Here is a 144,179-nt window from a genome sequence, read left to right as displayed (position 1 = left end):
TGCACTCACTAATAAGTGGATATTAGCCTGGAAAACTAAAATACCCAAAACATAATCCACACATCAAATGAGGTATAAGAAGAATGGAGGAGTGGCCCCTGGTTCTGGAAAGACTCAGTGTAGCAATATAAGGCAAAACTTGAACCGGGAAGTGAGAAGGGGTAGGTGCGAGAATAGGGGGAGGGAAGAGGGCTTATGTGACTTTTGGGGAGTGGGGGACCAGAAAAGTGGAAATCATTTGAAATGTAAATAAAAAATATATCAAATGAAACAATAAATAATGAAAAGTAAGACTAAGTTTTAGTGCTGCTTGATTACGTCACTTATATACCACCATCAAGGGACTTATGACCTTTATTCTTTCTAAATTTTGGTTTGTCCTTGGACTTACAGGCCCTTCCAAGGTATAGAAAATACTTCTGGGTTTACTTCAGATTACCCACTTTTATACTGTTATCAATAAGAATGTTTCTAGGTGTGGCCTGTCTATGGGACTGACCACATCTTTAATTCATGTGTAATGTTCTTTGGTTCCTGATCTGAATCTCTGCTATGTATCCTTTAAAGGCCACATGTCTACATATGGCCAATGACCTTTTCTTTGTATTCTAAGTCATTGTTTTTAAACTAATGTTGCAATTTAACATAAAAGACAATGTGTTTTATTATTTTTCTACATTGTAATACAGAAAGGAGATGCAATTGCAATAATTTCTGACAGTTATTGAAATCTAAGGCCAGGACTGAAGAAATCAATAAGTGGCTAAAGCTCTCTTGTTTCAATAAAAATGGCCCCTATTGGCCTATTGGAAGGGGCACTATTTAGAGGTGTGGCCTTGTTGGAGTAGGTGTGTCACCATAGGACAGACTTTGAGGTTTCAGAACCTCAAATCCATGTACTTTCTGCTGCTTGTCAATCAGGATTAGAACTCTCAGGCCCTTCTCCTGTCCATGTCTGCCTGCAGGCTAACATGCTTCTAGCTATGTAGATAATGGACTAACTCTCTGAAACTGTAGACCAGCCTCAATTAAATGCTTTCAGTTATAAAAGTTGATGTGGTCATGGTGTCTCTTCACAGCAATACAAACTTAACTAAGTAAGACAGGAACTCACCATGCAAATTTGAGGACATGAGGATGAACTCTGTGTTTTGCAAATATCAGCACTTCTGGGAGTGGATAGTTGGTGGATATAGGATTTTCATAGGAAGCTAGTGGACCAGTTGGCTTAGCATCCATAGTACCCAAAAGAAGATTTGCAACAAACAAGGAGAAGGTGAGATTCTATTTTGATAGTGTCCTCTGCCAGTGTATGTGAACTGGACATGGTTGTTCATACTCAGATAAACAAATAAGAGCACATATAAAGACTCATCTCCTCTGGGTAGACATTATAAAAGTAAAATGTTCTAGCTGGGCGGTGGTGGCACATGCCTTTAATCCTAGCACTCTGGGAGGCAGAGGCAGGAAGATTTCAGAGCTCGAGGCCAGCCTGGTCTACAGAGTGAGTTCCAGGACAACCAAGGCTACACAGAGAAACCCTGTCACAAAAAAAAAAAAAAAAAAAAAAAAAAACTAAAACAAAACAACAACAAAAAAGAATGAAATGTTCTATGTTCACTACTAAAATAAAAAAAGTATTAATCAAATATAGGAATGACCATCTCTTTTTTTTTAACAGAACTGAGCACCGAACCCAGGGCCTTGCACTTGCTTGACAAGCGCTCTACTACTGAGCTAAATCCCCAACCCCAAGGATGATCTTTCTTCCATTTTTTTTTTTTAATTTGGTTTTTTTCGAGACAGGGTTTCTCTGTGTAGCCCTGGCTGTCCTGGAACTCACTCTGTAGACCAGACTGGCCTCGAACTCGGAAATTCGCCTGCCTCTGCCTCCCAGAGTGCTGGGATTACAGGCCTGCGCCACCACCGCCCGGCCTCTTTCTTCCATTTTTTCCCACACACTCTGACCTGAGACAGCTTAGGCCATCTTTATATACCTACTTTTCATAGCTGAAAAGGTATTATCTTTATTTTTTCATTTTCTATTTTACAGTATCATTTTTGCATTATTGGTTATTTATTTACATTTCAAGTGTCCCCTTTCCCCTTCACAACAACCCATCTATCCTCTCTATCCCCTGCCTCTGTGAGAGTGCTCCTTCACTTACCTACCCTCTCATCCCTCACACCCTAGCATTCCCTACATTAGGACATCAAACCTACACAAGACCAAGGGCCTCCCCTCCCATTGATGCCAAAAAAGGTCATCCTCTGCTACATATGCAGCTGGAGCTATGGGTCCTTCCATGTGCACTCTTTGTGTAGCTGCCCGCAGCCACATGTAAACCGGGTTACCTGTTGAGAGAATTTTGGGGTTATAGGGAAGAGGGACGAAAAGAAAGCGCGGCTAAGTCAATGTTCACTGATCAAAGCCGTAAACTTTAATGGCGCCGGACCTTTTAACAGTTTGGGCAAACCCTTCCCCCCAGACTCCAGGCTGAGTTCCGGTGGAAGTTGTCTAGCTTCTCTTGGAGGTCTTCGTCTTGACTGCTCTGGCAGCTGGGTGGGTCACCTGTTTAATTCAGGGATTCCTATACCTGGAGGAACAATGAACTTAACCTTTACTTCGAGCGCTCCACCCTAGGTGGAGCAGGATCCTGGCTAACTGGGAGAAGTTAACCTTGACCAAAGTCAAACTCTGACCAAGTGCAAGACTGCCCCAATATGGCTCTGTACATGTCCTCCCTTTTTTTATTAATTTGAACATGAGGAGGTAGAAAACAAGTGGATAAATATCCTTCATAAGAAGGCGGGCCTTAACCAGGAGGGGAAGCATTGACCATAATTCCTCTTAAATATTGTATAACGTCTTTTTCAGAGGAGGGGTAACAGGCTCCCTTATTATTTTAAGGACAGCCTCTCGACGTTAACCCCTATGTAATTAGGTGTACTTCCTGGGGACTCAGAAGCAGAAATTCACCTCCCCATGCAGTGCTTTGCCTCGCACGTCTCGCTGGTACCCATGTTTGTTCATAAACAAACACACATAGATCTGAGTTCTATGTGGCTCCCTCTTTGGAGATCCACTTGTGTAAGTTTTGAAGCCAGGGGGGTCTGCAAGTGTCTTTAACAGACATGCAATCTCTCCATCCAGGTGAGCCTGGGTGGAGACAGCCAGTCTGCTTAACAGACAAGGTCAAGAGTTAAAAGGTGGAATAGGATTAACTTGTCCCAGAAGTATCCAATTCAGTTGTAAATTAACAACTTTAAGGACCCAAAGCTTGGCCTCTGAGGTGGGAGAGGTAGCCTTGTGAATCAAGAAATAAGCTGTTACTTCTCAGGAAAAGTGGAGACTATATGTTAAATTAACACAGCTGGCTGAAGATTGTTAGCCATCTTCAAAATTGGAATCTTCAATATTGGAATTATTTCTAGACTAGTCTATGGTTAAGTCAGCTGAACACAATAAGGAGAAGAGTCATTTTAACTCTTCTAGATTAATTTTTCCTAAGCTAGCTTAACAGTCTCCATGTTCTGTCCCACAAAGTCTAAAAGCTTGAAGCTAGGCAATTTATCTAACCTGGGACATTTAACAATTAAGGTAAGTCAAGAACATATACCCAATATAGCTCTTATGCTACCATGGTCTGGGCATTCAGCAAGCACACAGTCAGCATATCTTCTGCAGCATTCTGTGGAAAAACAGAGGACATGCCTTCTCCCCCAATATTAAATCAGGATCATGGCATATGTTAGTAAGTGAATTCCTTCATTTCACCTAGACATCAATCTGCCTAATTACAAGATGTCATATACATTTAGCAAGGAGTTTCTTGGCATCTAAATTTTAAAATTTTCTTAAAAACATGTAAGCATAATTTAAATTATATGCACAGGGACACAATTTCCCCTCTCTTCTTTCTTCCAAGAAGATATTGTTTTATTAATTTAAGGTGGAACACAAAGTATAACCCATAACATAGGCAATAACTATGTAATTATATAAAATAAACATAGCATTTTTAGTTGCTTTTTCTGTTAGAGCAGTTGCAACTAGACAGCCTAAAAATGAATCATTAGTCACATGTACATATTTTTTTAATCTTCTAAATTAGAAATATGAATATCATTTATCTGTAATAACAAGTCCTCTAGGATTAACACCATTACGTGGTAGAGGTAGAAATTGAGGACATCAAGAACAAATCTTTACAATTTGATGTGCACAAAATATAAAATTATTTCAAATACCTAAAGGACAGTCATTTAGAGAACATATCCTTTGTTCTTAGAAATTTGAATCACATTTGTATAAACTGTAGAAATTAAGAATTAGCAGTATTAAAAATGGACCAATTTTAAGCAATTATAAACCATGAGCTATGTATATCTACTATTATTAAAAGCTTGACCTTTAACATCTTAAAAATAGCTGCTATAGCACCCAATTCAGGTATCTGTGTTGAAGCAGGGAGAAACAAAGGAATAAACATGTGATCTGATAGTACAAATTATCTTTTGGATAGCAATTATTAATTTTGCCTAAAAATGCTTGCCATGTAATAGATCAACCATTAATAATAAATTTGATTGTTGCTTGAAGCAAGGAACAAATGTTTCCTACCTTGAAAACAGAGGTTTAAGACCTTTTGTGGCAAGCTTAAAATGAGGTAAATAAGATAAAGCCAATTAATATATCCTAACAACCTTTGAAAGCCATTTACCTAAAAATTCTAAAAGTCTATAGGAGCAAGGGCCTGTAACAAACATTCTATGAACATTATACACTGAAAATTTTAAGATCTTAACTTCTAGTATTGAAACAGAGACAAAACATTTTTTTTTTATCTGCCCTAGGATCCACCTTTAGTCCTTCGCAAGGACTAGACCTGAGCCTTTTAACTAAGACCAGACCCAAACCTGCTAGGACGTTTTCAGGATTAAACAAAAGAAACCTGCAATTCCATGGTCAAAGGAAACTACTTGATATCAAATACATTTCCACAGAGATATCCTTTTTAATCTTGGAGGGTTAAATTTTGCTCCTACCATTGTAGCCTATAAACTTGTGGAAAAGTGGCAATGGGCCTCTAAAACCCATAGCTGTATCACTCTCAAAATTATCTTAATTACAAAATGTTAAGAATTATGAGCCTGCAGACTGAAAACTGCAGCCAATGACACACTGATTTTTATTGTAACTCAATGTTTTCTTGTAATATTAGAGCACAATTGTAATTTTGGAAGCAAATCCCAATTTTAAACAATCTATTTTCTTTAAAATCAATGGCAAACACATATTTACAGCACAAGGTTTGTATGCCAGTTCTTATGTTCAAGTGTATAACAGTGTAACTTATTAAAGAGACAATATTTTAAATCTTAATCTTCATTAAGTCTAATCTCCAGGCCAAGATTCACATGAAACACCATGCCAATTTAGGAGCGTCCCAAAGGCCTGTATTTCCTGGATTGCGTCATGCCACGTGTTGTCCAAAATGGCGGCTACCCTAAACTACCAGCCTTAACCGTCATGTCACGTGTTGTTTAAAAATGGCGACTACCCTAAACTACCAGCTTTAACCTAACTTTTGTTAATAACATTATACCTTTTAAATCATGTGCAGTGACTTAAGCCAATACTCTATAGTCAAGACATGCAAAATATACCTTTAAATCTAATTATAAACAAGAACCAAGCATGAGTTGCGTTAGGCCACGTGTAGCTAGTTAAGATAGCTCTAACACTGAATCACCAGTTTTAAACTAACCTTTTCTTAATAACACTATACCTATTACATAATACCCAATTAATTTATAACTCTTAAGTCAAGAAATGTAAAGCCTTATACCATTAAAACCAATTAGAAACAAGTATAAAGCGACTACATGAATTTCACAAGCCAAACCAAAGTCTTCCCAAATCTCGAGGTTTCTGGGCTTTTAAGAGCGGCTTTTTCCCCAGCCATGCTTGCCTCTTGGGTGAGTGAGCTACGCTGCTGCAGCGTGGCTTTGAATCAATCCCCACACAAACTGTGGCTGGCTCAAGAGGTTGCCAGCAGATGAAATCTTTACCAATTTTTCTTTTTAACATGAAACAGTCATTCACACAAAGACACAGAGAGGACATAAACATACACATAGACAGTCGGTGCACCGGGACAAACACGGAAAGATACACAGAAAGTTAAGCGTGCTTGTTAAGCAATTGCATCCATTTTCCTCTTTAAACAGCTCTTAGAAGCTGTGGACATATGCCTATTTTTAAAAACCCCTTTCTTTTCGCCGAAATCAGCTCTTACGAGCTTTGGGCAAATGCCTACCAAATTCCTTCCCCATATTTCCCTATCTTTTCAACCCAAGCAGTCCCTGTGCCGGGTCCGCATAGTATGCTTGAAAAACAGTATCCTTCCTACACTCACAACAATAGACACGAATTCACTAGTGCTAGTTTTGACCTCTATGTTGCTTACCGTGTGGATACTACTTCTTACCACCTTTTCTGCGAAGCTTCGCTGGATAGGGCTACCTCAGGAAATTCTCTCGTACCAGGTCGCCCACGTTCAGGCACCAATTATGTAGCTGCCCGCAGCCACATGTAAACCGGGTTACCTGTTGAGAGAATTTTGGGGTTATAGGGAAGAGGGACGAAAAGAAAGCGCGGCTAAGTCAATGTTCACTGATCAAAGCCGTAAACTTTAATGGCCGGACCTTTTAACAGTTTGGGCAAACCCTTCCCCCCAGACTCCAGGCTGAGTTCCGGTGGAAGTTGTCTAGCTGGTGTTTTAGTCCCTGACATCTCGGTGGTGTCTGCTTAGTTGATATTGTTGTACTTCCTATTGGGTTGCAAGCACCCTTCAGCTCCTTCAGTCCTTCGCCTAACTCTTCCATTAGGTTCCTATGCTCAGTCTGATGGTTGGCCGAACGTATTCTCATCTGTACTGGTCACAAGCTGGCAGTGCCTCTCAGAGGACAGCTATGCCAGGTTCCTGTCAACAAACCCTTCTTGGCATCAGTAGAAGTATCTGGGTTTGGTGTCTGCAGATGAGATTGATCCCTAGGTGGGGAGGCCTCTGGTAGCCACTAGAAAGTCCCAGATGCTAGGCAAGCTAGAGATCCCCAGGGATGACATTATCCAAATACTCAACAAAGGGGAGAGAGAAGCTGGAAGAGACTACATACAGTGGATAGGCATGACCACTGTTTGAGGTATGGGGCCACCCACCCATCTCAAAAATTTTAACCCAGAATTGTTCCTGTCTAAAGGAAATGCAGGGACAAAGAGTGGAGTAGAGACTGAAGGCCATCTTACTTTAAAGGACAGAAAATAACGCCTGGTCACCTGGATTTGGGAGTAGTGCTTAATTAGGGTGTGTGACTAAGGCCAAGCCTGATGGCTCTGACTAGTAAGGATGGCAATAAAGAACCTGGTCGTCTCCAAAACGTGTTTGATCCATGTTATGATTGGAAACTGAATGGAATGCCACTGGGCTAGTATTTGGAGAACTCACCAGACTGGAGTGAAACACAGGATATGTGACATGGTCTAGGCTTGGACATACGATAAGGCATGAGCCTTGAAGGGTCAGGTCTACTCACTAGACTGAGTTGGCACAAGGTTTGCGAGCCATGTCCAAGACCAGAAGTTTAAAGGATTTTTATAATTACCTAGATATAAATGGATAATTTTTTTATTTTGGGAAATATTTTTAGGAGGATGACTAGAAAATATTCTATGAACTGACATTTTGTTAAGTTTATCTTAATAACTTCTATACATAAGAACATTATACTTTTAAATCATAATTTATTCTGTCTCAATGCTCTTTGAATATGATAATCCATAAGTTTTTATAATCAACCAGAGAGTAAAACCAAAATAGACTATCCTGACTTTGGTTTGAGTTAATTTGATGAAGTTGTTGTTAAAGAAATGAGAAATCTCAAAATGTAAAAGTACAAACAATAGGAAATACAGGTATTGTTTTAATTAATTTGAAAAAATTGATCACAATATTTTTGATAAAAAAAACTCTGTAATCCATGATAAATCCTTGAAATTTTACTTCTGGTAAATGTTAAAGTTTCTGTTAATGTATTTATGAGTGACTTCAGGAGTAAATTTTTAGTAGCTCTATGTTAAAGTCAAACCAATGTGGATGGTTCTGGCCAGAAAACAGTTTATGTAACTTGGTGCTGTACTAACAAGGAAGACTGAACAACTATATAAAATAGAATTAAAAAAGATTTTTAAAAGAAATTTTTACTTCAGCTACAATGGAAATCTAACCCTAAGATTCTGAAAAATCATACTATAGAAATATTAGGGCCTTTTTTTCTACACTAAAAAATGAAATTGTTTCTAATTGAAAAGATCTCTAAAGGCAGAAAGAAAATAATTTTAACCCAAATTACACCATTAATAATTTTATTTACTTTTCTAAAAGTGTATAGAGTACAACTAAAGCAATATTTATCAGCAATGATCAGTTTAATTTAGGGTATTGTTAAATTTAGAGTACTTTTTAAAAATATTTTTATTTTCTATATTCCTTGTTTACATTCCAAATGATTTCCCCTTTCCCAGATCCCCCATCCCCATATGGCCTATAACCCTTATTCTCTCCACCCATTCTCCAATCACCTCCCTCCTTTTTCTCTGTCCTTATATTCTCCTCCAAAGTTAGGTCAATCCTTTCCAGGATCAGGACCCTCTCCATACTTCTTCATGGGAGTCATTTGTTATGCGATTTGTGCCTTGGTTTTTCAGAGCTTCTGGGCTAATTAATATCCACTTATCAGAGATTGCATTCCATGTGTATTCTTTTGTGATTGGGTTACCTCACTTAGGATGATATTTTCCAGATCAAACAATTTGCCTAAAAATTTTGTGAATTCATTGTTTCTAATTGCTGAGTAGTATTCCATTGTGTAAATAAACCACATTTTCTGTATCCATTCCTCCTTTGAGGGACATCTGGGTTCTTTCCAGCTTCTCGCTATTATAAATAAGGCTGCCATGAACATAATGGAGCATGTGTCTTTACTGTATGCCGGGGAATCCTTTAGGTATATGCCCAGGAGAGGTATAGCAGAGTTCTACGGAAGTGTCATGTCCAGTTTTCTGAGGAATCGCCAGACTGATTTCCAAAGTGGTTGCACCATCTTACAGCCCCACTAGCAGTGGAGGAATGTTCATCTTTCTCCACATCCTCACCAATACCTGTTGTCTCCTGAGTTTTTGACCTTAGCCATTCTGACTGGTGTAAGGTGAAATCTCAGGGCTGTTTTGATTTGCATTTTCCTAATGACTAATGATGTTGAGTATTTCTTAAGGTGCCTCTCAGCCATCTGAATTTCTTCAGGTGAAAATTCTTTGTTTAGATCTGTACCCCATTTTTAATAGGGCTATTTGCTTCCCTGGGGTCTAACTTTTTGAGTTCTTTGTATATATTGGATATTAGCCCTCTATCAGATGTAGGGTTGGTGAATATCCTTTCCCAATTTGTTGGTTGCCTTTTTGTCCTTTTAACAGTGTCCTTTGCCTTACAAAAACTTTGTAATTTTATGAGGTTCCATTTGTCAATTCTTGATCTTAGAGCATAAGCTATTGGTGTTCTGTTCAGGAACTTTTCCCCTGTGCCTATGTCCTCAAGGGTTTTCCCCTGTTTCTTTTCTATTAGTTTCAGTGTGTCTGGTTTTACATGGAGGTCCTTGATCCACTTGAAGTGGAGTACATGGAGATAAGAATGGATCAATTTGCATTCTTCTGCATGCTGACCTCCAATTGAACCAGCACCATGTGTTGAAAAGGCTATCTTTTTTCCACTGGATGTTTTCAGGTCCTTTGTCAAAGATCAAGTGACCATAGGTGTGTGGATTCATTTCTGGGTCTTCAATTCTAGTCCATTGGTCCACTTGTCTGTCACTGTGCCAATACCATGCAGTTTTTAACACTATTGCTCTGTAGTATTGCTTGAAGTCAGGGATACTTATTTCCCCAGAATTTCTTTTGTTGTTGAGAATAGTTTTAGCTATCCTGGGTTTTTGTTATTCCAGAAGAATTTGAGAATTGCTTTTTCTAACTCTGTGTAGAACTGAGTTGGGATTTTGATGGGGATCGCGTTGAATCTGTAGATTACTTTTGGCAAGATAGACATTTTAACTATATTAATCCAGCCAATCCATGAGCATGGCAGATTTTTCCATTTTCTGAGGTCTTCTTCGATTTCCTTCTTCAGAGACCTGAAGTTCTTTTCATATAGATCTTTCATTTGTTTGGTTAGAGTCACACCAAGATACTTTATATTGTTTGTAGATATTGTGAATGGTGTCATTTCTCTAATTTCTTTCTCAGCCTGCTTATCCTTTCAGTATATGAAGGCAACTGATTTGCCTGAGTTGATTTTATAACCAGCCACTTTGCTGAAGTTCTTTATCAGCTGTAGGAGTTCTCTGGAGGAGATTTTTGGGTCACTTAAATAGACTATCATGTCATCTGCAAATAGTGATAATCTGACTTCTTCCTTTCCAATTTGTATTGCCTTGACCTCCTTATGTTGTCTAATTGCTCTTGCTAGAACTTCAAGTACTATATTGAAAAGATATGGAGAGAGAGGACAGCCTTGTCTAGTCCCTGATTTTAGTGGGATTGCTTCAAGTTTCTCTCCATTTAGTTTCATGTTGGCTACTGGTTTGCTGTATATTGCTTTAACGATGTTTAGATATGAGCCTTGAATTCCTGTTCTTTCCAAGACTTTTAGCATGAAAGGATGCTGAATTTTGTCAAAAGAAAATAGATGCTTTTTCTACATCTAATGAGATGATCATATGTTTTTTTTCTTTGAGTGTGTTTATGTATTGGATTGCATTGATGGATTTCCTTATATTGAACCATTCCTGCATCCCTGGGATGAAGCCTACTTGATCATGGTAGATGATTGTTTTGATGTGTTCTTGGATTCGGTTGGAAAGAATTTTATTAAGTATTTTTGCATCAATATTCATAAGAGAAATTGGCCTGAAATTCTCTTTCTTTGTTGGGTCTTTGTGTGGTTTTGATATCAGTGTAATTGTGGCTTCATAGAACGAGCTGAGTAGAGTTTCTTCTCTTTCTATTTTGTGGAATAGTTTGAAGAGTATTGGTGTTAGGTCTTCTATGAAGGACTGATAGAATTCTGCACTGAAGCCATCTGGTCCCATGCTTTTTTAGGTTGGGAGACTTTCTATGACCCTTTTTATTTCTTCAGGTGTTATGGGACTGTTTAGTTCATCTATTTGATCCTGATTTAGTTTTGGTGTTGGATATCTGTCTAGGAAACTGTCCATTTCTTCCAGATTCTCCAGTTGTGTTGAGAATAGGCTTTTGTAGTACGATCTAATGATTTTTTGAATTTCCTCAGTTTCTTTTGTTATATTTCCCTTTTCATTTCTAAGTTTGTTAATCTGTATACTGTCTCTGTGCCCTTTGGTTAGTCTGGCTAAGGGTTTATCTATCTTGTTGATTTTCACAAAGAACCAGCTCCTGGTTTTGTTGATTCTGTGTATGGTTCTCTTTGTTTCTACTTGATTGATTTCGGCCCTGAGTTTGATGATTTCCTGCCTTCTATCCTCATGGGTGAAATAGCTTCTTTTTGTTCCAGGGCTTTCAGGTGTGTCGTTAAGCTGGTAGTGTTTGCTCTCTCCATTTTCTTTTTGGAGGCACTCAGGGCTATGAATTTTCCTCTTAGCACTGTTTTCATTGTGTCCCATAGATTTGGGTATGTTGTGTTTTCATTTTCATTAATTTCTAAAAAGTCTTTAATTTCTTTCTTTATTTCTTCCTTGACCAAGGTATCATTGAGTAGAATATTGTTCAGTTTCTACATGTATGTGGGTTTTCTGTTGTTTTTGTTGCTATTGAAGACCACCTTTACTCCATAGTGATCTGGTAGGAGGCATGGGATTAGTTCCATGTTCTTATATTTGTTGAGGTCTGTCTTGTGATCAATTATATGATCGATTATGGAGAAGGTACCATGAGGTGCTGAGAAAACGGTATATTCTTTTGCTTTAGGATAAAATGTTATATATATATATATATCTGTTAAATCTAATTGGGCCAAAGTTTCAATTAGTTTCACTGTGTCCCTGTTCAATTTCTGTTTTCCTGAAGGTTCCATTGAGGAAAGTGCAATGTTGAACTCACCCACAATTATTGTGTTAGGTGCAATGTGTGCTTTGAGCTTTAGTAAAGTTTCTTTTATGAATGAAGGTGCCCTTGTATTTGGATCATAGATGTTCAGGTTTGAGAGTTCTACTTGTCGTATTTTTCCTTTGACCAGCAATAAGTGTCCCTCAGAGTCTCTTTTGATGACTTTGGGTTGAAAGTCAATTTTATCTGATATTAGAATGGCTACTCCAGCTAGTTTCCTGAGACCATTTGCTTGTAAAATTGTCTTCCAGCCTTTTACTCTAAGGTAGTGTTTTTCTTTGACCCTGAGGTGTGTTTCCTGTATGCAGCAAAATGTAGAGTCCTGTTTAGGTATCCAGTCGGTTAGTATATGTCTTTTTATTAGGGCATTGAGCCCATTGATGTTAAGAGATATTAAGGAATAGTGATTCTTACTTCCTGTCATTTTTTATGTTATTTTTTTAAATTTGATTGGTTATCTTCTTTTGGGTTTGATGAAAGAAGGTTACTATCTTGCTTTTTCCAGGGTGATGTTTCCCTCCTTGTATTTGTGTTTTCCTTCTATTAACCTTTGTAGTGCTGGGTTTGTGGATAGATATTGGGTAAACTTGGTTTTCTCATGGAATATCTTAGTTTCTCCATCTATGGTGATTGAGAGTTTTGCTATGTATAGTAGTTTTGGCTGTCTTTTGTGTTCTCTTAGAGTAGGCGTGAGATCTGCCCAGGATCTTCTTGCTTTCATAGTCTCAGGTGAGAAGTCTGGTGTGATTCTGTTAGGTCTTTCTTTATATGTTTCTTGGCCTTTTTCTCTTACTGCCTTTAATATTCTTTCTCTGTTTAGTGCATTTGGGGTTTTGATTACAATGTGACAGGAAGAATTTCTGTTCTGGTCCATTCTTTTTGGAGTTCTGTAGGCTTCTTGTATATTCATGTGCATCTGTCTCTTTAGGTTAGGCAAGTTTTCTTCCATAATTTTATTGAAGATATTTGCTGGCCCTTTAAGTTGTAAATCTTCACTCTCATCTATGCCTATAATCCTTAGGTTTGGTCTTCTCATTGTGTCCTGGATTTCCTGGATGTTTTGGGTTACAAGCCTTTTGCATTTTGTATTTTCTTTAATTGTTGAATCCATGGTTTCTATGGTATCTTCAGCAACTGAGATTCTTTCTTCTATCTATTGTATTCTGTTGTTGATATTTGCATCTATGTCCCCTGATTTCTTCCCAGGGTTTTCTATCTCTAAAGTTGTCTCCCTTTGAGTTTTCTTAGTTGTTTCTACTTCTGATTTTAGATCCTGGATGGTTTTGCTTAGCTCCTTCACTTGCTTGTTTGTGCTTTTCTGTAATTCTTTAAGAGACTTTTGTGGTTCCTCTTTCATGACATCAGCCTATTTACCAAAGTTCTCCTGTATTTCCTTCAGTGATTTTTGTGTTTCCTCCTTATTTGCTTTTGTAATCTCCTGAATTTCTTTCAATGATTTTTGTGTTTCCCCTGTAAGGGCTTCGAACTTTTGATCCATTTTCTCCTGAATTTCTTAAAGTATGTCCTTCACATGTTTCTGTACCAGCATCATGATCAGTGATTTTAAATCCAAATCTTGTTTTTCTGGTGTGATGGGGTATCCAGGACATGCTGTTAAAGGAGAATTGGGTTCAGATGTTGCCATATTGCCTTGATTTCTGTTAGTGACATTCCTGCGTTTGCCTTTTGTGATCTAGTTCTCACTAGTGTTAGTTGGTCTTGTTGTCAATGCTGGACTCACCAGTGCAAGGTTCCTCTTCCCAGCTGGCCTCTGGTGCACAGCTGACCTCCTGCACTGCCTGGATACAGGGTGCTGTGGCCCAGGCTGTTCAGATGTAGAATCAAACACCAGAAGGTTCCTGCCTGGGGCCTGCTGGACTCACCAGAGCACACTGACTCATCCCAGTGGGCCTCCCGGGTGCCCCTCTGGCTTCTTGCAGGGCCTGGAGATGTGTTGTAGCCCAGGTTGTTCTGGATCCCGAAGTGGAGATCTGAAGGCTCCCGTCAGAGGCCTCGTGGGGCCGGACACATGCCTAGAGTATTGTTAAATCCTGGATAGACTGCCAAGGTGTTCCTTTAACATATCAAACTGTACCTGCCCTCCAGGTTTTCCTTGAATCCCTCAGTCCCTTCTTGTGACAGGTATAGCTAGAATACCCTCATCCCACCTGCTACCCAACCTGAACATTCCAGTCCAGAGGATGGGCTACCCTTTCCCTAGCTTTTTCCAGAAGTCGTTTTCTCTCTCTCTCTCTCTCTCTCTCTCTCTCTCTCTCTCTCTCTCTCTCTCTCTCTCTCTTTCTCTCTCTCTCCCCTCTCTCTCTTCTTTCTACCTATCTGTATGGCAACTTCCTAGGCCTTTTGAAACTAGTGGACTCACCTGCAAACTATTATCAAATAAACCTGTGTTTTATAGTTTTAATTGGTCTTGAATTGATTTAGTGGAGAAGCCTTTCTATTATATATTTCATTGCCATGCTTTCACGAATTAAAAACCTAATACTTTGAGATGGTCATACAATTTATTTTTAAAATATTTAAATCCACTTTTCAGAGTGGATTCTGATTCATCTTACTTTCCTCCCCACAAAATTTGTGTTCTCTCTGAGCGGTCAAATTAATTCTGTTTTGGGGCCTGTCCCATGGAAGGGATAACTATCAGAGGCTATGCCCTGAAAGAAAACTGATACAGAGGCAGCCTTCAGAATAGAAAAAATCTTTACCATCTTATGTCTGACAAAGGCTTCCTATCTAGGATATACAAATAACTTAAAAAGGAAAAGAGAAATAATGCAAACAAACCAATTAAAATTGGAAGAAGTAATTAGAGTTCTCAAAAGATGGTTGTAAAGTATTTTTAATGTTCTATATCTTCAGTAATTAGAAAGATGAAATTAAAGCTATTTTAAACTTCCATCTTAGCCACATCACAATGGGAAAATAAAACATAAAAGAAATGAAAATGCCACCAAATGTTGGCAAAAATCCCAGGAAAGGAAAACACACAATCACTGCTTATCAAAATGCAAACTGGAGCAGCTACTCTGGAAATCAGTGTTGTGGACAGTCCTCAAAGAACCAGAAAGAAATTATTCACATAATCCAGTAGTAACATTCTTGGTTATATGCCATCTACTACAGAGACAATTTTAACTTATTCATGTTCATTGCTCTTATATTTATAATAATCAGGATATAGAAACATTTAGCTATTCATTAAATGATAAAAGTACTGTAAATGTGGTACATTTATGTAGTAGAATATTGCTCAGCTATGAAGAAAAAATTGTGAAATTTGCAGGAAATGTAAGTGACTGAAACAATGATTCTGAGTAAGGTAGCCTATAGCCACAAAGAAATGCAAAGTATTGCCCTCCTAGGTATGTGGGAGCTTTACCTTTTCAGATATCTGTGTTTCATTCGAAATATCCATTGAGGTTAGGGAAAAGAGGAAAAGGTAATGTGTGTGTGTATAGGTTGGATATTTCAAGAGACTGAAGATAAAATTGATAGTCATTCTACTATTTTCTTTAGAAAAATAAATCTAACATTAATTTAGAGATAATTAGTATATGGATATTTTTAGTTTGCTTCACAAAATATGAAATTAAAAACATACTTTTAACTTTCTAAAACATTCCAATATATTTTGAGTGTGAATTATATTTTGCAATTTTTATTTGCATGCTAGATTAAAAATGGTGGATGAAATTATATATATATATATATATATATATATATATATATATATATATATATATCAGAATAAAATTCTCACAAGAACAATGAATATGAGTAATCTCAGCCACACAAAGATTGGTGTATTTATATAGACATATTAGCAAAATTACTCATTAACACAGCAACAATTAACCTTCTCTACCTTCATTAAAATTAAGGACTCTTGTTACTTCAGTTCTAGTAATAGAAAATCATAAACAAAACACTAATTGACAAGAGAACTAAAAATAATTATTAAAAAAGCAATATTTCTATCCTTTGGTCTGTTTTTCTAAACTATTAAATGGGACACTAGAAAACACTTAAATTATCCTACCATGAAAATTAATTATGAAAAAGTCGAGTAAGCAAAATTTAGAATGTGTATATGTATTGGAATATTGTTTAACAAACTAAGAATTCTAGGTAAATATAATGTCCTCTTGTGTTAACAAAGTGATAAATATTTAGTTGGTAAATATGAGGGAAAAAGAGTTTGATTAACTAGATCAAAAAAAACACAAGGTAGTAAAATAAAATAGTGCCACATCACCTATTCTGTATGGTTTCATACTTTTGAGACAGTATGTCTTGTGAAGTAGCATAGATTGGGTTCAATCTCAACATCAGCCTGTCTCAGCATCCTGAATAGGGAATTTAAAACCTTCCCTATTGAACTTAGTTTATGTTAGTTTTCTTGCCACACACCGTCAGATAACTGTTCAATGATGTTTATTAACTCCATAATTTGTTCAAGGATTTATATTTACTACACAGAACACACATTTGTGTTATATTACTTCCTTTCCTAGTCCAATGTCAAATATTCTTATTAATTTCCTAGAAGAGGCACCAAAAGCTCTCCACACAAAGAAGAACAAAAGAGAGAGAGAGAGAGGAAGGGAGGGAAGGAGGGAGGGAGGGAGGAAGGGAGGGAAGAAGGAAGAAAGAAAGAAAAGCAAGCACAAGAAACACATACACTCCTACACAACAATTAGAAAAGTAAGAGCATATGAATTTGAATGAGAGTGGGATATGGCATATGGTCTATAAGAGGGTTTGTAGGGAAAAAAGAATGGGAGAAATGTAATAATTTATATGTTATAATTTAACAAGAACACAAAAGGTCTGTGAAGATCACTAGCCATAGAATGCAAGATCATACATAAAGCATATGCAGGTGTTTTTTGTTTGTAATGATTTATTCATCACTATATGCTAAGAACACAATTAAGAACTGAAAGTTAATTCACAGTATGGTTCAAGCTTGTAGTCTTAACACTCAGAGACTGAGGCAGAGACATTAGGATTGTAATCTCCAGGCTAGAACAAACCACACAGGACGACATTCAAAAAGACAGATACTTATAATGATAATCACGAGAAAACATAGATATTCAGACTGATTCATGTACAGATATGCATTTTTATTATCAGTCATGCATGAAAAAAAGCCATTTTCATATCCACTATAGAGCTATCATTTCATGTAAATGAATTCCACATGGACAGGGATGGATTTAATCAGCTGTAGTTTAAAACAAAGGAAAGCACAGAGATCAATTTTATTTGTACTGAACATGCACATAATTTTGCCAACATTCCTTAAATGGTGTGGTACAACCACAAATCTGTTTGCATTTTATTTGCACAGTGTTTGTATTTTATAGGATACGTGTAACAGTGATTTTGGTTTGAAGTATAGAGTAAAAGAATCATACTTTTATTCAAATGCAGCCCAAAATATATTAAATAATTTATCATTTCACAATAGATCCATATGTGATGATATGGATTATCACATACCTCCATTACAGATACACAGAGATGATTTCATTTTATTTTATGTCTTAATACATGACACTTTAGATTTTTAAATTTACTCCTTTAAAATCGGTCAGTTGAAAGATGACTTCATCTTTTCTCATCTGTAATTTAGGATCTGTTAATTCTTATACTAACACAAAAATATTATGTTCTAATTGATATAATTAATAATTAATATAAATGATTTTATTTATAAAATTGATTATATTAACTCATCATAGAAAATCCTGTTATGGTCTTGATTCTAAGAGTCTCTTAAAAAAGGGTGTTCTGGGCATTGCAGATGCCAAGAAGTGCTTGCTGACAGGAGCCTGTTAAAGTTGCATCATGAAAGGCTGCGAGAATCTCACAAATACAGAAACAGATGCTCACAGTCAACAATTGTACTGAGCACAGGGACCCCAATGGAGGAATTAGAGAAAGGACTGAAGGAGCTGAAGGGATTTGCACGCCCATAGGAAGAACAACAATATCAACCAAGTAGAATGCCCCCCCCTAAGAGCTCCCAGGGACTAAACCTTCAACCAAAGAATACACATGGAGGGACCCATGATTCCATTTGCATATGTAGCAGATTGTCTGGCATAAATAGGAGAAGAGATCCTTGATCCCGTGAAGGCATGATGCCCCATGGTAGGGGAATGCCAGGGTGGTGAAACAGGAGTGGGTGGATGGGAAGGGGAGCACCCACATAGAAGCAGGGAGGGGGAATGGGATGGGAGCTTCCAGAGGGGAAACTGAGAAAGGGGATAACACTTGAAATGTAAATATACAAAATACCCAATAAAAATAAAATAAAACAAAAAAGGGATTCTTAGGACAATATTTATTAATTGACTTTTCCTCTTATTGAATCTCTAATTTCACTTGATTTACAAGCATGAGAAACTTTATTTTCAATAACAGACTGAACACTTACCACACATAACATGATATGTTGATATGGATAAGATGAAAAGTATTGCGTATACTTTTCACCAAATAATGTGCATGTGGTAAGAGACCACAGATAGCGGGATAGATTACAGTTAAGTTGATAGATTTTCATAAGTGTACATGACAACTGTAAAAGTTCTTGTCTTGACAGATCTACAGATAACGAATGAAGATTTGAAATCAACTTAAGATTAATTCATAGATATACAACTTCGATAGCCCTTAGTTTATATCTTTTTGCTATGTATTTTATTCTTCTGATATAAAATTTTAATTTCATTTTCCTAGATGTTTTAGGCTTTATTTACACCATTTCTTTATTTATACTATTGAATATTTCATATCTTGTTTGAGACATTTGCTATATGTCTTTAATAATTGTATATCATTTAATTATAAAATCATGATAGTTGTAATGATAGCATAGTGATTCTTTGTTAAATGTAATTTTTCTTCTTCCTTTACAAGATTCAAGATCCTTCCTCTAACTTGAATATAAATAATGATAACAAAGAGCCTGCTGTTAGGTGAACTCAACGGAAAACACTAAATATTTCACAAATTAGTTGGTGTAAATGATAATGTTCATATCTATACTCTTTATTCAATGGATATCATTTCGTTACAAGACACTTTCATATTAACAATTGCTTTCAGTATCATCCAGTATTTGTTTTGTATGGATACATTCTTTCCAGTTCTACCAGGAAATAGAAACAAATATTAGGGATATTTCTGATGTCTTAAAACTTATTTAATTATGGCCCCTAAGGTGTTGTGTCGATTGTTGATTGGATCTATGAATAACTTGTGATGTATTAGGATAGCCACAACTATTTCTTTCCTCTCTACATTCTGTTCTGCATGTTTAGAGACCAGAACTGATTGACAGGTGTGCCAGGATGCTTACCAATGCTGGGTCCTTTGTAGACTAAGTTTTCACAACCCAGGAGGTATGACTATGCAAACACTCGCAGATGGTTATGTAAATGTACATGCCGTTGTTCTGCTGAAGGTTGACATAGTGATGCATTCAATTAATTTTAAGCATATGAATGTTTTACTAGAAAAAATGCATTAAGAAATATTTTGGAGACCTTTCATCCATTACAGAATTCTTCTCACCTGTTGTTTGCCCTAATAGACATTCTAAAATCTTGGCAGAACATTTTATAGTTGAAAGATTTCAATCTCTGAGAGTATTACATGGCAGATGGCAATGTAAAGGAACCACTCAACTATTTGAGTGCTATGTCTCCAAAGCCATCTGCTGGGTATTCATTCCCCTGGGCTTCTCAACTCCTAGAAGCTGGAACACACAGTCACAGAGACTCAAAGTTTTTGACAGTGCAAATTAAAGGATACACACACACACACACACACACACACACAGAGACACAGACACGCACAAATATATGAAAAATTAAACTATTTTATTTATACTTTTTTAAATTTTAAATCATTTCACAGGACTTTTTGCTGAATATTTTAAGTAGATTTGTCTTAAGTTCTCTTTTACTTTTTTAACTATAAAACTAGAGCTAAACTCCAACAATGTGCAATTTTATTCTCCTATCAATTTTCCTATTATTTGTTTGAAGTAATATTTTGATAAGCGGCACTTAGAAATGGATGTATTATTACAAATATTAAGCAAGTAAATCTGTTTCTATAAAATAATAATGAAAATATTAGAAAAAATTAAGCCCCAATGTATCACAACTGAATTTATTACCCTTTTGATTATATTTATTTTAGTTCATTCTCAGATATGCTTTTACAAGTATTCATATTTAGATACTCATTATTCTTAGGGATTTACATTATTAATATGAAAAATAATTTTCAGGTATACAAATATTGGGAAATAAAATCATTTATTATTGAAGGCTGTATTTTATATTAAACTGATGATTGAAATAGCTGTGCTGACTTTGAGGTTATACAAAGTATCATTTATGATAACTAAATTAAGGCTTTTGCTATAGATACATGCACATATACATATACATACACATATATCTATACATAAACATACATATATATGTATATTTTTTTAAATGGTCAAGTTTTATTATGTCAATAAAACAGAACTTGTTTCTGTGCTATATCAAGTATTTTAAGACAGGTAATTTATCAACAGCAAACATGTATAATAATTAAGTCTCTAAAGATAAAAGCCGATTTTTGTGAAGTTTTTGATGCTAAGTACATGATGTCAATTACATGGTCCTGGGAGACAATTTAATTTTGAAAATTAGCTACATGTTTTTAAAATGTTGGTTTTAAAAATATGAACATTTATAATGAATTACATAGAAGGTATAATTTATATGTATCTATAGAGTAGCCTGTCTGTCTTAGTTAGGGTATGCATTTCTTTAAAGAGATATCATGGTCATGGCAATTCTTAAAGAGGAAAACATTTAATTGGAGCTGGCTTACAGTTTTAGAGATTTAGTCCATTATTATCATGCCAGGAAGCATGGCAGAATCCAGGCTGATGTGCTACAGGAGAAAAACCTAAGAATTTTACAACTTGATCTGAAGGCATCCAGGAGATTGTCTTCTTCCTTGTACAGAGCTTAAGACCTCAAACCTACATAGTGAGACACACCAACAAGGCCACAACTCCTCCAATAAGGCAATACCTCCTACATGGGCCACTCCCCATGTCTGAGCCCTGACACATATGAATCTACAGGGGACAAAATTAATCAAGCTACCACACTGCTCCTCTGAAGACAAAGTTTAATCATCTCACACAAGAAAATTTAAATGTGCAGCATTTTCGCTAAAATTTAGTCACATGGATTATTGGTAAAGTGTCCTTGGCCATGTAAGTGAATTGAGAGGCTAAGTCTGGAAGAGGAATTATACTACATCTATACTTCAGACCTAAGCATGTATATACCCAGTGTCTCCCAAACACTCTTGGCCTGTCAGGCTCATCCCGTGACTCTGAAACAGTAAGAAAAGCAGTCATCCAAAGATGTTATAACCTCAGTGCCCTTAATAACAGCTAGACAATGAACTATGTCCAATAATGTTTAGTTATCGTTGCTTATCTCACTTATACAAATGACCTCAGTGGGAAAGGGAAGCAGAAAACCCATCCGTAAAGGAATGTTCTGTTTGTCTGAGACTCTGACTATCTATTTCAGCAGGGGTTCTCTAGTTAGTTTGGGCTGGATGCTTGAAGATGTTTGCCTTTCTCTAACTACTCATTCTTTTATTTGTAAGCATCACTCCTTAGGACATTCTACTCTAACTGGGGCTCACTCAATCGCAAACGCCAGCTGGTAATTTAAATACAGCCACCAGGTCAATTTCTGAAACATTGCTATAGGTTTATAATCTTATATTTTATTGTCATTTTCGTTCTTGCTGCTGCTGCTGCTGCTGTTGGTTAGCTTTCTCAGTCAGCCTAATCCAGTTGCCTCTGCTGAATTTTTTGAGCATTAAATTCGATGATATTTTTCTACTCATGTACAGTCTGTGTCTTTTTGCTAATTGTCCCCTATTTGTTCAATTTTTCCTTACTAGACACTTGGTAAACTCACTTATTCAAAAGCAGGAACATAGCTGTCAGAGATCTATCCATGGAGAGTACAGAATACAGATATTTATAAAAGCCATATCTAGACCAATTTTCTGATAGAAAGTCATCTTACTGAATGAAGCACTTGGGGTGATATCACCTACTTAATTTTAGGGTTCTTTTTATGATTCCAAAGTTATAAGTTAACTGTTGATATCAAATAATTCTTTCCTGATCTTTGTGATAAATTAGGTCTGCTTAGTAACCTGGAGCTTCTAAATAAATGTCTTAATATTTTGTTGTCTGCTCTTGTAAAGCATTGCTGTTGGGAGAAATAGTCCTTGCTATTAACTGTGCTTTGATGTGGGTTGGAAGAAACACATTAACAAACTCATAGCATTTCATCCAGTTTATATTTGTAACCAAAAATCATCTTTGATTTATTACTATCATCTTTGAAGTAAGACAAAGATACCATAAAGAGACTATTTTTACAATCATGTAGAAAAATATTGTTTCTCGGTGAATCAGAAAAGTACTCAGTGTTTTTCTGAAGTTTGATCATTTTCTCATCTTATAGACTTTTAAAATTTAGGCTGCTTCTAAGAATTTCATTAATACATTGTTTTTAATTGCTGAGTAGTAGATCATCCTAAGTGAGGTAACTCATTCACAAAAGAACTCACATGGAATGCAGTCACTGGTAAGTGGATATTAGCCCAGAAGCTCTGAATACTCAAGACAAAACTTACATATCAAATCATTCCCAAGCAGAAGGAAGGAGAGGGCCCTGGTCCTGGAAAGGCTTGAGGCAGCATTGTAGGGGATTACCAAGACAGAGAAGTAGGAGGGGGTTGATTGGGGAGTGGGCAGAGGGAAGAGAGTTTATGGGACTTATGGGGAAGGGGGAATCGGGAAAAGGTAAATCATTTGGCATGTAAACAAAGAATATAGAAAATAATATAAAAAAAGAAAGAAAACAGACAGACCTGAAAAAAATTTCAAGTTTCAAATGACATTTTAAGAATACACACATTTTAACACACACACCTTGAATGACTTATTAATTCTTCTGCAAAGGAAGCAATATGAGATACTAGTAAAATTTAGTCTTAGTTGCATTCTCTAAATTATCTCTAAGTAAATGTATATTTAAAAATAAGTATCACAAAGTTACATATATTCATATATAATTAACAAGAATACCTTTGAAGAAAAATTTATACAACAACATAGTAAATGATGGTTTGACTTAGTTTTTTAATTTGGTTTATATTTCATTTTAATTATCTTTAGAATTCTACATTAAGTTTTCTTTTCTCAAGCTCTGTCTAAATCTAATACTGTGTATTTTTGTCACTTACCACCAGTGTCTATATTGCAATATTGTTCTTTGTTTTTAGAATTATTACCTTTGACTATGATAAAACTTCAGTGTATGAGTTCTCCTAAACTGAAGTGTAATCCAAAAATACAATATATCTCTATATATGTAAATGTTGAGCTGAATTATTTTGGAAAATAAGTAATACATGTTATGTTTATTAACATTTTCCAAAACAATAAAAATTTTCAAAATTATTTGAACAGTTTGATCAAAGAAATGTCAATGACAGCAAATGCTATTGTATCAGTACTGGCTTTACTATGCCTTATGTTATTATGATATACATAAGATACCCTAAATATTGCAGGTATTGTCACAAGGATTTATTGACCTAGAAATTGCTTAGCCATAAATCATTTCTTTTATTAATTTATCAAATATCAAAATACCTAGGCACTCTGTTGAAATCTTGTATTATATACAAAATTGGTATATATATATATATATATATATATATATATATATATATATATATACACAATTTATACATATATATATAAATTGGACCAATTGGTTTGATTTTTTGGAGTGTCATGAAGTAAAATATAATTGTGTATGCTCACTTATAATTTCTACCCTTGAATGGTTGATACATAAATATTCATGCTGGATGCCAGTATAGATTAATAACATAACTTTTATCAGTATTACCTCTGTTTTTCAAGACTCAAAAGAGCAAAGGGCACAAATGGTCAAAGTGAATCAACTAGGAGAAACATCTAGAGATTAAAAGCACTAACTGTTCTTCCAGAGGTCCTGAGTTCAAGTCCCAGCAACCACATGGTAGGTAACAAAAATGTATAAAGTAATGTGATGCCCTCTTCTGATGTGTTTGTACTTACCTAAAACAAATAAATAGATTTAAAAAAGAATGCATAATGAATCAACCAATTATTTAAGATTCTGACTCAAAATTAAAACAGTAATGATATTTTGAATAAACAATACAAGCAGAAAATTGAAAATAGTTCCTTACCAATCTCATATTCAAATATCTGTATGTTAAGTTATAAACATATTTTATAGAAATTTGTATGATGAGGACAAATATACGTATTTCAAATGATTGCTGAGCAACATTCTCTATTCACACTTATTCAAAGGTATTATTATTTATAAGCATATACAGTAGTATATGTCTTGTAAGACTAATTTAAAAAGCAAAATATTTATTTTTCTATTATGCAGATTTTATCATGACCTATTTCCCCTGTGTAGATATTTCCTACCACAGATAATTGAACCTAACTTTGATATTTGACATTTTCATTTCCAAGATGATACAACCTTTATCCTTTCTACTGAGGCAGGTTGAAGGTGATCTATATGACAGGCTTGCTGCATATCTGAGATAATAAGAAAGCCCAGACTCAATTTCAAGATGACCATGTTAAAGGATATTAAACTCTCTGAGGAGATGACTACAATTAAAATATTAAATATGATATAAATATAAATAAAGTTTATATTTTCCTTGAAATATCATTCATATCTTAACAAAGAGAAACTTTACTAAAAGGTGGGTTTGAAAATAAATTTTAATCACTGATGAAATCAATTGCAATCTTAAAAGATGTTTTACACATTAGAAAAAGAACATGGTTTTTGGAGTGAGTGGATTCTAGATTTTAAAAAAAAAGCCTAATACATAAATTATAAGATTTAATATATATGTGACTTGTCTGAAGTCAGATAATATATTACATGTAAATTATAAATTCTTAAATGTTAGGCAATAATATTCACATTAAATATTCAAAGAATTAGTATTGCGGGATTTTTACATATTATATTAAACATTATTTGATATTCTATTTTATTTTAAGAAAGATTATTTAGGATTTTTCACATTATATTTGGTCAATAAATATTTTAAATTATGAATAAGCTATACTTACATTTTTCTCACTAGTAATTCACTATCCTGTTAATTAAATTTCTATTGCTATGAGGAACTGCCACTAACAACTGCCACTCCCCAACTCCACTTTTTGTTTCCAATTTTATTCTGTGAGGGAAGTTAGGGCAGAAACTCAAGACAGAAACCTAGAGGCAGGAATTAAAACAGTCTTGGCTTGCCCCTTACTTTCCTTTCCTATACAGACAAAACCACTTGCCATGAGTGGTACTATTCCTAATTATCTGGTCTTTATCATAATCGTTAATCAATAAATCCCATAAATACTAGCCTACAAGACAATCTCATGGGGGCATATCTTTTTTTAATTAAGATTTTCCCCTTCCTGTGTATGTCCAGGTTTCTGTAAGGTTGACATAAATCTAACCAAAACAATTGACTCCTTGACAATTTTATACACAAATCTATCACTATAGAACTATGACAATTCCTTTGTCATGTATCCCTAAGATCCTGTATTAGTATTACTATCACAATATAAAGCATATCAACTTTCAAAAGTGCAAGTCTTAAAATTCTAAAACAGTTTAAAAATTCAGTCTCTTGGTGGCTCCTCCTAGAATATTGGCTGTTTAAAATGAAGCAGAATATCTCCTACCCAGTCAATGGCTGTTAGAAACTCATTAAAATAGAAAATAATTAAAAACTTCATACTTTTTACATAAAAAAGAACTTGATATTTATCCTCTTTGTGAAGAGAGGAAGAATTGTATGGTTCAGGCAACCTTAGAAAATACCAGTGGTTTTTGTTTGTTTGCTTGTTTTGTTTTGTTTTTTGTGATAGTATAATGTGACCAACTTGACCATGGTAAAGTGTGCCCATGCTTAGCTAAGGGACATTCTTGTTATAGTCCAAAAAAAGATTGGAAAGAAAAATAAAAAATCTATTCAGGGGTGTGTTATGAATACAAATCTGAGTATTTATAACTTGGATATTGTGGGGGAAAAAACAAACCAACAATACAAAGAATACCTAGACAGACAGATACTATTGTGCTCCAGTGATTGGGGCTCAAATAAATAGATACATGATAGATAGATAGATAGATAGATAGATAGATAGATAGATAAAAAATAAAAGAAAAATGATCTTCAAACTTTGCAGTTTTACTAAAGAAAATATTGTCGTCCCCCCCAACATGTTGTCAGAATCCTCTTAAAAGAAGGTCAGAACCTTAGCACCAGAGGACCCAAGGTTCAACATCTCATTACTTAACATCTGCATCAAAATTGTCAAAATATTTCTTTGAAGAAGCAGCAGACTAAACAAATCAAGAAAATAAAGAAAGTCAACCAAAAAATTTCCAAGAACAAATTGTATTGCTATGAAGGCTGACCTTTTGGAACTGAGAGAGTCTATTTCTGAATCTGAGTCCAAGAAAAAAATTGGTGATGGTGATGATGATGATGATGATGATGATGATGATGGCAAAGACTTTGTACACAGCCAATTCAGAGCCCTTGATCTGGGCCCTAGTGGTAGTTGAGCTGGTCAGTCCACCACTCTCCATATTGAGCTCTCCAGCACTGTTGGGCTAGGACTCCCAATGCGGCCATTGGCAGCAGGCAGGATCAGCTTTCCTGCTGTCCCCCTCCCCCCCCCCACCCCTGTGGCTTACCCAAGCCCACACCTCCACTGTGCTGTGCAGTCAAGGTGTGAGGCCCACTCTCCCAAGTGTTACAGCCTATGGGGGACTGGGACAGCTCTTCCACTCTCACACCCTCACAGTCGGCTCAGTTGTATCTTTACCATCGGGTCAGATCCTATGTCTTTCCAAGGCAAGGGTACAGGGCCTACTCTCCTGAATGCTACAGCCAATGAGGCAACAGGTTGTCTCTTCGGTTCTTATAACCCCAAGGTCATCTCTCCAGGTGACTAGATGTGGCAAAGGAGAGGGGGAGGGGGAGGGCATAATCCCAGCACCTGTGTCACCTCAAGCAGACTAGTGGTGGGGCCAACTCTCCTGTATTCTTTCCCTTTCCTTGGTTCACCCATAGCCTTGTCAGCCATAACCCTGTCACCTATAGCAGCTCTACTATGCTGCTTGGCTGAGACACAGGGCCTGTTTTCACAAGTGCTGCTGCTGTTGACCAATGGAGCCAGCCCTCCAGGGCTCCTGGGCATTCATGTGGTCCCTGGTGGATGACCTGACCAGGGACATCTGCCTCTTTCCTAATGGTAATGTGAGCCATTGACATCAACACTGACTCCTGCCACTGTGTAGCCATGTACTCAGACATGGCCTTCAGCAGCACATTCACCTAAGTCCTCACCATGGACCCAGGTGGTAGGGCTGGCCCGTCCCAAGTTGATTCTCCAGTTCCATCTCTCTTCACAATGCTCAAGCTGCCCTACTCTCTTTCTCTCCCATCTGACTACCATATCCTCATACATTATGGTAGCTCAAGCTGTAGGCTGGCCACATGGCAGGCAAGCCCTTGGGTGACATCCTCTCTTTGTGCTTGCGGTGTGGCTACAAGAGTGTGTTTATAGCCTGACTGTTTTCTGTTGGAGGGCAGGTCTGTGGGTGGTAATGATGCCCCACCTTTCTCTGTCTGTCTTTCTCCTCCCATGCTGTGCTACCTGGATTTGAGTTGATTTGATTTTTTTTTTTTTTTATGAGTCACAGACATAAGAGAGCTTAGGCCACCGAGCCAGAAATCAAACTAGGATGAGCTAAGGATAGCCAATGCTCTGCCCCTGACAAATAAAAAGAACAGGGCCACCAAGGTGACTCTTTGTCCATTGCCAGGGGTTTGTTGTAGTATTCTTATGTCACTACTTATTTGCTTTTGTGCATATCGAGGCCTTGAGGATACGCTTAGCTTTTGGAGGGTACGAAATAAAAAGTTCAGGATTCAATTGCTACAGCTGTCCAGATCGTTGGTTAAAAAGCTATGCTTTTGAAGTATTCATCAATGTGCATACCAAAGTAGTCACAAAAGTCACAATCATGATGCTATCATATTTACAAGCTGTCTTCTCTTGACAGAAGTTCTCTAACATTGTTCTTTTAAATAATTGGTTCGGCATATTTCTAAACTTGGACATGATTAATATAAGCAGGTTTAAACTCTATTAAAATATATGACAGTGAAAGAGTAGCAACCAGAGGTCTGGTGAGGTCCTCTTTGTGTTCAGATAGTGAGCAAAGCTGGCCCTCATCAGCTATGCTGTTGATGTCCCTGATGATTTCCCTGGGGTCCATTCCCTATGGACTGTTCTCCATTTTGTTCTCTGTGGACTTTAAAAATTCATTAGCAGTGATTAGGGAAAAAGATTCATTTTTTTCCTTGTGGTACATGCTTTAATCCTACTCATTCATGCCCTTAAAATTTTTAAATGAATTACAATTTATTTGTCTTCTTTGTCTGAAAATATCCAATATGAAAAAAGTTTCTTGAAACTGTATATTAGATTACCATTGTCTTCTAACTTGTGTATGCATTTCTGTCCATTTTCAATTTAATTTTAATATTAAAATTATGACTGTTGTATTTCTGAGTCAGGTTGAGTAAGATGGTCAAATAATGTAATAAAAATGAATCATGAATGATTTTCATTTCTATTAAAAGGGAAATATGAATTTATATATACATATATTCATATCTATTATATTCACTTTATATACTGACTTTTATATTATACATAGCTATATATATATGGTAGCTTGAAGATAGACATCTTTGAATTAAATGTGTATATTTAAGATTATCTCAAATGAACATCACATCTCCAGGTCCTGAAAGAGGCAAGAGGGGCTTCCGGGCGGCCAGCAGGGAGAAATCGGTGTGCTCCAGTGAATCCAACGGGCCCCAGCAGGAGCCTTCAAGTGTCTGCTTCAGGGTCTGAACAACCTGGGCAACAGCACCCTATCTCCAGGCAGTGCAGGATGTAAGCTGTGCACCAGAGGCCACCTGGGAAGGGGCAGCTTGCACTGGTGAGTCCAGCATTGACAAGACCAACTAACACCAGTGAGAACTAGATGGCAAAAAGCAAACGCAGGAACGTCACTAAAAGAAATCAAGGCAATATGGCAACATCTGAACCCAATTCTCCTTTACCAGCATGTCCTGGATACACCATCACACCAGTAAAACAAGATTTGAATTTAAAATCACTGGTCATGATGCTGGTACAGGAACACATGAAGGACATACTTAAAGAAATTCAGGAGAAAATGGATCAAAAGTTAGAAGCCCTTGCAAGGGAAACACAAAAATCATTGAAAGAAATCCAGGAGAATAAAAAGCCAATAATGAGGAAACACAAAAAACACTTAAAGAAATACAGGAGAACTTTGGTCAACAGGCTGAAGGCATGATAGAGGAAACACAAAAATCTCTTAAAGAATTACAGGAAAGCACAAACAAGCAAGTGAAGGAGCTAAGCAAAACCATCCAGGATCTAAAATCAGAAGTAGAAACAACTAAGAAAACTCAAAGAGAGACAACTTTGGAGATAGAAAGCCTTGGGAAGAAATCAGGGGACAGAGATGCAAATATCAACAACAGAATACAAGAGATAGAAGAAAGAATCTCAGATGCTGAAGATTCCATAGAAACCATGGACTCAACAGTTAAAGAAAATACAAAAAGCAAAAAGCTTGTAACCCAAAATATCCAGGAAATCCAGGACACAATGAGAAGACCAAACCTAAGGATTATAGGCATAGATGAGAGTGAAGATTTACAACTTAAAGGGCCAGCAAATATCTTCAATAAAATTTTGGAAGAAAACTTCCCTAACCTAAAGAGAGGGATGCCCATGAATATACAAGAAGCCTACAGAACTCCAAACATACTGGACCAGAACAGAAATACTTCCCGTCACATAATAATCAAAACACCATATGTACTAAACAAAGAAAGAATATTAAAGGCAGTAAGAGAAAAAGGCCAAGTAACATATAAAGGAAGACCTATCAGAATCACAGCAGACATTTCACCTGAGACTATGAAGGCTAGAAGATCCTGGGCTGATCTCAGACAGACTCTAAGAGAACACAAATGCCAACCAAAACTACTATTTCCAGCAAAACTCTCAATCACCATAGATGGAGAAACTAAGATATTTCATGACAAAACCAAGTTTACCCAATATCTATCCACAAACCCAGCCCTACAAAGGATAATAGGAGGAAAACACCAATACAAGGAGGGAAACTTCACCCTGGAAAAAGCAAGATAGTAACCTTTCATCAAACCCAAAAGAAGTTAACCAATCAAATTTAAAAAAATAACGTCAAAAATGACAGGAAGTAACAATCACTATTCCTTAATATCTCTTAACATCAATGGACTCAATGCCCCAATAAAAAGACATAGTCTAACTGACTGGATACGTAAACAGGACCCTACATTTTGCTGCTTACAGGAAACACACCTAAGGGTCAAAGACAAACACTAGCTTAGAGTAAAAGGCTGGAAGAAAATTTTACAAGCAAATGGTCTCAGGAAACAAGCTGTAGTAGCCATTTTAATATCAGATAAAATTGACTTTCAACCCAAAGTCATCAAAAGAGACTCTGAGGGACACTTCTTGCTGGTCAAAGGAAAAATACAACAAGAAGAACTCTCAATCCTGAACATATATGCTCCAAATGCAAGGGCACCCTCATTCATAAAAGAAACTTTATTAAAGCTCAAAGCACGCATTGCACCTAACACAATAATTGTGGGTGACTTCAACACTGCACTTTCCTCAATGGACCGATCAGGAAAACAGAAACTAAACAGGGACACAATGAAACTAATTGAAGTTTTGGACCAATTAGATTTAACAGATATATATAGAACATTCTATCCTAAAGCAAAAGAATATACCTTTTTCTCAGCACCTCATGGTACCTTCTCCAAAATCGACCATATAATTGGTCACAAGACCGACCTCAACAAATATAAGAAGATCGAACTAATCCCATGCCTCCTATCAGAACACTATGGAGTAAAAGTGGTCTTCAATAGCAACAAAAACAACAGAAAACCCACATACACGTGGAAACTGAACAATATTCTACTCAATGATACCTTGGTCAAGGAAGAAATAAAGAAAGAAATTAAAGACTTTTTAGAACACAATGAAAATGAAGACACAACATACCCAAATCTATGGGACACAATGAAAGCAGTGCTAAGAGGAAAACTCATAGCCCTGAGTGCCTCCAAAAAGAAAATGGAGAGAGCATACATTACCAGCTTAATGACACACCTGAAAGCCCTAGAACAAAAAGAAGCTATTTCACCCAGGAGGAGTAGAAGGCAGGAAATCATCAAACTCAAGGCCGAAATCAATCAAGTAGAAACAAAGAGAACCATACAAAAAATCAACAAAACCAAGAGCTGGTTCTTTGAGAAAATCAACAAGATAGATAAACCCTTAGCCAGACTGACCAAAGGGTACAGAGAAAGTATCCAAATTAACAAACTTAGAAATGAAAAGGGAGATATAACAACGGAAACTGAGGAAATCCAAAAAATCATCAGATCCTACTACAAGAGCCTGTACTCAACACAACTGGAGAATCTGGGGGAATTGGACAATTTCCTTGACAGATACCAAATACCAAAATTAAATCAGGACCAAATAGATCATCTAAACAGTCCCATAATGCCTAAAGAAATAGAAGGAGTCATAGAAAGTCTTCCAACCAAAAAAAGCACAGGACCTGATAGTTTCAGTGCAGAATTCTATCAGACCTTCAAAGAAGAGTTAACACCAATACTCTTCAAATTATTCCACAAAATAGAAACAGAAGGAACACTAACCAATTCTTTCTATGAAGCCACAATTACGCTGATACCAAAACCACACAAAATCCAACAAAGAAAGAGAACTTCAGACCAATTTCCCTTATGAACATCGATGCAAAAATACTCAATAAAATTCTTGCCAACCGAATCCAAGAACACATCAAAACGATCATCCACCGTGATCAAGTAGGCTTTATCCCAGGAATTCAGGGTCGGTTCAATATACGTAAATACATCAATGCAATCCACTACATAAACAAACTCAAAGAAAAAAAAAACACATGGTCATTTCATTGGATGCTGAAAAAGCATTTGACAAAATTCAGCATCCTTTCATGCTTAAAGTCTTGGAAAGAACAGGAATTCAAGGCCCATACCTAAACACCTATGGCCTCTTGATCCTCGACAAAGAGGCTGAAAACATCCAATGGAAAAAAGATAGCCTTTTCAACAAATGATGCTGGTTCAACTGGCGGTCAGCATGCAGAAGAATGCCAATTGATCCATCCTTGTTTCCTTGTACTAAGCTCAAATCCAAATGGATCAAGGACCTCCACATAAAGCCAGACACTCTGAAGCTAATAGAAAAGAAACTGGGGAAGACCCTTGAGGACATGGGTACAGGGAGAAAGTTTCTGAACAGAACACCAATAGCGTATGCTCTAAGAGCAAGAATTGACAAATGGGACCTCATAAAATTACAAAGTTTCTGTAAGGCAAAGGACACCCTCAAGAAGACAAATCGGCAACCAACAAATTGGGAAAAGATCTTCACCAATCCTACATCAGATAGAGGGCTAATATCCAATATATATAAAGAACACAAGAAGTTAGACTCCAGAAAACCAAACAACCCTATTAAACAATGGGGTACAGAGTTAAACAAAGAATTCTCACGTGAAGAACTTCGGATGGCAGAGAAGCATCTTAAAAAATGCTCAACTTCATTAGTCATTAGGGAAATGCAAATCAAAACAACCCTGAGATTTCACCTTACACCAGTCAGAATGGCTAAGATTAAAAATTCAGGAGACAGCAGGTGTTGGAGAGGGTGTGGAGAAAGAGGAACACTCCTCCACTGCTGGTGGGGTTGCAAATTGGTACAACCATTCTGGAAATCAGTCTGGCGGTTCCTCCGAAAACTGGGCACCTCACTTCCAGAAGATCCTGCTATACCACTCCTGGGCATATACCCAGAGGATTCCCCACCATGTAATAAGAATACATGCTCTACTATGTTCAAAGCAGCCCTATTTATAATTGCCAGATGCTGGAAAGAACCCAGGTATCCCTCAACAGAAGAGTGGATGCAAAAAATGTGGTATATCTACACAATGGAGTACTATTCAGCCATTAGAAACAATGAATTCATGAAATTCTTATGCAAATGGATGGGGCTAGAGAGCATCATACTAAGTGAGGTAAACCTGACTCAAAATGTGAATCATGGTATGCACTCACTAATAAGTGGATATTAACCCAGAAAACTGGAATACCCAAAACTTAATCTACACATCAAATGATGTACAAGAAGAAAGGATGAGTGGCCCCTTGTTCTGGAAAGTCTCAGTGAAGCAGTATTCAGCAAAACCAGAACAGGGAAGTGGGAAGGGGTGGGTGGGAGGACAGGGGGAGAGAAGGGGGCTTACGGGACTTTCGGGGAGTGGGGGGGGCTAGAAAAGGGGAAATCATTTGAAATGTAACTAAAAAATATATCGAATAAAAAAATTTTTAAACAACAAAAAAAAGATTATCTCAAATGAATCATTGACAGAAGAGTATCTTTAAAAGTATAGCAAAGTCATGATAAGAAGAAGGAAAATTATCACATCACTTAGCATATTGATGTAGTCAGCATGGCCTTAGCAATAAGTATTCAAGCATATTTAGAATCAGAGGACAAGTTTATTAATGTTAAAAATAGATGGTGTGATTCACTTTGAAGAAATACCTATGACCACTAAAACTAAAATAAATAAATGAATGAAAATTCTCATTGGCCAATATACTTCATGATCAAGTCTTCTAGAAAAAAATAAAAGTTAAACACACAAGTTAAATGAATGAAGTGTAATGTAGCAATCTGTATTCCAGAGAGTTTAAACAATAAATACATTTATGATAATTTTATGTTACAGTGGGAAGAAATTAATATTTTCATCTTTTGATTTTTATCTGCCACCTGCAAAATAATATTTACTATGTTTTCCTACACTAAATGGAACACGTTTTTGGACCTTCAGGTTTTCTGCACAAATTTGTATGCATTTGAGAAAATATGCTCTTGTCATTTTTGTTTTGAACTCATATATGCAATTCTAAATGCCCTTATGTTGCTGTGTTCCAGTGTCTTAAAACTGAATCAAGCCTAAACATATTATTAAGGCTCCATGTACTATTGATTAGAGGTTTTCATGAAGAGGAGTGAGAGAACTTGTTTATCTTCCTAGTCTGCATGGTAACGTCTGTGTTTAGGTTGTAACAGATCATTTTAATTGGAAATTACTGCCTTCATGATGCTTCACTTCCCAATGATTACCACTCAATGCAAGTTTATTATTTTCACTTTTCATAAATGTCATTAGTAGGAATTTTCTATATCTTATGAGGGCCATCATTTATTTATATTTATCATTAAATAACCTTATCATTTTTCAAAGCTTACTTCCAGTTTTTCTGCTTGAACACAATATGTAATTTTACATACTAATGTCACATATTTTATGTAGTTTGGCTGTCCTTTTATTTTCATTTCTTTATTTTAAGTAACCCAACTCTTAAGCAAATGTTTTACCTCACACTTACATAATTATTTGGATATTACACTTTTTCTCCATTGGTGGTGTTTCCCTACTGAGTAGAATAATTTTATATCAAGCTATGAATTAGAAGAAAAATATGGCCTTACAGGATTAATAGCTTAAAAGAAAATCTGTTTTCTTTTCTTTTTTTTAATTTTTTAAAAATTTTATTCAATATATTTTTTATTTACATTTCAAATGATTTCCCCTTTTCTGGTCCCCCACTCCCCGAAAGTCACATAAGCCCCCTTCCCTCCCTCTGTTCTCCCACCCATCCCTTCCCACTTCCCTGTTCTGCTTTTGTCTTATACTGCTACACTGAGTCTTTCCAGAGCCAGGGGCCACTCCTCCGTTCTTCTTGTACCTCATTTGATGTGTGGATTATGTTTTGGGTATTTCATTTTTCCAGGCTAATACCATTTATTAGTGAGTGCATACCATGACTGATCTTTTGAGACTGGGTTACCTCACTTAATATGATGTTCTCTAGCTCCATCCATTTGCCTAAGAATTTCTTGAATTCATTGTTTCTAATGGCTGAATAGTACTCCAGTATGTATATATACCACAAAGGGGCTGAAAACATCCAATGAAAAAAAGATAGCCTTTTCAACAAATGGTGCTGGTTCAACTGGAGGTCAGCATGCATGAGAATGTGAATTGATCCATCCTTGTCTCCTTGTACTAAGCTCAAATCCAAATGGATCAAGGACCTCCACATAAAGCCAGACACTCTGAAACTATTAGAAAAGAAACTGGGGAAGACCCTTGAGGACATCGATACAGGGGGAAAGTTCCTGAACAGAACAACAATAGTGTATGCTCTAAGATCAAGAATTGACAAATGGGACCTCATAAAATTACAGAGTTTCTGTAAAACAAAGGACACCATCAAAAGGACAAATTGGCAACTAACAAATTGGGAAAAGATCTTCACCAACCCTACATCTGATAGAGGGCTAATATCCAATATATACAAAGAACTCAAGAAGTTAGATCCCAGAAAACCAAATAACCCTATTAAAAAATGGGGGTACAGAGTTAAACAAAGAATTCTCACCTGAAGAACTTCGGATGGTGGAGAAACATCTTAAAAAATGCTCAACTTCACTAGTCATCAGGGAAATGCAAATCAAAACAACCCTGAGATTTCACCTTACACCAGTCAGAATGGCTAAGATTAAAAACTCAGGAGACAGCAGGTGTTGGTGAGGATGTGGAGAAAGAGGAACACTCCTCCACTGCTGGTGGGGTTGCAAATTAGTACAACCACTCTGGAAATCAGTCTGGCGGTTCCTCAGAAAACTGGGTATGTCACTTCCGAATGATCCTGCTATACCACTCCTGGGCATATACCCAGAGGATTCCCCAGCATGTAATAAGGATACATGCTCCACTATGTTCATAGCAACCCTATTTATAATAGCCAGAAGCTGGAAAGAACCCAGGTATCCCTCAACAGAAGAATGGATGCAAGAAAATCTGTTTTCTATCTAAATAAATGAAGATCTTCACCCATTTGAAAACTTTCTTTCCCTCATTCCAGAAGTATAATGATATGGTAAATTTTAGCAAGATATGAGTTGGTGTTTGTGAGTCAGTCATGGTGGTGAGCACCTGTAATACTGGAACTTAGAGTCAGCTGCATAAGCATAGCAGCTTGAACCTATTCAGCCCACACAATTATGCCCTGTCTTAAAAACAAGAAATGAAAAAAATCATATTAATAATAATAACATTAGTACTAATTATGTATATTATATTATTAATTAAAAAGTACAAAGATCTTTATTAATCTTCATTAGTTAATAATCTCTGTAATTCCTAATAATATAAATATATTACAATACTGCTTCTAATAATATACTATCTGTTTTTTGAACCGACACTGACATTATGTCCAATCTTTTTTGGGAAATCTGTCTTGACATATTTAGTATTTTCAAACAAGATGCTATACTTGTTTTTGTTGTGGGAATTTCCAGTACCCAAATATTAGTCTAAAATATGAATATTAATCCATAATAAAATGTATGTAAAGATAGTTGACATTCATTGAAACTTGGAATTTTCCTTTACATTCAACAAAACTAAATAATTTTTTACTCAGATATACTGCATCATAGCTCGTGAGTCATGTCATCAGATAAAGTGTTTACTTTTTTCGAGTTTCACAGTTTGGAGCAAATACATTTGTAATATAAAAACACTCAGAAAGGTAAAAATGAAAAATTAAATTATATGTACAGGAAACATTTAGCTTCTCTTATCATTAGTAGTTGCTATGACTATTATTAAAAATGTATCAATTTGACTCAAGAAGGAGAAAGAGAATTTCAAGGCTAAAAATAAAATTAAAATAAAACCACCAACTTTTACAGTTATTTTATGCTCCATGTGAATGAGATTGCTGAAATATTGCAACAATTTCTCTCCATTTTCGATCTGGAGAAATAGAATAATGTTAAAGAGCACTTGTCAACCTTGGATAGAACATGGCATGCCTCTTGTTACCCACATGGTAACTACAGTGCTTGTGTTTAATACATGTGCTTTAGACCTTGTGTGCTCCTACGCACCCCTGCACATACACATGAACTCTCTCATATATGCACGTAAAACAAAATTAAGCAAAAGCAAATGAATAAACATCTCCTTGTTGAATGTAGGTGACATAAGTCTGTAGAAAAATGACATCATTCATGGCAAGAGTATGCTAATGAAGTGTATATGATGGATGCAGATTCTTTAGGAGAAAAGTACAAATGATTTTTTAAACCTTTAAGTCATTCCGGTTGAGACAATAGAATGTCTGGAGTACACTTTTAATTATTATTAATAATTTACTACTAATCAGTGAGTCATTGGTAGCTTGTCACCAACTATGTTACTTTATTTCACAAGCAGGTCTGGGACTGCTTAAAGTTTGAGTCTCTGTACTTTGGCCTCATGGGTGCTAGTAAGTAAAATGTGCCATCATTTCAGTGCCTGGTGTGGTGGCGCACACATTTTGATAACTATTATGAATAATAGAGCTTAACCAATGAGAACTCATCAGGGTGTCTTCACTTTCCAATTAACAACAATATTAAACACATAAAATATTAGTATGAAACTTTGATATAATAATAATGGAATGATAAAATCTACAATGGTCATAAATTTATTATTTTAAATATTTTTAATTGTATACATGGCCGTTTAGATAACCATATACAGAAGAACCTTTACAAGATGTCATATACACAGTGTATTTTCTATTTCCAAACTGTTAAGAGCAAAAATATAGAAAATAGATTTTAAATACTCTCATTAGGAAAAATTACACACACTTGCACACAAACCTACTATTATTCTCCTAAGTAGACTTTATATTTAATTGTTCATTAATATGAATATATATAGATAGATAAACACACACAGATTTTTGCATCTCTCAAAAGTCAGCAGAGAATCTTAATTTTGCAATAGCTTATCATTAATAAAGAAATTCACAGTTAGTAAATGCACATTCGGTAAGATACTATAGAATATTATGCTCTAAATGAGCCACTTATTTAAAATGATCCACAAGAATCAGGAATTGCCTCAGAAGAGAAAGAGAAAAGATTACAAAATTTAAAGGTAGTATATTTTTGTAGTAAAACACTATATTTAAGACATGATAGAAGTGTTTCAACATAAACTCAAAGCTGTGTCTGAATGCTCAAGACATTTGAAAGATCAAGCCCCCCAAAATACCAACATAGAGAGTAAAATGTCTCATGAAACTGCACCCCAGGCTGAGCATTTATCGGCTATTGATGTTTGTTGAGGGAAGAAAGAATATTTTATTTCCTGGGATGAGTCCCTGAAAGGTTACCCATGTTCAATTAGTAAGTTTTATAGTAAAATATTTTCAGGTAGGACTAAATGGACTTAATGATTGCTTGTTGTCTTCTTTGTTTGTGTTGTTTTACAGACAACCCATAGTTGGGAAAGGAAAAGGTGAGGTGATATGTGAAGAGTTGGCGAGGATTCAATGAGTGGTGTACTTTATCGAAATACATTAGAAGCATGTATGTAAACTTTCATTATATGTATTCTATCTGAAAAATGAAAAAAAACAGCAGAGAATTCAAAAAAGGAAATTCATAATTTAAGAGAAAGAATATTAGGAGAAAAAGATAGAACTGAAATTATTGATATTAAATGTGGGTACTCAGCAACAAAAATTTATATAAATTACTTGATAAAATATATTTATGTAAAAGTGTGTCATTTATCACAATTTATGACTCTTGATGTTGAATTTTTTATTTATATAGAAACAATATTAATAGAGCAATTACAAGTAAAAAAATGACACATTTATCAAAATGTGAACATAAGAACAAATTAAATTTGTTGGCCAGAGTAAAATGGCAATCTTTTTTAAATGTTTCTGGAAGCTATTGTACTGAACTTGATGGGGAAGACAAAGTCCCAGTCAGATATCACTTGCCAACAAATAAAACCTCTAATGTTAGGTTATTGGCCAAAGGGGATCCATAGAAACCAACAAATAACCAAGGCTACTGCCCTCCACAAACTGAGGGGAAAGTCAATTGCTGAAAGCTACACTTTCATAATGCATTTAACAGGAAGATATCTAGCTGGAACCAACTAAAGCCTTCAGCCCCGCTGAACAATGTTTTTGGTACTAAAAGGTACTCTTCATACTACCAAATATGGAGTACTATTCAGCCATTAGAAACAATGAATTCATGAAATTCTTAGGCAAATGGATGGAGCTAGAGAACATCATACTAAGTGAGGTAACCCAGACTCAAAAGGTGAATCATGGTATGCACTCACTAATAAGTGGATATTAACCTAGAAAACTGGAATACCCAAAACATAATCCACACATCAAATGAGGTATAAGAAGAAAGGAGGAGTGGTCCCTTGTTCTGGAAAGACTCAGTGAAGCAGTATTTGGCAAAACCAGAACGGGGATGTGGGAAGGGGTGGGTGGGAGGACAGGGGGGAGAGAAGGGGGCTTATGGGACTTTCAGGGAGTGGGGGCCTAGAAAAGGGGAAATCATTTGAAATGTAAATAAAAAATATATCGAATAAAAAAAAGAAATATAAAACCTCTAAAAACACTTTACTCTACAATGGATCAGATAGGGTCATAAAGGTTTGGAAGTAAGCAACAATGATGTAATTGGATTTAATGTCCATACCATGAGATAAAATCCACACCTGAAACTGCTTAAGTGGCATTTATATTTGTTTCTTGTTTCTTTTCTGTGGGTATTATTGTTGTTGTTCATTTGTTTGTTTTGTCCTATTCCTATTTTTAATTTTACTTTGTTAATATTTTTTTCTTTCAATTTTTACTTTTTTCTGTTAGATACCTGATTGTTTTCTAATGAGAGGGAACAAGTGAAGATATTGATTTTTTGGGTGTATGGGCAGCTAGGGAGGACCTTGGAGGATTTGGTAGAGGGTAAGCTGGAATCAGAATATATTCTTTGAGAAAAGCCAATTTTCAATAAAAAAAGTCAAAGAGTAGATATTTAAAATTTAAATTATTCTCTGAGGAGTACTGGTTAGTTGACACTGTTGTTCTTCCTGTAGAGTTGCAATCCCCTTCAGCTCATTCAGTCCTTCCTCTAACTCTTTCATATTGGATCCAACCTCAATCCTATTGTTGGACATAAAACCAATCCATCAGAGGCTGCGAATCTCAGCCATTGGGCTGAGCACTGGGTCCCCAATGGAAGAGTTAGAGAAAGAACTAAAGGAGCTGAAGGGGTTTGCAACCCCATAGGAATAACAACAATATCAATAAAACAGACCCCTCCCACCTGTCAGAGTTACCAGGGACTAAACCATCAACCAAAGAGTACACATGAAGGGACCCATGACTCCAGCTGCATATGTAGCAGAAGATTGCCCTGTCAGGCATCAATGGAAGGAGAGGTCCTAGGTTCTATGAAAGCTCCATGCCCCATTGTAGGGGAATTCAAGGCAGATGAGAAGGCAGGATTAGGAGGGTGGGTGGGTAGGGATGCATCCTCATAGAAGCAGGGGGAGGAGGTGGGATAGAGAGGGTTTCCGGGGTGGAGGGAATAACATTAGAAATGTAAATAAAGAAAATAGTTTTTTTTTTTTTTAAAAAAGGCCCTTCAGAGGACCAAGTTAATAAGTAAAAAAACAAGGAGCATACATGGGCTGGTTGCTGGCCCCGGGTACATGTGTAGCAGAGGACTGCCTTGTAAGGCCTCAGTTGGAAAGAATGTGCTTAATCCTCTAGAAACTGGATGCCCCAGGGAAGAGGGATGCTGGTGTGTGTGTGGGCAGATGAGTGGGGTTGGCTGATGAGGAAGCACCCTCTCAAAGGTAAGAGGAAGGGAGGATAGGATGAAGAACTCCCCATCCCTCTCAGAGGTAAGGGGAGGGAGGACTGTGAAGTGGGGTATTTTTTGTAATGTAAAAAACTAAATAATTTAATAAAGAACTTTAACTAAAACCTAAAAATAGGAAGAAAGGAAGAACAGAAAGAGAGAGAGAAAGAGTCAGAGAGAGAGAGAGAAAGGAAGGAAGGAAGGAAGGAAGGAAGAAAGAAAGAAAGAAAGAAAGAAAGAAAGAAAGAAAGAAAGAAAGAAAGAAAGAAAGAAAGAAAGAAAGAAAACTTAATTATTCTCTTCTTCCAGATATCCTGCACTACAGATAGAATATAATTTTGGGTTTTTTTTCCTTTTTCTATATTTTTGCTTACATTTGAAATGATTTTCACTTTTCCTGTCCCCCCCTCTCCATAAGTCTCATAAGCCCTCTTCCTTCTAACTATTCCCCAATCAACCCCCTCCTCCTACAATGCTACATCAAGCCATTCCAGGACCAGAGCCCTCTCCTTCCTTTTTCTTTGGAATAATTTGATATGTTTGTTGTGTCTTGGATATTCAGAGCTTCTGGGCTAATATCCACTTATCAGTAATTGCATTACATGTGTGTTCTTTTGTGATTTGGTTACCTCACTTAGGATGATATTTTCCAGTTCCAACCATTTGCCTAAGAATTTCATGAATTCATTGTTTTTAATTGCTGAGCAGTATTCCATTGAGTAAATATACCACATTTTCTGTATCCATTCCTCCATTGAGGGACATCTGGGTTCTTTCTAGCTTCTGACTATTATAAATAAGGCTGCTATGAACATAGTGGAGCATGTGTCCTTATTGAATGGAGGGGAATCCTCTGGGTATATGCTCAGGAGTGGTATAGCAGGGTCCTCTGGAAGTGTCATGTCCAGTTTTCTGAGGAACTGCCAGACTGATTTCCAGAGTTGTTGTATCATCTTGCACTCCCACCAGCACTGGAGGAGTGTTCTTTCTCCACAACCTCACCAACACCTGCTGTCTCCTGAGATACATATTTATATCTCATTAAGTTGAAAATATTTTTACCCCAGAGAAAAAATCAAAAGAGGTAGGTGTGAGTACAGTTTATTTACTAGAAAATTAATTATTTTTAGTGTATTTCTCATCATAAATTATACATACATTCAGATATATAAAATCATATCTTTATTCAACATTGGAAGATTTATTACCTTTTCTTATAATATGAATGTGTTGGGGTGGGTAATAAGAAATTATATGTCAGGATCTGAAATAGCTCAGTGACTAAGACCACATGCTAATAAATATAAACAAACAACTATTTATTTGTTATAAGACTAAGAATATACTTCAGATAATTTTACTATAATATTTTTTTCTATTTAGACTTACCCTAAGATTGGTATTATGCTTTTAATTTTCTTCAAAACCAATTTTGAAATTGAATCATTATTGTAACCATATATCCTTGTGGGGCTTTCAATAGGAAATTAAGCCATGAGTGTTTTTCTCTCATGAGTGAATTAATGCCATTATCACTCAAGGGTTTTTCTGATTAAGAAATAGAAATAGAAAAAGTTCTTTTCTCTCTGCTTTGAGTGTGCATACTCTTCTTCTACCACATTTTGATATAGAACAATGAACCTTTACCAGAGGTCACTGACTAATACCTGGATGTCACAGTATTTATAAAAGTGAGTAAGATAAAAAGAATAACCTATAAATTACTCAGTCAATTGTTTCATCATTGGAAACAATAGGCTATCAACTATCTTAACAAATAGATTACATTTTAGTTTTAGAGGAATAATGTGTGTTCCCTATTTTAATTTGATATTCAGTAGTTTAGAAGGAGATGAATATAAATCAATCTAGTTCTTTTAGTGAAAGAGCATGTTGAGGTTTCAGGTTTAAAACGTAACTATTAAATAATTTTAAAATAATAAGAAATACCCAATTCAGAGGGTTCAGGAAAATATTCTTATTAATAGCCATCAATTGGCATATGCATAAACTGTGTATAAAAGTTATGAGTGAAATCATATGAATATAATGAAATCTAAAAACAAATGGAAATGTGTCATTTATAGTAACCGCAATGTCCTTAGAATAATTTAAATCTAATTTTTATTGGTTTTCTGTTATATGGTAAATAATAACTATATAAATATTAGGAATATAAGAATTTATACCTAATATTCATATGTTAAGAAAGGCTCTATATTATATGTAATGATGGTTAAATTTGTGGCTTTCTAAAATTGTAGGGATCTATTAGTGTGCAAAATATTTTTTATCACTGTTCTTTCAGTACTTCAAAAAATATTGTGAATTTATAGTGTCTCCTAACTAAATTCTTATATATCCACAAAGAAAATTACTGTTTAACTGTCTAAATTATAATTTAGAGAAGAGATATAATGTAGTTTGATAAAAGTTGACTCATTAATATTTGAAAGTATTTGGAACTATCCAGGCATTCATATGATACTCAATATATAGGAATATACCCTTAAGTACATGTAACTATACTAACAAAGTGTGATTATTTTGCTGCAGAAACCATTATGTAGATTACAGTTATTCTGACAACCACTTGCAAAGAATATATGGCCATTTTTCTGAAAACTCATAAGAATTATCCCACGTCAACTTTCATATTGTGCTTGAGAACTACAAAATAAAACAGGAGAAACTCAAAAAAAATAAGTTCTCATGAAAAGATTTACAATGAACAAGATATCTTTACTTTTAGTAATTGATTCAAATGGCTTCTTCAATAATTTGAGATTATTTTAAGACTTCTGCAGGGATTGCTTCAACTGTTTTGCTTACTTTGTGGAAGTTTGATGGACCTTTCTTCAGTTATGTAAAGAAACAACTGATTTTATTATTCTGAAAAGAGCAAGTTTACTGCCTGATGGATAATGAGGGTACTAATTCTTCTCTGTAATTCTTAGTTCCAAGAACTTTGAGGGGTTCACATGAATATTTTGATTCCTCAGAATTAATTACATTTCTCTGTTTTTAACTTTTCTTTAGGATTGTTACAAAGCATTTTTGTCAATTTACACAATTGCTTTATGATTAGAAGTCTTCGAGCATTTATTGTACATTCACTTCTTTGTGGTGGTTCTATACTTTATCTTTTTGTGTGTGATATTATCAAACGGATATTCCTTTGCATACTCATTAAAGCCATTTATCACATTATTTCATTCTTTGCTATTCTTAGCTATTTTAGAGGAATTCCTGTTTTATATCCTATGCATTTATCTTCCTGTTTACTGACTTCCCCATGACTTTACCTGGTACATTATAAATGAGTCTGCAGAAATCAAGCAGTAATATGAAACTTGTCTGATGAAGTTCTGAACTAAATTGTGAATCCACTCTATCTTCCTAATTTTAACATTTTGGTGTAAGCATTAAATTTTCCTTCAGATAAGACTTAAATTCTAATTGCCCATGGCTATTTTTAGTCTCATTATTCCTCAAGAGAAATTGAAAGTGTCTTTAAGTGTCCCTGAGGGAAAAGAATTTGTTTGAGAGAGTTGAAGGTATGGTATAATATGGAGGTGGCAGAGACAAATGAAAGGAATCTGAATATTTTATGACAGATTTGTTAGGAGGTTTTAGAATAAGGGAAAAATGCCAGTAAGGATAAAAATTTAAATTGAGCAAATGGAATGATGGACTTGTCACCAGCTGATATAGAAAAAATTGCAAGGATTCTTAACACATTGTACTTAGAATGATGTTTTTATTGTAAATAGTTTGGAAAAGAGGTATTTTGGTAGGGTTGTGTTTTCTACAATTACTGACAATAGTCTAAAAAGGATGAAAATAAAAATGTGCTTTGTAACCTCTAACTAGATGGATTATGACATGATTGAGAATATAGAGAGCAGGAGTAAGGTGGAAACCCAGGGTCAGTTTTAATATACATCATGTACACTTGCTACAATTTTTCATTCCACGCATGTTGCTTTTAGTCAAGGCATGCCCATGACTTCTCATTTAAAAATGTATCTTCTTTCTTACCACTCATCTTCTTCAATTCTCTTATATGTCTTCAAATAAAGCTTGAACAATTACATGCAATATTTTTCTAATGTTAGCAAAAACATACCTAGAAGAAAAATAAAAAGGTTTTACTTTTCTGTATATGTTTTAACTTATGACTATAACTACTTTGGAGTAGTTTTGAGTGGATAATTTTTTAATGCAATAACATAAAACAAATATAAGTATGCTTATTCCTTATAAATAGCAGTTACATTTAACAAAGGGGGAATTTAAAACTACTGTTCTTTCAATATAAGAAACTAGACATATCATGTCACCAAAGTACAGATAAAAATCTGCTTAGGATGTAGATGCAATTCGTGGTACTCCTGCAGTTCCTCCTCTTTTATTTGCAAAGACTTCATAAACTCAGGACTCTCTTTCAGTACAGAGATCAGAAAAGAGCAGCTAAACCATTTCACTGGCATGCCAGGACTGGTAGGAGACTCTGTGTGTTGTAGGGTGAGGATATGAATAAAGAGAAAGCAATACACAATTGACTGGAGACTAAACCACATACTAATACTTAGTGCTTAGGTAAAAATATACTTTAAAATCCTCTGTCCCTTTTTGGAGGATGACTGTTTCCCTATCTAGTATAAGAATATGCTTTCATTTTCCGAGGGACATCACAGCAACAAAGAGGAATGAGCATTAGAAATAACTGGCTAATGCATTTCAGTAAACAGATTTGACTTGAGGCTCCTTGTACTAGGACTGCTAAATATTATAAAGGAGACAATTGACAACAAATCCAAAGGGATTTTTAGTTTTATAGCTAACATTCTGGGCAATAATGTTTTCTTTGTAAGATGCTATTAATTGGAAATAGCGTCACAGATAGGGACTGGAGGTCTTGTCTCACCTGAAGGACCCTATCCTGTTTTGATCTGTGCAGGCCCTATGGCTTTTGCCACAATATGAATTGATATGTGTCAGACCTTCCATTTGTGTGAAGCCTCATGACTTTATTCTGTTGTTGCCTCTTAGAATTCCTCTTTCTAGATTTTACTGCACCCATGTCTTTGATTTTGCTTTTTCTCTGGAGGAAATCAAAACTAAAGAAGGGCTTCTTCTAATGTTCATAGAACTGAGGCTGTGGTTAAGCTATGTCTCCATGGTTGTACATTTCTAATTCTGATATGCTTTGAATATGCCACCTTTTGTAGGAGATATTACACGTTGACTAAATAAAGGATACAGAATAGAGATTATCTGCTTAATCTATGGGATTAATCTAAGGACAACAAAATTGAAAATGAACACTTCAGACAAATTTCACTTAACAAAGTTTGTTTGAGCAAAGAAGACTTTATTAAGTGGGAAGTACTTTACTCTGAACTCTGACATTTAACATTCACAAAACAGATAAGAATAAAAAAAAACAAAGTTTACTTCTTTGTCTATATTTAGAAATCTATGTTATTTGACCTTGGAATGACATGAAATTTCTATAACTGATTGCATCATGGTGGTTAGTAATGGCTGAAATTTACCTATGTACATGTAAGTTTAATTCATAGGGGCTCATGAAATGGCTCCGGTTTCTGTCTGCAGCTAGAGACCATCTCTGCCAAAAGGCTGCATACCCAGGTGGCTCATAGAGATAGCTAGCCTCCCAGGAGTGCAGACAGGCCTATGAGAACAAGTAAGACCACCCCTGCTCCTCAGAAGAACCAACCCTGAACCTTCAAGACACGAGAACCTAGTAGCTGCCTGGGACAGGTGTCTTCTAATTTCCATCTGGGACCAGAGCTGATCATGGGCCACAGAGCTTTCCAAGGAGTGCCTATACACCTATAAAGAACCATTATATCTCTTCAAATGCCTATCCCTAGGATCAGCTGGGGACAGTACCATTCTGGTTTCTGTCTGCACTCCAGAGGTGACCTAGTATCATAGATGTCTATACCTAAACTACTCCTGGAGAGAACTGGTCTCCAAGTACTACGGACAGAGGCTTTCAGAAAGGACAAGACACAGCCACAGACAGCAAGTCCAGCTAACACCAGAGATAACCAGATGATGAAAAGCTAACACAAGAACATCACCAACAGAAGCCAAGGCTACTTGGCATCATCAGAATCCTCTTCTCCCATCACACCAGAAAATCAAGACTCTAATTTAAACTCAAGTCCCATGGTGATGACAGAGGACTTTAAAAAGGACATAAATAACTCCCTTAAACAAATACATGAGAGCACAGGTAAACACATAGAAGACCTTAAAGAGGAAATATAAGAATCCCTTAAAGAATTACAGGAAAACACAAGTAAACAGGTTAAGGAACTGAAAAAAAAAATCCAGGATCTAAAAATGGATATAGAAACAATAAAGAAATAACAAAGGGAGACAACACTGAGGACAGAAAACCTAGGAAAGAGATCAGGAGTCATACATGCAAGTATCACCAACAGAATACAAGGGATAGTGGAGAAAATCTCACTTGCAGAAGATACCATAGAAAACATAGACACAACAGTCAAAGAAAATGCAACATGCAAAAAGCTCCTAACCTCAAACATCCAGGAAATACAGGATACAATGAGAAGACCAAACTTAAGGATAATGGATATACAAGAAAGTAAAAATTGCCAAATTATAGGGCCAGTAAATATTTTCAACAAAATTATAGAAGAAAACTTTCCTAACCTAAAGAAAGATATGCTCATGAACATACAAGAAGCATACAGAACTCCAAGAGATTGGACCAGAAAAGAAATTCCTATCACATAATAATCAAACAACCAAATGTACTAAACAAAGAAATAATATTAAAAGCAGTAAGGTAAAAGGTCAAGTAACATATAAAGGCAGACCTATAAGAATTACACTAGAGAAGGGCCATCAGCAGTGGAACCAAGGCGACACAGGGTCCAGTTAGGCCCTGCGCCCACGACCACTGACCTTCGCTCACCAGCCGGGCGGCAAGCAGCTGTGGTTGTGCGGCACCATTTGCTGCCCAGAAGCCACTTCAGAACTCGGCCTCCAGCCAGTCAGGAGAGGCTCATCTCCATCGTGGTTTCAGACTCCAGAGATCAGACAGACTGAGGTACACATAATCCGAGGCCAACACCACGGGGGTCTGAGCCCGACGGGCGTTGGCCTGAACCCAGGCCCTGGGCTGTTCGGGGGGCCATCGGGGTGCCAACCCAGCCAGGAGGTTTTTTGCTCGGGCCTGCGCACGCGCCGCCAACTTGCCTGCAGGACGACAGAGAACTCTGGTGGGCAGAGCCATAACAGGCATAGCCTGAGGCTAACAAAGCGGGGGTCTAGGCCCCAAAAGGCACAGGACTGACCCCAAGAACTGGGCGGCTTGGTGGGCCATCTGTGAGTCAACCCGCCCAGGAGGTTGTTAGCACAGCAGACTCTCCCTTCGCTTTCAGGGAGCGTGGGCGCACACGCCCACCATCCAGGTCACCTGGCGGACCCAATTAACAGTCATAGCCCTAGGGGAACTTTGCTCGGACCTTGGCCTCCCAGGCTTTTGCCTGGACTCAGGGCCTGGGCGGCCAGGCTAACCTTGTGTGCGCCAGCCCGGTTGGGGGATCAGCTGCCCAGCGGAGTGATCAGAACACAGGGGTGCTCCCAGCAGCATACACTTTCGGCACTCCCTGGGGGTGCACACAGGCTCCATCTAGTCCAAAGACACAATCTGGGGCAAGGCCTCAGGCAGGAGCCCTCAGCTCAACTCTCTCCGCTTCTGGATCAAGAGTAGCCTGGGCAGCCTCACCACATCTCCAGGTCCTGCAAGAGGCTAGTAGGGCTTCCGGGCAGCCAGCTGGGAGAAGTCGGTGTGCTGCAGTGAATCCAGCGGGCCCCAGCGGGAGCCTTCGGGTGCCTGCTTCGGGATCTGATCAGCCTGGGCAGCAGCACCCTGTCTACAGGCAGTGCAGGGGTAAGCAGTGCACCAGAGGCCACCTGGAAAGGGGCAGCTTGCACTGGTGAGTCCAGCACTGACAAGACCAAGTAACACCGGTGAGAACTAGATGGCAAAAGGCAAACGCAGGAATGTCACTAACAGAAATCAAGGCAATATGGCAACATTGGAACACAATTCTCCTCTACCAGCATGTCCTGAATACCCCATCACATCCAGTAAAACAAGATTTGGATTTAAAATCACTGGTCATGATGCTGGTACACGAACACATGAAGGACATACTTAAAGAAATTCAGGAGAAAATGGATAAAAACTTAGAAGCCCTTGCAAGGGAAACACAAAAATCATTGAAAGAAATCCAGGAGAATACAAAAGCCAACAAGGAGGAAACGCAAAAAACACTTAAAGAAATACAGGAAACTTTCGTCAAGAGGCTGAGGTCATGAAAGAGGAAACACAAAAATCTCTTAAAGAATTACAGGAAAGCACAAACAAGCAAGTGAAGGAGCTAAGCAAAATAATCCAGGATCTAAAATGAGAAGTAGAAACAACTAAGAAAACTCAAAGGGAGACAACTTTGGAGATAGAAAGCCTTGGGAAGAAATCAGGGGACAGAGATGCAAATATCAACAACAGAATACAAGAGATAGAAGAAAGAATCTCAGATGCTGAAGATTCCATAGAAACCATGGACTCAACAGTTAAAGAAAATGCAAAATGTAAAAAGCTTGTAACCCAAAATATCCAGGAAATCCAGGACACAATGAGAAGACCAAACCTAAGGATTATAGGCATAGATGAGAGTGAAGATTTGCAATGTAAAGGGCCAGCAAATATCTTCAATAAAATTATGGAAGAAAACTTCCCTAACCTAAAGAGAGAGATGCCCATAAACATCCATGAAGCCTACAGAACACCAAACAGACTGGACCAGAACATAAATACTTCCCGTCACATAATAATCAAAACACCAAATGTTCTAAACAAAGAAAGAATATTAAAGGCAGTAAGCGAAAAAGGCCAAGTAACATATAAAGGAAGACCTATCAGAATAACAGCAGACTTTTCATCTGAGACTATGAAGGCTAGAAGGTCCTGGGCAGATCTCATGCAGACTCTAAGAGAACACAAATGCCAACCAAAACTACTATATCCAGCAAAACTCTCAATAACCATAGATGGAGAAACTAAGATATTTCATGACAAAACCAAGTTTACCCAATATCTATCCACAAAGCCAGCCCTAAAAAGGATAATAGGAGGACAACACAAATACAAGGAGGGAAAATTCACCCTGGAAAAAGCAAGATAGTAACCTTTCATCAAACCCAAAAGAAGTTAAGCAATCAAATTTAAAAAATAATGTCAAAAATGATAGGAAGTAACAATCACTATTCCTTAATATCTCTTAACATCAATGGACTTAATGCCCCAATAAAAAGACACAGACTAACTGACTGGATACATAAATAGGACCCTACATTTTGCTGCTTACAGGAAACACACCTCAGGGTCAAAGACAAACACTACCTTAGAGTAAAAGGCTGGAAGACAATTTTACAAGCAAATGGTCTCAGGAAACAAGCTGGAGTAGCCATTTTAATATCAGATAAATTTGACTTCAACCCAAAGTCATCAAAAGAGACCCTGAGGGACACTTCTTGCTGGTCAAAGGAAAAATACAACAAGAAGAACTCTCAATCCTGAACATCTATGCTCCAAATGCAAGGGCACCCTCATTCGTAAAAGAAACTTTATTAAAACTCAAAGCACACATTGCACCTAACACAATAATTGTGGGTGACTTCAACACTGCACTTTCCTCAATGGACCGATCAGGAAAACAGAAACTAAACAGGGACACAATGAAACTAATTGAAGCTTTGGACCAATTTGATTTAACAGATATATATAGAACATTCTATCCTAAAACAAAAGAATATACCTTTTTCTCAGCACCTCATGGTACTTTGTCCAAAATCGACCATATAATTGGTCACAAGACAGACCTCAACAAATAGAAGAAGATCGAACTAATCCCATGCCTCCTATCTGATCACTATAGAGTAAAAGTGGTCTTCAATAGCAACAGAAACAACAGAAAACCCACATACACGTGGAAACTGAACAATACTCTACTCAATGATACCTTGGTCAAGGAAGAAATAAAGAAAGAAATTAAAGACTTTTTAGAACACAATGAAAATAAAAACACAACATACCCAAATCTATGGTACACAATGAAAGCAGTGCTAAGAGGAAAACTCATAGCCCTGAGTGCCTCCAAAAAGAAAATGGAGAGAGCATACATTACCAGCTTAATGACACACCTGAAAGCCCTAGAACAAAAAGAAGCTATTTCACCCAGGAGGAGTAGAAGGCAAGAAATCATCAAACTCAGGGCGGAAATCAATAAAGTAGAAACAAAGAGAACTATACAAAAAATCAACAAAACCAGGAGGTGGTTCTTTGAGAAAATCAACAAGATAGATAAACCCTTAGCCAGACTGACCAAAGGGCACAGAGAAAGTATCCAAATTAACAAACTTAGAAATGAAAAGGGAGATATAACAACGGAAACTGAGGATATCCAAAAAATCATCAGATCCTACTACAAGAGCCTGTACTCAACACAACTGGAGAATCTCGAGGAAATGGACAATTTCCTTGACAGATACCAAATACCAAAATTAAATCAGGACCAACTAGACCATCTAAACAGTCCCATAATGCCTAAAGAAATAGTAGGAGTCATAGAAAGTCTTCCAACCAAAAAAAGCACAGGACCAGATGGTTTCAGTGCAGAATTCTATCAGACCTTCAAAGAAGAGTTAACACCAATACTCTTCAAACTATTCCACAAAATAGAAACAGAAGGAACACTACCCAATTCCTTCTACGAAGCCACAATTACGCTGATACCAAAGCCACACAAAGATCCAACAAAGAAAGAGAACTTCAGACCAATTTCCCTTATGAACATCGATGCAAAAATACTCAATAAAATTCTTGCCAACCGAATCCAAGAACACATCAAAACGATCATCCACCATGATCAAGTAGGCTTTATCCCGGGAATGCAGGGTTTGTTCAACATATGGAAATCCATCAATACAATCCACTACATAAACAAACTCAAAGAACAAAACCACATGTTCATTTCATTGGATGCTGAAAAAGCATTTGACAAGATTCAGCATCCTTTCATGCTTAAAGTCTTGGAGAGAACAGGAATTCAAGGCCCATACCTAAACATAGTAAAAGCAATATACAGCAAACCGGTAGCCAGCATCAAACTAAATGGAGAGAAACTTGAAGCAATCCCACTGAAATCAGGGACCAGACAAGGCTGCCCCCTTTCTCCTTATCTTTTCAATATTGTACTTGAGGTACTAGCTCGGGCAATTCGACAACATAAGGAGGTCAAAGGGATACAAATTGGAAAGGAAGAAGTCAAACTATCATTATTTGCAGACAACATGATAGTCTACCTAAGTGACCCAAAAAACTCCACTAGAGAGCTCCTACAGCTGATAAACAACTTCAGCAAAGTGGCAGGTTATAAAATCAACTCAAGCAAATCAATGGCCTTCCTATACTCAAAGGATAAGCAGGCTGAGAATGAAATTAGGGAAATGACCCCCTTCACAATAGCCACAAACAGTATAAAGTATCTTGGGGTGACTCTTAACAAACACGTGAAATATCTGTATGACAAGAACTTCAAGACTCTGAAGAAGGAAATGGAAGAAGACCTCAAAAAATGGGAAAACCTCCCATGCTCATGGATCGGTAGAATCAATATAGTTAAAATGGACATTTTGCCAAAAGCAATATACAGATTCAATGCAATACCCATCAAAATCCCAACTCAATTCTTCACAGAGTTAGAAAGAGCAATTATCAAATTCATCTGGAACAACAAAAAACCCAGGATAGCTAAAACTATTCTCAGCAACAAAAGAAAATCTGGGGGAATCAGTATCCCTGACCTACAGAGCAATAGTGTTAAAAACTGCATGGTATTGGTACAGTGACAGGCAGGAGGATCAATGGAACAGGATTGAAGATCCAGAAATGAACCCACACACCTATGGCCACTTGATCCTCGACAAAGAGGCTGAAAACATCCAATGGAAAAAAGATAGCCTTTTCAACAAATGTTGCTGGTTCAACTGGAGGTCAGCATGCAGAAGAATGCGAATTGATCCATCCTTGTCTCCTTGTACTAAGCTCAACTCCAAACCAAGGACCTCCACATAAAGCCAGACACTCTGAAGCTAATAGAAAAGAAACTGGGGAAAACCCTTGAGGACATCGGTACAGGGAGAAATTTTCTGAACAGAACACCAATAGCGTATGCTCTAAGAGCAAGAATTGACAAATGGGACCTCATAAAATTTCAAAGTTTCTGTAAGGCAAAGGACACCATCAAGAGGACAAATCGGCAACCAACAAATTGGGAAAAGATCTTCACCAATCCTACATCAGATAGAGGACTAATATCCAATATATATATAAAGAACTCAAGAAGTTAGACTCCAGAAAACCAAACCACCCTATTAAAAATGGGGTACAGAATTAAACAAAGAATTCTCAACTGAAGAACTTCGGATGGTGGAGAAGCATCTTAAAAAATGCTCAACTTCATTAGTCATTAGGGAAATGCAAATCAAAACAACCCTGAGATTTCACCTTACACCATTCAGAATGGCTAAGATTAAAAATTCAGGAGATAGCAGGTGTTGGAGAGGGTGTGGAGAAAGAGGAACACTCCTCCACTGCTGGTGGGGTTGCAAATTGTTATAACCAATCAGGAAATCAGTCTGGCGGTTCCTCTGAAAACTGGGCACCTCACTTCCAGAAGATCCTGCTATACCACTCCTGGGCATATACCCAGAGGATTCCCCACCATGTAATAAGGATACATGCTCTACTATGCTCATAGCAGCCCTATTTATAATTGCCAGATGCTGGAAAGAACCCAGGTATCCCTCAACAGAAGAGTGGATGCAAATATGTGGTATATATCTACACAATGGAGTACTATTCAGTCATTAGAAACAATGAATTCATGAAATTCTTAGGCAAATGGATGGAGCTAGAGAACATCATACTAAATGAGGTAACCCAGACTCAAAAGGTGAATCATGGTATGCACTCACTAATAAGTAGATATTAACCTAGAAAACTGGAATACCCTAAGCATAATCCACACATCAAATGAGGTACAAGAAGAAAGGAAGAGTGGCCCCCTGTTCTGGAAAGACTCAGTGAAGCAGTATTCGGCAAAACCAGAACGGGGAAGTTGGAAGGGTTGGGTGGGAGGACAGGGGGAGAGAAGGGGCCTTGCAGGACTTTCGGGGAGTGGGTGTCTAGAAAAGGGGAAATCATTTGAAATGTAAATAAAAAATATATCGAATAAAAAATATTTATTAAAAAAATAAGACAAGTGAATAATATTACAGTTTTTTCAGCTTTAAAAATATTAGTAAATTTAACATGGAGTTGAGAATATTTCTGTGATTTATATTCATGATATTAAAATCTCTTTTGTAAATTCAAGGTGCTCTGATATTTGTTGGGTAGTTTTTCTTGCTATTAAAATGTATGCATTTCAGGGATGGCTTGTGCATAAATAATTTTAACATAAAACACATTAATATTCAAATTAATAACACTTGTATTTATTTCCAAACATTATGTTGTGAACAAACTCCAATGCACCAAATAACACACATTGAGTTTCTGTAAGTTACAATTTAGATGCTATATCACATTTATCTTAATATACTGAAACTCTAATTGCAAATAATTGAACCTCCAACACAAAAAGCAAATAATGCCACTGAACAGAAAGGAAATTAACATTGATCACTGTTAGAGTGAACTGGACCAATTTGGAAGTTCTGATTTACTAATTTGGAAACTAGTTCTGGAACTATTAACATAAAGATTAAAATAAGTTGTGATTTATAGAAACAAAAGCAAGAAGAGGAAAGAGCCACAAAATTTGCTTTTATGTAATGAAGTAAGTCAATATTAGCATTGTTTTACTACTATGCCAAATAATGCCAGGTGATCCTAAATAGACTCAATGTGAAGCCAGAGATTCCTACTCCATTAGTAGATGAAAAAAAAAAGCTATATGATTTCCATATTTCTACCTGCTAACTTTCCTACATGATAAAAGTATATTATATTTTATAAAGACACTGAACATATAATATCAGTTGATTACATAATCAACTCTTTCTCTGTATGACATTTGATTATCTTAAGGGGCAATATACTCATGGTTGCATATGCTTCTAAACAGAAGAATACCAATTTAGCTACACCAGTTCATCCCGATTTCATATTACTTTTTCTAAACATAATAAGTTGTTGGAGTTGTATTTCATAAAAGTGTATTAATAAATCATTCCACTAAAAGGCTATTAGGAAAACTACAATGCCATCTGCTTTAATTCTGTAAGTCAATTCTGCTTTATGACTCAAATGTTTACAAGGCAACTTAGTTCAGATTAATTAATTTTATAGGTAAGAATTGTATCTAGATAATTACTATATTTTATGACATATCACTTGAATTAATCATTCACTAAACCCCTCTATTTCCAGCCTGAATAAAAACAGAGTCCATTAATGAAACCAATTGTGACAAAATTTATGTGTCCACAATAATCATTCTTAGAAATATACAGTTTGATTTGTTCTGGAAAGACTCAGTGAAGCAGTATTCGGCAAAACCAGAACGGGGAAGTGGGAAGGGGTGGGTGGGAGGACAGGGGGAGAGAAGGGGGCTTATGGGACTTTCGGGGAGTGGGGGGCTAGAAAAGGGGAAGTCATTTGAAATGTAAATAAAAAATATATCGAATAAAAAAAAAGAAATATACAGTTTGAATTATCTGGATGGCAAAAACCACAGTCAAGAAAATGAATTACATAAATTACTCATGTAGCTAACATAAGATCAATGAGCTATACCTTTGTCTGTGATTTCATTTGTGCTTTTATCTTACTTGAATTGTGACTACAAGTAAGAGTATCTTTCCTATACTAATTTTTAGTCATTTCAATTTTCTATATCATATTCTCCTCTTCTTAATTATATCATAGAGTGTACTATTAGGTTCTTATTTATTAAGTATTTTCTTTATTTGTATTTCAAATGTTATCCCCTTTCCTGGTTTCCCATGTGAAAACCCACTATCCTATCCACTCTCCCCCTGCTCACCAACCCACCTACTTCCTCTTCCCTATACTGGCATTCTCCTATACTGGGGCATCTAGTCGTCTCAGGACCAAGGGACTCTCCTCCCTTTGATATCCAGCAAGGCCATCCTCAGCTACATATGAAACTGGAGCCATGTGTCCCTCTATGTGTACTCTTAGGTTGGTGGTTTAGTTCCTGGGAGCTCTGGTGGTACTGGTTGGTTCATATTGTTGTTCCTCCTATGGGGCTGCAAGATCCTTCAGCTCCTTATACCCTTTCTCTATCTCCTTTATTAAGGAACTTGTGCTCAGTCCAATGACTGACTGAGAACATCCACCTCTGCATTTGTTAGGTACTGGTAGAATCTCTCAGGAGGCAGCTATATCAGGCTCCTGTCAGAAAGTGCTTGTGGGCATCCACAATAGTGTCTGGGTTTGGTTATTGTATATCTGATGGATCCAGGGAGGGGAGCAGTCTCTGACTGTTCTTTCATTCGTCTTTGCTCCACAAATTGTCTCTGTATCTCTTCCATGGGTATTTTTTTCCTCCTTCTAAGAAGGACGAAAGTATCCATACTTTGGTTTTCCTTCTTCTTGAGCTTTGTTTGGTTTGTGAATGGTATCTTGGATATTCTGAGCTTCTGGGCTAAAATCAACATATCAATGAGTGCATACCTTGTATGTTCTTTTGTAAGTGGGATACTTGACTCAGTATGATATTTTCTAGTTTCATTATTTGCCTAAGAATTTCATAACTTCATTGCTATTAATAGCTCAGTAGTATTACATTGTGTACATGTTCCACATTTTCTGTATCCATTCCTCTGCTGAGGGACATCTGGATTCTTTCCAGCCCCTGAATATTATGAGTAAGGGTGCTAGTGGGGCATGTGTCCTTATTAAATGTTGAAGAATCTTCTGGGTATAAGCCCAGGAGTGGTATAGCTGGGTCATCTGGTAGTACTATATCCAATGATCGGAAGATCTGCCAAACTGATTTCTAGACTAGTTGTACCAGTTTGCAATCCCACTACCAGTGGAGGAGTGTTCCTCTTTCTCCACATCCTTGACAGGATCTCTTGTCACCTTCATTTTTAAACGTAGCTATTCTGACTCATGGGAGGTGGAATCTCAGGGTTGTTTTGATTTCCATTTCCCTGATGACTAAGGTTATTGAACATTTATTTAGGTGCTTCTCAGCCATTTGGTATTCCTCAGTTGAGAATTATCAGTTTAGCTTTGTACCCCATTTTTAATAGGGTTATTTGTTTGTCTGGGGTCTAACTTCTTGAGTTCATTGTATATATTAAATATTAACCCTCTATCGGTTGTATAGTTGGGAAAGATCTTTTTCAATTTGTTTGTGACATTTTGTCCTATTGACAGTGTCCTTTGCCTTACAGAAGCTTTGTATTTTTGTGAGGTCCCATTTGTCAATTCTTGATCATAGAGTTTAAGCTAGTGGTGTTCTGTTCAGAAAATTTTGCCCTGTGCCCAAGTGCTCCAGGCTCTTCCCCTCTTTCTTTTCTGTTAGTTTCAGTGTATCTGGTTTTCTATGGAGGTCCTTGATCCATTTGGTCTTGAGCTTTGTACAAGAAGATGAGAATGAATCAATTTGCATTCTTTTGCCTGTTAACTGCAAGTTGAATCAGCACCATTTGTTGAAAAGGCTATCTTTTTTTTCCACTGAAAGGATTATCTCCTTTGTCAAAGATCAAGTGACTGTAGGTGTGGGTACACTTCTGGGTCTTCACTTCTATTCCATTGATCTACCTGCCTGTCACTGTACCAATACCATGCAGTTTTTATCATGATTGCTCTGTGGTACAGTTTGAGGTCTGGACTGCTGATTTCCCCAGTTCTTTTATTGCTGGGAATAATCCTGTGTTTATTCTTATTCCAGATGAATTTGAGAATGACTCTTTCTAACAATATGAAGAACTGAACTGGAATTTTGATGAGGATTGCATTGAATCTGTATATTGCTATTGGCAAGATAGACAATTTTACTATATTAATCCTGCCAATCCACAAGCATGGGAGATCTTTCCATCTTCTGAGGTCTTCTTCGATTTCTTTTTTCAGAGACTTGAAGTTCTTGTCATACAGATTTTTCACTTGTTCCTTAGAGTCACACCAAGCACCAAGATACATTAAATTGTTTGTGACTACTGTGAAGGGTGTTATTTCCCTATTTTTTCTCAGACTGTTTATCCTTTGAGTATAGGATGGGTACTGATTTGTCTGAGTTAATTTTATATCTGGCCACTTTGCTGAAATTGTTTTTCAGGTCTAGGAGCTCTCTAGTGGATTTTTTTTTTGGTCACTTAAGTATACTATCATAAAATCCACAAATAGTGATAGTTTGACTTCTTCCTTTCCAATTTGTATCCCCTTGACTTCCTTTTGTAGTCTAATTGCTTTAGCTAGAACTTCAAGTATAATATTGAATAGACAGGGAGAGAGAGGGCAACCTTGCCTAGTCCTTGATTTTAGTAGAATTGCTTCAAGTTTCTCTCATTTAGTTTGATGTTGGCTATTGGTTTGCTGTATATTGCTATTACTATGCTTATATGTGGACCTTGAATTCCCGATCTTTCCAAGATTTTTATCAGGAAGAGGTGATGGATTTTGTCAAAAGCTTTCTCAGCATCTAATGAAATCGAATTTTTTATTTGAGTTTGTTTATATAGTGGATTGCATTGATGGATTTCCATATATTGAACCATCCCTGAATCCCTGGGATGAAGCCTACTTGATCATGGTGAATAATGATTTTGTTGTGTTCTTGAATTTGATTGGCAAGAAATTTGTTGAGTATTTTTGCATCGATATTGATAAGGGAAATTGAGCTGAAGGTCTCTTTCTTTATTAGGTCTTTGCATGGTTTTGGTATCAGCATAATTGTGGCTTCATAGAAATAGCTGGGTAGTGTTTCTTCTGTTTCTATTTTTTGAATATTTTTAAGAGTATTGGTATTAGGTCTTCTTTGTATTTCTGATAGAATTCTGTACTAAAACCATCTGGTCCTGGGCTTTATTTGTTGGGAGACTTTTAATGACTGATTTTATTTCTTTGGGGGTTACAGGACTCTTTAGATGGTTTATCTGATCGTAATTTAACTTTAATATTTGGTATTGGTGTAGAAAATTGTCTCTTTCATCCAGATTTTCCAATTGTGCTAAGACTTTTTTTAGTAGGATATGATTTTTTTTAATTTCCTAAGTTTCTGTTGTTATATCTCCCTTTTCATTTCTGATTTTGTTAATTTGGATATTGTCTCTATACCCCCTATTTAGTCTGCCTAGGGATTTCTCTATCTTGTTGATTTTCACAAAGAACCATCGCCTAGATTGGATGATTCTTTGTATAGTCTTTTTGTTTGTTTGTTCACTTGTTTGTTTCTACTTGGTTGATTCTAGGCCTAAGCTTGATTAATTCCTGCCACCTACTTCTCTTGGGTATGTTTGCTACTTTTCATTCTAGAGCTTTCAGATGTTGTCAAGCTGCTAGTGTATGCTCTTTCCAGTTTCTTTTGGTAGGCACTCAGAGCTATGTGTTTTCCTCTTAAGAGTGCTATATATTGTGTTTCATAGGTTTGGATATGTTATGACTTCATTTTCATTAGATTCTAAAATGTCTTTAATTTCTTTCTTTATTTCTTCCTTGACCATGTTATCATTGAGTAGAGTGTTGTTCAGCTTCCACGTTTATGTAGGCTTTCTGTTGTTTTTGTTGCTATTGAAGACCAGCCTTATTCCAGAGATATCTGATTGGAGACATGGGAGTATTGCAGTCTTCTTATATCTGTTGAGGTCTGTTTTGTGATCAATTATATGATCAGTTTCAGAGAAGGTACCATGAGTTGCTGTGAAGAAGTTATATTCTTTTGATTTAGGATGAAATAGTCTATAGATATCTGTTAAAATCATTTGCTCCATAGCTTTTGTTAGTTTCACTATGTCTCTGTTTATTTTGTTTCCCTGATGTGTCCATTGATGAGAGTAGGGTATTGAAGATCCCTGCAAATACTGTGTGAGGTGTAATGTGTAATTTGAGCTTTAGTAAAGTTTATTTATGAATGTGGGTGCCCTTGCATTTGGAATATAAATGTTCAGAATTGAGAGTTCTTCTTGGCTGATTTTTTCCTTTGATGAGTATTAAGTCTCTTCCTTATATATTTGATGACTTTTGGTTAAAAGTCAATTATATCTGATATTAGCATGTCTACTCCGGTTTGTTTCCTGGGAACATTAGCTTGGAAAATGGTTTTCCAGCCTTTTACTCTGAGGTAGTGTTTGTCTTTGACAAGGAGATACTTTTCCCATATGCAGCAAAATGCTGTATCCTGTTTATATATCCCGCCTGTTAGTCTATGCATTTTTTTAAATTTTCTATATTCTTTGTTTACATTCCAAATGCTTTCCCCTTTCCCAGTTGCCCACTCCCCATAAGCTTATAAGCCCTCTTCCCTCCAAGCATTCCCCAATCACCCCCTTCCATTTCTCTGTCCTGTTACTCTCCTACAATGCTGGATCAAGCCTTTCCAGGACCAGGGAAATGATTCTTGGGAATCATTTGATATGTTAATTGGGTCTTGAGTATTCAGAGCTTCTGGGATAATTACTATCCACTTATCAGTGACTACATTCAATGTGTGTTCTTTTGTGATTGGGTTACCTAACTTAGGATGATATTTTCCAGTTCCAACCATTTGCCTAAAAATTTCATGAATTTATTGTTTTTAATTGCTAAGTAGCATTCCATTGTGTAAATATACCACATTTTCTGTATCTATTCCTCCATTGAGAGACATTTTTTCAGCTTCTGGTTATTGTAAATAAGGCTACTATGAACATAGTGGAGCATGTGTCCTTATTGAATGCCAGGGAATCCTCTAGGTATATGCCCAGGAGAGGTATAACAGGGTCCTCCAGAAGTGTCATGTCCAGGTTTCTGAGGAACCACCAGACTGATTTCCAGAGTATTTGTACCAGCTTTCAATCCCACCAGCAGTGGAGGAGTATTCCTCTTTCTCCACATCCTTGCCAACACTTGCTGTCTCCTGAGATTTTTAATCTTAGCCATTCTGACTAGTGTGAGGTGAAATCTCAGGGTTTTCTCATTTGCATTTCCCTAATGATTAATGATGTTGAACATTTCTTAAGGTGCTTCTCAACGGTTCGAAGTTCTTCAAGTGAAAATTCTTTATTTAGCTCTGTACCCCATTTTTAATAGGGTTATTTGGTTCTCTGGAGTCTACTTGAATTCTTTGTATATATTGGATATTAGCCCTCTATCGGATGTTGGGTTGGTGAAGATCTTTTTCCAATTTGTTGGTTGCCATTTTGTACTTTTGACAGTGTCCTTTGCCTTACAGAATCATTGTAGTTATATGAGGTCCCATTTGTCAATTCTTGATCTTAGAGCATAAGTAAGCTATTGGTGTTCTTTTCAGGAAGTTTTCCCCTGTGGCCATGTCCTCAAGGGTCTTCCCCAGTTTCTTTCTATTAGTTTCAGTGTGTCTTGTTTTATGTGGAGGTCCTTGATTCACTTGGAGTTGAGCTTAGTACATGGAGATAAGAATAGCTAAGATTAAAAACTCAGGAGACCCCGGGTATTGGGATGGATGTGAAGAAAGAGGAACACTCCTTCACTGCTTGTGGGATTGCAAGCTGGTACAACCACTCTGAAAATCAATCTGGTGGTATATCAGAAAACTGGGCATCACACTTCCGGAGGACAATGTTATACCACTCCTGGTCATATAACCAGAGTATCTCCTGGCATGCAATAAGGACACATGCTCCACTATGTTCATAGCAGCCTTATTTATAATAGCCAGAAGCTATTTTATATATATAAAAAAAGACTTCCCATGTGATCCTCAATGTATTCTTTCAAATCTATGGCCACTTTTTTCATTAATTCCTGTTACACATGTGTACATAAATACTGGAAAAGAACCTACAATCACCAATTTACTAAGGCAGCATAACCCCTGAATGTATTCTAAATGTTTGTCTGTATACTCACATACATATTTATAAGTATAAAATACAGTACTTATTAGGAGCAATACTTCCTGAATGTTTAATAAATGTGATACAAAAAGTTGATATATGTGCTTTGCTAGAAATAATATGCTTGGTATATCTTTCAGGATAAATATATGCATGTATTTAATGGATATTTAATAATGAATATATGTTAAGGGTATTTTTATTAATACCCTAATAAAATATTACATAAACTACAAATATAATTTATTTGCTTAGGATAGTTTAAGTTACTTACCATTGCAATTATATTATATATTTTATATCTCTAAAGAAAATATCAAATTTCATTGTGATTTAAATAATTTTATGATTTATTTTATATCTATGTGTATTTTTTGTGTATGATATATGTGTATCATGTGCTTGTTTGGTGCATGCAAGATGACAAAAGAGGGCATAATTCCCTCATTATGCCATTACTGATGATTGTGCTTCTTTTTCTTCTCTGAAGTCTCTTCCAGGACTCTTCTTTCAATCTTTCTCATGCCTCTAAGATCTTCAATTGATACACTCCTATTATTATTACTATCATCATCATCATCATCATCATCATCATCATCATTATTTTTATTAATGATTACTCTATCTCTTTTTCTCTTTCTCTTGTGTTTTAGTATACCTGGGGTCATATCTTTTTCACTATTTGCAATTGGATCTCTGTATGGTATTCAGGCAGAACTATAAATCCATACATCAGATTCTGGGTAATGAAATTACCATGTATGACAACCACACTTGGCTAAATGAAACTAATTTGAAGTGTAATAATTGAATACAAAAATGGAGTGATCTATTCAAAGAAGAGATTCAGGTGAGAAGGTAAATATGAAAATATTCTCCTTTTCAAATAAGGGAATTCATGCAGAAGATACAACACACACACACACACAGAGTGAGAGAGAGAGAGAGAGAGAGAGAGAGAGAGAGAGAGAGAGAGAGAGAGAGAGTTATCCCAACACTTGATTAACTTACTCCTATTGTAATGTCCTTGATCTACTAATGAGATCAGAGCCCCTATTATCTATCATATCTTAAAGGACTCACCTCGAAACATTTATGGTAAGATTAAATTGTCAGCACATAGACTCTACTGGAAATACTGAAACCACAGGAGTGATTAAAGTATTTATTAATCCTAGTATTTTGTGCATGCAGAAAAAGTTCTTTGTTGTATTATAAGAGATATTTAAAAATCTGTAGGCATCTTATAAGCACTCTACTTAAAAATCAGCTCATATTATTTTGAAGTAAATCTCCATTAATAATTATCTAAGAGATTATGATTATACTTAAAAACATTCAGTAAGATTGCAGGATGTAAATAAAGTGAAGTATAAATGAAGAATGCCCACAGTTAATTAAATTGCATTTCTTGACAAAACTAAGTATATGCCAATCAGTAGCAAGCTTTTATTCTATCTTGATAAGCATTTAGGACTCAGAAAAAAAAGGAATGCATAGGGATCAGCACTATTATAGATGTGCACCACATCACTAGTAGATAATTGCATATTATTTGCTGGAATGACAATGAGGACGTTCACCTTAAGAAGCTCCTACTGATGTGGTATTTAAAATCACAAGTTTAGGCTGTGTTAGGAATAAAGCAAAACCACAGGTGGTGCTTTGGTTCTCAAGTCCCTAACACTTCCAGCACAAAGTACATTAACAGGTGAAAAAGAGAATCTGTATGGAGTCTAGAAGAAAGTGTTCCAATATTTAATTATCCTATTTAGATCTCATTACCAATAAAAACAAAATACTATGTACCACAATAACAAGCAAGGTTAACATAATTAGTAGTTAGTGAATAATTATCATTTGTCTGCTTTTATTTGAATTATTTTTTTATATTTTTTAAGAACAATTTAGCAGGGAACAAAAAATTAATATATTTGCTTTAACTACTGTTTATTATACTTCCTTTGGATTGCTTTAAAAGAAAAGTGAACTCATCATCCTTTCCCTGTGGAATAAAATTTGACAGCAAAAAAAGGATCTTGTCTTTCTTTTTCCTCACTGACTGGGCATAATGAAACTGTGCAGCAAGAACAGCTGAGGCACCAGTGATTTCCACACAAGGACTTCAGGGTCTCTTACCTGTGAAATGTCACAGGGGTTATTAGCACTGGGAAGTCAAAGAATCACAGCAGAATTGCAGCAAGAGAAAAGTAGTGTGAGCTCACTAATGATGCTTAAAAATTATTAAACAAACGTCACTGTAAAGTGATAATCCACGCATGAACTGCCTGGGCATGGTGAGGGGTCCTGGGAGAAGGGGTGTCTGGGAGCAGTGAACAGAGGAATGTATACAGAAAATGTGGTGTATTTATACTATGGAATACTACTCAACTATTAAAAACAATGAATACATGAAATTCTTAGGCAAATGGGTGGAACTGGAAAATATCATCCGAAGTGAGGTGACCCAATCACAAAAGAGCACACATGGTATGCACTCATTGATAAGTGGATATTAGTCCAGAAGCTCGGAATACCCAAGGCACAATTCACATATCAAATGATGCCCAAGAAGAAGGAAGGAGAGGGCCCTGGTCCTGGAAAGGCTAGGTGCAGCAGTATAGGGGAATACCAGGACAGAGAAGCAGGAAGAGGTTTATTGGGGAACAAGGGGAGGGAAGAGGGATTATAGGACTTTTGGGGGAGTGGGGAACTGGGAAAGCGGAAATCATTTGAAATTCAAATAAAGAATATATGTAATTAAAAATAAAAGGAAAGTCTCAAAGTCAAATCCTGGCTTCAATCTGTGTTTTGCTTGATATAGCTTTACCAATCTGCTTCTCTCTATGTTCTGCTTACTCTATGGAGATTCGTCTCTCTGTATTCTGCTTTCTTGCTATTCTGAGAGATCTCTGTGCCCATGTACTGCTTGCTAGTGTGTGTGTGTGTGTGCATGAGAGAGAGAGAGAGAGAGAGAGAGAGAGAGAGAGAGAGAGAGAGAGAGAGTTCTGCAAGCAGTTCTCTCTTTTTATCCTAAAATAGTGATCTGGATAGCTCATATCCTGCAGAACTCAGGTCCAATCTTTTATTATACATATCAGTGCAATCATTTGCACTAGGTTTTCCTTCTGAATATTTTATGAATCAGCATCCCATGACCCCAGCCCTTTAATTCTTAGAAATCAGCAAGTATGCATTTTTTTCTGAACATTGAAATAACAAACCAGATCTCTGTCTGCCTCTGTTAAGCACAAACAATAAGAAATTTTGGGTGGGACCATGCCCTGAAATGACCTCTTCGACCATGATAAAGCCTAACTTTGCTTTGTTTTAGGATGAGCATGAACTCAGGTATCTATCTGCCTTTGTAATCTTAAAACAAAAACAAAAACAAAACTAAGCTGGATGGGATGTCTTGTGATTACCATGCCCTAAATATTTTTATCTCCTTCCTTAGCAATTTTCTAACCAGTTGTCTCACAGCACAGTTGCTTTTTTTCATTTACATTCATAAAGCCCTCATATAATTAATACTGCATCTTTACATTTTTGCATAGTAGAGGAATTATATATATTTAAACTCATATATTTAGAACTCTTTTTCTTAGCCTTAAGTACTGTCCTGAAGATTCCAGTGTTTACCATTTTGTATAGACAAAGCCACACTTTTGACTCATGGACATGTGCTGCACCTTATTATCATGGAATCATTAACATTAACAGGGAGGCCATTCCTTGGAAGGAAAGAGTCCTCCACCACTAGTAGACCTAGAAAATATGAACATTATATTATATGAACAAGCCTTATGCCCAAAGCAACTATCAACATTCATGGAGACTCACACCAGAACCTGTCCCAGGAGCAGAAACTGTGTAGCTCTGTCCCCACCTTGGCTACTCTGGGCGATGCAATTATCTTGAGTACAGGGAACAGTGGATTTTCTGTATTTATTTATTTTGGAGATGACAACAAGGAATCATTTCCATTTAGGAGGACCAATATTAGAAACCAAGATCTAAAAAGCAAATCCAAGAAAACATCAAAATAATCATCCATCATGATCAAGTAAGCTTCATTCCAGGGATCCAGGGATGGTTCATTATATGAAAATCCATCAATGTAATCCAGTATATAGAGAGACTCAAAGAAGGAAACCACATGAGCATTTCATTAAATGCTGAGAAAGCATTTGACAAAATTCAAAACCTCTTCATGATAAAAGTCTTGGCAAGATCAGGAATTCAAGGCCCTACCTAAACATAGCAAAAGCGATTATAGCAAACCAGTAGCCAATATCAAAGTAAATGGAGAGAAACTTGAAGCAATCCTACTAAAATCAGGGACTGTTGACTCTCTCCCTACCTTTTCCAAATAGTCCTAGCCAGAACAATTAGACAACAAAAGGAAGTCAAAGGGATACATATTGGAAAGGAAGAAGTCAAAACATCACTATTTGCAGATGATATGATAGTATACCTAAGTGATCCCAAAACTTCCACCAGAGAACTCCTAAACCTGGTAAACAACTTCAGCAAAGTGGCTGGATATAATATTAACTCAAAGAAATCAGTAGCCTCCCTATACTCAACGGATAAACAGGCTGAGAAAAATTGGGAAATGACACCCTTCACAATAGTAACAAACTATATAAAGTATCCTGGTGTGACTCTAATGAAAAAAGTGAAAAATCTGTATGACAAGTCTATGAAATAAGAAATCGAAGATCGCAGAAGATGGAAAATCTCCTATGATCATGCATTGGCAGGATTATATTAATCCATTTATAATATAAATGGCCATCTTGCTGAAAGCAATCTACAGATTCAATACAATCCCCATCAAAATTTCATCTCATTTCTTCATAGAATTAGAAAGAGCAATTTGCATATGCATTTGAAATAACAAAAACTCAGGATAGCAAAAACTATTCTCAATAATAAAAGAACTTCTGGGGGACTGTCAATCCCTTACCCCAAGCTGTATTGCTGAGCAATAGTGACAAAAAGTGTATGGTATTGGTACAGAGATAACATGGTGATCAATGGAATAGAATTGAAGACTCAGAAATGAACCCACGCACCTATGATCACTAGATCTTTGACGAAGGAGCTAAAACAATTCAGTGGAAAAAAGACAGCATTTTCTTTTTTTTTAATATTTTTATTTTTTATAGTCTTTGTTTACATGCCAAATGATTTCCCCTTTCCAGGATCTCCCCTCCCGATATGTCCCATAAACCTTCTTCTCTCCATCCATTCTCCAATCACCTCCCTCCTTTTATTCTCTGTCCTTTTATTCCCCTCCAATGCTAGATTAATCCTTTCCAGGATCAGGACCTTCTCCATACTTCTTCATGGGAGTCATTTGTTATGTGATTTGTGCCTTAGGTATTCAGGGCTTCTGGGCTGATTAATATCCACTTATCAGAGATATCATTCCACGTGTATTCTTTTGTGACTGAGTTACCTCACTTAGGATGATATTTTCCAGATCAAACCATTTGCCTAAAAATTTTGTGAATTAATTGTTTCTATTGCTGAGTAGTATTCCATTGTGTAAATATACCACATTTTCTGTATCTATTCCTCCTTTGAGGGGCATTTGGGTTCTTTCCAGCTTCTGGCTATTATAAATAAGGCTGCTATGAACATAATGGAGCATGTGTCTTTAATGCATGCCGGGGAATCCTTTGGGTATATGCCCAGGAGAGGTATAGCAGGGTCCTCCAGAAATGTCATGTACAGTTTTCTGAGGAACCGCCAGACTGATTTCCAAAGTGGTTGTACCATCTTACAGCCCCACCAGCAGTGGAGGAGTGTTCCTCTTTCTCCACATCCTCTCCAACACCTGCTGTCTCCTGAGTTTTTGACCGTAGCCATTCTGACTGGTGTAAGGTGAAATCTCAGTGTTGTTTTGATTTGCAATTTCCTAATGACTAATGATGTTGAGCACTTCTTAAGATGCCTCTCGGCCATCTGAATCTCTTCAGGTGAAAATTCTTTGTTTAGATCTGTACCCCATTTTTAATGGGGTCATTTGGTTCCATGGGGTCTAACTTCTTGAGTCCTTTGTATATATTGGATATTAGCCCTCTATTAGATGTAGGGTTGGTGAATATACTTTCCTAATTTGATGGTTGCCATTTTGTCCTTTTAACAGTGTCCCTTGTCTTACAGAAACTTTGTAATTTTATGAGGTCCCATTTGTCAATTCTTGATCTTAGAGCATAAGCTATTGGTAATCTGTTCAGGAAGTTTTCCCCTGTGCCCATGTCCTCTAGAGTCTTCCCCAGTTTCTTTTCTATTAGTTTCAGTGTGTCTGGTTTTACATGGAGGTCCTTGATCCACTTGGAGTGAAGTTTAGTACATAGAGATAAGAATGGATCAATTCGCATTCTTCTGCATGCTGACCTCCAATTGAACCAGCACCATTTCTTGAAAAAGCTATCTTTTTTCCACTGGATGTTTTTGGCTCATTTGTCGAAGATCAAGTGACCATAGGTGTGTGGGTTCATTTCTGGATCTTCAGTTCTATTCCATTGGTCCTCTTGTCTGTCACTGTGCCAATACCATGCAGTTTTTAATACTATTGCTCTGTAGTATTGCTTGAAGTCAGGGATACTGATTCCCCCAGAATTTCTTTTGTTTTTGAGAATACTTTTAGCTATCTTGGGTTTTTTGTTAAACCAGATGAATTTGAGAATTGCTTTTTCTAACTCTGTGAAGAACTGAGTTGGGATTTTGATGGGGATTGCATTGAATCTGTAGATTGCTTTTGGAAAGATGGCCATTTTAACTATATTAATACTGCCGATCCACGATCATGGCAGATTTTTCCATTTTCTGAGGTCTTCTTCGATTTCCTTCTTCAGAGACCTGAAATTCTTGTGATATAGATCTTTCACTTGTTTGGTTAGAGTCAAACCAAGATACTTTATATTGTATGTGGCTATTGTGAAGGGTGTCATTTCCCTAACATCTTTCTCAGTCTGCTTATCCTTTGAGTATAGGAAGGCAACTGATTTGCTTGAGTTGATTTTATTCAACAAATGGTGCTAGTTCAAGTGACTGCCATCATTTAGAAGGATGCAAATCAATCTATTCTTGTGTTTTTGTACAAAACTCAAGTCCAAGTGGATCAAGATCCTCCACGTAAAACCAGATATACTAAAACTAATAAAAAAAAAGTGGGGTTGTAACTGCTCTTATAAAGGGCAGTCTCTGGATTGTCTTTACCTCAATTTCTGCTCCACACTTTGTCTCTGTATCTCCTGCTGTGGGTATTTTGTTCCACCTTCAAGGAAGAACCGGAGTATCCATACTTTGCTTTTCCTTCTTCTTGGGCTTCATTTGATCTATGAATTGTGCCTTGGGTATTCCAAATTTCTGGGCTAATATCCACTTATCAGTGGGTGCATACTATGTGTGCACTTTTATGACTGGGTTATCTCACTCAGGATGATATTTTCTAGTTCCATTCATTTGCTTAAGAATTTCATAAATTCATGTGCTTGCAGACAGGAGCCTGATATAGCTGTCACCTGTGAGGCTCTGACAGTGCATGACAAATACAGAGGGGGACACTCTCAGCCAACCATTGAACTGAGCATAGGGGACCTAATGGAGGAGCTAGAGAAAGGAACCAAGGAGCTGAAGGAGGTAGCAGCACCATAGAGGAACAACAATTTGAATCACACAGTTCCCCCAGAGATCCCAGGGACTAAACCACAAACCAAAGAGTACACATTGAGGGACACATGGTTCCAGATGCATATGCAGCAAAGGATGGCCTGGTTGGACATCAAAGGGAGGAGAGGCCCTTGGCCCTGAGAAGGCTAGATGCCCCAGTATAGGGGAATGTGAAGACAGAGAAGTGGGATCAGGTGGATTGGTGAGCAGGGGGAGGGGGATGGGTTAGGGGATTTTCAGGGGGTGGACAACATTTGAAATGTAAATAAAGAATATATCTAATAAAAAAAGTGGGAAGAGCTTCAAACACATGGGCACAGGGGGAAAGTTCCTAAACAGAATACTAATAGCTTACCCTCAAAGATCAAAAATTGAAAAATGAGATCTCATAAAATTTCAAAGCTTCTGTAGGGCAAAAGACATTGTCAATAGGACAAAATGGAAACCAACAGATTGGGAAAAGATCTTTATAAATCCTACATCTGATAGAGGGCTAATATACAATATATACAAAGAACTCAAGAAGTTAGACTCCAGAGAACCAAATAACCCTATTGAAAAACGGGGTACAAAGCTAAACAAATAAGTCTCAATTGAGGAATACTGAATGGCTGAAAATTGCCTAAAGAAATGTTCTTAAAGAAACATCCTCAGTCATCAGGGAGATGAGAACTGGATTTTTTAAAACATCATTCTACACAAGAGATATCATTGTTATATAATTTGATGCGTTTTTAAAATTATAAAAATCTGAGGACCCAAAAGACTTGGGCAGAATACAGTGTAATGCTATAGACAATCTTAATTCAATTTTAGTGTACTTTTTAGACACAAATGCAATAAAGAATGCAGTGGTCCAAATAAGGTTTTTGAGATCCGAAAAATAGGTTCATAAACACTAGTAAGGACATACTAATATTAACAGAGAAGCCTTTTCCCAGAACTTTCTCTGGACTGAGCAATGGAAACACAATTGCCTGGCACTTACTATAGATTATATTTGGGGAATCATGAAGACAAGGAAGAATGCCAGATTCAGGGAACACTAACCATATTTGTTTCTATAGATATGTTCTGACATCCAAAAAGAATAAACGTTTTATATAAAATGAATGCTTGTTACAAGAGGCACAAAATTACATCTAAGAGTAATCTAGGAAAGAAAACTCACTGGAGGTAAAAAGATCCTGCGCCCTTTATGCTGGAGCTTTTCTCACTATTCCCCAAGGCATTGTTCACTATGGGTCACTCTTTTGATCATGTTCTGACTAAGAACCAGAGGAGAAATTTAAGAGTGGTGGGTAAAACCAGTCAGAATGGCTAAGATTAAAACTCAGGGGACAGCAGGTGTTGGCGAGGATGTGGAGAAAGAGAAACACTCCTCCACTGCTGGTGATGTTGCAAACTGGTACAACCACTCTGGAAATCAGTCTGTCGGTTCCTTAGAAAATTGGGCATGTCATATCCAGAGGATCCTGCTATACCACTCCTGGGCATATACCCAGAGGTTTCCCCAGCATGTAATAAGGATACATGCTCCACTATGTTCATAGCAGCCCTATTTATAATAGCCAAAAGCTGGAAAGAACCCAGGTATCCCTCAACAGAAGAATGAATACAAAAAATGTGGTATATTTACACAATGGAGTACTATTCAGCCATTAGAAACAATGAATTCATGAAATTCTTAGACAAATGGATGGAGCTGGAGAACATCATACTAAGTGAGGTAACCCAGTCTCAAAAGATCAATCATGGTATGCACTCACTGATAAGTGGATATTAGCCTAGATAATTGGAATACCCAAAACATAATCCTCACATCAAATGATGTGCAAGAAGAACTGAGGAGTGGCCCATTGTTCTGGAAAGGCTCAATGCAGCAGTATAGGGCAATACCAGAACAGGGAAGTTGCAAGGGATGGATGGGGGAACAGGGGGAGGGAAGAGGGCTTATGGGACTTTAGGGGAGTGTGAAGCCAGAAAAGGGGAAATCACTTGAAATGTAAATAAAAATATATCGAATTAAAAAAAAAAAGTGTGATGGGTAGAGTTAGAAATGTGAACTATTGGTCAAACAGCTAACTTAGGTTTTTTTCTAAGTAGCTTAATTTCAACCCACATTTTAATTTGAAAGCATTGATTTCTTATATAATATGAAATGTTGTAAAAATAACCTGATTTTTCCAAGAGAGAATAATTTGGATTCACTTTCTACCTTCTAGAGACTTAAATGTAAGCAACATATTAAAATGTTACTAGCCAGTACATGTAAAAGGAAATCAGAGCTATAGTCTCTATTTGACATATGTTCCTATGCTTTTTAATCTCATGATATTTGGAAATAATACAGAAAGGTGTGACATTTACAGCCCTGTTTTCACTGAGATTAATTTTTCTTATGTTCAAATTAATCGAATTTTATAATTATTTGTTTTTTTTATAAGACTAAGACAAAAAATCTCATTAAAGAATTTCTAGTCCTTAAGTGTGAGACTAACACACACACACACACACACACATACACACATACTCACACACACACTTCAAAGCTATTGGCAAGAATATTTACATTGGGCTAGGACAAGGAAGTAGGTTCAAGAGAATTACAGCTGAGGAATGTGTTCCTATTATCTTGATCATCTTTATAATGCCTAGAACAGTAATCATAGGACTTTGCTTATTGCCTTGTTTGTTCCTTGACTTTTTTGTTTAAGCCTTGTTTGTTCCTTGTCCTAAAAGTGATCCTATTCTTTGCATGTTCTTGTTATAAAGATGTTATAAAAGCATCTTGGGAAAAATAAACTTGCTTCAGCAGTTGCTGGAGTCATGTATAGTGTTACCTAATTGTCTCACTTTTTCTTTACCCAAATTGCCTCCCTAAACTGACTGAGCAGGCTTAGTTGATTGTGTGTGTGTCTGTGTGTGTGTACATATATCTCATATTTATATAATTGCATTATTAATTTTAGATATGATGAATAATTTCTTGTCTCATCATTGTGATGGAATACTAGACAGAAGCAGCTTTAAGCAAAGAAAGACTTATTTTGGCTCACAAATTCCATAATTTTATTTCATGATGTCAGGGAATGATTGGGGATAGGTATGCTTCAATTCATTTCAGTAGGATTGTGAGAAAACTGAACGGTGTAATAGGCCAACCAGGAAGCAGATGACTGGCCAAGACTAGTAGAACCAGGTTACAAAACTCAAAAAGGCCTTCTTTGTTAACTATCTCTATATATCAAGACACATAACAGTTCCAAAAAATGCCAAAATATGCAAATGCAAACCTGGGAGAGATACTTCACATCCAAGTCATAACTGGGACCTTGAGTACTGAACATCATATGTGTTTAGTAGACACTTTAAATGTTTGCCTGGGAAAACCAGGATTTGAACTGATTGAATAACAGTCTCCTTCATTTTACTTGAACATTTTTTAACTAATATGTCAGGATATAATTGAAATAAATGACATAATACTAATAATGTTCTCAATGTGTCTCAGGGTTTTGTGGTTTAGTTAGTTGAAAAAGTATCAGAGCATGAATATTTATGAGTTGCTATTTTGAGGTATACTAGTTTAGGCACTGATTTTTCTATTAAGTCCTTAGACTCATTCAAATTTCTCACATGCTGTTTCTATTTACTAAATGTTATCCTGGCCTTGAAAGTTCTAATGAATTTTTAATTGTGAAATGCTGATGCGGCTTTCTGCTAATATTTAAATGCTGTCCGTCATCACACATTTTACTAAGCAATCTCCCTTTGCTGCTGATCACTAGAAGCTTACTTCTTTGACGATGTATAATTTGACTTGTTTGACATAACACAAGAAATATATTCTTTTATTTTGTAGTTTGTCCTTACTCAGGTTACTTACATTGCAATTTCCCATTTGCATATAGGGACAGTTTAATTGACTTCTTATCTATATTTCTCCAAAAAAATAATAAAATACTTCTACATACAAAACTGCATTTGAGACTCACCCAAGTTAATTCTGTTCATCTGTAAACATCTATTACTATTCATTGAAACATTGCCTGTTATTTTTGTATTTTCTCATTTTTAAACTATAGTTAGCTTTGAAAAGAATATAAACATATTTAAAGTCCTATAACTGCCCCAATTAAAACATTCTATTAGCATATTTGAAAGATACTGTATGAGTACTGATGAATATCATTTTTCATCTGTAATTTTTGTAGTTTCTTCTTCTAGAGAGTTTACATAGAATTGAAATCTACCTTGGCAATCAGAGAATACATGGGTAGAATAACTGAGGCGAAAGCTTTCATTTTGTTAGTGTAGAATTTTTGAATCATGTGACTTTCAGATTTTGATTTAAAATAGTATAGAAAAGTAAAAAAAAGGTTAATTAATAACAGACAAAAATATAAAAGAATTAGTGGAATGTTTTCTGATCATTGAAAAGGAAATAATAGACTCATAAATCAGTTCATTTTTCTACTTCCTGGAGATTGACAATATAGATCTTTAATATATATTACATGATCAGGTATTACTCTACCTTAGAAATGATTCATTAAAATATGTATGTTGTATTTTGCTATTTTAGATTTTTTTTTTTGAGAATTTCATGAAGAGTACAGAATTTACCTTAATGTCCTCTTCCTTTTTACCTGCGAATTCTGATCACATCCACTTCACTCTTTATTATTATTTATTATTTATAGCTTCTTCTTTTTGAAATATTTTTTGTTATTTTATTTATTTACATTTCAAACATTTCCCTTCCCGATTTCCCCTTTGCAAAGCCCCTATCACCTCCTTACCTCCCTCCTGTTTCTATGAGGATGTTCAGCCAACCTCCCCTCCCTAGCTTTGCCTTTTGCTGGGCCATTGAGCCCTCACAGGACCAAGAGCCTCCCCTTCAATTGTTGCCAAATATCTAGCTTCTTATTTTACAATTAAAATTGTTGCATATATTTACACATAAGTTTGTAGAATAACCAAATGATGTTTATACCACCTTACTAGCTTAAAAAAAGTGAGACTCAGACTATGATTATTTTATTTAGCTTTGAGAATTAGTCGGGGGTAACTTCTAAGTACATTTTTAACTGCTGGTTATACAAATATATTCATCTCTTACATTAGCTGTGATACTTACATAGTAGCTGGAAATAGGAAATAGTTTACAGAATAATAAATAAACAGGAGGATAAGGAGATATGAAATATCCAATTTCAGTCTCTTGAGTTTACTTTGATTATTTTCCCCAGTTTTTAGTATCTGTATCTGGGGTAGATACAATATTGGATAGTACAACACTTAATCAATATTTTTTAGAGTGCTGTAGGTCTCTAGGCGATTTCCTCCTGAATAGTTCCTCTAGATTTCAGACAATGATCTATGCTTGAAGGATCTTTTACAACCTCCAGATAAAAACTGGACTTCTAATAAATTAGCTTCCTAGTCTATTAGGTCTCTCCTTCATGCCAAAGGGCTAGAAATGGGAACAATTAATCAGTGTTTCTCTAGCCTAGTGCCCTGCATGCTATTAAAAGCAAATGAAGTCATGTTAGTCAGTAGCTTCATTGCCAGTTTTGGTTGCTTGAGTTCAAATGCTTATGTATTTGTTTGTTTTGAATATTAATTTGTTTCAAATGATTATTTCATAGTCACTTGAAAAGGTATTATTAAAGAAGGTAAACCTCATGACACACTATTAACGACTGTAGAATTAAACTGTGCCACCTGTCAAAGACATAGATATGAAAAAGTGATCTTATGGTTTTTCTAGGTGCTGGAAAAAAGATGAGAGAAATTTTGGTAATAATTTACAAAATATATGATAAACATGTATGAAATATGGAATACATTTAATAAATAACTAAATCATAAAATGAGAAAGACACTTATTAACAGTTTGAAGATAATTTTATTTGTAGGCACATTAGCCTTCATGTGTGTACCTGCACCCTTGCAAACTTATAGAGACCAGAGGCAGTCAGATCCCCAAAAGTGGAATTACTAATGATTATGAGCCAACATATTACATTTTTGGAACTGAAACAAGGCTTCTGTAAAAGCAGAAAGAGCTTTAACATTGTGCCATCTCTTCAGACCCCAGATTTAAAATAAAAATATAAGTAAAAAATTTATTTTGCTTATAGTACTTTCAGAGAATGGGGAGCCAGAAAAAGGGAATATCGAATAAAAAATTTAAAAAATAAATATTTTATAAAAATATATTTTTATAAAAATATATTTTTTAAAAATTATTTTATAAAAATAAAATAAAAATAAAAATTAAAAATTAAACAGTGGGATACTATAGAAAGCCCATAAATAAATCCATTTGTTTATGATAAGATGATTTTTAACACAGGTACATTTATGTTTGGAGTATAAATGTCAGTGGCGTGTTTTGTGTTGTTTGAACCTATGCAGTTCTTGCAAATGTCAGTTTCCTTGGGTCCACATGCATAAAATTTCTACTTTCTCTTGAGCATAGATTCCTGAGACTTGGAGTGGGGGCGGGGTGTTGAAAAAGATTGGATATTTAATCTTGAGTGCTTCTAAATTCCTATCTCAGAGCACATTGCCCAGTTTTGTGTATCTGTGGTAATATCCATCTACTGCAAGAAAAAAATGTCTCTGATGATAGTTGACAGATCCTCTGTCCTATGGGTATAAATATATTTCATTAATAGTTCTTTATATTGCTATCACTCTTCGGCAAAATAATAGTAGTAAGATTTTGCTAGGCTCATGGCATATCTAGTGAGGTTCTTGGTCACTTTACAATATGAGGAATACATTCAGTCTCAGGGAGTATGACTTAAATCCAATCAAAAGCAGTTAGTCACTTGCATATTTTTTGTGCTACTATTGCCCTAATATAGCTTGCAAACATGTGACTGCTGCAAATCACAAGGTTAGTACATGGGTGATATTGAGGGTTAATTTAATCCTCTGGTACCAAGCAAAGTACTTTCTAGCCCCATTCACTACAAATTGTAGAGGTGAAGCTTATATTTTGGCAAAATCTCCATTCCTTCATGTTCCATGTCATATCTAATTTGTATCTTTAATAATAGTGCCTTGGCATCAAGTTATAGGTAGTAACAAATCTTATAAATAGCCTGTACTTGCTGCTTGAGAGGATACTATAGGACTTCTGGAGACACTGGGGATTTTACTTTATGCCATACTACATCTAGCTATGACACTATCTCCCCCATCACTTAAGGACTTCATTTAATTTATAGATAGATAGATAGATAGATAGATAGATAGATAGATAGATAGATAGATAAACAGATATGTATGTATTCTAGGAAACTTTTACAGTAATACATTTGTATATGGATTTTTAGAAGGATTTTTTGTTAACTCACCCTCTTCCTAATTCATCCTTTATTCTCAACTCTCTTCATTCATTTCATTTAATCATTCTATTCTAGATTTCCCTTTAATTTTATAATAATTATTGGAATATGGCCAAGTATTTTAGCTGTCAGAGATTAGAATGAGTAAAATAAACCACATTACATGTGTATTTTGAGTAAGGAAGTAATAGTAGCCATTAGTCTTTCTAATGACTCCATTGGGAACTTTGATGATTACAAGAGAATTAATTACTTGAGTGAAGAATACAAGTTTAGAAAAGGAAGAAAAATATTTGAAAGAATTTTGAATGTGACAGCAACTGAATATATCTCTATATCAGGAATTCACTCCAGCTAAAATTAACCAAATTGAATTGCCAGGTACTAGAAAACAATGATAAATGAATGATTTCGTTTTCAATTTCAAGAAAGAAAACAATGTGTAAGAGGGAGAGTTATAAGCAGTTAATATTACTTTATGTTTATATGTATATATATATGTATGCAGCATACAAATAATGCGCTGATTAAAAGGTTTTGGCACTAGAAACAAGAAGAATAATAAATAAAATGTTTTATTTGTAAAGTAAAACATGGTTGATTACTGATAAATTCAATGTATTAGTCTACTTTATGATATATGTACAAAATACATTATTTTATATCTTCATGATTTAAACAAATATAATAAATAAAAAGAAATCAAATAAATATTAAAATAGCATTATCATTGATAAAAATTAAATGTGTACTAAATGCAGGAAAGAAATCCAAAATAAAAACAAGAAAAGATTAGAAGTAAACACAGATCATATATAAGTCAAGCGTGTGTTAATATGGATAAAGGAAAGTCATGGACTTTATCTCAAAACAAAGAGAATTTCTTAAATTTGAGTACATAGGAAAATAATGAAAATAAGTTTGTATCCTCAAAATTAACCAAATGTTATTGAGCTTTTAATCTTCTTTTCATATTTTATCATCCTCATAAATTTTAAATATTCAATGTTTAAATCATTGAATCTCTGTACATGTTCATCAAGATTTCTCTATCATTTTCTTGTTTCCTCAGGAAAATTCTCATGAGACAGTGTGATTTTTTTCCCTTAGCTTTTCTACACAGATATAGTGAGAGTTGCTTCTCTTCTAATAGTAAGAAAAAGATGAATTGGTTTTTGAAAACCATGATCAATATAACTCCAGAAGTTAAGTGTCAAATAGAAACTGAACACAAGGAGAATCAAAAAGCTTGTAGAAACTCCAATGAGTAAGAGATCAGTTAGACTTGCAGTAAAACCACCTCAGAGTCACAATATAATATAGCTGGTAGTGGGCAGCATTGGGGAAATAGCACTACACCTGAAATTCCTGATGCTATCTCACATTCACAGAATAAGAATAAAATTGAATTCTGTAACATTATCTCTGGTTGCTTCCAAGAATATGAAGATAAGACTCTGTTGCTGAAGATACTACACATTTCAGATGCAAAGCTCAGAGGAATAGGGCCAGAAAATACCTAGAAACTTTGTCCCCAAGGACTAGACTTTATATTATCCTATCATGCTTTGTTAGCAGCAAGTGGGGAAAGGAAATCCACAATCAATATTCCAACCTACCTAATGGTCTACAAACCACAATAATAGTCAGCATTGCAAAATATCTCCTGCAGTTCAATTATTACTGAAATTTAAATCTTGAAAATAACCAATAACCATCTAATTGAAATTAAGGCCATTCTAGTATTAGGAATTTCATCATAGGCTGGTATGTTAATGCAGAGGAGAACCAACTGCTGATGTTTTCCTAAAACAATATACTCTTTGATTGTGTTCATAATACTATTAATTAAAAATAAATGTGTTTTTCCCCTCAGAATAGAAACTTTTTTTTGAAACAGATGGAAAGGATCTCACAAATCTATAACTGCTTAAAATACAAAGAACAAATCGCAACAGTGTTACAATTCTCTAATGATATATCAACAATAGACACCACATGCGAAGGTTTACAAAATAACACAGACATGATGGCTCAATGCTGTAGGAGATAATGAACTAGGAAAACTACTACAAGATGAATTCTTATATGTATATATATATATATATATATATATATGTATATATATGACAGGAAATGCACTCAAATCTCAAATATGTGGCTGCCGAACCATGACATTTAAAATGACAAAACTAGTTGACATGCTGAAGGGGTTGTATCAGTTATGTAGAATCAGTATTCTTCTGGTATAAGTGATAGTTTTTCTTGTCTCAAGGAGTAATTAAACAGTAATTAAAGAAGTAATTCTTTAATTACTTCTTTAGAAAATCCTAAACAGTAATTAAAGAAGAGCTCACATATTACAGAGAATTTAGGGCACATGGGAGGGTTTGCAGTTGGGAGAAAGTAGGATGAAATAGCAAATACAGTATGTTTATCATGTCTGTTTTATCAAAATAATAATGAAATAAAAGAAAAAGAATAAAACACAACCATACAAAAATGATATTCCTGACCAGCTTCATGCAAAAAAGTGGCAGCTCCATGTCCTTGAATAGTGAGACACTACCAATTGGAGCTTTTGACACAACATCTCTGATTTCTCACTGCAAACAACATTTGTGCTGTCATCCCTAACTGCTCATGGAGTCACATTTATGGTTATTTATTTCTCCCAGCACCTTTGAGTTCCTGTGTTACATTCTTTTATCTCATCTGTACTTAGATGAGTATAATGATACAAAACATTACTTAATGGTCCTTATTTTACAGGAAATTCAACCTACAATATGCTATTGTCTACTGTATCCAAGATAGTTGATTATACAGCACAAGCTCAGCCTCATAAAATTACAAAGTTTCTGTAAGGGAAAAGACACTGATAATAGAACAAAATAGCAACCAACAAATTGGGAAAAGATCTTTATCAACCCTATATGCAACAGAGGGCTAATATCCAATATATACAAAGAACTCAAGAAGTTAGACTCCAGAGAACCAAATAACCCTATTAAAAATGGGATACAGAGCTAAAAAAGAATTTTCATCTGAGGAATAGCGAATGGCTGAGAAGCACCTAAAGAAATGTTCAATCTCCATAGTCATTAGGGAAATGCAAATCAAAATAACCCTGAGATTCCACCCCATAGCAGTCAGAATGGCTAAGATAAAGAACTCAGAAGACAGCAGGTGCTAGATAGGTTTTGGGGAAAGAGGAACACTCCTCCACTGTTGGTGTGATTGCAAGCTGGTAAAACCACTCTAGAAATCATTCTGGCGGATTCTCAGAAAACTGGGCATAATATTACTGCACCTAATATTACTAGGCATAATATACCACTCCTGGGCATATACCCAGAGGATTCTTCCCCATGTAATAAGGGTATATGCTCCACTATGTTCATAGCAGCCTTATTTATAATAGCCAGAAGCTGGAAAAAACCCAGTTGTCCCTCAATGGAGGAATGGATGCAGAAAATGTGATATATATACACAATAGAGTACTATTCAGCCATTAGAAACAATGACTTCATGAAATTATTAGACAAATGGATGGAGATGGAGAACATCATCCTAAGTGAGTTAACCCAGTCTCAAAAGAACACTCATGGCATCCACTCACTGATAAGCGGATATTAGCCTAGAGTCTTGGAATACCAAAGACACAATTCACTTATCAAATGATGCCGAAGAAGAAGAAGGAGGAAGGAGTGGCCCCTGGTCCTGGAAAGGCTCAGAGCAGAAGTGTAGGGGAATACCAGGACATGGAAATGGGAAGAGTTGGATTGGGGAACAGGGGGAAGGAAGAGGGCTTATGGAACTTTCTGGGAGGGGAGATCCAGGAAAGGGGAAATCATTTAAAATGTAAATAAAGAATATATCAAGTTATAAAAAACAACGAATTCATGAAATTCTTAGACAAATGGATGGAACTGGAGAATACCATCCTGAGTGAGGTAAACAAATCACAAAAGAACACTAATGGCATGTACTCACTGATAAGTGGATATTAGCCCAGAAGCTTGGAATACCCAAAAGACAATTCACATAGCAAATGATGCCCAAGAAAGAGGAAGAACAAAGTAAGGATACTCCAGTCCTTCTTAGAAGGAGGAACAAAATACCCACAGAAGGAGATACAGAGACAAAGGGTGGAGCAGCGTCTGAGGGAAAGACCATCCAGAGACTGCCCCACCTAGAAATCCATCGCATATACAATTACAAAATCCAGACAATATTGTGGATGCCCACAAGTGTTTGCTGACAGGAGCCGGATATAGCTACCACCTGGGAGTCTCTGCTAGTGCATGACAAATACAGAGGGGGAAACTGTCAGCCAGCCATTGAACTGAGCATAGGGAACCCAATGGATGATACAGAGAAAGGACCAAAGGAGCTGAAGTGGTTTGCAGTGCCTTAGGAGGAACAACAATATGAGTCACCAAGTACTCCAAGAGCTCTCAGGGACAAAACCATCAACCAAAAGTAGACTTGGAATTATCCATGGCCCCAGACACATCGGCAGCAGAGGATGATCTTGTTGGACACCAAATGGGGGAGAGGCCCTTAGTCCTGGAAAGACTTGATACTGTATTGTAGAAGAATACCAGGACAGGGAAGCAGTGGTGGGTGATTGGGGAAGGGAGATAGCTTCTGGGATTTTCGGGGGATGGTGGAACCAGGAAAGGGAACAATGTTTGAAGTGTAAATAAATAGCATAATAAAAATTTAAAAAAAAAGAACAAGTTACAAGGATTTGGTCATCTCCAATTCGAAAATCTTAAAGTCATGCATAACTGGATTCTCAAACAGGATTTTTTCAATCAAACTTTTTTATTAATCCTAAATGAAGAAAAGCAGTCCACAAAACTTCAATCAATTAATATGAAGTATTCACCATTAAACAGTAGGGCAAAATTAGGGGCTTTAAAAACTGTAACATATAAAGCTCTGTTGTAAAAATAGCAATATTAAAAATATTGAAATATTATTTACAACTATATTTGGTATATCCATAATAATCACACAGATTTTGTGTTATGCTAGAGATATTGGTATAAGTAAATACTGGTAGTATCAAAAAAGTTCAGTATAAAATTGTACTCATTATGAATATTATCAAAAAATCTAAAATAATTATCCAGAACAACAATGCAATTGATTAATTAAATGATATGCAAATATTTTAGAGTTATTTCAAACACAAAATTGATATTCTTTTTATTCTAAAATGTACAAATAAAATGATGTTGTAAACAACTTAAGTAATTTATTTTTATAAATATTTAAATATTCTTAGGTTTTTTCTTGCAATCTTTTATGGTATTGTTATACTTACCTAAGTAAAATAGATTTTGTAAATGAATGTATTTTCTTATATAACAGTGTGTAAGTATTTTCTTCTGACTTTCAGAAGATCCTGCTATACCACTCCTGGGCATATACCCAGAGGATTCCCCACCATGTAATAAGGATACATGCTCTACTATGTTCACAGCAGCCCTATTTATAATTGCCAGATGCTGGAAAGAACCCAGGTATCCCTCAACAGAAGAGTGGATGCAAAAAATGTGGTATATCTACACAATGGAGTACTATTCAGCCATTAGAAACAATGAATTCATGAAATTCTTAGGCAAATGGATGGAGCTAGAGAACATCATACTAAGTGAGGTAACCCAGACTCAAAAGGTGAATCATGGTATGCACTCACTAATAAGTGGTTATTAACCTAGAAAACTGGAATACCCAAAACATAATCCACACATCAAATGAGGTACAAGAAGAAAGGAGGAGTGGCCCTTGGTTCTGGAAAGACGCAGTGAAACAGTATTCGGCAAAACCAGAACGAACGGGGAAGTGTGAAGGGGTGGGTGGGAGGACAGGGGAAGAAGGGGGCTTACGGGACTTTCAGGGAGTGGGGTGCTAGAAACAGGGAAATCATTTGAAATGTAAATAAATTATATCGAATAAAAAAAATCAAAAAAAAGGAAAAAATAGAAAAAAAAACAAAAAAACAAAAAAAAAATTATTTTCTTCTGTATTCCAAGAAATCATGTTTGAGTAAAACTGGCTTAGCATTATTTAAATTACTGGGGATTTTTGTTGTTGTTTTTTGTTTATTGATTTGTTATTATGTCATATATTTTTCTACACTACTTTAAAATCTACTTTTATGGAGAATAGTCATTCTGCCAACTGGAATATCATATTGAACACAACTTGAATTTTATAGTTATTTGAAAGTTTGAGCAACCCAGTGCACAGATCCTGCTGTAAAACAAAATATTTTTACACGTGGATTATTTTTCAAATTTTACTGTTTAATTCATTAACATACTGTTTTGTATTGCATACAATTATTTATCTAGTTATGTAAGGTATTATTTTTATATTAATAACTGAAATAATTTATGATAGAAATTTGCATTGTTATGAAGTCATAGTTTTAAGACATTTGTTATAAAAATCATGACTGGCTACTTGTAAAACATTTGTTTCATGGATTTAAATACATCAGAAAATTTCAATTCTTTCTTTCTTTCTTTAATTATTTTTGGTTTAGAACTGTCTAAGTTGTAATGTTCACTTTGCTTTTGAAGATATTCATTCAATGTCAACAAATTCCATTATGTGAAAAATATCTAGGAGCGCATTTAGATGAAACTTAAATATATGGTATATTTTTTCTTTGCTGTCATCTTAAAAACAGTAGTTCTTATAATATCCATTTTTATTCCTTTCTGAAGAGCTTTATACTCTGATAAATGTCGCTAAAGCCAGAAACCAACAAAAGACTAATTTCTTCAAACAAACTAAGTGAAATTTGTACATTTTTTTTTGGTATAGCTTCTCTGCTTCCTCTGCTTCCTCTATACTATATGCTAATATAAAAATGCCTTTGTTAAAGTGATCACATATTTTAGGTCCCTAGTTACTTTTCTCATTTTGGTGTCTATAATATTCTGTTGAAATAAAATCAATAGCTCAAGATAGTCCATTAGCATATCCAAAAAATAAAAAGGCACATTTATGTAAGCTACATTACACTAGATTCAGCCATGTGGTGAAATAACTTTGCTAAGATGAGGTTTTAACTAATCCCCTTGCTCTCCATAATTAATGAAGTTAGTTAAGCTTCACTTCTTCGATCTAAGTCATGTTTCTATCACACTGCCTTGAAAGCATTCTTATTCCATAATCAAGTTCTGTTTTTTTTTTCCTTAAACTGAAAAACCTAAGGCATGCCTCTGAAAGAAGTGTTTGTGGACAAGAACACTGGGAATTACATCTGGTCAATATGCAATCTTTGTAGCTCTATGAGAGAGATTCTTCAGCAGTGAACTTGTGAGGTGAATAATTCAGGTAAGAACTGACATTGCTGGAGGCCAAATTGCTGAAATATTTCTCCATTAGAATTATATGAACATGAGAGATTTTTGGAGAGAGAATAAAGGTCATTTGGCCCATCAAGGCATATCCTTTTCTGTACTCCATTTCCCCAAGGATGGCATCTAATTGTTTCTTGAATGACATTCCTGCTTTTTGCCTCAACAACTTTGCCTGCAGGCACTTCTTAGCATTTATGATTCTCCACACGAAAAGGTACTTTCTGAAATATGTGCTGAATTTATTTTTTAATTTCCATTTATGTCTTCTTGTCCTATAATCTGGGCTGAAATGGAAATAATAATTTAAGTTGACATTATCTGTGGCAGTTAAGACTTTATAGGCTTCTCATCAGACAGCCCCAAAACTGTCCTTAATATTATATGCCTAGATTGACGCTTGGGACCACCTGACCCGCATAGCAAACAGTGACAATGGTTTCAGTGACAAGAGTGACTTCTGTTCAATAAAACTAACTGGAAATTTATTGAATTTATTCCAGGGTGTTCCTGTCACTTACGAAGAGACAGACACCTGTATGGGTGCTATATGTGCATATGTGTGTTTGAACAGACTTCCACTGAGAACGAAGGTACACCCTAACAATGCCCTTTCCCCTCTTCTTACCGTGAAAACCTAATTTGGGCTACATGATCACTTCAATGCTGCAGCTCTCTTGATGCAAAAAATCAGCTAAATGTTTGCTTCTACACATTAGCAAGTTCATCTGCCAGCTTTTACACCTAGTGTTTGCCCCATCTGAATTGATATTAGTCTGTACTGAAATTTTGAGGCAATTTTTTTTCAGTGATAATTGCTGGTTAAGGAGTTATCCAATTGTGTGCATTGCAGTCCTTGGGCCGCTCCTCTAGACATGGGTTGTATTAAAAAAAAAATAAATACTGAGCTGGGCATAGTAGTCCATACTTTAACCCAAGCACTTTGGCAGAAGGATCTCTGAATTCAAGGTCATCATGGTCTACATGGAGAGCTCCAGGATCACCAGGATTACAAAGCAAGATCCTGATTTTTTTTATTATTTTTATTTTCTGTATTCATTGCTTATATTCCAAATGATTTTCCCTTTCCCTGTTCTCCCCCCATAAGTGCCATAAGCCCTCTTTCCCTCCACCTGTTCCCCAGTAAACCCCGCTCCCACTTCTCTGTCCTGGTAATCCCCTACAATGCTACATCAAGTCTTTCTAGGACCAAGGCCCTCTCCTTCCTTCTTCTTGGGAATGATTTGATATGTGAGTTGTGTCTTGGGTATTCAGAGCTTCTGGGCTAATATCCACTTATCAGTGACTGCATTCCATGTGTGTTCTTTGTGAATTAGTTACCTCATATAGGATGATATTTTCCAATTCCAAACATTTGCCTAAGAATTTCATGAATTCATTTTTTTAATTGCTGAATAGTATTCCATTGTGTAAATATACCACCTTTTCTGTATCCATTCCTCCACTGAGGGACATCCAGCATCTGGCTATTATAAATAAGGCTGCTATGAACATAGTAGAATATGTGCCCTTATTTAATGCCAGGGAATCCTCTGGGTATATGCCCAGGATTGGTATAGCAGGGTCCTCCAGAAGTGTCATGCCGTTTTCTGAGGAACCACCAGACTGATTTCCAGAGTAGTTGTACCAGCTTGCAATGCCACCAGCAGTGAAGTAGTGTTTCTCTTTCTCCACATCCTTGCCAACACCTGCTGTCTCCTGAGTTTTTATTTATTTATTTATTTATTTATTTATTTATTTATTTTTATTTTTTTATTTTCTATATTTTTTGTTTACATTCCAAATGATTTCCCCTTTCCCTGTTCCCCCATCCCCATAGGTTTCAAAAGCTCTCTTCCCTCCATCCATTCCCCAATCACCCTCCTCCCATTTCTCTGTCCTGGTACTCCCCTACAATGCTAGATCAAGCCTTTCCAGGACCAGGGCCCTCTCCTTCCTTCCTCTTGGGAATCAGTTGATATGTTAATTGTGTCTTGAGTATTCAGAGCTTCTGGGCTAATTAATATGTACTTATCAGTGACTACATTCCATGTGTATTCTTTTGTGATTAGGTTACCTCACTTAGGATGATATTTTCCAGTTACAACCATTTACCTAAAAATTTCATGAATTCATTGTTTTTAATTGCTGAGTAGTATTCCATTGTGTAAATATACGATATTTTCTGCATCTGTTCCTCCACTGAGGGACATCTGGGATCTTTCCAGCTTCTGGCTATTATAAATAAGGCTGCTATGAACATAGCAGAGCATGTGTCCTTATTGCATGCCAGGTCTCCTGAGTTTTTAATCTTAGCCATTCTGGCCGGTATGAGATGAAATCTGAGGGTTGTTTTGATTTGCATTTCCTTAGTGACTAATGATGCTGAACATTTCTTAAGATACTTCTTAGCCATTGGAAGTTCTTCAGGTGAAAATTCTTTGTTTAGCTTTGTACCCCATTTTTAAGAGGGTTATTTGGTTCTCTGGAGTCTAACTTCTTCACTCGATCTTAGCCAAAAGGCTGAGGAGCAATTGGAGTCTAACTTCTTGAGTTCTTTGTATATATTGGATATTAGCTCTCTGTTGGATGTAGGGTTGGTGAAAATCTTTTCCCAATTTGTTGGTTGCCGTTTTGTCCTTTTGACAGTGTCCTTTGCCATACAGAAACTTTGTAATTTCATGGAGTCCCATTTTTGAGTTCTTGATCTTAGAGCATAAGCTATCACTGTTCTGCTAAGGAACTTTTCCCCTGTGCCCATGTCCTCAAGGGTCTTGCACAGTTTCTCTTCTATTAGTTTAAGTGTGTCTGGTTTTATGTGGAGGTCCTTTATCCACTTGGAGTTGAGCTTAGTACAAGAAAATAAGAATGGATTAATTAGCATTCTTCTGCAGGCCAACCTCCAGGTGAACCAGCACCATTTGTTGAAAAGGTTGAAGATCTCAGAAAATGGAAAAATCTTTCATGCAAGATCTGTATTAAAAACAAAACAAAACAAAAGCATCAGAGAAAGAAATCCAGAAAGCAGAAGTCCTCCATGATCATGACTTCCTTTGCCTCCTTTAGTTTCTAGCTTTGAGTTCCTGTGCTGAATTTTTTCCAAGATTGACAATACATTATAAATAATCCTTCTTCTCAGAGTTGATTTGTTTATGGTATTTTATCACACTAATAGAATATAAACTATTCACAGGAATTTTATTTTTGATAAAATATTAATAAAATATCTTAACAAAATATGCTAATGATTTCAACTACTAAATCCAATTATATTCAGTTGTCCTCAAGCCCCCATACTGTGCCATCCATAAAATTCATTGTATGTAAAAAAAAAAAAAAAGGAATCTAAGGAGTTTTTAATTGGCTTACTACAATTTTCATTTCTGAGAATATTTGTTTGATTTAATATTTTCTTCTGTTGGTATACTAATATTTTGGTAGAGGTATATGTCATATTTTACTTGTTAATATTAATAAAATGTCAAATATTTGAGCTTTCTCCCTCCTCTTATTCAGGAATTTGGCCCACTAGTGAAGGGCCATTAGAATCATATTTTGGATGTGGGCCCTTTCTGATGTGGGCTAGTGTACCTGTTGAGGGAGACCCTGCAGGGGTGCAAGTTATTAGTCCTTTCTTTCAGCTAGAAATGCAAAGAAGCCTGGTCTATTGCTCCAACAAGGCCAGATTAGATAAAAGGAGACAACCTATGATTTTAAAACTTCATTATAGATAAGTAGTGGGAAAGAAAAGATAGAAAAATGAACAGAGAAAGAAGTAGTAGAGGAGTGAGAGCTTGCCAAGATCACATGGAAAAGAGGGGGAAAAGAATGAGGAGAGAGGGGGAGAAGGGAGGCAAGAGACAAAGGAAAGAGCATGGGCAAGAGCGAGAGGAGGGGCCAAGCATCCCATTTTATATTGGGCTGGGCTACCTGGCTGTTGCCACGTAACTGTGGAGGTGGAGTCCTCACAGAATACTAGGGACCTGGGATATGGCCCTACATGACTGATGGTCATAGGGTTATGTCCAGTATGTTATATCTTTCTTAAATATAGAATACACGACGATGCAGGAGAATAAATCAGTAAAATACAGTTGTCTGCCTTTACATGAGAAACAATGAATATTTGAGAGTTATTCCCTTATTTTGTTTGTTTGTTTTTGGGTTGTTTTGTTTTGTTTTTTTGTTTTTTGTTTTTCTGTTACTCTGTGTAGCCCTGGCTATCCTAGAACTCACTTTGTATACCAGGCTGGCCTCGAACCCAGAAATCTGCCTGCCTCTGCCTCCCAAGTGCTGGAATTAAAGGCGTGTGCCACCACTGCCCTGCTGGGAGTTATTCCTAAAGGAAAAATTTGTTTATTCCTCTATGGGCAGGAAGGCCTGGGGAGTGGTACCATCAAAGGAGGCCTGCTAAAATCATGTGCAACAGCTAACTTTATACACAGTATCACATAATTGATGCTTCCAGGGTTAAGAAGAGCCCCATACATAAGGTATACAATCACAAGGGCTACCTGCACAGGGCCAAAATATTTCCTATAGAGGCATATAAGCAAACAACAATAGCCTGCTCTAATAAATAATCTGGAGTAAATTTACTAATACTACCACACCTGGGAAGGTCATGAAAACATAATCCAAGAACTATTACATGCTTTTGAAGAAATTGAGATCATCAAACACCTGTCTTGATTTCCTGTAGTTTTCTCATTTGCATACGGCATCTCATATTACTCCATTCTGACACACATTGTTCTCACTTGAGACAATGGATAATCTGTAGTTTGTCAGGTATGAGGCAAGAAATATGTCTCTCTCTCAAAGGAGTTGAAGACATAGCTCAAACAACAGGAGTAAGGTAGTAGCTATGTCTCTATATGGATTTAATCTTACTTTTGAAATTTGGATTTTATACCAATCATAACTTGATAGTTTTTAAACAACTTTAATTTAGATTTTATTTAGAACAAATAAGTTTACATTTGAGTCAACAATTAAGTATTATATTTAAATCAACTTTTACCTAGGGCTAGTTTTTAAACCAAATACATTTTAGTCAGTATCAAACATTTACTTTAAATATGCTTCATCCATGTTATTTAAGACTAAAGACTATTTAAGACTTCCTTTAAGGCTAAAATAGAATACCAGTTACACTACCCATTATAGAAAAATCATGTAGGAGAAGTAACCTTTCTTATTATCAGGGTCATTGTCATTAGTTTGATTGTTACAAGTATAGGTGAGACCTCCTTGTGATCACTAGAGAATCTTTAATGACAAAGAAAAAAGTTACGACAAAAGAAACTTTTTCTATTCTTTTTATCATGAAAGCAGCAGGATACTCTTTCTTTATGACAAGCAAAGTGAATCGCTCTTACTTTCTCTCCTTTTGAAACAGTTTTTGGAATAAGAGGGTCACAAAGTTTTAGGGAAAAAAGACTATCACTCAGAGAATATTTAGAGTTTCTTGGGCCTTTTTGTACATTGGGAAACTAGCTGAATCTTTTGGTTACATTCTTAACTGTGAAAGTTCCAATCCTCAAACCCCCACTAGTAAAATGCTTAAGGGTATTATGATCATAAGGTCATGATCTTTATCATAAGATCACAATGGTCCTTTCTTGATTGCTTAAACTCTGCAGGATGTTTTTATAGGACATTTATAGAAGATGAGACATTGTATCTTAAGGAATAGTTACATATAGTACAGAAAAATGCAATACTGCAGAGGAAGAGGAGAAGGTACAGTCAACAGTTACTAGTCTCAAAGGATAAAGTTGAATTTATTTCTTGGAAGATAAGTAATATTAAATATATTATGTACACTATTCAAAGTCCAATGTCTTTGCTTTTTGTAAACAAATATTAAACTGATTTTAAAAACATACATACTACATATCAATAGAAACTCATGTGGCACACACATTAATATTTAAGTCAGGTTAAGAGTATTTCTACCCACTCATACCTCCTCAATTATCACTTGTGTTAGTAAATGCATTTAAAGACTTATCATTTAGTTATACAGCACATCATCTTATCATCTAGTTATCATCAAAGTTCAACACATACTTTTACTAGTCACTGTCCTTCATAATTGCAAGTCTGAACTTTGGCCCCCTCTGCGATGGAAGTTAGTCATTATTTACCCTTTCCTTATTGACTCCCTGTACCTATAAAGTGTTTTATTGCTATAGAATATCAGTGATTTTTGTTCATATTAAAAATTTCCAAAATCAATGAGATGAGTTCATTGTCAAGAATATATGATCCATGTGTTATGCTATTTCATACTCATGTTACCAAGAAAATTTTGAAATGCAGGAAATTAGCATAAGGACTATTATGTAAATATATGAATAGCTTGATATTATACTATAAAATATTTGAAAATCAATATCTGCTAAAGAATTACATTATGAAGCAACTACACAAATGTGTTACTAATGCATATACCATTCATTTAGTACTTCATAATTTCAAATACACTAGCACCTGATAGGCACTTTATTTAATAATATGTTAAGAAAAGCCAATATTATAAATACGATTAGAAGCATATATGAAAGCCTATCTTTAATAACTAAATCTAAACTGTCAGATTATATTATTTGAAGCAAATGAAGATGCATTTGCTTTTTAAGTGTTAATTTATAATTGGCACAATTATAAATTTGTGACAAGTGATGAGACAGAATACTGCCTGCTATAGCCTGAAGTTCATCCCTACCATATACCACTGTTATTCTAATAAATGACAACTGATTTCTAATGCAAATTATTATTGTGAGTTAACTGCATGTTGGCAGTTGACATTGCCTCCCATAGAAGCTGGCATGGATCTCACCAATCTCTTTCTTCTCCCTAGTCTATCCCTTTCAACAAAAACTTTAACAGCTGTGAAGGCAAACAAGGCACATTTGGCAAAAGTATGAACCAGATGCCAAAGTGTGAATGTATGTTCTATTCAAAGCTTCAGGGCCTACTGCTCACACCTCACTGTCACATTGGTTGGCTCCCTGTTTAGATTATCTTCTGGCAGAATACACAGTCTCATCAGGAAGTAGTATTGAGGTCATGCAGGTGTGCTCTGGTTCTGATTATCTTAGCTGACTACAGCTCTACTTTGTTTCATTTATTTTGTATAAGAATATTTAGAGAGAATAATATAGTCATACCACATATATAGATATAGATATATGTGCAAAAAAATTGTTTTGAGGCATGTAGAGGAATTTCAATCCAGCAGCATACTTGCTCTGGAAATGGATAGTATCCAAAGACTTTCTAGATCTGTGCTATCTGGCTGGAATACAGACATACCTTTATCCCAGAGAAAGAAGCAAGCAGATATCTGAGTTTAGGGATAGCCTGCTATAGAGCAAGTTTCGGGAAAGAAAATCTTAGGTCTAGTAGTTGTTTAATGCCTATAATTCCAGCACTCGAAAAACAGAGGCATGCAGATCTCTTAGTTCTAATTAGTTTTGTTGAGTCAGTTGAGTTCACTTCCTTCAGTCAATGCAGTGAGTACAGTACAGTGAAGTCAAATTTGTTCTTGGGTTCATACGGTGCAATGCAGGTAAGAGTTGAAGCCAGGGGATAGGAGCCAAAAGATTAACAGAAATTTCTAGAGTTAGTTTGAGGCCAAGCAGAACTTTTCAGTCAGAAGCTGAGAGAAGCCAGTTTGGGTCAGTCAGATTGGATAGGAGTTTGAGCCAGAACAGGTGAGTTGAAACTTCCAGCCAGATTTCAGAAAGAAGTAGGAACAGTTGAGCTTACTAAGCAGTAAGCCTCCAAGAGGACAATTATATAAGACAAATAAAAGATACATTTACAGAAGGGTATAAGGCTCATTGTTATTTTTATTAGATATATTCTTTTTTTACATGTCAAATGTTGTCCCCTTTCCTGGTCCCTTCCCCCTTAAAAATCCCATAACCTATCTCCTCTGCCCTGTTCCCCAATCAACCCATCCTCCTTCCCTGTCCTGGAATTTCACTACACTGCTGCATCCAGCTTTCCCAGGCACAAGGGCCTCTCCTCCCTTTGATATCCATCAAGGCTATCCTCTGCTGCCTATGGATCTGGAGCTATGGGTACTATTGGGTTGATACTTTGTCCTTGGGAGTTGTGAGGGTACTGGGTGACTCACATTGTTCCTCCTATGGCAGAGCAAACCCCTTCAGCACCTTGGGTCCTTTCTCTAGCTCCTCCATTGGGGACCCTATGCTCAGTTCAATGGCTGGCTGAGAGTGTTCCCCTCTGTATATCTCATGCACTAGCAGAGCCTCCCAGGTGAAAGCTATATATGGCTCCAGTCAGCAAGCACTTGTGGGCATAGATAATAGTGTCTGGGTTTTGTAACTATATATGGAGTAGTCTATGGATAGTCTTTCCCTCAGACTCTGCTCTAAACTTTGCTCTTTCCATATCTCCTTCTGTGGGTATTGTGTTCTCCTTTTTAAGAAGGACCAGAGTATTCGTACTTTGTTCTTCCTTCTTCCTGAGCTTCATTTGATCTGTGAATTGTGTCTTGGGTCTTCCAAATTTCTGGGCTAATATCCACTTATCAGTGACTGCATACCAGGTGTGTTCATTTGTGATTAGGTTACCTCACTCATGATGATATTTTCCAGTTCCACCCATTTGCCTAAGAATTTCATGAATTCATTGTTTTTAATAGCCGAGTAGTATTCCATTGTGTAAATATACCACATTTTCTGTATCCTTTCTTCTGTTGAGGAACATCTGTGTTCTTTCCAGCTTCTGGCTATTATAAATAAGACTGCTATGAACATATTGGAGCATGTGTCCTTATTGCATGCTGGATAATATTCTGGGTATATGCCCAGGAGTGGTATAGCACGGTCTTTTAGTAGTATTATGTCCAACTTTCTGAGGAACTTCCAAATGGATTTCCAGAGTTGTTGTAACAGCTTGCAATCCCACCAGCAGCAGAGAAGTGTTCCTCTTTCTCCACATCTTTGCCAGCACCTGCTGTCGCCTGAGTTTTAGATCTTAGCCACTGACTGGTGTGAGGTGAAATCTCAGGGTTGTTTTGATCTGCATTTTCTTCATGACTAAGGTTGTTAAACATTTCTTTAGATGCTTCTCAGCCATTCAATATTCCTCAGTTGAAAATTCGTTGTTTAGCTCTGTATATTTTTTTTCTCTGGAATCTAACTTCTCGAGTTCTTTGTATATATTGGATATTAGCCCTCTGTTGGATGCAGGGTTGGTAAAGTTCTTTTCCCAATTTGTTGGTTGCCATTTTATCCTATTGACAGTGTCTTTTACCTTACAGAAACCTTAATCAGGATCATATAGACCATCAAAATGGTCCCAAAATCCCTAAAGAAATAGAAGGAGTCATTGAAAGTCTGCCAACCGAAAAAAGGACAGGACCAGTTGGTTTTAATGCAGAATTCTATGAGACCTTCAAAGAAGACCTAATATCAATACTCTTCAAATTATTCCACAAAATAGAAACATAAGTAACACTACCCAACTTGTTCTATGAGACCAAAATTACACTGATACAAAAACCACACCAAAATCCAACAAAGAAAGAGAACTTTAGACCAATTTCCCTTATGAATATCGATGCAAATATACTCAATAAAATTCATGCCACAGAATCCAAAAACACATCAAAACAATCATTCACCATAATCAAGTAGGCTTCATCCCATGGATGCAGGCATGGATGAATATACAGAAATCCACCAATGTAATCCTCTACATAAACTCAAAGAAAAAAAACCACATGGCCATTTCATTAGATGCTGAAAAAGTATTTGGCAAAAATTCAGCATCCTTTTCATTGTAAAAGTCTTGGAAATATCAGTAATTCAAGGCCCATACCTAAAGAGAGTAAAGGCAATATACAGCAAACCAGTAGCCAACATCAATTTAAATGGAGAGAAACTTGAAGCAATCCCACTAAAATCAAGGACTAGACAAGGCTGCCCTCTCTCTCCATATCTATTCAATATAGTACTTGATGTTCTAGCTAGAGCAATTAGACAACAAATGGAGGTCAAGGGAATACAAATTGGAAAGGAAGAAGTCAAATTGTCACTATTTGCAGATATGATTAATATGATAATATACTTAAGCAACCCAAAAAACTCCACAAGAGAACTCCTACAACTGATAAACAACTTCAGCAAAGTGGCCAGATGAAAAATTAACTCAAACAAACCATTTGCCTTCCTATATCAAAAGATAAACAGGCAGAGAAAGAAATAAGGAAAATGAAAACCTTCACAATACTCGCAAACAATATAAAGTTTCTTGGTGTGAATCTAACCAAACAAGTGAAAGATCTGTATAGCAAGAACTTCCAGTCTTTGAGGAAAGAATCAAAAAATACCTCAGAAGATGGAAAAAAAATCTCCCATGCTTGTGGATTGGCAGAATTAATATACTAAAAATGGCAATCTTGCCAAAAGAAATTTACTGATTCAATGCAATCCTCATCAAAATTCCAAATTAATTCTTCATAGAGTTAGAAAGAGCAATTCTCAAATTTATATGCAATAACAAAAACCCAGGATAGGTGAAACTATTCTCAACAGTAAAAGAACTTCCAGGGGAAATAAGTATCCTGGACATCAAGCAGTAATACAGAGCAATAGTGTGAAAAACTGCATGGTATTAGTACAGTGACAGGCATGTAGATCAATGGAATAGAATTAAAGACCTAGAAATGAACTCACATACCTATGGTCATTTGATCTTTGACAAAGGAGCTAAAACCATCCAGTGCACAAGATAGTCTTTTCAACAAATGGTGCTGGTTCAGCTGGCGGTTAGCACACAGAATAATGCAAATAGATTCACTCTTATCTCCTTGTATAAAGCTCAAGTTCAAGTGGATCAAGTATCTCCACATAAAACCAGACACACTGAAACTAATAGAAAACAATCTGGGGAAGAACCTTGAGTACATGGACACATGGAAAAAGATTCCTGAACAGAACACCAATAGCTTCTTCTCTAAGATCAAGAATTGACAAATGGAACCTCATAAAATTACAAGGTTCATTGGTATTAAAGTCAAGATTTGGGGACTAAAATTTTACCAAAGGCAAATTGTTATATATAAAATAACTAAAACATACAACTAAATTATAGACCTTCCAAAGAATGAACACCACAAATTCATATTAAATGCTTTATTACCTACCTAAAGAATTATGAGCTTTTCTCAAGTTGGATTATTTTTGTTCTGTTTTTTGCTTGCTTGTTTGTTTGATTGATTATGTCTACTGCTTCATGTGAGACAGAGTATCACACTCTATTTCTTCCAGGCATGTAACTCACTGTGTAACCCAGGCTACTCTTAAATTCATAGTGATACTTTCCTCTCAGTCTCCATATTATGACTATGAGCACCATAAATAGCTTAGATGCTTATTTAGTTATTGAATGAAATAGAATTATTCACACTTCCTGCTCCACTTACTTCTCTCAAGCATCTTCCCTTTATCATCATTCTCCCCAGGCCTGCTTGTTCTCAAGGGAATAACATCATTTGCATTGATTATTAATTCCAAACATATACATACAGAGAGAAACAAACACACACACACACACAGACACACACACACAAACATACACACACACATACACGCATACATACACACACACACATTTTTGTTGTTTTGAGATTTAGTCCAAGGAAGCAGAAGATCTCTAGGTATTAGGAGGTAATAAAACAGACAAGTAAGTCTTCCGTTAGTGTTACTTTCACATTGCTACAATAGAATATTGGGCAAGTTGCAATTTAGGGGTAGAAAAGATTAATTAATTTAACTTCTAATTCTAGATATTACAGTCTACCATGTCAGAGAAAACCCTAAACATGGAAGACATTAATTATTTTGTACTAAAATCCAGAAATCAGAAACAGACCTAGAAGTAGAGTCAGACAATGAATGTCACTATCTGTCTCTAAAACCACTTCCTTCATCATGCTCCTGACCTATGCTTCCATAATCATCACAAGCAGAAATATGAGCTTGAAACTAAGCATTCAAATTCAAGAGCTTGGGTAATGTTTCATATATAGAAACATTAACAAAGGTTAATTTTTACTGGGTAAAATAAAGTTTTGCTGCACCATTTTGAAATATTTTGAGAGTTCAAAACGGAAGAAGTCAATGAAGAGAGATATTGGTTTCTGTGTTTTGGAACTCATGAGATTTCTTCATCCTTTTCATTCTATCAAACAAGGGAAGGTATGATTTTGAGTTATATAGATTTAGAAGAAGGCTTGATCAATCTCAACCTGAAGAAAAGAACACAGGATGAATCTTGACTAAAGAGATAAACTTGAAATACCTGATGCATATAAATACTAAATACAAACATTATTAAAACATCAGCAGCAGCAGCAAAAGTGTTTCTCATACTCTTGTGGAAAAGCACATGAGCAGAAATTACAGGAAAGTGGGAAAATGACAATAATGTACCTCTAAACATTTCATCTGTATGAAAACAAATCTACATGATTTATATATCTTAAATAGTATGTGTCGACCCTTTAAAAGTTGTTTATATATTGTGTTAGTCAAGTTTCTCTAGAGTCACAGAACTTATGGAATGTCTTTATATATGAAGAGAATTTATTGTGATGACTTACAGTTATCTAACTAACCCAACAATGTGCAGCTTTGGATGGGAAGTCCAAGAATCTAGTAGTTGCTCAGTCTCATGAGGCTAGCCATTTCAGCTGGTCTTGTGTAGAAGTAAATTCCAACAGAGGCAAGTAAATGCAATCAGGTGAAAAAGTGTGACTGGTCCTTTTTCCAATGTCCTTATGTTGGTCTCCAGCAGAAGGTGTAGCCCAGATTAAAGTTGTGTACCACCATGCCAGAATCTGGGACTTACTATGAGACTTTGAACTCAGATATCTATTTGCCTCAGACCCTGCGATTAAAGACATGTACCTGGGCATAAGATTTTCATGGTCACTATGCTTCAAGATTTCCTTGCCAAGATCCAGGTCAGAAGCTGAGTCTTCTAGCTTCAAGATCTGGATGAGAGTTGATCCTTCCAATGCTGTAATGTAGTTCATCCCATAGTGTGTGTGTGTGTGTGTGTGTGTGTGTGTGTGTGGGCTTAGATTTTTCAAAACCTACTTTAATAAGAGTTCATAAATGCTTCAAATTCCTTCTAGCCCACCTACCAAAGGTAGGGAAAAAGAAAGGTTAAAAGGAAATGGAGAATGTGAACCTGTTTAGAAATAGTTTTTTGGGGGTGATTTCAATCGTCATTATCAGAATATTAGCAGCCGAGTCCAAAACACCAAACACAAATCAGTAGCAGAGGCTCAATCCAGAAGAAAGTGCGAGATCCCACCAAATCAGCATAAGTCTGCAGAAGCAGCAAGAAGCATCCTAGAATATCATATGAATTTCTCTGGCATATTTCTCTCTATGAAGTCTTGGCAAGTAAAGATCAGCAAAGACCAACAACGCATTTGAAGTTGAACCAATGAAAGAGCATTGTTCATTGTCTGTTGGGTTAATACTTATAGTGTCTCTAAACATCACAGGTCATCTCAAGTGTCTGTCTCAGCAAATTATCCTCTAAAGTGTCTGCTTCAGCAAAACATCCTCTCATAAGACATCTTCTAACAAAACATGACACATGACACAATTGAGTCTACAAGGAAACCAGAAATTCCCACTTCAGATAAGAACTCTTAAACTAAGTCTAAAAGATATTCTTTAGAATGTTCAATATTTTAATTTATAGATGTGAAGTATCTCAAAGTCTTAGGACTCAATCTTGAAAGATTCAAAAATTCCTGTAGGCATAGTGATACAAACAATAAAAAAAGAACAATTTGTGGGGAGAAGATACACTCCTACATGCTGAATTGCTTTCAGGTCAAGTATGAAGCTCCAGAGATGCAGGCTTGTAGGTGTTGTAGCTGATTCTAATATCCATGCTTTGATAAGTCATATTTCACCAATATTCCTATAAGAGTTAAATATGGTAATAACTATAATTGGCTTGGCCAAGCTGCATTGAGGTGAGATTCTTAATTTGGTATACTGTTGTGTTATACCTGGGGAGAACTAGATCCTTCACCTGAAAGGTCACACAACAGTAATATACTACAATTGATCAAGTGACAAGTTTTAATGTACCTTTATATTTTAAATGCTAAATCTCTTTATTCAAATGATTAATCATTTTAAGAAGGTAAAAATATATTTTTATTATATGGTTCAATATAATGTATCTAAAACATATCATTTAGAGAAGAAAATATATTAAATATGTCCTTTAAGTTTATAACAATGACTCTCCCTAATTACTTTAAAATATAAAACACTTTTAAATTGGTTACTTTAACACAAACATGAACTACAATAATATTTTCTGCTTGAACAGTCCCTATAGTTTAATGATGAGATTCTCAGTGGTTTCAAGCAATAAGATTTCAATTTTAAAATTGAAACCCTTCATTATGAACACTCAATGGTCAGGAAGTGAACAGAGAGATGAGGAAAAGAGTAGTGGATGTGGAGATTATGAAGTGAATCATACTCAGGGAGCAGACACCAATTAGGAAGGTAGCACTGAGGCACACAGCAAATATATAATGCAGAACAAGTGTGATAATAAAATGGCATGGTATGAAGCATCAAAAACCCATGGAATGTCAAGAAGCACTGAGAGTGTAATGTTAACACCTTAATAAGCAATTTATAAGGGACTCAATGTGAGCCGATTTCTGTTTGTGGAATCTGGAGCAGTAGAAGAAAAGGAAGAGTTGGCCAATGTCATTAATTTGTGTAGTAACCTCATAGTTATTAGTTTCTGTGGAGCTGGTAATTGGCAATAGGTTCAAATGGCAGATCATTACATGGAAAGATTTCATAAAATGTAATGGTTCATCTTTAAGGGAAAGGAAAAAATGTATCTGATGAAAATATGGTGAATTCTTTTTTTTTCTATCTCATTAGCAGTTTATTATTGTATGCTTCTGGTTTGTATTCCCAGACAATGAAAAAAATGTATATAGTGATGAACTGTACATCTGAAGCAAAGCAAATATTATTCACCTGATTATTATTTGAGGCTATTCTGAAAGGTGTTATTTCCTTGATTTTTTTCTCAGTACATTTGTCATTTGTATATAGAGGTGCTACTGAATTTTTTAATTTAATGCTGTATCCAGCCACAATGCTGAAACTCTTTATTAGATGTAGAAGTTTCCTAGGGAAAGTTTTAGGATTACTGATCTATACTATTCTATCAGCTGAAAATAATGGTACTATGAATTCTCCCTTTCCAATGTATATCTCTTTGATTTCTATAATTTATCTTATAACTCCAGTTATAAGTACTTTATTGTATCTTGGAGTATCTCTAAACAATCAAGTGAAAAACTTGTATGATACAAACTACAAGACCTTAAGAAAAGAAATTGGAGACCATATCAGAAGATAGAAAGATCTCCCATGCTAATGTATTGGGAGGATTAACCTAGTAAAAATGGTCATCCAGCTAATAACATCCAGAAGATTAAAGGAAATGTCAATCAAAATATCCTATATATTTCTTTATAGATGTTGAAAGGATATTTCTCTATTTAATATGGAAAAGCAAAGACCTGATATAGCTAAAAACAATCCTGAACAAAAAAAGAACAGCTGGAGGTATCTCTGTCCCTTATTTTACATGTTACTACAAAATTTAGTAATAAAATGCACAGTATGTTGACACAAAATAATACACATTTATTAGTGAAATTGAATTAAAGACATATTTATAAGTGTATATTCGCTATTAAGAAAAAATAAATCTATACACCTATGATTTTTTATTAGAAGCTATAAATATAGACTGGACAAAAGCCAGCATCTTTAACAAATAGAGTTGTTCAAACTTGAGTTCTGCATGTAAAAAAGTACAAATAGATGTGTATGTATCACCCTGTATAAAACTCAAGTCCAAGTGAATCAAAGAGCATAAAACCAAATATATAGAATCCAACAGAATAGGAAGTGAGAATACTTTGAATTTATTGGTGCAGGAGACAACTTTCTGAACAAAACTCTTATAGTATGCACATTAATATTAATAATGAACAAATGGACCTCAGGAAATTGAAGTTTCTGTAAGGCAAGGGGCATTGTCAATTAGAAGAAGCAGCCACCTTCACAGTGGGAAAAGATATTTATCTACTCCACATCTAACAGAGGCCTAATATCCTATATATATAAAGAACTCAAGATTCAAGAACTAGATATTTCAAAAACAAATAATCCAATTAAAATAAGATATATAGATCTAAACAGAGGGTTTTAATTTAAGTAATCTTAAGTGGCCAAGAAACACTTAAATGTTCAACATCATTAACCATCAGTTGAATGAAAATCAACATTGTTCTGAGAGTCCATCTTATACCCCTCAGAATTGCTAAGATCAGTAACACAAGAGAGAGATCATGCTGGCAAAAGATAAAATGCAAGAGGAACCTTACTCAATTGCTAGGAGGAGTGTACATTTGTACAGCTACTCTGGAAATCAACATATCAGTTCCTTAGTAAACTGGGAATCCATGTTCCTCAAGATTCAACTATATCATTCTTGGCCATCTTATAACAAGGACAGCTTTTCCACTTTGATCATCGAAGATTTGTTCATAGTAGCCAGAGAGTGAAAATAACCTTAAATTGAGTCCCCTAACCTAAGAAAATGTGGTATACTTATACAATGGAGTACTACTTTGCTGTTTTAAAAATGGCATCATGATATCTGCAGGCAAATGGATACAACCAGAAAGAAAAATAGAAAAAAAGAAAAAATATCCCGAGTTAGGTATCCAAGACTCAGAAACAGAAATATGATTTGTCTTTACTTATATGTAGATGTTAGCTGTTAAATAAATGATAATAAAGTTAAAATCTACAGACTCTGAAAGGTTAGGCAAAGAGGTGAATTCTAGGAAGGGCACGTGGAGCACCCTAAGAATGGGAAATAAAATAGATTTTGCAGGTGAACTCCAAGCAGGGGAAAATGATGGGAGAGAAAGGATGAAGAAAGGGTGACAGAATAGATGGCTTGAATTGAGGAACTTTTAGGGGTGGGGGTGAAACTTCTTGGAATGTAGGAAAATAATCCCAGCAAGGATTTCTGGTAATGGAAGATATGGAGATTGAGCTGCCTATGGAGCCAAACGAAGTTTCCAATAGTGAGACTGGGTTTCATTAGTTTGAATTGTTAGCTGAAATGGTCCTGTGGTTCTCTAAAATATCTGGGCTGATGGTAGGACAACAGATTGCCCTTAACAAAGTGACCATATGTGGCACAAGGTAGGACAACATCCTCACAACTCATTGAACATACACAGGTTGAAGGAACTAGTGTCTGCATGGTGTTTTCACCCCTTCATTCTAGTCTCTTCATTCCAGGAGGCACCCAGTAAGCTATGGAAAGAAAAACCTGGGCACAAACTCAGCCACAGTACTTTGAACTACAAACTGTCTTCCTTTCAAGATGGGTTAGTTCAGTGGTAGCAGAGAACTTGTAAGAGTGGCAAATGAATGTCTGATTTAATTTGACATCTACTGTGTGAGTTAGACCACACCCTACACTGCCTGGATTCCCAGGAATCAGAGAACAGATAGCCCAGAGACCTAGGTTAGACTCAAACAAGACAGGCAAAACCAACCAAACAACCAAATAAAAAATAAAAACTGAAATAACCTATAAAAATTCAATATGATTTCTAATAATATTCTGCTATACACAAAGATTAGTGTCCTGCCCTGTTTTTGTCAGAAAGACTTCCTCTCACAATGGATGGCGGCAGATACAAAGATCCTTAGCCAGATAATAAGCTTAGAGACTGTCTAAATTGGAAGGTCTCTCCGGGGTCCCTCCACTCGGAGCTTAGACTATCCTGTGGAAGAAGTGACAGAAGATTTTCGGAGTCAGAGACAATTATAACACGAGGAGAACACAGCCCACTGAATTAACTAAACAGAATGCATATGGGCTCACAGAGAGTGAAGCAGGAATCATGGCATCTGCATGAGTTCTTCTGCATATATGTTATATCTGTTAATTTATTTGGACTTACAGTTAACACCTAGGAGTAGGCCATCTCTAATTTTTTATTTTATTTTATTTTTTGGCCTGGTCCTGGGAATCTCTTCTGCCTATGTATTTTATTTTCTGTTTTAAATCAGGGCTTTTGCCTTCTCTTCCTGTGTTTTGTTTTGTCATGTTTGGCTTTTGTCTGTTGGAGACCTGTTCTTTCCTGGAGAGAAAAAAGGGAGTGCATCCAAGGAAAAGTAGGAAGGGGAGGAGCTGACTAGAGTTGGGAGGAGTTGAGGGAAAGAAACTGTGTTTAGGATGCATTATATGAGAGAGGAATCTATTTTCAATAAAAATATCTTTGAAATGATCATCAGGGTGAAAACAAGTGTATAAAACAAGATTTGTTTTAGAGTTATGTTTTCATATTTGAGAATGATGAAGTAACATTTCTATTAGGGAATAGAAATAATTCTTGTTCAGTCTAAGAAAGTTATTAAAGGAACAATTACTGTAACTTTGTTATTTATTTGAAATAGTTTTAGCACACTGAACATTAAAGCACTCATTTTAAACACACTCTAAAGTGTGTTTATTCAAACAGATTCTACATTGTATGTTTGGAAACATGGGTTTTCAAGCTATTTAAATTTGTTTCAAATTTATATTTGTCTCATAGGCTGAAAACTTACCTATAGATATAAGACAATGTAATTTAAATTTAAACATAATGATTGAAATAAACTTTGAGGAAAGCCAATGAGGGTAATATAATGTCCTCTTAGACTTAATCCAAGATAATCGTACAATGTTAATTGAAAATTCTTTTGGAATGAAAAAAAATTGTATATAAACATGAGAAACACTGTTTAGCCCACAAAGTCCTTTTATATTTCCAACAGAAGTCATCTATTCACCTGTATATTCCATTTTTAAACTTGAACACTGTTTAACATTTGCATATGTTATCAGAAACTATATCATAATAATTTGAAATATAGTAATGCATTAAACCTGTTTTTCTGAAAATTGAAGTTGTTGTTGAATGGCACTGTTTATCTTTTTAAACACACTCTAAAGTTGTCTTGCCTCCTTCCTAAGCTTGTAACATAACGGAAATCAACTACACTTGGAAAATATATATTATCTGGAAAATTATGTCTGACATAATTTAATAATTTCTGCTTCTTTATGTAGTCAGATATATCTTTGCTTCCAATCACAGAAATGTATATGCACATATCAATATATTTTCATAAAGTCACTCTATACACCCTCAAGTTTTATAACTTTTTATGACCTATAAGCAAATGACATGTAATGACCAGATGAATTGGTTTGCAAGGTATTTTTAATTTTGGGGTTAAATCACCAAAAACCATGTAAAGCAAGGTGGAAGTCGTCTCTGCAGATTGCTGTCTGATCACCAAAGGTATGCTGCAGTATTCATGTGACTCTGGATACACAGCCCCCCAAATTGTAATAAAAATTAATAGCAGTAGCCACACATGAAGATCCATTATTCAGGTCGATTCTGCTAATATTTCTGCACTATTTATAGGATGTTTACATAGTTTTGTCACATTTCATCTTTCAAAAATTTATAGAATGGTGATGGATGAAGTTACCAACATGCCCTGTTTTGTAGGTAAATAATCAGATATTAAAAGGGCAACAAGTCTTGACAGGAAATTAAAACAACATATAATACTGCATATTCCTTTTAATTACTAGGAGCTTACTCTATAGCAGACTTCTCTTAAGAATCTGAGTTTTTATTTTACCAACAATCAGAGAGGATATTCATGAGTCAAATTTGATGGCTTAGATTTCAATGTAATACATGTGTTTTGATTCTCCATACTTCTGTGTTCATCAAGATGAACTCATAAATCAGTTTATTTTATTTATAATTCCCCAAAGCTTTATATACCATTGATTATTCAAAAATACCTTTGAATTTGTGTTTTGGTTGTTATCTCTTATGGGCAGAGGGCCTGCCCATAGGAGAGCTTTACTCAACATAGCCTGCTAAACATTTACATTTCTATTTTTCTTTTTTAGATTGTTCATATATTGCATTTTTGTCCCTCTAAGTCTTCCCTGATTTTACAACCACAATTTACCCAATTTCATTTTCGTTCTATCTCTTAAAAAACAACAGCGGCAATAACAACAACAACAACAACAAAAGAAACAAATAACAACAAAAACCAGAATAGGATAGTTTTCCTGTTATTATTAAATATATATAATAAACACTAGGTATCAGCCCACCATACCGGGAAGATGTCTGCAGATAAGTGAAGATGTACTGTCTTGTAGTAATGCTATATCTACAAGTAGATGATTTCTTAAATTTTTTTCAGTGATAAATACATTTCATCATTTATTTAGATGTTGAAGCTTTCACACTATGTTTTCCCAAGCTGATGGACACTGATACACTATTTCTCCCATTCAACTCTAACCACGTTTCCAGACAGTATAAATATATGTTTGAACTAACATTAATACACATCACCATTTTATTGATTGTATAATAAAAGCAGATGATCAAGTATCTAATTATTAAGTTACATATCTGAAAAGCTGTATAAAATATTTCTGTTTAGTTCACTAGCAAGTCCCACTTTTTGTTTTTGAAAGAGATTGGGAAGAGAAAGGGAAAACCATAATTCAAACAAGTTGGAACACTTCTGATAGGTATGGAAAACACAAAATTTCAGAAATTTTGATTAACACTTGCTTAGCTACAACAATGGATCTCTACATCTTACAAAAAATACTAAATTAAAGAGCATACTCTACATGTTCTGCACAGACAACGGCAATATATTACTAAAAATATCTAATTGCCTTCTCTTGTTTCTTTTTCAGACCCTCCATGTTAGGTTCCACTTCTGAGTGCAAACATTAAATTAACTATAAGGCTTTTTGTCTGGAGACATTACTTGCTCCTGTAACGAAGTTGATTTTCAATAGATGTTTCCCAAAACAGCACAAAATAAGGCAGAGACTTTAAACAATCAATGCAAGACTTAGTTTTAAAAAAAAGTGGACAGCTAAGCAAACCTGATGTATTGTGGTGTAAGTGTGGGAGATGCAAACCAAGTGAGCAGGCAGATAACAGGATAACCCTGCAGTGTTTGGAATATGCCATGGAAGGTCTAGAGAGTTCTTAGTTCCTGGAATTATGGTTCCAGGGACAATATGCAATACAAATATTGTTCTGGGTATTTTGGCACCTATGCCTTCTAATTTCCTTATAGACAAATATTCTGGCAAGGAGGAGTACATTTAATGACATAACTCAATATATTATTTTAGGAAAGGTCAATTGATATAATAATAAGCACATTTTAAAGACTGACCAGCAAAACTCTTTTGCTAAGTGTCCAAAAATGTTGATCATAGCCCAAATACAGAGGTTGCAATTCTGTCAAGCTTGTGGCCTGGTAAAAGTGGTTTCCAATATTACTGTGGGGCTTCAGTAGATTCATTTGGTAAGCTGACACATGGGGTAATTATGCATGAGAAATCAGGCCCCATCTGAAGTTCCATTTCCAAAGCAATGGCATCAGGCAACCCAGTTTTATTGAATACAACAGTTGTTTCTATGACCACTGGAATCCTTGAAACATAGCTGCATCTTCAGTCAGTACTTCTCCAGATATAAAAGTTGCTTGCTGTCAAAAGCTCCTTGCCACTTTTGTTTTATGAATTGTACTACATCTTCATATTTCATTCCACCTTGAATTAATGCTAGGGCAACAAGCACCAGAGCTATACCAAAGCCTGTGACACAATAGACAGCAATACAGCAACCAGGTTCTTCACGTAACTTAATCTTCACAAGACTTAACCAGTCATCAACAATCTGGTTCAATGGTGGTACACCATCATCAAAAGGCCAGTCAAGAACACGAATGCCTTCTTTCTCCACAAGAGTAGTGTCCTAAGTTGTTTTACATACTCTTACTGTTGTGGTAAGAGTATACTTCTTAAGTTCCTCTATAAATTTGTTTAAGGTCACATTGTTTGAAATGTATGTAATAAGAAATCTCATGTTCCTGTAGGTGACTTCCATAGGAGCAGGGTGGTTAATATTATCCGTGTTAATTTAGTTAAAAAAAAAAAAACACCCAATAGGGTTATGAAAGAGTTAAAAATTGAATACAGAAATGATTCAAAATAAGAAACAACCCAAAGTCTATTTCAATATTTAATATACTCCATGTGAAATTATCAGTGCTTTGGGTATGAATTGGGAGGAACGGGCAATGAAATGATGCTCCTAACAAGAAGCAGTGATTCTTCAATCCAGTAATACTGAGGTAATACAAAGGAAGTGCACTGAGGTTTTCCCCATGCAGGTCTGAGCTCTTCTAAAATGTTCTTCAGATTTTAATTCAACATGCCTGTGCCCAGGTTACCCAATCTTATGAGAGCGTCTTGGTGCAATGTAGTAATTAATTGCTACACTTCACTTACCTGGATAGAGGTTGTGCTCTATGCGCAGTAATCTCCACTACCCTTCTCCACACATAAATGTGTGACAGAGAACATTCAAGAACTGAGGCTGTGGTCTGGCTAATCCAATGGCTTGCTATGAATGGAAAGTTCATAAATACAGAATCCACTCAATCTACAAGGTCTCAATGGGTCTTCAGTACAGATACCAGGATCCCAGTGAAGAAATAGCCTTACTAGCAAGGTGACAGCAAGCAGACAAAGAGCTGATTTCTTAATTCTTAATGATGATACATACTATAAGAAATCCTAAAAATATACTAGCAATTATTAAGCCCTTTATAATGGGACTAATATTAAGTCCTCTCTGATATCAAAACTGTAATGAGAATTTTTCCAGTCTTCAAGAGTCAACATTTAATTGTCTCTGAGAAATAAAGAAAGCATTTACAACTTAGAACACATTCCAAGATATTGTTAAACAATTAACCAAAGGTCATAAAAAGGGAACTAATGATTTATTGTATATTCAAGATCAGAAGAAAAATATTTACTGGTTTTATCTATACAACACTTCAATGATAACTTAGTCATAATCTTTAACAATGACTGAACCGATAGAGCCAGTGTCAGATAATGAATGTTTTTTGTTTTTTTAATTCAATATATTCTTTATTTACATTTCAAATGATTTCCCCTTTTCTGGTTCCCCACTCCCCGAAAGTCCCATAAGCCCTCTTCCCTCCCCCTGTTCCCCCATCTACTCCTTCCCACTTCCCTGCTCTGGTATTCCCCTATACTGCTGCACTGAGTCTTTCCAGAACCAGGGGCCACTCCTCCTTTCTTCTTGGACATCATTTAATATGTGGATTATGTCTTGGGTATTCAACATTTCTAGGCTAATATCCACTTATCAGTGAGTGCATTCCATGATTAATTCCATGCATCCACTTAGTATGATGTTCTCCAGCTCCATCCATTTGTCTAAGAATTTCATGAATTCATTGTTTCTAATGGCTGAATAGTACTCCATTGTATAAATATACAACATTTTTTTTATCCATTCCTCCATTGAGGGACACCTGGGTTTTTTGTTCCTTTGACAGTGCCCTTTGCCTTACAGAAACTTTGTAGTTTTATGAGGTCCCATTTGTCAATTCTTGATCTTAGAGCATAAGCTATTGGTGTTCTATTCAGGAACTTTTCCCCTGTGCCCATGTCCTCAAGGGTCTTCCCCAGTTTCTTTACATAGTTAAAATGGCCATGTTGCCAAAGGCAATCTACAGATTCAATGCAATTCCCAACAAATTCCCAACCCAGTTCTTCATAGAGCTAGAAAGAGCAATGCTTAAATTCATCTAGAATAACAAAAAACCCAGGATAGCTAAAACTATTCTCAACAGTAAAAGAACTTCAGGGGGATTCAATATCCCAGACCTCAAACTTTACTACAGAGCAATAGTGATAAAAACTGCATGGTATTGGTACAATGTCAGGCAAGCGGATCAATGGCATAGGATTGAAGACCCAGAAATGAACGAACACATCTATGGCCACTTGATCTTCGACAAAGGAGCTGAAAGCATCCAATGGAAAAAAAAGATAGCCTTTTCAACAAATGGTGCTGGTTCAATTGGAGGTGAGCATGCAGAAGAATGCAAATCGATCCACTCTTATCTCCTTGTATTAAGCTCAACTCCAAATGGATCAAGGACCTCCACATAAAACCTGACACACTGAAACTAATAGAAAAGAAACTGGGGAAGACCCTTGAGGACATGGACACAAAGTAAAAGTTCCTGAACAGAACACAAATAGCTTATGGTCTAAGATCAAGAATTGGCAAATGGGACCTCAGAATGTCTAGTTTTAATGAATACATATGTGAACAATGTTTTTTGCAAATGTCTTATTCAATTGATAATAAAAATTTATGTTTGAACTTTCAGTGAGCTTTTTTAGAAAAAAAATTAAGGATGCTTGGAATGATCATGTGATCTATTTGCCTAAAAAAAAGATACAAAACTAGGAATGAATGCATTGAATGGGCATTATAACACCAGAGCAGGAGGAGAGAGCAAGATTTGAACCAGAGATTATCAGCAGGGTATCCTATCTTAGAAGTTAAAAGGGAATTTAGAAATTAAGAGAGCAATACACAGAATACAGAGAGAAAGATGGACATAGAAGCTGCGGAGAGAGCAGAAAGAATAGGCAAGCTTCTCCTTACCATGAGCAGGAACAGGTCTTTCCCTAACAGCAAGGCAAACTGAGTGCTACTAAAGAGGACCAATCTTTCTTCTTACAAACTTGGATTTAATTTATTTAGCAATAAAAGGATAGAAGTTTTTCTTTCTCATTACGTTTCCTCATTTATTTCCTTCCAGAATGAGTGACTACTTTCTGCAATGGCACTTGGTCTTTTGCTCCATATGTATAGATGTATGGTTAAGTATGTAATTATGAGAGGTTCTTGTATGAGGGGAAAGGATATGATCAAAATCTATTGAGTAAACGTCTGAAAAAAAATCTTCATGAACAACGTGGGTAAGGGATACAAATAATCCTAGTGAAAGAGCACAGAGGAGGTGGCATTCACTTCAAACCCATTCAAGAAGTCTCAGAAGGAATTGTTGGTTCTACCAACACCGTTATTTTGCAACACTGAAAAAGAATTGTATTAGTAATATACTTAGTCTATTCCAGCAATAATAGAAAAATAATACACGAAGAGAAAGTAGTCATATGTCAGGTTATATTGTGGTTTGATTATTGACAGTTTTCTCCTTAATAAGCTCCTTAACACAATCTTACACTTTCAAATGATAAGCCTATTTATAGAGGTTTCTCATTATCTCAAATTTTCTAGAAGCCTCACCTGTATTCTCTTTTATTTTTGTTTGTTTGTCAGTTTCTACATCATGACCCAAGGTTTATATGACATAAAAATGAAACTCATAGACTATATATTTATGAATATTTCTGGAAATTTCCCACTCAATTTCAGTGTTTATTTTTGTTACATCATCTAAGCACATATCTAGTTAATTCCAATGTAATTGATGTTCAATTAGTCAATGAATCAGGATGTTCATCTTGCATAGAATTCTGCTCTGAACTTTTACAAGTAACCTTGTTATTCTTGGTTTTTTTGTTCAATAGTTCTAATTAGCTTCTGCTACCATGAAAGCCTAACCTAATAGCACAATCTCCTGCTTATACAACTACTATGTAGGAGGAATTTATCAAAGTGATTTACCAGAACTGTATACCCAAACCTCAATATTTTTATTTTCTGTATATGTGTTAGTCTATCCTTTATATACTAATATGTAATATTTGTGGAGTATGTGATTAGACCATGAATGTGTTCCCATTATCCTGTCCTTATAACTCTTGTACATTACATGATTGCTTGCATGGGCAAAAAATCTATGTCAACACACAATGAAACCAATAAGGAAATGCCTCATATTTAGCTTTTCTTTGCTCTTCAAAGTAGAAAAGCAAGATGAATCATGGAAATAACAAAATTCAAAGCCTTTTTTCATTGAGATGTCTTATCTACCTATATATCAAGAAACCTTGTGATATTAAGAATGCCTGGGGCTTCAAAATGACCAAACTGAGTATATAGACAATTTCTATTCTTTGTGAGCATGTTAAAAGTCATTCTCACTACTCAATAGGCATAATTTTGGTTGTTGTGGTTAAAACTAGAACCCAATTCAATTCCATAAAAAAGGAAATGATTTTCCAAGAAACACAAATGATAAACTATACTTTTCATTTTAACCAAAGCGTAACTCTCTCTATATCTATCTATCTATCTATCTATCTATCTATCTATCTATCTATCTATCTATCTATCTATGTATCTCTATCTCTATCTCTCTCCTCCCTCTCTTCCTGTCTGTATGTTTTCTGTTTTTGTTCATGTGTTCATATGCATACACATGATTTATCCCTGCTCTCAATAATTTCTGAGAATCCAGGTCATATCCATCATGCTTGGTGATAAGTGTATTTACTGTACTGAAAGACCCATATCACAGGCCATGTAAATTTATTTTACCATTAGTATTTTGAAGGTGGAAAGGTACTGGTAAATTGTGTGGGGATAAGAAGTAAAATTGAAAAAAAAAAGAATTAGGTTTAGGAAACATTTCATTGCATTTTGGTCAGATGAAAGCCAAATCCATTATGAGTTGCACAGATTTCAATGATGCTGCATGGGTTTGATATCCTGTAATATCTTCAAAATGGAGAAATGAACAATAAGATTCACTGTGGGCATTTTAAGCTTCAAGTATGGCATTTGAGACACCAGTGTCAAGAGAAAGTCCACTCAAGAGACTGCAGAGCTTTCTATCCTAACAATCTTCACACCACAGAATTGTTTTTTGTTGCTGTTGAATATAGGAAACTCATATTTTCGTTTTGTACTGGTATTAAAAATTTATGTACCAGAGGCTCCACAAATATTTAAAATCTTGTCCTCTAGGGGTCATGAAATACAGCCAAACTTCAATCAAGCAACAAGCAAATTATTCCCAACAGTCACAGCTAACTGCAATGAATGTGATGTGAGCACATGCATATCTGTGCTCTGTCTAGGTAGTCAATGCTCTTTATGTCATACAATGTTATATTCCCCACATGCATTCTCCAGAATTTTTATATTTCATAATGTTCTTTCTAGTAGACTAAAGTTGATTTTAGGAAATATAGTATTAAAGCATTATTAAAATCCATCTCTAATGAATATTTGGTGAAAACTGGTAGACTATGTTAAGAAACACAATATGTGAACAATAAGTGAAGCCAAACAAACTTCTAAGTTAGGGTGTCTATTGATGTGAAGAGACACCCTGACCATGACAACTGGTATAAAGGAAAACACTTAATTGACAGTAGCTTATTGGTCGTTCTCTCTTCCTGTGCAGAGCGGCCCCAGCATGCTTGTTACAATAAAAACTCCTCAGGCAGACATGGTGCTGAAGAAGGACCTGAGATTCCTCCCTCCAGAGCTGTGAGCAGCAGGAAATTAAGTGGCTTGATTTTCCGAGACCTTCACATCCACCCACAATGAAACCCCTTCTCCAACCAAGTCACACATTCTCCATCAAGTTCATGCCTCCTAATTGTGCCACTCTCTGTAGAGGTCATTTTCACTCAAACCACCACACCAATAAAAATAAAATTTAATTCCTTGGTAATGATTAGGGTGTATGAATAGGTACAAATACTGGTAATTCTCATCAATACTTCTTTATATATTATATTTTTAAAATTTCAAATATTATGAATATATCTTGGTATATTTTCATGACGTACTTTGCCTAAATTTCATGATGATACTGGCTTACCTCTACACTAGAATAATATAATTTTTGTTCAAATATCCCATTAAAAAACCATTGTAATTATAGATGGCTTTATAGAAATTGTCAACTCCCGGGAGCCTAGTTAACTGGTGGGGTACATTTTGAGCTGCTCTCTTCTGAGATGGATACTTTGCCTGATTTGGAGATTTATAGTTGACAGACTATTCCTGTGGTCTTCCATTTTAGTGTTAGATTTAGAAGAACTTCAGTTGTGGTCACAGTCTTCAATTTTTTTTTTTCATCTGAACATGCAAAGAGGCTCAGGAGGATGACAAGCCAATGTGAATTCAGAAAAGAAAACACCAGTAGAAAATATTAACTCTAGAATAGAGTGTCCTTTTGTTTAGTAACTAACTAATTTACTCAGCATTTTACTTCTCCATAGTCCAATTTATTTTTTTAATAAAAATTATTCAGTAGGAGGGAGGCCTGGCAGGGTAGGGTGTGGTGTTGGGGTCTTGGGACATCTTCTTAGAGACAGGGAAGGAGGAATGGGATGAGGAACTGTCAGAGGGCAGACTGGGAGGGGTATAATGACTAGACTGTAAAAAAGATTAAAGATAGAAAAAAAGAAAAACTTAAGTTATAAAATAAAATAAATCATCCACTAAAAATTATTTATCAGAGGAAATGGAAATTATTTTCTGAAGAACTCAATCTCATGCATAATATTCAATCACTGACAGAAGAGATTAACTAGATGGGCAACTGAGAACATGAGAAATCTTATAAAAGCAGATGTACGACTTGTGACTCAAATAGGAAACAATGGCACTGGCTGCCGGGAACCCTATGGCACTTCCAGACACTTTGTGGTGTTTATTTCTTACCAATATATAAACAATGTAAGTAAAATGAGTTCTAGCTCTTTCATCATGAAACAGGAGATTTCAAAAAAAAAATTAGGAATAACATGAAAAGTATTTACAATAATGCTAAATTGGGGAATAAAACTAAATATTCCAAATAATTTGTTGTTATGAGTTTTAGACTTTTAGACTTTTGGAAGACATTGATTAAGTTATTATAAAAATCAATACATGCAAATGACTATAGAACCTATATAAATAATTATATCACTGGAACTTGAAACACTACAGAAAATAATAATATAAAGTATTTGATAACCATATCAATAGCTAATTTCATTGTGACAACTATCGGAAGAAACCAGCTTCAAAGGAGAAAGCATTTATTTTGTCTAAAGGTTTCAGAAGCCTATGACTCCTCAGCACATTGACTATGGACCTAGTATTAAGCAGAGGATCATGGCAGTGAGATGATACAGAAGGGAAGCTACACATTTAACACAGATCAAAAACAGAGAGCAAGGACAAAAATAGCGATAACTGGAGTGATGTCTCATTGAGAGAATGTACTTCCTGTAATAGTGTGAAGATATGTGCTTGAACTTCAGAAACTAACATAAAGATTGGGGAGTTATGTGTCATGTATCTGAAATTGCAGTCTTTCTATAATATGATGGTGTCAAGGTAGGAGATTTGCTGGAAGATTGTGGAGTGCTAGATTAGCATATAAAGTGGTAGGTAATGAACACATGTTGTCTTAAAATAAGGTACATTGTAGATATGTCTTCTGACCTCCATATATGTGTTGTAGCATGTGTATACTTGCAATAATATCAATGAGCATTCTCACATACACATGGAGAGGGAGAGGAAGAAAGGAAGAGGAAAGGGAGAGGGAGAGAGACAGAGAGACAGAGATAAAGATGGGCAGAGAGATCAGTACAAATTCACACACTTTCTGACCGGCTTCTTTTATATAAGCACTACTTCCTAAATTTTCAACAGTTAGCATACAGCATCATAAAAGGAACTAAACATTTGACATCAGACTAATTTAAACACTTTCTACTCAAACTGTCATGACAAATTATCAAAAATATATTTTATAAAAATATATTTTAATTGACATAGAGTTATATGCCCCCTCTCTCTTCTTTCTCCAGCCCCTTCCAGATATCCTTCCACAAACTCATCTCATACCCTACTTATTCAACTTAGACCATCTCTTTCATTGACTCTCCTTATTGAAAATATATATATATGAATATGCACACATATAGAAATCCAGCCTGGTGAGTATTGTTTTGTGTATATCCTTTCAAAATTGATAACTCTGTACTAAACAGCTAGTAAGGAATTCGTCTTTGGCGGGTGATTAATTCTTTTTCCAGCAATCATTAGAGGCATGTACTTTTTGTCTAGGAGTGGCACCTGACTAGAATTTGCCCCTCTCACATAAAGGTGTACACAGATCTTGTCATTCTTCCAGTCTTATTTATTTAGCCACTTCTAGGACAGACAGTTTCACAGTGCACTTGTTCGTTCTCTGACACTTAAAATATTTTAATGGCCTCTTTTATGATGTTTCCTTTGTGATAGATATAGTAACTGTGTTGAAGAAATGTTCCTTTTGGCTTGACTCCAAATTCTATGTGAGTTGACAGCGGAGTGAAGCAATTAAACAGTTCTACCCAGCTGCAGCTCATATGAACCTCAACAATTGTCAGAATTGCAAGCTATGCCTAAAGGGACAACAACTGACAGTCATTCGGTGGTGGCAACCAACAACTACACAGTTGTTCTTAGGGTCCATTTGATGAGAGGAAAATCATGCCTGTTACTGGAAACCTAACCAATTTCTGGGTTTAATATGGAACTTAAAAATTAATCCACTACTACAACTTTACTAGAACAACATAGCTCTTTTTTTTTTTTTTTTTTTTTTTTTTTTTTTTTTTTTTTTGGTTTTTTGAGACAGGGAGACAGGGAGACAGGGTTTCTCTGTGTAACCCTGGCTATCCTGGAACTCACTCTGTAGACCAGACTGGTCTCAAACTCAGAAATTTGCCTGCCTCTGCCTCTCAGAGTGCTGGGACTGCAGGAGTATGCCACCACCACCCAGCAACATAATTCTTTAATGCATTCTAAATCATATACCCACTGATAAGTGCAGCTTTGTAGCTATGGCCTCTCAATAAGGTAACCTCTCTTTACAGAAAATAGAGACCATCACAGAAAACTAGACATAAAAATCTTGAAATTACTATTCTCAAATTAGGTGATTCATCTTTAACTTTATTCCGTGAAAACATATTTTATAAGAAGTATTTCGAAAGAACAAGAGAGATGTAAGGTAGATGTTTGTTTCTGGAAAGAAAGCACACTTAGCAAATTCCTAGCACAACACATGCTCTGAAGAACACATTGATTATCTTTCAAGTGGCCGTTACACTTCAAATGATATGACCTTTAGCCCGGGAACCTGACATGATCACTCTTTTGAGCAACATGATTGTTAATGCTATGTTCTTTCACTTGAAACGCATTCATTCATTTATTTCTACATTATGTATTATTCAACAGTTTGATCAATGCTTATTTACCTATGGCTGATTATGACTTGATCATGATTGTACATTTGAAAACATTTCGGACAAAATAAAGCACTAAAATAAACAAACAACAATTTTTTTGGTTCTAGACAAAATATCTTTGTTTTATTTTACAATTGTATGTTATTGAAAAATTCCCCAAAATAGCTTAATCTAAAATTTAATCAGGAAATTTAATGTTTCTCAACTGAAATTTTGTACTTTTCTACAAGATCCAAGTCCTGATCCTATTACTTTCATTTACAGAATTCCTTTATATTATATACATACAGGAGAATAAGAGTACAATCTATTATGTAGCCATCAATAAGGCATTCACACATGTAGCGCCTAGCCAGTACCATAAATCAAGAAATCAGAAATATTTATTGGAAAGAAAGAAAATTAGGAAATAAACACAAAAACAATAAAATGCTCTTTTGTGGACCCTCCATTGTCTATTATTTTGATATGTTTTATTAAATAAAAGCCAACTAACTCGTTGTTCTAAATTAATAATATGACAATAGTTAATGGACATCATTCCCACAGTCACATAAGACTCCATTTAAACAGCATACTATACTGTTTTTCACTTGTTGGTAAAAACATCATTATTTGAAAATTTGACCAATACAATCATTGAATATTGCCAGTAACCTTGAAATCTAAGAAAACAAAATGCTTTCATAGTCGGCCTTCTACAAGATTATAGTTTCTACTAACATCCTGATTACAGATGTGTGGGATCATTTATCATTAATAGAGAATAAATCAAACAATTTATGATTTCACTCTCACTCAAATTGTAAAAGAAGTCATGCATGACATTTTATATGGCTAATTTTGTATGTGACTTCTAACATTATATAAACAATTAATATGATTTTTATGATAAATTATAATATACTTGTGAGAGAGAAACAGATTGGAGATGATAACCATGGCATATCCTATAAAGTGTGATTTGAAAAGGAAAGAATGATTTCTAAAGGACAATAAAGTCAGACCCTAGAAGTCAATTGAATTGCCAAGTGAGTGCTGTTCTATCATAGTACACACCAAATTATACACACCCAACACTTGCAAAATATTTTTGTAATAGGGTGAATATTTGTAATTTGCAGTACTTTATCTTTGTTTAATATGCTTTAAAGAGTAAAACAGTTTTCTTTCACAAAAACTAAATGACATAGATATCAAAACTCCATAATTTTGGAGCCACATTGCATACGCTTCACTTCTCATGTGGCTCACTAATGTAGGAAGAATCCAACTATTTATATTGCAGAGCAGTTTAAACTATTCATTAACACTAAATAGATGCAACTATTCAATACAAACAGTTCCAGAATATTTTATTAAGCATTGTATTAGACTTTCCCTGACTATTAAAAAGAGTTCAAATGTCAGACACATAGGCAATTGAAAAGAGGTCACAAAATTCCTTAACCCAGGGAAGCATGAAACATGAGTCTGGAGTCACCTAAATCATTTTAACAGCACAGCAGGTTTCTCTAAATGCCCTGGTGGCACACAGATAGTAAATAGCCAATGAAAGTTATCTTCTTTCTCTCCACAGTTCCTATATAGAATATACAAAATATGTTCCCAGTGCTAGGGATATGGCAGTGGGTAAAATACTTGCTGCCCTGGAGTGAGGTCATGAATTTGTGTCCACGGAATCCAAGTAAGGATAGAGGTGAAATTCCTACTAAGAGTTAAGAGACAGACAGGGAAACCACTGAGTGTTCTGGGGCCAGCTTGATATAAGTATGCAGTAGAGAATGAGCCACTTAGATGCAGAATAAGATGGCAAGAATTGATATATGAAAGTTCTCTATCTGATGTAGGGTTGGAGAAGATTTTTTTCCCAATTTGTTGGTTGCCGATTTGTCCTTTTGATGGTGTCCTTTGCTTTACAGAAACTTTGAAATTTTATGAGGTCCCATATGACAATTCGTGATCTTAGAGCATACTCTGTTGGTGTTCTGTTCAAGAACTTTCCCCCTGTACCGATGTCCCTAAGCGTCTTCCCCAGTTTCTTTTCTATTAGCTTCAGAATGTCTGGCTTTATGTGGAGGTCCTTGATCCATTTGGAGTTGAGCTTAGTACAAAGAGACAAGGATGGATCAATTTGCATTCTTTGGCATGCTGACCTCCAGTTGAACCAGCACCATTTGTTGAAAAGGCTACCTTTTTTCCATTGGATGTTTTCAACCCCTTTGTCAAGGATCAAGTGGCCATAGGTGTGTGGGTTCATTTCTGGATCTTCAATCCTGTTCCATTGATTTTCCTGCCTGTCATTGTACCAATACCATGCAGTTTTTAATACTATTGCTCAGTAGTATTCCTTAAGTTTCAGGGATACTGATTCCCCCTAGAATTTCTTTTGTTTTTGAAAATAGTTTTAGCTATCCTGGGTTTTTTGTTATTCCAGATGAATTTGAGAATTTCTCTTTCTAACTCTATGAAGAATTGAGTTGGGATTTTGATGGGTATTGCGTTGAATCTGTATATTACTTTTGGCAAAATGGCCATTTTAACTATAGAGGGCTAATATCCAATATATACAAAGAACTCAAGAAGTTAGACTCCTGAAAACCAAATAACCCTATTAAAATGGGGTACAGAGTTAAACAAAGAATTCTCACCTGAAGAACTTCGGATGGCGGAGAAGCATCTTAAAAAAAATGCTCAACTTCATTAGTCATCAGGGAAATGCAAATCAAAACAACCCTGAGATTTTACCTTACACCAGTAAGATTAAAACCTCAGGAGACAGCAGGTGTTGGCGAGGATGTGGAGAAAGAGGAACACTCCTCCACTACTGGTGGGGTTGCATATTGGTACAACCACTCTGCAAATCAGTCTGGTGGTTCCTCAGAAACCTGGGCAGGTCACTTCCAAAAGATCCTGCTATACCACTCCTAGGCATATACCCAGAGGATTCCCCAGCATTTAATAAGGATATATGCTCCACTATGTTCATAACAGCCCTATTTGTAGTAGCCATAAGCTGGAAAGAACCTAGGTGTCCTTCAATGGAGGAATGGATACAAAAAATGTGGTTTATTTACATAATGGATTACTATTCAGCCATTAGAAACAATGAATTTATGAAATTCGTAGGCAAATGGATGGAGCTGGAGAACATCATACTAAGTGAGGTAACCCAGTCTCAAAAGATCAATCATGGTATGCACCCACTATTAAGTGGATATCAGCCTGGAAACCTGGAATACCCAAAACAAAATCCACACATCAAATGATGTACAAGAAGAATGGAGGAGTGGCCCCTGGTTCTGGAAAGACTCAGTGTAGCAGTATAGGGCAAAACCAGAACAGGGAAGTGGGAAGGGGTGGGTGGGAAAACAGGGGAAGGGAAGGGGGCTTATGGGACTTTCGGGAGTGGGGGACCAGAAAAGGGGAAATCATTTGAAATGTAAATAAAAAATATATTGAATAAAAAAAAAAGAAAGTTCTATGCCCTGCACATTCATATTTTGGTGCATGTCTTCTTCACTCATGAAGACTCATACACTCAAGCATGCAAACATACATATGCATGTGTATGCACAAACATACGCACACACACAGTATGAAAACAAACAAAAAGTGAACATGAACCTATCCTACACTGATTTTGTTATTGTCAATCAATCCAAATGTAGCTATTAATTTACTTTAACTCCCTACATTGTTTTTTGTAATCTATAAACATTCAAAAATTTTGATTATTTTTTAGAATGCTGATCCTATGCTATTGAATTTTCTATCCCCAAATGGTCACCTTCCAGATGATTGACATAAACTCTTTTTTAAGTTGCTCTAGGCTGTCACTTCTACATAGCTGAATATTTTACTCATTTTTATTGTTGTATTAAAACTCAATTTATATATATATGTATATATATATATGTATGTATATATATATATGATCATAGTGATCAAATATAGTGTCCTAGACATTTTAAAATAATTTATATGTATACTTAAATTATTAAGTAACAGAGATTATATAGAGAAATATATAAAGAGAAATAGAGGTAAAAAGGGAAAGAGGTAGATAGATGATACACAGACAGATAAGCAGATAGAAGGTTATAGAGAGATAGAGTTATATTTAGTGTATAAACCAAACCAAAGATTGTGGGCATGATACTGTCAATCATCCATGCATTTGAAATAATTCCTATGGTAATAAGATCAATTTACACATTGGGTAAGACCCTCCTGGGGCATCTTGCCACCTGATATTGCTGACCAATGTGGAGGACTCAACCACTGGAACTCTCTTAGTCCGAGCAACTGATGAAGTCTACCTGGTACTCTTCTAAACCTTGTGTGGCAGGTAGGAATCAAGAGTTGATTCATATCCTCCATTCAAGAGGAGAATATGAAAGCTAGCATTAAAGCCTTGTGTTGGATATTAGTTCCATATTTACTGCAGTGCAGTTCAGCATTCAGGAACCAAAAGCTCATACCACAGTACAGGACATGCATGGACCCTCCATCAGTCTGGCCTTTACTACATTTATTCCCTGCTTCCTTATAGTTGACATTCTGCCTGCATTAGTTCTAATTTTTTCGTTTAATCTTTAATTTTTTTTACAGTCCAGATTTTATCCCTCTGCTAGTCCACCCTGACTCTCCGACATCCCACAAATCGTTTCCCATCTCCAAGAGGATGCCCAGACTCTCACTCTCACCCCACAACCCCTCCCCATTTCCTGGGACCCCAAGTCTCTAAGAGTATTGGGTGCATCTTCTTTAACTTCTATTCTTAGAAATGGTCTTCGGAAAAGACTAGATCCAATTTCAGCATTAGTCTTGATTACTATAATGATAACACCACCTTTCCTCAGCAACCACCAGACTGAGGCATACAAACAGAATTCTGGAACTAACTAAACACTAGTTGTATTTCACACCACATCCCCAATTGCTGCAGTGTGGATACATCCTGTAGAGATTTTTGAGCTTTGCATCTGTGGGGTAGACAAATTTATTGTTTGCCTAGGTGTCTGAGATGATTAATAAAGATTATCATCTTTTCAATATCTAGAATCAAGCAGGAGACATATCTCTTGGCATATTTGTACAAGGCTAGAAAAATTGATATGCAGGGGCCTATGTTAAATGTTAACCTTCCAGGGAAAAAGGTAGGTGAGCTCCAGTTCTCATCTCTCTCTGCTTGCTATGAGATGAATAAGTGGGGTATGCTACCTTCTTTGGTTCACAATAATTCACACATCCTTCAGGAACCATATAGCTTCTTTAGACTTTACTGACCTGTAAAAAGTGTTTTGGGCTGGGTGAGTGATGGCTACTTTAAAAGAAAAAAGTCCCTAATGGCTTTGTAATTTTGTCATAGTTCCAAAATAGCCTATACTGTTTGATATTTACCACCCTACTGATCATAGGCAATTTTATAGTTTGCCATTTTACCTAATCAGCAATAACTGGCTTTTTATTATGCTAATTCAAGTGAACATCTACAATGGTGACATGAAAGGTACACAATAATATGTCCTCCTCCATTATCATCTCTTGCATTAATATCCATCCTGTTTTCCTCTAATGCTTTTATGCGTTGCAATGAATTAAGGTACACTCACCCTCAGTAATTACTAAAACCCAAATATTTGGCTTAAAAGTAGGTACTAATAAATCTGTAATTATGTTCTATATGAGACCTCTGGTCACTGTGGATGGCCTTCGTTCAGAGGCAACCTTGAACTGACCATGACAGGAGCAGCTTCTACAGGAAGCACTGTGAGATCACATGTATTATCCTAGTTAAAAGTCATTACTTTTTAACCATTTGGTCAGATGCTGGTGAGGTTTTTAAGCCTTAAAATGTCTTGCCAGTCCTGAATCTGTGATTCTAATCACTAATTGTGCTAGCAATGACAGCCCAACATAGCACTGCCGCATTTGGCTCCCAGTAATGCTGATAGGATCATGACTCATTTTTTTCTTCACTTATTGAGTTAGTCAGTCTTCTCTAGCATCACAGAACTCACTGAATGTCTCTAAATGTTAAAACAATTTATTGTAATGGTTAACAGTCTGCAGTCCAACTAACCCAACAATGGACAGCTGTGAATGGGAAGTCCATGAATCTAGTAAACCCATGAGGTTAGTCATTTCAGCTGATCTTCTGCATAAGCAAGAATCCTGTAGAAGAAGGTTCCAACAAATTGCTGACAAGTAAGTGCAAGCAGAAGAGTGAGCTTTCCTTCTTCCATTGTCTTTATGTATAAGGTATGTACAGCAGAAGTTATGACCCAAATTAAAGGTGTGTACCACCACACCTGCACTTGGAACTTGCTCAGTTCCAGGCTTGAGTAGAACTCAGAGATCTGTTTGCCTCATTCTCCTGGGATTAGAGGCCTGTACTACATTTCCTGGACTTAAGTTTTCATGGCCACTATACTGCAAGATCTAGATAACAAGCATGTGCCATCCCACATTAAGATGCTGGTCAAAAACTTGTGTCTTCAAGCCTCAAGATCTGGATCACATGTGTACTCTCCATTTCTAGATTGTAGTTATTTTCTTAAAATGTTTCATTCACTTTATATCTTGGTCATAGCCCCCCAGTTCCATCCTTACAAGTCTCTCCCTCATTGTCCATCTCTTTCTCTTCCTGTTCCCCCTTCAGTACCACCCCACCCTGGGTCATCTAGTCCCAGAACGACTAGTCACATTCTCTCCCACTAAGTCCCAATCAGGCAGTCCAGGTAGGGGTAACAGTATCCAGTGGCAGGGAACAGAGACTGAGACAGGCCCTCTATTCTTGTTAAAGAATCCACATGAAGACCAAGTTGCACATTTACTACAAATGTACAGGGTGTCTAGGTCCAGCTCCTCTATGCTCCCTGGTTAGTATCTCAGGCTCTGTCAACCCCCATGGGTTCAAGAATAGTTGATTCTGTGGGTCTTCTTGAGGTGTCCTTGACCCTGCTGACTTGTTCACTTCTATCATCCACTCTTCAAAGGAGACATTGCCGATGTTCATGGATTCCAATTCCAAAAATGATATTCTTTTACACTGTAAGCCTTACTATAAACAAATTTAAATATTTTGTAGTTCTTTCCTCATGTAAAGAAGTCAACAATCAGGAATAGCCATCAGATCTACCTACATCTTTAACATTTTATAAACATATATCATATATTGGTATAGATAATTTTTGTTCTGTCAAACCTCTCCTGGTTTGTAAAGATCATGTCTAACTCCACAATGTAAAAAAGTTACTAGAGACCCATACCAGTCTCAAAAATCTCTGTTGAATCAACTTCTCTTTAAAATTTCCAGTGAATGAAGTTCTGTCTGACCCTATGAAAATGGGAACCTAATACAATTTGTCTACAAAATTCCTTCCTCTTTTGCAGCTCGTGGATATCTTTGTGAACTTTGAATATCTATAACCATTCATTCTTAATGACTCTTGCAAACCAGTCCTTCAATAGCAAATTTTGCACATTTTGATTGGGTTTAATCGACTTTGTTCTACAGAGGTATGCATAGTTATAGAGGTTAGTTTCCATGGCTCCAAAGAAGTTGGACTGATCCCATCCATTTCAATATCTTTCCACACAAGAATAGGGAGGATTTTTATTTTTCATTTAAATCTATCTCCCAAATCTAGAAATTTAGCTTCTATTTATTCCTTGGTTAACATAGTTTTCTTTAAGAGACCACTGTAAAGGCACCTGTCTTAATGTTAGTTCACAGATTTATTCCCTTCTTATCCATTAAATGTTATACTTGAGGGGCATTAGTTATCAGCTCTACGAAGTTCTCCTCTCCTTCATCTTTCCATTTAGCCAGCATATAAAAGAATTAGATGGCTTTTTATACACATATTTGAAGGGACACATTTTGATCCATAAGAGGAAATAAATCATCATGAAATAATTCAATGTAGCTTTAAAGCATAATATCTGTGAGAGGAAATGATTAATTCAAGTTCACTAAGGTTATTATAGCCAAAGCTCTGCTCATCCTCAAATGCCAGAGAATCCCACTCAAAGTCCCTAAGGTCTTACCACTGTCCTTCTGTTGTCAGATGTTCTGCAGTGAGTTAGGAGATTGCACTAGCTATCAAATCATCATTCTTAAATCATTTTCTTGTGTTTTTGGCTTAACAAAATTACCTTTGTAAAAATCATGTGCTACCAATAAAATATAATATAAATTGACATTTGAAGAAGTTACTTTGTTTATATTGGGTAAACATTTTGTCTTCCTCTTCTAAAGATTCGTGAGCATCCTTAAAGGGCTCAAAATGTATTCTCTATACTTTCATACCAGATTATTGCCAAGATTTTCTAGACATGAATCTTACCTAGACAACATAAAAGTACAAGAAAATATATAAATACTTTATAAACATTTGTGATTTTCATACAATTCATATAAATTTATATAACTTGATAGTATCTAAAGACCTGTATACAAGGAAAGAAAGGGTAAACTCCTTTTTAACAGTGATAAAATTAGACTGAACATAAACAGCACTGTGTTCCAGTGTATAAATCATGCAAATGGCAAATTACTTAAACATAGCTACAATCAAGGGTATAATAGAAATGCTTAACACAAAATTGGAGGGAGTCAATTTGCTATGTATGTTTTAGGTCAGGAGTAGAAAACAGTAGGCAAGCTGTGATTCAGAATGATTTATAAATAAGTGTGATCCCACATCATATTAAATAATTCCCAACTTGTTTTAAGTTGTCCTTTATTTCAATCACAACAGACATTTTAATCATCTGGCGATCTTTACAATGCAGACTTCTTAAGTAGTAAACAAACTCTGGCAAATTTTATGCACTTAGATCTGTAGTACTATTTTTCTCTATGTGGTTTGAGGGAAGTTATGATGCTGTGTATATGCTTGGCCCCAGCAGTGGCATTATTGGAAGGTGTGACCTTGTTGGACAATGTGTAGCCTTGTTTGTGTGGGCTTTAATAACCTGTCCTAGCTGCCTGGAAGTCAGCCTTTCACTAGCAGCTTTCAGATTAAGACTTAGAACCCTCAGCTCAGCCTGTACCATGCCTTCCTGGATGCCGCCATGCTTCCCGCTTGGTGATAATGGACTGAACTTCCAAAATTGTAAGCCAACCCGAATTAAATGTCCTTATAAGAGTTGCCTTGGTCATGTTGTCTGTTCACAGCAGAAAAAAGACAGGATTCTTTCACCATACTGCATGTGTGATAAAGAATCATAAATCCTCTTATAAATATAACATTTTACAGGTTATTTGTTTTGTTTTATTTTGTTTTGACAAAGTGAGGGTTATTTATATAGAAAAATTGTATAATGAATTAAAATTTAATTAATTTTGAATTAAAAATTGAATTAAAATATTGAATTGAAACCATAAGGAAACCAGACTTGCTTGATTGGAATGTCCTTGAAAACAGTAGATAAACTAAGACAAGAACATAAATATTCATATATACAAATATGCATGGATATGGATTAAGAATAAGTTCATGGTTTTGGAATGTGCAAAAGGTGTAATTCCAAATAAACCTTTGAAGCCAAATGTTTCTGTGTTTGGAGTAACAGTATCAATAAACATATGTATTACATGCTCATAGTTATCAAGATAAAATCTGGAATTATTAGTATAAGTGAAAGTTCCAAATAATTTCCACTTACCACATGTCACCATATGACCTGAGATTGGAAAGGTAACAGACAAATTCAAAAAGATTGATTAATGAGTTGGTATTGGCAGTTGGCATCAGTGGGATCTGATTTTTGGCATGAAGCTATAAAGTATGAGAGGAATTTGAATGAATAAATCTAAACCACAAGAACAGAGAAGTTTTTATCATAACGTGAATAGATATAGTCCTCTGTTATAATTAAATCTATAATATATTCATTTACCATTTAACAATGTAAGTTGTTTCTGTCTCTCTCAAATGTGCGTGTTCATTTTGGTGTATATACTTTTGCTTTATAAAGCTCTTGTTGTATAAGAAATTCGTTGAATAAATTGTCAAAATTTCAGTGCAAGTTCTGACCAATGGTTATTGGCATTTGATGTCTCAGGCAATCAGTTCTTCCCTTTGCCCTACTCATTTCAGAGTTAAAGAATATTATTCCTTATATTGCAAAGCCAAATGTAATTGAAATGCCAGTATTAAAAATCTCTTGCATTCAGTGAATACTCAAAGAGTTTCTTCACATTGTCCTTCTTTGTAAAGGTGAGATAATTATATGTCACAGCACTACAAGCTTTTAGCATTCTCTACTAGCTAACCTTGTATGTAACTACTTTCTACATCATACAAACACCATTTATGGGGATTTCTGTCCTTTGAGAAGACATACTCATTTCAGTCATGAAACTGGCCACTCACATGGGCACTTATTATCCCCTATAGCATACCTGTCTTTGAGGAGAGGAAAGGAATCATGAAGAATGGAAGAGGTTCAAATGCTGCTCATGAGCAAGTTCATGAGGTAAAAAGGGCTCATTAGGTGGCTATCACTTGGTAAAAGAGAATATAAAGGAGGTGACCTATTCTTTGAGATGGAGACTTTTGTTTGGTGATGTAGTCCTATGTTTCTATAGGGAACTCTTTACCCACGTTCCAGTAACTAACTCAAGTTAAACTTCTTGGTTCAACAAACTAAGTTTGGGTGAAATTATTCTTTTCTCTCACTCAACAGTGTTATTGTGTGATGAAAAAATATGTATCTTACTTTTCCCAAGAAAAACGTCATGCAGCACTAATTAATATATTTAGATATTACATAGCTGAGAAATTTGTTTGCTAATGATGGTCAAAACTATATTATTATGCTAACAATCCCTATCACACATATAAATATTTTACTGTTTATACATTAAGGTAGAGCTAAGAAAGGTCTGCTTGTAAAAATTTATTAAAATTTAACATAGAAAAATTTATGACTTCTATAGGATGTAAAATATGAAAAATGCAACTCTTTGATTCAAAAACATGTTGTATGTTGATAGGAATTATGCACAAGGGAAATGATGAAACTAGGTAGAGACTGTAGCATAGTGACAGAATTTTCTCATTTTGTACCCAAATACATTTCAATCCCAAAATGCACTCAGCATCATGTTATATTTCCAGTATTCAAATATGATTTTAATTTTAAAATTATTTAAATATAATACCTTTTCATGTTACCCAAAATTTTGAAATATCAGAGACAAAAACCTCTTTAGGCTTAACATTCTCCATACCTAGTTAACAAGATACTTTGTTCCCATGAAAACTTGTGTTCTAGCCATCCATTTTCCTGTTTGTTATTTTCCCACATCCATTTTGTACTAGATTCTATCATCAGTATTTTATTTTCTACTAATATAATTATATCAGTTCAACTTTTTCCCAAATATGTATATATTGCACATATTTATTTAAATACATATATAAATATTAAATATTACATATATTTATATAGGTAATATGAGTTCTGAACCTCACAGTTATGTATGTTAGGAAAAGGAAGGTCTATTAATCAAGAAAGGATAGGAACACAGTTCTAACAAATCTATATCATGACTAAATATCTCCTAATAAGATTTACATCTCGCTCATCATACTCACATTTAAGTGTCTTAAAACAAAACATAATCGTCTGCTGTTTCAGAAATACATTTTCAGATTCTTGGCTATTGAGAACTGTCATATTCATCATAACAAAGAATGAAAAAGTGAATATTCTCCCTATACATATATTTCATGTATCTTTCTTAGAACTTAATTTAGTATCATTTCAATGGGCAAAATAAATCACATAACTGCATTTAGCATGAATGAAGTATGTAAATATAAATATTTTATATTTATGAGGAAAAAATAAAATGTTGCTTACCACCATTCAAAAATAATGCCTTAGTTATCTAATTATTAAAAACACTTTCTCATTCTTTCTTTTTTTGTTGTTTGTTGCTGTTGTTTTTTGTTTATTTCAAGACAGGGTTTCTCTGTGTAGCCCTCACTGTCATGGAACTCACGCTGTAGACCAGGCTGGCCTCGAACTCAGAAATCTGCCTGCCTCTGCCTCCCCAGTACTGGGGTTGAAGGTGTGCGCAGCCACCATCACCGCCTGGCAAAAACACTTTCATATTAACTGAAACAGTAGAACCACCAAACATTAAAAATATTAACAATGATTTATTGTAGCTGCCCGAGGCCACATGTGAACTGGATACCTGGTAGAGAATTCTGGGGATAAATGGGAAGGGGAGGAAAGAGAAATGAGTCAAGACGACAGCTGCCGATAGAGACCGACTTTACTATTATTTAGCCAATATATATAGTCTTTAGAAAACCACCCTGTCCCCCAAATGGCGGCGGATTCCTTGGATCTTCTTCTCAGTGGGTTGCCTGCTTCTAGTCAAGCAGGTTTTCTGCTCATCTCCAGGTGAGACTGCCCTGAGGCAGCCTTGGTTGTTAAGGTGAAAGCAGCTGCATTGTTCCCAAAGGAACAAGGGCTGGAGATAACACCAGGGGAAGGGTGGATGCTGCAGGCCAGGAATGTCACAGCTTGAATAGGCTGGGTAACACCAGAAGAAGGGGTGGGCGCTGCCAGCCAGGAATGTCACAGCTTAAATAGGATGGGCTGAGAAATCCAGCTAAATGCTGCGGGGGAAGGGACAATTTGTTAAATGTTAAATTATAATATTTCATTAATATTGCTATCTCTGAAGAATCTATTGTAAATGCTAACAAATGTGTGAGTGTGTGTATGTGTGTGTATGTGTGTGTGTGTATGTGTGCATTCATTTCTTTATGTACATTTTAAGATCAGAGGACAACTTGTGAGAGTTAGTTTTGCCTACTATATGTGTTCTGGGCATTAAAGAAAAGATACCAAGTTTGACTGCACATAAAGCACTGTCTCTCAACTATCTAATGATGGATGAATTGTATGACCCCCATACTCATTAGATTGTTTGATCCTTATTGGAAAGTGGATCAAAATACCCATTGCTCACAGCCAACCAATAGAATGAGCATAGGGTCTCCAATGGAGCAGCTAGAGAATTGACCCAAGGAGCTGAAGAGGTTTGCAGTCCTGCAGGAGGAAAAACAGTATATACCAAACAGTACCTCTAGAGCTCCCAGGAACTAAATCACCAACCAAAGAGTACACATGGAGGGACTCATGGCTCTAGCTACATATGTAGCAGAAGATGACCATTTCAGACATCAATGAGAGGAGAGGCCTGTGAAGGCTTGATTACCCAGAATATGCGAATGCAAGTCAGGATATTAGGTGGACAGCATGAGCAGGGAGAGGTGTAAAGGGATGATTTTTGGAGGGGTAACACAGAAAGGGGATACCATTTGAAATGTAAATAAGGCAAAATCTAATTAAAAATTTAAAAAATAAGGAGATGGAGGAAGAAGAAAAGAAGAAAGAACCAATACAACATTGGTATTTGAGAGGATATTTAGGAAAGTTGGAGGGAATAATGGGAAATGGGGGAATGCTATCATATTTCACTCTCTGCTGTTATGTAATCTTTAAAGATAATAGAAAGCAAACACATATTCTATTCACCATCTTTTTATTACACTCAAATTGGTTTTGGATTATAAAAAAATCAGAGGAGCTAATCTTTATGTCAGTATCTCTTTAAATAACTCTGCAGTCAGTCTTTTGATAGATTTTAAGATTTTGTTTCACTTCACTTGAATAACTGTTAAACCATAGCATGGCACTAGATGCTGTGCTTTGTGAGTATGGCAGCAGGTGTTCTGTTGAGGAGAAAATCCCTCCAGCTTTATTTGTTTTTCCTCCCTACCCTAGTCATATATCAATTACTCATGACTGTTATGTTTTTCTTAGAAGTTGACTTCTTCTCTGCCAGATTGTATTTAAAACTAATGAATTTCTAGCTGCAGATACAAAGATTAGTAATATCCTCTCCCTGTGTTCTTTAAATCCTTAACTAGAATATTGATCAATAAGTTCCATAACATATGATAAATCAAATCTGGATTCAAACCCAAGGAGAGAGTAAAGCAGGAGTTATAATCTTCAGGAACCACAGTCTCTAGTGACATAGGGTCACACAATTGAATCTTGTATGTATATCCTTTAGTATGCAAATGTGAACTTAGAGCTTTATTTTAAAACTATTACTTGATTGCAATGTAATGACTTTAACTGTCTCTGGATAGCCATGAAATTAGTAAAAATATGATACAATGATGTATTTACTAATTATATCAGTAAAGTCTATTGTTAGTATCATAAACATCTGGAAAAAGGAAATACTAGTGCTATATCTAAGCACTGTCACATCTAGTTGTAGAAACATTATCTCATGATAAAACATAAAATAAAGAATACCAGAAAAAGTATTTATTTATTTATTTATCATTTTATTTTATATATGAAACAAACATGAATGTGTATGTAAATCCCTTCAGCACAGTGAATGAATACTACATCCATTATTCTACAGAATTTACAAAAAAAGTATATGACATTTTAGATGTTGTTCATTAAATATATGTTTACATTGATTTAAAAGTATATATAAGATCAAACTGTCATCTAGATTAGTATCTACATATCCACATAGATTAATGCCCATCTCTGATGTCCTTAAAGCAGTTTATCAATACAGTGCATGATGGCTTACTCAGAAACTTATAAACAATCAATATTCACACAATAATTGTTGAGAGCTCAGTCCCAAATGGAAATCAATATTACACTGCTTCACAAGGCTCAGGAACCATTGCAGTAGGGGAGGAGGACAGATTTTAAAACTCAGGTATTGGTAAGGATAGGGGAGAAAAGTGCATCTCTTAGGTACAACAGGATGACTAAACTTACAAAATCATAGCAGCTGTTACTGTGTGCTCAATATTGTCAGATGGTCAAGCAGGTCAACATTCCAGCCCAAAATAGCTATGGAATCTTGGGTTCAATTTGTTGGTGAGTAGTTATTGGTAGTACTTGGCTCCTAGAGAATAAAGAGTTTTATGTGAGTAGTGGCCCACTGTCTAGTAGATAGCCCTAATCCCAGAAATGTGTTACCAGCACATTTCAACTTGATGAGTCACCAAAATAATTCACAGACAAAGTTAGAAAGGAATAAGTGGTAAGGGTTGTGAACTGAACTCAGAGGAGATAAAAAAGAAAATCTGTAATGAATGTAATCAAAATTGCAATGAATGTAATCAAAATATTCTGTATGCATATATGAAACACTCAAAATTAATATATTATATATTCAAAAGCTTATATACTTGGAAATCTTAATATTTCTTTATAAATGCACTTCAAAAATCATATTTATACAAAATTCTAGTAGCTTCACTAAATACAAATAATGTTTTTCTTTTGATTAATATTAAATAAGAAAAATGGTCAACCTTTGTTTTAGGCTTGACTTTTTCCATAATTTTCTTTGTTGCTAATATCTTTAAATTCATGTTCACATTTACCAAATAAACATCTAAATATGATTAATTGGAATACTTATTCAGGAGTCTTGGAGATGTTTCAGTTGGTAATGTATTTTCTGTTTAATCATGAAGAGCAATATCTTATTACCAGAGGCATGTGAATGCCAGGCAGAACCTCCAGTACCAAGTAAGATAAGACAAGTAAGCACACATTTAATTCCAATATCAGAAAATCAAAGAAAAGAGAATCCCTGAGGCTCTCCTTCAAGATAACCTTGACACTCATGCTCCAACAGTGAGAGTTGAGCTTTTCTGTCTCAACACTTAAAGTAGAGTGCTATTGAAAGATTATAGCTGATTTAGACATCTGGAATTTACATGCCTGTACACACATGTGCATGCATCAATCCCCAGAACAAACACATACACACATGAAAAAGAGATACAGAGACAGAGAGACAGAGACAGAAACCAGAGATAGAGAGTGGAGAGGAGGGAAGATAAGAATGAGAGAGAGAAACTGACTCAAAACTTGCTTCCTACTATGTCTACACAATAGTGATACTCTTTGTTATACTGAATTGAATGCAAATGCCTGCCCCCATCCCCACTTATAACTTTGAATACTTGGTCCTTATTTGGTAGAACATTTGAGAAGCATTAGCAAGTATGTTCTTGTTGAGGAACTGTATCATTGAAGATGGACTTTGTGGTTTCAACAGCCAAAATCATTTTCAGTTATCTCTGTCTTCCTACTACTTGCTGCTATGGATGTAATATCAAGCCTGCTCTTCCAGTGTCATGCCTGACTGCTTGCCTGCTCCATACTCTCTGTAATGATGTTCATGGATTCTTACCCTATGCAACAGTGATAAACAATTCTTTCTATAAGTTGCTATGGTCATGGTATCTCTTTGCAGCAAAATTTAGTTTTGGTCATGCTGTCTCTTTGCAGCAACAAATTTTAGAGTATTGCCAGTTATTATATGATAGATTCTTATTCTTACTGTTATTCTTCTTATTTTCTTCTTCTTCTTCTTCTTCTTCTTCTTCTTCTTCTTCTTCTTCTTCTTCTTCTTCTTCTTCTTCTTCTTCTTCTTCTTCATCTTCTTCTTCTTATTATTATTATTATTATTATTATCCATGTATTAGAGAGGGTTTCAATTACTCTAATAAGACATAATAGTTAAAATATGCTTGGGAAGAAAAGGGTTTCTTCTTTCAATAGTTCAACACTACAGACCATCTCTGAAGGAAGTCTAAGTAGGAACTCAAGACAGGAACCTGAAGGAATAATTTGAAGAAGATGCCAGGGAAGAACTTTGGATTCTTGCTTTCTATCTCTGGCTTGCTATCCTGTTTTCTTATAGTCCAGATCATTAGCCTAAGTGTCATGCACCCTACAATCATCTGGGTCACTTCATATCAACTACTAGTTAAAATATCCAAGCCATGCTGATAGCTTAATCTTTTTTTCCTGTATTCTTTGTTTACATTCCAAATGATTTGTATTAGTTGATCATGAAGTAGGTTCAACTGTCTTCTAAGGGAAAAAATATATTATTTAGTGTTTTGTGGAATATCTTGTAGCTATTTGATACACTTAATTTATGATGTTATTTAAATCCAAAGTTTCTGTTTAGTTTTTCTCTGGATGACCTATCTAATAGCAAAAGGAGGGCATTAAGGACAACTGATAAGTCCTTACTTTAAGGTCAATCTCTAGCCACTAAAATTCATCTCTTCTGAAACAACTGGGGCAATTGCTGGATGATTCAAGTCAGTCCCACCACCAATGGCTTTCATATCCATATTAATACAGCTCAATAAGCCCCACTTAAAGCATTCCACTGTTTCTGTAATCCAAAGTGCCCCAATGCACACACCTCCAAAGAAAAACGTGTGGAAGCTTAGCACAGCAATACCTGTCTTCTGGTACCAACTTCTGTCTTAGTTACGGTTTCCGTTGCTGTGAAGAGACAGCAACTCTTCTAAGGTAACTCTTCTAAAGAACAGCATTTAACTGGGGATAACTTACCGATTCAGCGGTTCAGTCCATTATCATCAAGGTGGGAACATAGGAGCATCCAGGAATTCATGGTGCAAGAGGAGCTGAGAGATCTTTGTCTTGATCCAAAGGTTGCCAGAAGAAGAATGTCTCTTCCAAGCAGCTAAAGGAGGGCCAATGCCCACAGTGACACACTTCCTCCAACAAGGCAACTCATACTCCCACAAGGCAACACCTCCTATGAGTGGTACTCCCTGGGCCAAGCGTATTCAATCCACTGCCCTAATTAAATGAAAAATACATCAAAAAGATATTTAAAACATTAATAGTTATGCACCAAATACAATGCTACAAAGTCCATGAAAGAAACAAAACTCCAAATAAAATCACATACACCTTCACATATGGTAATATCGGAGAAGGCATTGTGGAGAAGAAACTGAGAGTTTTACATACGTATTATCCTGCTTGAACAAGTCATAGAAAAATTCTTTTTAATACCAGGTTACTTGAAAAAAGTATTGTATATTTATATATAAAATTCCTGAGGTGTTTCTTCTACTCACATACTTTAAAATGTATACTGATAAAGAAGAGTCTTATATTTTAGGCTGAAATTTCATCATCATCACAAAGCCTGAATATAAACTTAAAAAAGTGAAATTTTTGTCAGGCACTATTGCTTTTCTTTGACAGTTGGGAAAGAGAGATAAAGAGTCACATATATATATATATATATATATATATATATATAGAATAAAAGATATGCTTTCAGTGGTGTAGCACTTAAAATTTTTTTCATTGGAAATTTACCATAATCTCTTTGCAGAGCAATTAGATTCATAGAATAGGAAGAAGGCAGTACTTTAAGAAACAACAGGGAGCTTGTACATTAATAGTAAGAGTTAACGACTCATGAGCAGGTCTTGTGTAAAATGCTTCACAAATCAATGGAATGTAGTTAACACAATACCTGTTTCTGGCAGTCAGATGTCTTGATTCATATTTTTCAGTTGTCAGCAATTGCCATCAAGGCAACATAAATGAGCGGAAGTCAATGACAGTCAATGATAGAGAAAAGAAGATGCAGGATAAGGATGTTTGAGAGTCTCATCTTTATAAAAATACATACAATAGAGTCATGTGCACAAAATAGAAAATGTTATGCAAAATAATTGTACAGTGCTGAATTAACATATTGTGGTATATCACTGCTTAGCTACTTAATACGTTCAAGGCTCTTGTTTCAATAAAAAAATGATGAGAAATCAGTAGCAAGCAAACAAGCCAGCAGGCAAACAAGAAAACAAAAAAAAAGAGAAAAGCTAGTTCTGAGAAAGTTTGAAATATAGCTAGATAAAATATTCTATAAAAGTTTGAACTACTATGAAAATATACACTTTCAAAGGTTCTTCTCCATTTCAAGTTTGATTAATTGAAGTACAAATAACCTCTACTAATTAGTCTATGCAAGAATGAATTCATTTCCTATCTAGCGTCCCACTTAATATAACCATGTGTCAGTGCTGGGATGTCCAACAGGAAACCAAATCATAAGCCACTTACCATATAGTCCTTAGCTATATGGTAAGGACTTATGGTAAGGACTTATGGCAAGGACTTAGGTTAGGACTTAGCTAAGGACTTCCTGAAATATATTGCTTATATATACATTATTTGATTCTTGTATTAATAGAGGTTTTATTTATAATTTTATGTTACCTAATATATTACATTTAATTATTATCCAGTGAGTTTATCTTAATTAATTTGAATATGATTTACTCTTGCTTATACATAGTATTTACATTTTAGTTAAGTGGAAAGAACTGAAACCGCGGTTATATTTTTCTAGAGTAATTCTAAAACTCAGTATTACAGTAATTTATAATTCAATTAGGGAGTATAGACTCCCTATCTATTCATTCTTTATTTTCATCTCACATGTCACTTCCAAAATTAATTTATTAAACATTAGTTGTTTCTCTTTTATGACTGAACATTGAATCTCAGACACTCTCCAGCAGAATGAAGAGACTTATAACCAAGGCAAGTTTTTAATCTTTGAGAATATCTGACCTCATCATCCTTATGTAATGTGTTATCCATTATTAATAGAGGACAATAGAGCTGCTTCACTATAAAGGGCTCTGTGGGATAGGTGCTGTTTCTTATAAGGTGAACATTCTGAATACCAGATTTGCAACACAAGCAATTAAGTTCCTTACCTCAGTGCAGCAAAGTCACAAATAACTAGAAAAAGTCAGAGGACTTTTTTCTGGAGTTCTTGAAGAAAGCAGAAACTATAAATGTGACATCTTTGAAAGATTTCTGCACTCCAAATTTATTTTCTCAATAAGCAAAAGGAAATAAAATTTTAATATTCTATTCTCCAGACTCTGAATGCATAAGTGAATAAACATATTGTTTGATGTGACTTCATTCTATAGGTTCATTGGTTTATTAAATATTTACTTAGAATGTGTATCATGATTTTTCTTTATGTCATTTTATGGTAAGCATAAACCAACATATATCAATAGAATGAAAGACAAACTAATGTATGCAGTATTTTAAGTACACAATAGCAGATTAGCTGTGATTTGCTCATAGTTGTCAGTAAATACTTGATATTTTAAAACTCAATATTACTGTTGTACATAAAAAGACATAATTGCTTTTCTAAGCTGCAAAGACACTTTGAAGCAAAAATTTGAACCAAGACCATGTTTATCTGTAACAGTCTCCATATTCTAAATTTCACATCGATTGTCTTTATTGTTTATATTATAATTTGCATTAGCCTGTTAAGAAAGCCTAGTGTAAATATCTGCTACTGTATATGGTATCAATTACTCTAAAATATTTCACATTGATGTTGCACTCATTTTAAAGACATTGTACAGAAATTTCATGACAACTTATTTTCAAAAATCTCAAAAACCATATGTCCCCACTCACAGATCACCATGGTCTCTTCTATTCCTTCCTACTCCCTCTGAGCATAGAATGTACATCACAACCAAACCAGAAATAGGGAAGGCCAACTTCAGAAATTGTCAAATATGTAGATATAATTTAAAAATCAGTTATAATGATGACCATTAATCAGTGGTTACCAGTTTCATTTTATTATGATCTTCTACTATAATAAAATACAAATGATTTAGGCTTATAAAATTAGATACTATACCAAAAATCTGTGACCATGGACCTTTTTACCAGTGTTCCTGTTCCTGAGTAAAGACTTGGAGGCTTATTTAAGAATAAATCCCTAGACCTATACGCTTTGGGAAATTACCACTTCCAATTTCTTAGCATTTCTCAAGCTTCTCACTATACACGTAGAGTTTGTAAGAAACATTTAAGTCTTCAAATGATGGCTGAAGATTTCCTGATTAGCTTCTAGCTTATATTAACCTTTTCACAATATTCTATGACTTCCGTATGGCTAGTTACCCCTTTTCAGCTTCATATATTCAACACGCTTCTCTCATGTCACTCTTTCTCAGAGTTCTTCATTCCCTGCTTGATGTCCTACCTTCTAATCCTGCCTCAGTTCATTGGCGATCAGCTTTTCATTGGCAGGTTATGCTATGATACAATCCACGAGAGATTATCACTACAAGATTCTATAATTTTCCTCATGTGTATACTGAATTGCATCAAAAGTTACAGGTTAAAAAAAAAACAATAATAAACTTCACACAGTTTCTAAGACCTGGATCTCACATGTGGTTTGCTTTAACGACCCTATTTATTTAATGTGTAACATGGAAGTAGACAATCCTCAGTCATCATTTGAAAACTTAACTGTGACTTAAAAACTCTACCTCTAAAGTGAGAAGCATGACAAACACTAAGAAAGTGGTACTTGTAATTTCCCAAAGCTTACCTTCCTCAACATACACATGATCCCTCTTTTTAAATAGTGACTTTCACTAGAGTATGTGATATGAGCGGAAGCAAATCATAGGCTACAACTGTTTCTATGATGTTATTTGCTGTCACACTCAGTTATTCTCACAATATCCTTTCAGATACTGTCTTAGGTGAATGTCAATACATGTCCTAAGAATGTGACATTTCGATTAAGAATACATATGTATATTTATATACATGTACATATATACATTATTTCAGTTAGGTAGAGAGACAACCATACTTCCTTGTTTCTCATTCAAAAATCAACAATTTGGTTCAATAAGGTTTTGCTTCTATAATCTAATTGGCTCCAAGGGCCTCTACTCTCAATATCATCACTACTATTCTTAGGATTGCTAATATATGAAAACTTTTATAGTACAAAATATATATCTCAAGCAAATATTTCAAGTTATTTTGTGTTATGCATTGTTAGGAATATTATATGCAATTGTTTAAATGAATTAGTAAAAAGCATCCAGAATAGATAAATTGGTGTTTTATATTTGTATTCATCAAAATGTTGGGAACAAGAGAGATAACAGAGGTATTATGATATATAACCTCCAAATTCTTTTGTTTTAAATCAAGATCCATGAGTCTGAAAGTAACTAAGTAGAAGCATGTGATTTTTACATAAGCTTACTACTTCTCTTTGTTAAACTAGAAATGAAGTGGAAACATAAACTATAGCATGCTTTTTATTCATGAAACTTCATGAACATATTTCATCTCAATTTATATTTTGTGTCATCCAGGTGCTAAGTGCCATCTCAAACACACTCCACCATCCCATAAATTAAACAGTACATCATCACTTGGTAATGGCCTCTTTACTTTTCATGCTGACTTCCTTAAGTGCTCCACTCTGAGACCTCTAAGTCATGGCCATATGGCAGTCTTTCCTTTTACAGATATAGACATCATTTTAGTTCTAAGAGTTTATTTTTTTCATCCCTTTTATGAGTCTTAGGTTACACCAACTTGTTTTTAGATTAAGAGCATAATAAAATTTTCTCAGAAAATCAACATGAAACAGTTTTTTATCTTTTATCATTTCTGCTAAGATTCATTTTAAAAAGATTTCTGTGAAAAGATGAAAGTTGACAACTTAAAAAATAAACCAGAAAAATAGAGACATTGTTGAAGACAGTGTGTTCCAAATTCTAACGATGTTGACACATTGAAACATGTGTTAGTTTGTTTTATTTTGACTTTTTTAATCTTCACTTTTCAGCGTACAAAGACATGGTGCCAACAGAAATGAATTGTACAATCTACTCTAAGCCACAAATGCCAGATGTTTAGTCCTGCACTGCTATAGGCTACTAATCTATTGCTTCCACATATTTCCTAGTGATGTCCATTAACAAATGATCAATGTCATTGCAGAGTTCAAGCACCTAGGGCCTATGGCTTGGACAAAAATAGACTTCTTAGGGGACAATTGCATGTCCTTGCCAAACTTCTGAACTAATTTTTATCTTAATCAAATCTGTTAATTTCTTTGACTAAAGGTTTGGTTTTATTATTTCATTCTCCTAACATTCTTTAATACATATTTTAAGAGCATGCAGTTTTTAACATTAAAATTCTATTGATTTGCTTTTATTTATTATATTCAGCCACACTATACAGATTTAGAGATGGTCCCACATTGAATTATCAGAAGATATTATGTCACATGAGTCTCTGTAATTTCTCATACATGTAATTTCTATCTGAATTCTTTTTAAAATCATTTCTAAAAGCAATGGAATAACTAATATCCAATATATACAAAGAACTCAAGAAGCTAGACTCCAGAGAACCAAATAACCCTATTAAAAATTAATACAAAGAATTCTCACCTGAGGAATACTAAATGGTTGAGAAGCACCTAAAGAAATGTTTAACATATTTAGTCATCAGGGAAATGCAAATCAAAACAACCCTGAGATTCCACCTCACACCAGTCAGAAATGCTAAGATCAAGAACTCAGGTGAAAGCAGGTACTGGCCAGGATGTGGAGAAAGAGGAACACTCCTTTACTGCTGGTGGAATTGCAAGCTGGTACAATCACTCTGGAAATTAGATTGGCATTTCCTCAGAAAATTGGACAAAGTACTACCAGAGGACTCAGCTGTAGCTTTCCTGGGAATATACCCAGAAGATTTTCCAACATACTATAAGGACACATGCTCAACTATGTTAATAGCAGCCTTATTTTTAATAGCCAGAAGCTGGAAAGAACCCAGATGTCCCTCAACAGAAGAATGGATACAGAAAATGTGGTATATTTTATACAATGGAATACTACTCAGCTACAATGAATTCATGAAATTGTTAAACAAATGGACGAAACTAGAAAATATCATCCTATAGTAACCTAATCACAAAAGAACACACATGGTAAGCAGTCATTGCTTATATTAGTCCAGAAGCTTGGACTCCCCAAGATACAATTCACAGACCAAAGGAACCTCAAGAAGAAGGAAGACCAAAGTATGGATACTCTGGTCCTTCTTAGAAGAGGGAACAAAGTAACCATGGGAGGCTATACAGAGACAAATTGTGGAGCAGGATCTGAAGGAAAGACCATACAGAGACTGCCCCACCTCGGGATCCATCCCATATATAGTCACCAAACCCAGACACATGTGGGGGCCAACAAGGGCTTACTGACAGGAGTCTGATATAGCTGTCTCCTGAGAGGCTCTCCCAGTATCTGACAAATACAGAGGTGGATGGGCTCAGCCAACCACTGGAATGAGAACAAGGACCCCAATAGAGGAGCTAGAGCAAGGACCAAAGGAGCTGAAGTAGCTTGCAGCCTCCATAGGAGGAACAACAATATGAACCAACCAGTACCTCCAGAGCTCCCGAGGGACTAAACCACCAACCAAAGAATATGCATGGAAAGACCCATGACTCCAGATGCATATGTCCCAGAGGATAGCCTTGTCAGACATCATTGGGAGGAGAGGTCCTGAAAAGTCCTTGTTACGCCAGTGCAGGGGAATGCTATGACAGGGAAGCTGGAGTGGATGGATAGGTAGGGGATCATAGTCATAGAATCAATGGGGGGGGGCATGGGATAGCTATTTTCCTAAAGAAAAACCAGAAAAGGGAATAACATTTGAAATGTAAGTTAAAAAAAATCTAATGAAAAATAAAAATAAAGAAATTATATTTGACCAAAATATTAAATCCTCTTGATATATAATAATAAAAACTAAATTTCCAGACCATAAAAAGAGTATTAAAAACTGTAAGAGAAAAAGACCAAGTAACATACAAAGGTATATCTGTCAGAGTTATACACAAATTCTCTATGAGACTCTTATGTCTAGAAGGAACTGGACATACATCTTGCAGCTTCTAAGAGACCAAAGATTTCAACCTATACAGATCTCTCAATCACCATATATGGAGAAAATAAGATATACCAAGAGCAAAACAAATTTAAACTTTACCTATCAACAAATTAAAGCTAGCCCTAAAAGAAATTTAAAAAGAAAATTCCAACCCAAGGAGCAGAACAATACCAAAGGAAACAGAGAAAATAAACACCATATCAGCAAAGAGGAAAAAGAAAAAAAAGAAAGAAAAGAAAGGAAGCACAAACAAATACACCAACACACTAATACCATCACCATCAAAATAACAGAAATTACGAATCATTAGTTATTGATTTATCTCAACATCCATGCACTCAACTCCTCAATAAAAAGAGACTGGCTAACAGAATGGATGTGAAAACAGAACCTATCATTTAGTTCCATACAAGAAACACACCTTAGCAACAGAGACAGACATTACCTCAGAGTAAATGGTTAGAAGAAAGTTTGCCAATCAGACAGACTCAAAATTAAGGTGCAATAACTAATATTAATAAAATAAATAAATTAATACTTTACTAATAAAATAGACTTTCAACCAAATTAATGAAATGGGATGGGGATTGCCATTTCATATTAATTGTCGTAGAGTTTTACCATTGTCAACAGACAGCATAAATAAGGCAATTCTTATAAGGACAACATTTACTTGGGTTTGGTATACAAGTTCAGAGGTTCATTCCATTATCTTCAAGGTAGGAGAATGGAAGTGCACATGCAGGAATGACACATGTGAGAACCTGAGTATTCAATATCTTGTTCCAATAGCAAATGGGAAAAGACAGGTTTCCAGACAGCTAAGAAGAGGGTCTTAAAATTCATATCCACAGTAACACACATCCTTCAAAATGGCCACTTCTAGTCAAACAAGGCCACACCTCCAAACAGTGCCACTCACTGGGCCAAGCATATTTAGAAGACCACATTGTACCCCTTGGCCACCATAGGCTTGTTTAGACATATAAGTCTATATCAGCCAAACTTAATCATATCATTTTATGCAAAATACATTTAATCCAAATTAGTCTATAGCAGTCTCAAGAATGTTACAAGTTCAAAGTCTCTTCTGAGATGCATCCAGTCACTTAACTAATCCCCAAAGCAAGACAGGAAACCATCTGAGCAAACTTTAAACTCTGCATCTTCATGTCTGATGTTGAATTAATCTTCAGATCTGCAACTTCTTTTTCATCTTTGTTGACTGCAATGAACTTTTTCTTCAGGGATAGTTCTACTTCCTGTTAGTAACCTTCATCAGCAGATATCCCACAGCTTTGATATCTTGAACATCTTGTGGTCTCTCTATGGAAACTTCAACACTACAGCTTCTTGATCCAATGTCTTGTTCCATACAGTATATTCAAGGCACTTCCAAAGGGCTTGGGTCATATCACTTCTACTCTCTGAAGCACTCTAGGTTCTGTTTGACTCCTCTCCATTGCTGGTATTGTTCTTCATGACCATCCTTTAATTTTGCATCTCCAGAACACTGGGGTCTTCTACTACAACTCTACTTTGCCAGTATTTACTCATAGACTTTTCATTGTGCCAAGCATCAACTTCTTTGCATGATACCTTTAGTACTGGGCTATCAACTACCACTGACACTACACTTTCACCAATGGACCTTCCCAGGCTTCTCTCAGTGCCAATCCTCAGCTGTTCTCCATGCCCTCTACAACCTCCAAAAACAGTACCACCTGGGCGATTCTTACATATCCTCAAGACCAGCTGAAAAACAATGTATATAACCTTGGCTTTCTCTGAAATCCAGCTTCTTTGTCCTCTCTGAAAACATTTCCCAGAAAGTGTTCACCTCAGTGATGTTGGTCTCTTTTTAATTGATTCTAATTTATTAGCTCCAAATAGCCTGCATCAATTGTCCCAGTAGTCCCTTAATATTCTTGATTCAAAAACAAAGACACATGGCAGAAGCTGCTGAGTTCTGATACTTGTTGAAGCTGGAACATGCCCCCCTTGTTCTATTATATTATCATGAACTTACTGGTTTTGGAATCCTCCGTTGCCTAAACTTGGCTATTCTGGAACTTGTTCTGTAGATTGACCTTGAACTCAGATATCTGCAGGTCTCTGGCTCCTGTATGCTGGGATCAAAATCATTTACCCCTGGACTTAATCTTTTTTTATACTTGGAACTTTGTCTATTAAAAGGTAGGCCTTAAACTCAGAGATCTGCTTGCCTCTGCCTCCTGAGATTACAGGTGTATACTACCATAAATGCACCAAAATTTAGCTGGGATTGATTGTTCCTGGAAGTCAACACTCCCTTAGACCTTTTATCTCATTGAGCAAAGGATTCAGCTCCATCTACCTTGCCTGTGACTCTTTCTTACAGGAACCATACATTTTATATTTTTACTTTCTCAGGTTGCTCCTTTGCATTAAAATATTTTTCATAAGACTAAACCAGAGAACAAAGTCACTGTTGGTTTATTTTTAATTTTGAGACTTCCTTTTCCAATTCAATTCATATAAATTTCCTTACCTTACCATTTGGTACACTCTTCAGACAAAGGAAAAACCTAGCCACATTCTTCATTAAAATATAACAAAAACAGACTCTACATCATCCACTGAAATTTTTCTCCAAAGAAACAAACTTCTTAGGTCAGGTCTGAGCAGTTTATACTCATCAACAAAGTCTTCCATATTTTTACTAGCTTGGCCCATTAAACCCTACTTAATGCATTGGATAGATTGTCAAAGCCAAAGTCCCCAAGTCAATATTCTTGCATATAAAAGTATGGTCAGGCCTATCACAGCAATATCCCAATCACTTGCCTTAGTTAGTGTAGTGGCTATTCCTGGTTCTCAACTTGACTATATCTGGAATGAACTACAATCCAGAATTAAAAGGCTCATCTATGATCCTAATCTGGAGGCTGAAAGATACAAGTTTCTGACCTGGATCTTGGCCTGGAGATCTTGAAGCATAGTGGCTATGAATTCCAGAAGTTTAAGATAGGGAGATCTCTGAGTTCAAG

The 144,179-nt window shown here is 35.7% G+C and overlaps 1 protein-coding gene across 1 annotated transcript; it reads right to left on the bottom strand.

The window, feature by feature from the left end:
- Positions 1–106,813: 106,813 nt before the first annotated feature.
- LOC127666168 (protein tyrosine phosphatase type IVA 1-like) lies at positions 106,814–107,245 on the bottom strand. The gene is made up of 2 exons (XM_052158919.1): positions 107,168–107,245; positions 106,814–107,074 (listed from the first exon to the last, which is right to left on the bottom strand). The coding sequence occupies exons 1-2, from the start codon at positions 107,243–107,245 to the stop codon at positions 106,814–106,816; spliced, it is 339 nt and encodes a 112-aa protein (XP_052014879.1).
- Between the last annotated feature and the right edge of the window lie 36,934 nt (positions 107,246–144,179).

Source organism: Apodemus sylvaticus, chromosome 15, assembly GCF_947179515.1.
Source record: "Apodemus sylvaticus chromosome 15, mApoSyl1.1, whole genome shotgun sequence".
Lineage (NCBI taxonomy): Eukaryota > Metazoa > Chordata > Mammalia > Rodentia > Muridae > Apodemus > Apodemus sylvaticus.
Note: the sequence above shows the minus strand (reverse complement) of the source record. Positions and strands in the feature narration are given on the sequence as shown.

Excerpts from the sequence above, each read along its gene's own strand:
- LOC127666168 (XM_052158919.1), bottom strand. The coding sequence starts at position 107,245 with ATGGAAGTCACCTACAGGAACATGAGATTTCTTATTACATACATTTCA. Across the intron at positions 107,075-107,167 it reads CCTTAAACAAATTTATAGAG|GACTGGCCTTTTGATGATGG; the intron begins GAACTTAAGAAG and ends ATTCGTGTTCTT.